Consider the following 142,198-nt stretch of genomic DNA (forward strand, 5'->3'; position numbering starts at 1 on the left):
ATTTGTAACATAGAAACCCACACCTGAAACCTATATGTTCATTTTGATCAATGTCACCCCAATAAATTTAATTAAAAAAAGAAATGGCATGTATGTTTGGGAAGGAAGACATATAAACAAATAAGATTATGTATAATACTAGAGGCCCAGTGCACGAATTCGTGCATGGGTGGGGTCTGGCCGGCTCGGCCCCAATTGGGGAGGATCAGGACCAAGCCTATTGGGAGGAGGAGATGGCGAGAGGTGGGCCGGCCAGCCCACCCCATCAGGACAAGGGGCCATGAGCAATTGGCTGGCAGGCCCTGACCCCAATTGGGATGGGAGGGGCCGATCGGGTCAGTGGCCAGGGTAGGGGCCGTGGGAGGTTGGCCAGCCAGCCCCACCCTCGATTGGTGTCTGTGGAGGTGATGGGGGCAGAGCTGGCTGGGGGAGGGGCCATGGGCCAATCGAGGGTGGGGCTGGCCAGGGGGAAGGGCTGCAGGAGGTTGGCTGGCCAGCCTCGCCCCCAGATCGGGCCCATTCGCTCGCCACAGTGGGCATCATTCTGGTCGTTACAGCGTTCAGGTGCCTGGTTTTTTTATATATATATAGATAGCATTAGAGCAACAACAAAAATATGGTCAAAGAAGAGAAGAGTTCAGAAAACTGGTGGAATCTAACACTTTTAATAGAGGAAGGTGATGTCACCTGCTGCTTTAAGTGTGGTCCCTGGACCAGAAAGAGCAGCACGACCAGCTTGTGAGAAATGCATATTCTCTGGCTTCACCCAGAGACCTGCTGAATGAGAATCATCATTTTAACAAGATCCACAGGAGATTCTATGCACATGAGTTCGGGAAGCACTGCCATAGGAGATATAATGTCTGACTCAGTTTTGAAGATGAATTATGTGTTTTTTTTTAAGACAAGCAACTGGGAAAAAAAATTAATAAAGAAAAACCAAAAAAAAGTAAAAAAAAAAAAAAAAGATAAGCAGTTGGGCAGAAATAAGAGAAATACTTTCCAGATAGAGGGGTAGAGGAAACAGACTGTATTGGGAAGCTATTATCAATTCACCATTGGTGTGTGCGCACATGCGCGTGTGTGGTCTGGGCAAGGGTGAGGATGATAGAAAGGGTAGGCAAATTGAAACCGAGGCTATAAATCTAGGCAAGACCATGTTACAAAAGACGAAAGAAAATTGGAACTCTACCTATTGATACAAAAGATACCATTGAGCAAGGAGAGAAAGCCAAAAAAATTTAAATGTGTTTTTATTGATTTTTTTTAGAGATCAAGGAAGGGGGAGAGAGAGAAGCATCAATTGGCTGCCTCCTGCATGCACACACCCTGTCAGGGGACTGAACCCACAACCTGGGCATGCGCCGTGACCTGGAAATGAACCGTCAACCTTTTGGTGCATGGGACAATATTCAGCCAACTGAGCCACATTTGCCAGGACAAGAAGGCCAAATTTGTGTTTAAAAATGTATTCTGGCAGCAGCATATCAAGGGGATTTGAGAGGCACCTGGTGGAAGAGAAACCAATTTGGAGATGATTTCTGTCTTGCTCCCAGTATCAGATTATTGTTCAGACTCATTCACTGTCGTCTGCTCTGTGGGCGACATGTGGAAATTATAATTCAGTCTGCAATCACAGTTGGACAGAAATAGATGATCTTCCCCTCCCTCTTAAAATCTCAGGGATATGAAAGCCAGGTTATTATATTTTGGGGTATGAAAGCCAGGTTATTATATTTTGGGGTATGAAAGCCAGGTTATTATATTTTGGGGTATGAAAGCCAGGTTATTATATTTTGGGGTATGAAAGCCAGGTTATTATATTTTGGGTGAGTTGAGCTCTCCCTGTACCTTTCAGTTCACCAAATGCCGACGTCCATTTCCCTGCAGGAACCAGTGCAGGCTCCAGAGGGCCTCTAGGCACAGAAGAGAAAGCTGTGGCTTCCTGCCATCCTTCACGGGACTCCCCTCTGGCCTGGCTCCCGCTGGCAAGTGATCCAGACAGGAAACTTCTAAAGGGGGTAGGTGGACAGACTGCTTCTCAGAGCACTTATCCTGAAGACCCTGCTCTTTCCGGAATCTTCCAAAGCTCTGAGGTCCACCACTCTGAAGGGGCAGAATACACTCCGCCCAGCAAGATGGGCCGTGCACACTCACTGTGAGAGGGTAGGCATGGGCAGAGGGAGCTGTGGATTCCCTTGCCAGGGGCTCAAGAAGGCGGTCTGATGATCAGGAAGACAGGGTTGGAGTTGAAGCTGCATTTGCACAGAAAGCACATATTTTCAATTAGAGTCTATGTTTATTTGCAGGGGCTTTGAGGGAAGTGCACTGTAGCCTGCTTCCCAGAGCCACCCCTTGGTGGCAGCACTGTGTGTGTGCATGTGTGTGCGTGCGCATGTATGTGCCTGTGCGTGTGCGTGTGTGTGTGTCTTCAATGACTTTGAGGTTCTCTCCAAGTCGTGGTATGTAGTTGGCTTGGGAAATAACAGAAGCATACGCATACTGCTAGGAGGAGCTATAGAGATCCTTCATTTATGTCATAAGTAGTTACCATTCACTTGCTATTGCCTAGCACTGTGGTAGGTGCCTAAGATGAATAAGATGTCAGCGATCAAACACATCACACTCACACTAAGCTCATCCAAGCAGGGCTGATTTACAAAAGGACAATTTAGAAATAGTGTGGGTCAGGTTTGGGAGAACCACGGGAAGTGGTGCAGAGGAAATAACAGCCACGGAGCAGTCACCACACCGAGGCCTGGAGAGCAGGAGGGGAGTGGTCATATGAATGTGGAAGCGGAGGGCCCGTGGGAGAAGGCTGCCTTCAGAGAAGAGGACCTTTAGTCGGGACAGAGGAAGCCCCAAGCAGCATCCCAAGGAGGAAGCCAGAAGAACAAATATGCTGACCCTGCTCCCCTCCCTTCACCCCATCAACTGCTGAGGCTTCTTGTTAACCAAACCAATGGAGGCCAGAGGGCAAGGAAACCCGAGTAGGGCAGTCCACAGAGGTCAGTCTCCAGGGAGACAGCAGGTGAGGAGAGTGGAGTGGTCTGGAGGAGTGAGGGACACCAACCTGTCTGTTTCCAGATTACATGCTCCCAACCATTCTGTGGGGTTGACTGTAGGGCCACCTATGCTAGCCTGAGCATACAGCAGCACCAACCCCATTTTACCTCAGCTATGTTTTTACATTCCAAACCCATTTGGAATATGCTCAGATCCTCCTTATCAGTTCTTATCCAAAATTGCTATAAATAGTATGTGTTTAAATAAAGATGAAATGGGGGGAGGGAGGGAATCAAATGTTCTTTGCTATAAGTTATATGTAAAAGAGCTGACCTTCAAGGGAGGCCAATTCTCTGGAAATTGTGGGAAATGAACAAAGTGAAGGAAGACAGCAGAGAAGGGAGGGAATGCATTTCCCAAATGGCCCAGGATGGAGCTGCAATGTTTCAACAGCTAAACATCCTCAATATTCTACATAATAAAGCCCTAATATGCAAATTGACCAAACAGCAGAATGACTATGATGCACACCGACCACCAGGGGACAGACACTCAACGCAAAAGCTGCCCCCTGGTGGTCAGTGCACAGGGGGACCTCCACTCAGTCAAAGACGGGCTCACGGCTGGTGAGTGCAGAGGTGGTGGCAGGAGTCTCTCCTGCCTCCACTGCAGGCAGGTGGTAAGGAGCAAGGGGAGCACCAGACTGCGAGAGGGATGTCTGACTGCCAGCTTAGGCCCGATTCCAACATCCCCCCCCAACCCCGGGGATATGCCCTCAGCCTGATCCCCCAGGCAGGCAGACATCCCCCAAGGGATCCTGGACTGCGAGAGGGCATAGACTGGGCTGAGGTACCACCCGCCCCCCCCCCATCCAGTGCATGAATTTTGTGCACCAGGCCTCTAGTCTCATCTATAAAGAAACAGACTCACAGATGCAGAGAACAGACTGAGGTTGCCAGAGGGGAGGGAAGTAGGGGGCTGGGCGAAAAAGGTGAAGGGATTAAGAAGTACAAGTTGGTAGTTACAGAACAGTCATGGAGATGTAAAAGTACAGTATAAGGAATACAGTCAATAACTTGTATGGTGCCAGGGGGATCACTTTGCAAAGTACCTGATTGTCTAACCATGATGCCATATACCTGAAACTAAGACAAAATAATATGAATGTCAACTGTAATTGAAAAATAAAAATTTAAAAAATCAACTTAATGGGTAAAAACAATACCTTAAAAATATTTCATCTATAAAATAATAGGGTGACTTCTAAGGATTTTGTGAAGATGAAATGAGCCCACCAATGTGCAATACTTAGCATAGAGGCTGGCCCCAAGTGAACATCCAATAAATTTCAGTTTTAAATATATTCTTTAACAACTTTTTTCAGATTCAATGAAGAAAATGGCCCTGACCCGTTTGGCTCAGTGAATAGAGCATCGGCGTGTGGACTGAAGGGTCCCAGGTTCGATTCCGGTCAAGGGCACGTACCTTGGTTGCGGGCACATCCCCAGTGGGAGGTGTGCAGGAGGCAGCTGATCGATGTTTCTCTCTCATCGATGTTTCTAACTCTCTATCCCTCTTTCTTCCTCTCTGTAATTAATCAGTGGAATATATTGGGGGGAAAAAAGAAAGAAAATTGGCAATCCAGTTTCCTATGAAAAGACCAGGGTCTGGATCTTGCTGGTCTTGAGCAACGCTGCCCCTTTCTGGGCCCCAGTTCTTTCATTTGTAAAATGAGGCAATTTTGAGCAAGTGGTCAGGTTTGATCTAATGGATGATGTAAATTGTGTAACTGACCATTAACCTTGTCTTTTCCTGATAACTACATGAATGTTAACTACATGGACCAGATGTGTGAGCCTTCTGTAGCAATATAGAGATTTTTTTGGTATTACTCACATTTTCTCTCCATTGCAAACCTTTTTCCATCTTCCTTTTAAAATGCATTACTCATTTAAAGCATTTAAAAATAATGCATCTCTCTAATTTGCATTAACTACGGTTTTGGAATAAAGTGGCATATTAATGAATACATGGATTCCATTGGGGAGGGACAATGAGGCTGTAGATAATTTTGGTTAAAAGCGTGAATTTGGGTTTCACTACCTGGGAAAGTTATTTAACCTGCCTTAGTTTCTTCTATTATAAACTGGGGCTAATAATTATATTTATAGGATAATTGTAAATATTATATGAAGATGCACTTGATAAATGTTAGCCATTATTATTAATATCAGTACTTTTTATTTCTCCTTCCACAACCAATTCGTATGCCCATTACATATACACCACTATTGGTTTCTATGAAGCAGAATCTGTCAAAGGATTTTATTTATTTATTTTTAATATGTTTTTATTGATTTAGGAGAGAGGAAGTGAGAAGGAGAGAGAAAAACATCAATGATGCCCTACCCGGTTTGGCTCAGTGGATAGAGCGTTGGCCTGTGGACTGAAGGGACCCGGGTTCGATTCCGGTCAAGGGCATGTACCTTGGTTGCAGGCACATCCCCAGTGGGGGCTGTGCAAGAGGCAGCTGATCGATGTTTCTCTCTCATCGATGTCTCTGGCCCTCTATGCCTCTCCCTTCCTCTCTGTAAAGAATAAATAAAATATATATAAAAAAACAAAAAAACAAACAAAAACAAAACATCAATGATGAAAGAGAACCATTGATTGGCTGCCTCTGCACTCCTAGAGACATGTGCTCTGACCAGGAATCGAATCGTGACCTCCTGGTTCATGGGTCAATGCTCAACCACTGAGCCACACCAGCCAGGCTGGCCAAAGGATTTTAAATGGAGACTTAGATGTCCTAAGTAATGAGGCTTTTCTAAAAACAAGGCAATATTGCCACACACAGAGACACAATGCGTGGGACACAGTTTTGCCAGTGGTGCAGCAATTCTCGCCTGACAGCCGTGGTCCTCTCATTGCTGATGTTGCTGACCAGTTGGACATGGAGGGAATCTGAAGGCAGTAGATAGACAGCTACACATTGCACTGGCAACACGTAAACTAAGATTTCATTTTTGATTATTCATTCAACCCACTTTTACTGACCTCCTATGAGTACTAGTCTCTGAGGATGCAGTGGGGAGCAAGATGGACACATCCCTTCTCTTAGGTTTTATGTTCTACTGGTGGGAGGCAGGCAGGTATGTCAATAATTACAATGCAGCATAACAAGGGGTATGATAGAGGAAGCCCAGGGAGCTATAGACAGCTGACCTTAACCTACCCCGGACACGGAGGGAAACTGGAGGAAGCGACATCTAAGTGGATACCAGAAGGATAAGTAGAAGCCAGGCAGCAAAGAGGGGTAAAGTGCAGAAAGGGGAGGGAAAGGAGATCGTTCTCAGCAAAAAAAAAAAAAAAAAAAAAAAAAAAAAGCCCAGCTTGTACAAAGGCCACAAGAGAGAGCACAGCAAATTTGGGGAACTAAGAGATTCCTTTCAGCTGAAGCAGGGCAAGCTTGTCCACAGGAGAGGTACATGCCAGGTCATGAAGACACCCTCGGTCACGGTAAGGAGTTTGAGCCCCATCCTGAGAGCGTGGGGAGCTAGTGAAGTGCTTTAAGCATGGCCAAGGCGTGTCCTTTGTTTTAACTCAAAAGACTTTCCACATTCAGAGGGACTTTGGAGTGTATCCAACCTACTTCACTCTATAGAAGGAGGCACAGGGCGGTGGAGTGAGTTGCCTAAGAACGCTCAATTGCAAAACTAGGACCAAAAGGCAAGGCTCTGAACTGCCTGCATAGTGGCGACAAGAAGACCATACTGCTTCCCTTCTAAGCGAATAGCATGCGGGAGTCAGAAAATTATTTTTGCCTCAGATCTCACCAAACATACATGTAATAGTCTCTTCTGTTTTTAAGCAACTTGTTCCTAAAAGGTGAAAAGACAGGGAAGGAACCTCAGGGAGAAATACGTCTTCTGGAAGCCAACACCATTCACAACAGTATTTTCTTCAGAATGAAATCCATTCTCTCATTGTCACATATTTGTAATCACTGACACTTAAAATCCCAAGGATCACAGTGGAAAATGAAAAAAAAAATTTTTTTTAAAGACAGAAACCTCAGTTCTGTTTTCAAAGCCATCCTTCACAAACACGCCCACAGTTTTCTCACATGGCATCAGGAGCAGAAATGCATGAGTGTGTATATATGTATATATACACCACCCTTTCTAAAAATAGCCATTTAAATTAGAGTGATGTAACATCAAACCACAGAGGATCATGACTTCTGAGTGCTTGGGGACTGGTGTGAGATCGGTGAGGACAAAGACTGCCCAGCCCTTGAGTAACATGGCTCCTTTATAAATAGCCCTGGATAGGAAGAGGGAGTGATTAACTATACATTTGAGGGCCCTAGGCAAACATTTCCCAATGGTTCCCTTAAAACAGGACGTTATCCCTTAAATCTATACACATCTCAAATTGCCTCAAATGCTTTGGAATTATTGACCCTGTGAGGTAGGTATGGATCCTGATAGCCATGGTGTCATCTCAGGAGCAGGTAGTGAAATGACTTACTCCAAGGGTAGGATTAGGTGCGGTCGGCGGAGAGCCCTAAGTGGCCGATTAAGCCACGAAGAGAAGGTGCCTGTGCTCTTGGTTCCTTCCTGGGCTTTGCCAGGAATTACTTCATGTCACCATATCTTGTCCTTTTTGTCCATTAAGCAATTCTTCCTGAATGAGCTTGAGGCAAGTCCTGCTTAAGAGATGGCAGCCTCAGGGATTCAGGTCTAAGGAACTGAAAAGAAGGCCCCTCTCCCCAACCCCAAAGTGTTTTTCCTGTCACTTCGCCCTGCTCCCCTCCTTCACAGAACTTCTCCGGGCTGTAACTGGACAAGCGCTAGGTTCATGTACGTCTGTCTCCCCTGGGAGATCAGTTCCAAAAGGGCAGGGACCCCGTGGTTTGTACACATACCCAGCTCCTGGCACGGTGCTTGGAGCAAAACAGGTGCTCACTGCCTATTAGGTGGACAAATGAGCGCTTGGGGAAAATGTGAGATCCACGAGATCGCGTGGAGCCCAGAGCTTCTGCCCTCCCGCTGCTGCAGGTGTGGGTCCAGGCGCGCGGGGCCTGGGGACAAGTGCTCCCTCTCTTCTCCTTCCCCAGAGCAGGGTGGTGGCCGGAGGTGGCCGGGGCGGGAGGCCGGGGTGCAGGTCTGGGATACGCCGGCCGGCAGCGGAGAGGGGCGCACCCCGAGCCCCTCGCCGCAGCCATTTCCTGCTCTTTGTGTGACAGCCGCGCCGGCGAGGGGCCCGCACCGGAGGCGGGGGCGGAGCCGCGCGGGAGGAGGGGCGGGGCCGAGGGCGGGGCCGCGCGCGCAGCCGGCGGACCCGGGCCCGCAGAGCATCCTGCGCCCCGGCGCGGGGCCCCGCGGTATCCTCGGGCGGCGCCTCCGGACCTGCCGCACACCCAGGTAAGCGGCGTCCGCAGGCCCTGGGGCCGGCGCGGGGACCGGGATGCGGCTGGAGACGGCGACGTGGCCGGGAGGATGCGCGAGAGGTTGGCGCCCCTTCTCCCAGCCTGCGGGGGGCGCTCGGCGCGGCGCCCCTGCTAGCGCGGCCTGAGGGCCCCCGGAAGCCCTGGAGGCTGGGCCCCAGGCTCTGCGGGGGCCCCCGTTCCCCTCCGGCCTACCCTGGGCCCCGCGGCGAGGACACCCGGCGGAGAGGCGCGGGCACACCGAGGGGCTGGGGCGCGGCGGCGGCGGCGGCGGCAGCAGCAGGTGCGCGGCCTGGACCCGAGCTGCTGCCGGTGAGGAAGCGACGCCGATCCGAACACCGGAGGCACCTGCAGCGGCCGCGGTCCGGGCGAGGGCAGCAGCCTTGCGCGCCCAGGTGCTGCGGAGCTCCAGCCTCTGTCTCTGCCACCGCGGCCACCCTCACCTCCCCCAGGGCTAGGGGAGCCGCCTGGGCCCGCCTGGCCGTGGCCTTGGGCACTCTGCGCCCCGCTGTGAACCTGAGATGGGTGGGGCGAGGGGGCGTAGCGGCGCTTTGTGGGGGGCGGGGGGCATTAATGAGGGAGGAGGCGCGTCTGACCCGCTTTGAAGCTTCCAGGCCTCCACGGGCAGCGCGCTGTCTCCTCCCGGCTAGCTGGGGCGGGGGAGGAGGGGGGAGGGGTGGAGTGGGTGACTCCTGGGGAAGAGGTTGGGTTGTCTCGAGCTCTGAAGAATCAGGAAGACGCCCACCTGTCTGTTGGTTTCAGCTTTTCAGGACAGCCGGCCCCCTGCATGGTACACACCACCTATGTGAAAAGCAAGAGAAAGGGGCGCTCTCTGTTTGGGTGTGGGGGCAGGAAGAGAAGGGCTCTCTGTCCAGAGAACCCGACAGGGAAGGACACAGCTGCCCAGGTGCCCTCTCCAGCCCAGGGATTCTGACTTTGAATTAAGTTTTCCCGGCACAGCAGGAACACCAAGGGCCAGTGGCCCTCAGCTCCCTCACCAGCCAGGCCAGGAAGGGGGCAAGAATATTTTCCTGCTGGCTCTGGGTGTTTGTGCTCCCAGGGAACGAGTGGGGATACCGGGGCAGCCCTGTGGGCATGATCAGGAGAGTGCTGGCCCCCACACTCCCCCTTTCCACCTCCTGCCTGCGCCCCCCCCTTTATTTAGCACAGGGGTCTTACCTTTCTCTTGGGCACAGGCCCTGTTGGAAGGTACTGGCGAATCTGAAGATCACAGATGGTGGAGGGTAAAAATCAAGGTCCACATTCTAGGGCAGGATTCTTAAGGCCTTAAGGTGTTTTCTCCAGCATCAGCTTCCTCTGGGACCCTCCGTGAGGCCTCCCACCTCCACTTCCACCCAGTGCCCTGTGCTTCCCATTCTCCTTGTTTTCAAGAAAGGAGCCAGTGACCATGTTTATCCTCAAGAGCTAAATACAAAAGAATTTCCCATTCCACACAGAGCAGGTGCTTTGATGTCATTTGACCAGAAAGGAAACAGGAGGAGAGGCATTTTAATGGGAAGCAAAGCTTTCGGTCAAATACCTGATAGCTCTAATGGTGGAATTTCAGGCGGTGGCTGGAAGTCAGAGTGGGGAGCTGGGGAGCAGTTTTGGGGAACAGCTTCCTTTGGGGAGCAGCTATCAGCTCCGTTTGCTGCAAGGGCAGCTTTGGCCCCGAGGGCAAAAATATAGCAAGAGTGTGTGTATGTGTAACTGGTCAGGGGTTACTGTCACCGGAAAGCATTTGTTGAGTGAGCACCCAGTGTCCACTTGGGGAGAGTTACTCCTTGGCACTGGCTGCCACCTGCCAGGATGGCTACTAGGCCACAAGAAGAATGTGGAATGTGTGGTTACTTACAGAACCAGTGTCTCTGGCTAGTTGTGCATGCTGAGCCTCCAGCTGGGGGCAACAGCTCTCTGCTCACTAAGCTTCTTTATTATATTTCCTGGCCAGTTCTGACCGGTTCTGTAGGCACCCAAGCCTGCTTTGTTCAGTCCCTGCTGGAAATGGAAAAGGAAAAACTTGCTTTAGGCATTAGGCCAAGAGTGGGGTATAAAAACCAGCAGGATTGAAGAGTTTTCCTCAAATCAAATCAGGCTGGCCCAGAGAAGGAAGTCAATGTGAATTTTAAAATGTTAGAAGGGCCCCAGGAGAACATGACAGGTCTTCTCTGGTGAATCGTGCCCGCTCAGGGTGCTCAGTGGGCCTCCACCGCTGTCATTGACCAGCGAGCAGAATTAGTTGATCAATAGGCCATAAGCTAATTAACATTGGGGACAGCGCCCCTGGAAAATTGTGCATAGCTCCAGTCTCCACGTTTGAGGATCGGCCTACACTCTCAAAGGGCTTTCTTTGGGCCACTGTTGGCCCCAGGGTTCCACCAAGGGCTTCACAAAATGGCCTTTTGTAGCCTCCATGTGGCCACCATAACAATGAGTCTATTTCTTTACTGGCAAGTATTAATTATTCACTTGTAGCTGATGAAACTAGACGTCAGTCACCTCATTGGAGCCTTTGTAAAAAGGTCTTTGGTCTTGTTGTTTTAAGGAGCAAAGCCATGCGTAGGGGCCAGAGGATGGGCCCTGCATTTGTGGTGGGACAAGGGGGTGGAGCATGCTGCTGCCTACTGACTGGCAAGGGGGCAGGCCAGCAGCAGAGGGGTAGGAGCTGGTACTTCCTTGGATGTTCTTATTAAATGAGGGATGCATGAAAATGCTTTGTAGAGTATCTAGCACATGGTGCCATTATATGTATAAATTTATTGTTAAAGGTCTCTCTTACGTAATCATTAAGAATGTGGCTCTTGTGTGTAATTAATCCACAGCTCTTTTTGGTTTGTTTGTTTTGTTATCCTCACCAGAGGACATTTTTCCATTGACTTCTTTTAGAGAGAGCAGAGGGGAGAGGGAGAAACAGAGAGAGAAACATCTATGTGAGAGAGACCCATCAATTGATTGCCTCCCGCATGCGCCCTGACCAAGGCCAGGAATCGAGCCCGCAACCAAGGTACATGCCCTTGACTGGAATCAAACCCGGGACCCTTCAGTCCGCAGGCTGACACTCTATCCTCTGAACCACACTGGCTAGGGCTTAACCCACAGCCCTCACCAACTCCTCTACCTCCAGAGCCTTCCTGGATTTTGCTTTTCTCAAGGGAGTTGGTCTCTGTAACCAGGAAACCGAGCCCCAGGTTTACCTGCAAAAGGGAGCCAAAGGAAAGAGTGATAAGACAGGGTGTCAGTAAGGGCTTCAGGTAGGAAGTGCTCTTGCGTAGCACTCTGAAGGTGGGTATAATTTGAGTAGGCAGAGAGAGGGGGGAGGGAATATGCGGAGCAGAAGCCCAGAGGTAGTTCTCACATTTCGACACAGGTCAGGAAGCACCTCTTCCTCTGTGTGCATTCAGCATTTTGCAACCAACCAGGCACGTTGGAGGCACGCTTGGCTTCTCGGGCAGACAGAGCAGTACAGTGGACTTAGGACACAGGACTTGCTGTGTTTCTTTCCATCAGCCACTAGCTCTCTGACTTTAGAAATTGGACAATGGAAAGCAGCCTGCCCAGCCTGTTAACCTACCTGTCGCCACAGGAGCCCCAGATGAGATAATGTCTGTAAGTCCCAGTCTAAGAAGAAAAGGCCATGGGAAGAGAGAAGAGAAGGAGGTTCTGGAATGTGTGCTTCTCTTGGATGGCTGCCCTCCATTCCTAAAGGAACAGTTTATTATTCTATATTGTGTGTCCATTTGAGAGGACAAATCTGTGGCCTCTCTGTGCCATCGCACCAAAGGGAAACTGAAAGGCATTTTGTGATTCACCGATTCTGTCAAGGCCCCTGGATGGCCTTGTCTGTTCAAAGACACTTCAGATTTCAGTCAGTGGGTGTGGGACGCCTCCCAGGGTGCAAAGAATTTGTATATTGGCTTCCTAGCCGTGGCCTTTATGCTGAGGGCGGTGTGTGATGTTCATCAAAGGATGACCATTCAGGGCATACTTCTTGGACCCTGGGTGGGGCGAGGGGGCATAACAGAGGAGAAAACAAATGGGGTACAAATTCTTAAAAGAAACTTTTTGAGAAGACAGCTTGGGTTCAGGCAGAATTTCTTGCAGGGATCTTTCTGGCTGAGTGGCATACATGGCCTTCTGGAGAGATGCCCAAGAAAGACCCAGTGATGACTTCATCAATAGGCCTTTTGATTTTGTGTTTGCATCATCATTATGTCGTTTTACAGCAGTCGTTCTCAGACTTCCGTCTCTTCGTGGGATGGAGGGATGATTAGTATGTCCAGGTTGTATGGTCCCTGTCTTCTGAGTAAGGCAGGAGATGAGGTCTTATGCAGAAGCTAAAGGTGGTGGAGTGGTTAGGAAAGTTCAGGAGCCTTCCGGAGGTTTGGAGCAGCTGCCTCTGTGGGTGGAATAAGAAATCAATTGGGGATGAATGAGGGGATTGTCTAACTCCACTGAAGGCCCAACCAAAACCAAAGAGCATCTGCAGGGCTGGCCCTCATAGAAAATACTCAATAACTCAGTATTAAGTGAAGGTGTATCTGAGAACGATTTTGATTTGTGCTGTTAAAATGTGATACCTTATGACCGATTTTGGTCTATATAACGGGAGAGACAAGAATTCAACACCGAGGGTCATCCATCAACCTCCAAGTGTGCTCTCTCACATGGAAAAGAACAATGAGGTTCCGCTTTTTATGGATGGAGGTGGGAACTATGACAGAAGGATTTTGTAGAGGTCTCTTCAGATGCTTACAGGAATAAGACTTACTTAGATACGATACCTTAAGGACCATGGTGTTTTATGTTTCGTGTTATTTTCTTAACTAGAAGACATGAATTTTGGCCATTCACGCATGCATTCAACAAATTATTCATGAGGTGCTAATTAAGCAAGTAATGCCTTGTATGTGTGCAGCTCTGTAGTAATTGATATCGCCCAAAAGATGACTTTGGGTGATCCACTTCAGTAGTAAAGTATAAAGCAGTTTATAATGCAGTAGGAAGTGATGGACTCTAGACTGTGAGTGGAATAGGAATCCAGAGAAATGAAGGTTGTGTTGGAGCTCAACTGGTCACACCTTCACGGAGGCAGTCTTCCTTGAATAGGGCCTTGACAATCAATAGTCCAGGTTAGGATTTGAGAAGGGGAGTAAACAGCCCAGTAGAGAGTGGAGAGAGTTTGAGCAAAGGCACAAAGAATGTCCATGGGCCAGTTCGTGGCAACCCTGAACACCCTGGCCACAGTGGCCAGTCCATGTTGGGAAATGTGATTTTTACAGAAGCCCTTGGGATGGAGTGTCCCATCTATAGTCAGTCATTTGCTTTTGAGTTGGAAAGAGAAGCTCAAGTCCAATGATTCCTAACTGGTTGGAGCAATATTGACATCATACCCACAGCTATTCCCTCCCCCTAACTCTACCCCATTTTCTCCCACTTAAGGAAAGAGATGAGCACACAAGCAATGATATCATGGGAGGACTCTGAGCCCTCCTTCACACATAACGAAAAGCACCTTGTTTGCAAACCTCACTCCTTAAACCGTTATTAGTACAAGGTGCCACAACAACCTTCACAACAGAGCTTTTGACAGAGAACCAACACCAGGTCACCCTCCATATTTCACAGTCAGGGAAATTGCCCTTTTACAGCAAGTGAAAATGTGATTCAGGACCTCATCAGTCTTCAGGCCGAGCCACCCTCAAGTTGCAATTTCACCTCGATGGAGCTGAGGTCTGGGTGCTCCCATCTGGTGGCCAAACCCGAAGTCTCATTCTTTGTTTCGCCAGCAGGTGCAGTGGCTTCCCTTTTTTGAGTTTTAGCAGGTGCCTCTGAGAGGCAGCTGCTCTCCCTGGATAAAAGTCCTTTCTATTGGTGTCCCTCATGTGGTGGTTTGTCACAGGCCCCCCTCGGGAGCAAATCAGCAAGCTGCCTTCCGTGGTATGACACCCGCTGCCCCTGGAGGCTGGTATCTGGCTGGTTGGGTGATCAACAGAAAGTCCCCCTCAACACTGACAACAGGAAGCTGCTGTAAATCAGCACATGCAGTGGCGAGCCCTTGGGCCCCACCAGGGTCTCTTTCTTCACTGTTAACAAAGAGGACGGTAGGCCTTCTCCAGAGGCCCTGACAGCCTTCTCTGCTCTGACCTCAGGTCCCCTGTGTGGAGAGAAACTGCAGGTGGCAGGGCCTCTGGTCCCAGAAGACCCAAAGTGAGGCCCTTACTTAGCAAAGTCTGCCTAGAGACAGGGCTGGGGGACAGGCCGGATGTCTGAACTGCTGGAAAGGAGGCCTTGGGTTGTTGTCTTTTAAAGTAAAATTTAAAATTTTGATCAAAGCGTGCACATGCTTAAAAAAAAATCAAATGGTATTGAAAGGCGCATAATGAAAAACAACTATTCAGTGCCCACCTCCTCCCAGAGGCTGTGTGGCTTTTAACTCACTGTTTGTTTCCAGTAGGTGCTTCCAGATCTCTAAATGATACACTTGCACTGCTATTTCTTGATTTATCTATTCTGTGCACCGTCTACTTATTTCCTGCTGTGATGGATGAAGATTTCGCTTTCTTACACCATCTCCCGCCCTCCCCTCCCCCCATCTCCCAATACAGAAAGAGCTCTATTTTAACCGAAACCCTGTATAAAGTGTCCACATTATTATTATTCTTAAATATACTTGTGTTGATTTCAGAGAGGAAGAGAGGGAGAGATAGGTAGAAACATCATTGATAGAGAATCATTGATCAACTGCCTCCTACTGGGGATTGAGCCCACAGCCTGTGCATGTGCCTTGACCAGGAATGGAATTGTGACCTCCTGGTTCATGGATCAATGCTCAATCACTGAGCCACACCAGCCGGGCAAGTGTTGACATTATTAAGATGTGTAAATGATGATCACAAGAGAGCCAAGTAATGCCCTTTGACTCTATTTCCTTTCTTACATGGCTTTCTGTTTTATCTCAGAATTAGAATGCATTCTCCCCCCCATTCCTCACATCCCCCTTTTTCTTTTACAGTCTGTTGTATCTGTTATTGTATCACATCCCCATATCTTCCCAGGAAGTCAGTATTAGCCCCAGCGCTGCCCCTAATCACCAAGTGACCATGTACACAGTGCTCCTCATCTCGAAGCCTCAGGTGGGAGGAGGAGAGCTGACACCCACCATCTTCTCACCAAGCCCATCACCCCACCTCAGAGGGGTTTACTGTCTGAAAAGGTGGGGCAGCCTCAGCACCTGACAGGTGGCAGTGCACATAAACAGGCGAGGTGGTGGTGGTGGTGGTGGTGGTAGTGGTAGTGGTAGTGGTGAGGGGGCTGGTTTGAGCCCTGCCCATGGTGGTCCAACTCACCCTGCAGCCTCGGGGGCTGTCCCTTGGGGTTAGTACGGGTGTGTCTGCCGCTCTCTTTTTCTCTCCTACTGTCACCTTTTGATTTTTACTCAACACAGTCTCTGCTTGTAGGGACAGATTCAAATTCCTCAAACTCCCCAAGGTTCTACTCCAGCTTCATCTCTCTTTGTATCACTCCTGCTTATGTACCCCAAATTTCCCCAAAGTAGTCATACAAATACTAACATTTTTGTGGTAAGGACTTTATTGAGATATAGTTCACATACTGTACAATTTACCTATTTAAAATATACAGGTCAGTAATTTTTAGCATATTCACAGAATTGTGCAATCATCGTTATGATCAACTTTAGAACATTTTTGTTACCCCAGAAAGAAACCTTGTGCCCTATGGCAGTATCACCTATTTCCCCTAATCCCTACCCCTGGCTTAGGCACCCGATAATATACTTTATGTCTCTGTAGATTTGCCTATTCTGGACATTTCCTTTAGGAAAGCATATTATACTTCTTTCATGTAGCTTAATATTTTCAAAGTTCATTCATGTTGTAGCATATTTTCACATTTCATTCCTTTTCATGGCTAAATAGTATTCCATTAAGTGGCTATACCACATTTTATTTACCCACTCATCAGTTGATGGACATTTGAGTCGTTTCCACATTTTGGCTATTACAAATAATGCTGCTATGAACATTTATGTTCAAGTTTTAGTGTGGATGTATATTTTCATTTCTCTTGGAACTGCATCTAGGAGCAGAATTGCTGGCATATAATGGAACTCTATGATTCAAATATTGAGGAACAGCCAAACTGTTTTCCAGAGTTGGTTGTATTATTTCACATTCCTACCAGCAATGCACAGGGGTTCTGATTTCGCATCCTCACCAACACCGCTAAGAAGCCCAGCGAGTTCCAAGGAAGGAGCAATCATGTCGGAGAGGGGAGGGGCCTTGAAGGATGAGTGAAATCAGGTCATACAATGATAGAGGAAAGAGATTTTATTTCATAGGTAACTGTTTACCAGTTATGGAAGCTTTTCACTTTAAGAGCTTGAATGTTAAAATTTGAACCATTTTGATGCAGTTCTTTCTAAAGTATAAACAGCTTCTTTGCTATTTATATTCCTTCTCCTCCTCCCCAACTTTGAAAAACCTGGTGTCTTGGACATAGCAATGCCTTTCTTGATGTCTTGGGTTCATCCACTCATGGAACACAGAGTTCAGCTGAGTTATGAGTGTGTGCTCAGCCCTGTGCTGGGAGCTGAGTGTGAATTAGACGCAGCGCCTGCCCTGAAGGAGTTTATTGTTGAGGTCAGGAGTGAAAACATGCTAAATCATGTAATAAAGTATTATGGAAGCCGTGGAAGAAGAAGCATGCTGGGTTCGATGAGGGAGAAAGTGGATTCAGGTGGGGGAGGGGGTCAGAAAGGCTTCCTTGGGAGGTAACCATTCTTGGTCTCTCCCAGCTCTGGAATCATCCTGGCAACAGATGAAGTAGGCTGAGTTCTGTTGTAAATCGTGATGTTGGTGATACTTCTGCAGGCTATGGAAGTGCGGAGAGTGGTCATTCCATGGCTGAGCTACATCTGTGTGGTTCCTCTCCACCTTGTATAAGCTCTGTCTCCTCTCTACAAGCCACCGCCAGGCTTGGCTGCTCTTAGCATCCGTCCTGCTTCTAACCTGTGACTGTGTTTTACAGATGGTTCAGGTCACACTCTGCAGGTGACTCCAAGTGGCCCCTGTGGGGTTTGGAGCCACAGGTCTGACCACTGGACAAGAGGAGCGTTCCTCTAAAATTCACTGCCTGTCCGCTCAGAATTAGCTCCATGGTCCATTTTGGCGCACTCTTTGGCAGTCTTATAAGAAGCACACAAGTGACCTTGTCCCTGCTCGGCCCCCCACACCCATGAAGAGGCTCTGACATGTAAAAGGGTCTTAGCTGTAGGGGAACGCTATGACCTGTAGAGCCATAACCTGTCACAGCAAACCTGAGTCCCCATACAAACTCCAGACACGCCCAGCTTACACCCGCAATGGACATGCTAGCTAGATGCCAGATTTCTTCTTGGAATTTTTTTTTCTTGCTCAGTAAAATGCTACTTTTAAAACATTTTTTTTTAAAAAGGGACCATCTGAGGCTTTCTTTTAAAATATATTTTATTGATATCAGAGAGGAAGGGGGAGGAGAGAGAGACAGAAACATCAATGATGAGAGAATCATTGATCAGCTGCCTCCTGTACGCTGCCCCCCCACCCCCCCCACCCCCACTGGGGATCGAGCCTGCAACCTGGGCAAATGCCCTGACGGGGAATCAAACCTTGACCTCCTGGCTCATAGGTCAATGCTCCACCATGAACCACACCAGCCAGGCAATGTTCATATATTTTAAAATTTGTCTTTATTTATTTACTTTAGTTGCTTTCTAGCTGGAGAGATTTACAGACAGGGAAAATATTTCCTGGCCTCTTGATGTTCATGAAACCCAAAGGGCAAAGTTACCTAATCTTTCCAGCTTGTGAGAGTCTTGTTCTTTTTGAGGAAGGAAAAGGCAGCCAAACTGGAGGGGGAAAAAGTAAGTGCTTGGTACCTTCCAGAAAGGTACAAAGGTAGGTGTGGTCTAAAAGAAAGGGCAGAGAACTGAGAGTCAAGATATCTGCTTTCTGCCCAGCTCAGCCACTGGCTGACCATGTGACCTTGAATGGGAGTTTTCACTTCTCAGTGACAACAGCAAAAATAGCACCTGCACTTTCTTAAACCTGCAGGGTCGTTGTGATTGAGGAAGTCAAACGGAAAGATCTGTAGGACTGAGATAAAAATATAGAGGTGTGATAATAATAATGCCTTCCTTTTTGTGGAAGAATTGCTGCAGTGTTTAATTCATCCATTCACTCTATTTAAAAGAGGCCGCCTGACCAGCTAACATTTCCCGAGTGCTTCCTCTGTTCCTGCTGCTGGACTAAGCATTCCACATGCCATCATGTTATATAATTCTCAGACTAACTCACTGAGGGCAGCGACTGTTATTAATTAGCGCCCTTTTGCAGATAAGGAAACTGAGGCTCAGGTTAAGTAATATGTTTATGGTTATATAGCTAGTAAGTGGCAGGAGACAGATTTGAGCCCGTAGCTCAAGCTTAACTACTATACTTAGCCTAATATTCCACTTCAGTAAAAATACCTTTTCTTCATTTCCTTCCAGAATGTCAAACAGAAAATGACAGTGCATCTTTTGCTCACAGAGAGGCAGGGTTTGGGGTGTGGGTAGTCAGGCCTGCATTCCCAAAGCCAGGTTCTCCTAGCAGCTACCCTGCATTTGTGGGCCCACTCCTCTTGCTCAGGCTCTGTCAGTCATCTCAGTCATGGGTGATGGTGGGGCCTGAAGCCCTTCTCAGAAGCACTTTGCCTGCAAGCCCAACGTTATTACTTGTCTGGTGACTCCAGGCCACTGCGTTTGAGTTTGTTGTGAAGACACTGAACTTAAATACGCCGTGAATACCCCGCAGTGAGAGGTGGCAAGCTGCGTCTGGCAAATGATGCTCCCAGAACACTGTTCATTTTTAAACATTTTATTAATTTCTCTTCCAAAATGACAAAACAACCATGTAAGTCGAATATAAAGAATGCCTCTCATTTGGAAGGTTGCACAACAGGCAGGGCATGTGGGCCAGAAAAAATAACTTCATTTCCATGTATACCTCTGTTAACATTTCCAGTACGTTTTTTCTTTCTGATTGATGTGGAGTTGGCAGTGACTTTCAGCACTTGAGTTAAAAACATCTGATTTCCTTCTCCCTTAGGCAGTGAGTGATCTACAAACACACAGAGAAATCCATTAGAGAAGCTGTATTTACAAGGAGAAAAGAGAGGTTGCATTAACGAAATAAAGACTCCTAACTTACTGGCTCTATAGGCTGTTCACTTATGATTCTCTTCAAGGAAAGTGCAAGGTTATTATTGTGTTGAAGCGGGAAACCTTAAGGATTATTCTGGTCAACGAGTATTTTGATGTCTGCAAAGCCCCGAAGAAACCCAGGTTATAGGAGAACGGAGAGGGGAAAGGTCATGGCAAGTAGGAGTCAGGGCAGACAGATTCAAACTGGGAGTGCATACGCTGAGCTGGAGGGCTTATGGGAAATTTCAACATTTATAAAATTGGATAAAAATATAATAAATTCCTACCTCAGCATCACACAGCATTGACAATTATTACCAAATGGCCGATTTTGTTCTATCTAGTATCCACTCTTCCCCATGTAGTATCATTTGGAAGCAAATACCTGTACCCTTTTATTTATATTTTAGAAGGTATTTCTAGAAGATAACTCTTTTAAAACATAATCTCAATATTATCACATCTAAAAACTAGCACTATTTCCTTGATATCAAATATCTGAGTCAGTATTAAATTTTCCAATTTTCTTACAAATGTGATAATTTTATTTTTATGATGCTTTGTTTGTAATAGGATCCAGATAAGGTCTTATCCTCTATAGCTTCCCCCTCCATCTCTTTTTTTTTCTTGCAGTATTTGTCGAAGGCACTGAGTCATTTGTCTAGCAGAGTTTCCCATAGATTATATTTTACTGATTACATCACTGTGGTGTATTTTAATGTGTTCTTCTGTCTTCTGTGTTTCCTGTCAGTTGGTATCAAAGGCTTGATGAAATTCAAGTTTTTGTTTTGGCTCCAGCATTCTTCATAAAGTGATGGTGTGTTTCTCCATCAGAAGGTGCATAATGTCAGATTCTTTCATAACAGTTGATGGTCAGCGCCTATACCCATTTGTGTATTAGGGGCTGGGAAGAGAGGAATATTTTAATTATGCCACTGTTTCTGGAAATAAAAAGAGAAAGAACTTTATAGAGAAAAACATCTCTGTCTTCTGCAATTTGGTTTTCAAGTGGTATAGTTTGTATAGGAAAGACTGGTTAAGTGTTTGCTTCTCTTCTTTCAGTTGGTGATTTTCAACATAAAAATTGGTTCACAGGCATCCTCCAATAGGAATAAAGTAATAAAATCCAAGTTTTTATTAGGTGTCTTTATGATCTCATGGATTAAGACATATCTGATGTTGTTGCAAGTCCACTGAGTTATGCTGGGTGGTGCTCACTTTGCCCTGTCTTTGGCTAATGGAAGCTGCCTCAGCTTGGCTGCTGGGTCCCTTTGACACAACCCCGTTCGTTATAGGTAGGTACCTGCTTCTAGGCCTTTTTTTATAGGACAAACCTGGGTTCCACCTACTGCTCCACCACTTTGCCAGCACTTGACCTTATGCAATTGCTTAAATTCTGAGTTTCTGTTTGCTCACCTGTAAAATGGGAATAATCATAGTTTGTAGGGTTGATGCAAGGTTAAAATAGTCAAGTATTTGGCAGAGTGTCTGACATGGAGTAAGGGCTAAAAAATGTTTAGTTTTATTAGTGTTATTATCATTATTATTATTTGAATTAATGAATAGTGTCATCAGGGCTTTGTAGCTTGCTCCATAAAATCATTAATCCCATAAAATCTTAACTCCTGCAAAATGCAAAAGGAGTTAATATTAATGCAAGAAAGAAGGCCATCTTTCTTGTGGATTGGCAGATGGTTTTGCTGTGGAACTGAATGCCACACTTAGAATTCAGGAGAGAGAAGAGCGAAGAGGAAGGAGCATAGGTGTGGGAAGGGCCTGAAACCACAAGATGAGGCCAGATGCCTGTAGAAGGCAGAGGGGAAACCCACTTCTGAGCTCTCTGTGTCCTAATTAAATGTGGCCTTGGCTCTTGCCAGAGTGCATGGCAGGGGTGAGGGTGGTGTGTGGGGGTGAAGGTTGTTGGGAACTCTAAGTGTGAGTCATAGTTAGCTGCTCAGTCCCATCTGCCCGCCCAACCACAGGCCTAATGGCAACAGTAGTTTAGGGGCAGCAAGCCTCTGGGGACACTCCAGCTGTTTCAGCCCCTGGACCCAGTTCTCAGGTTCTTGGTCCCCTTTTCCCCATTTCCTAGAACTCCTGCCCTTAGTCACATCTCACTCCTCCCTGTGATGGGGTGGGAAGGGATGGGTGGGACGACTTCTGTGACAGCAAAGTGGGCCTTCTCTTGCTTCCTTATTCAAATGTGCTAAAGGCTTAGCTTATTATTAATCTTCTTGTAAAAACAATTTTTAGATTTTTTGTTCACATAGTCTACTATTTGTCTGTTTTAGTTTGCTTTGTTCTTTGCTTCATTTATGTCTGCTTTTCGTTTTCATTTCTTTGGGTTGAGGAAAATTCACTTCATTCAGTTCCACTTTCCTATTTTCTACTAAATGCATTTAAGACGTTTATTTATGCTCTCGTTCAGTTCTAAATATTCTATAACTTCTATTTGGATTCCTCTTTAGCTATAAGTAACGTTGAAGTGTGTTTTTATGTATTTTCATAGGTGTGGGGTGCTTTTGGCTTTTATTTGCATTATTGAGTTCTGATTTTATTGCACTGTGATCCGCGAATGTGACTGCTAGGAGATCATGTTTGGGAAAACTTGATGGTCTGAGTCATGATCATTTTTTATCTACATTTCACTTTTGCTTGAAAAAGAAATGTGGATTCTCTTTGCTGAGTTGGGTATCTATGCTGACTGCCTGCAAATCCTCATGGAAGCCACTGCACTCTGCCAGCATCCCAGACACAAAAATGTTCGTTCAGGGCTGATTTGTTTGGTGGGACTCACAAAACATACCCCTGCCAATGGATGGCTCTTCGCTTTTGCAAATAAGGTTAATATTGCTGGAGTCTAAATTCTTTAGTCCCAGTTGAATTAGCTTGTAAGACCTAGCCTCTGGTTTCAAGTGGGTACTCGTGGCTATTGCAATCATGGGCTTTTGTGCCGTGCCATAATTTAAGCGTGGACCTGATACATTTTCTCTAAAAGAACAAACGATGGGGGCTGGCCGTGGCCTGTGTCCTAGCATCAGGCGTTATTTGAAGTCCTTTGCCCTTGGTCACTGTGGTTGTGTGGGTGTCACATAACTTCTCGGAGCCTGGCTTCTGCATCAGCTCTGTGGATATGATACCGTGCTGATCACAGAGGAATGTGATGCTGCTCAGCCGAGGTCGTAGACGTGGAAGTGCTTGTAAACCATGAAGAGATCCTCAAATATCAGCTGCAGGTTAAGGGCGCCTTCTGAAGAAAGAGAAAGTGTGGTCTTTTACCTCCCTTTGTTCTCTGGAGGGAGTCCGAACTGGTGAGATTGAGAGAAGTGTTTGGCAGTCCCTGAAATTCTTCATTCCCTCCCTTCCCCTCAGTGCGGAATACGGAAACTGCAGCCATGACCACCCACGTCACCCTGGAAGATGCCCTGTCCAACGTGGACCTGCTGGAAGAACTGCCCCTCCCTGACCAGCAGCCATGCATCGAGCCTCCGCCTTCCTCCATCATGTACCAGGTCAGTTCTCCGAGGGCTCTGGGGGCTCAGGAACCCGGGGGGTCCCCTAAGAGGGTTTGCCCTGAAGGCAGAGGGAAGGGGGAGCTCTGCTTGGTGAAAGGTCGGGAGCTGATGGAGTCCCTGGTGCCCTGGAGGCGCTGAGTGCAAGGAATAGATGAGCTAGTAAGTGTACACCAGGACTGCTCCTCCTCCCGGGGAAGGCTTGTTGATCTGCTCTGGCCCCAAATACCTTCCCGGCTGTTCTTGCTGCAGCACCAACCAAGGCGTTGGCAGCTCTGACCTCATGAATTAAATATTGCAATTTAGAAACCCCTAGAGCCTGCCTGGGTAATTACTTTTCCTTCATGTATGTGAGGAGAGCTCTTCAACTCCTCACAGCAGCTAATGGCTCAGGGAAGCCCGTTACAGTCGTTTGCTTCGCTCAAGACGGGTGAGCTTGTGCGAAACCATGATCAGACGACTCAAGACCGTGATCCACCAGGGTATGGGGGAAGGGCATCGTGCAGCTGGATTCTGCCTTGCAAATAGCCCCTGGTCTGGGTGTGCGGGGCGAGTATGCCAGGCTAAGAAAAAAATAAGTTAATTTGAAATTCTTTGCTGTATTTGACCTTTTGAAAGTTCTTGGGCTGCTAAATGAGACTAAATATAATGCATAATATATTTTTAATTTCATTCAGTGATTAGATTTATGAAGCACATGCCTGAAGTTTCAACTCATAAACTTTGTTTATTCACATTTTCTAACCCAGATTGAAATTTTAATTATATGAATCTTTTAAAAATATTTATATTGATTTCAGAGAGGAAGGGAGAGGGAGAGAAAGATAGAAATATCAAGGATGAGAGAGATCATTGATCGGCTGCCTCCTGCACACCCCTATTGGGGATCAAGCCCACAACTTGGGCATGTGCCCTGACCGGGAATCGAGCCGTGTCCTCCTGGTTCCTAGATCACATTCAACCACTAAGCCACGCTGGCTGGACAATATCTTTTTTATTATAAGCAATACAAAAAAAGTATAACAAATAATTTTTTTATAAATATGTCTATGTCTATATATATATATACACACATTTCTACCATCTATATATATGCATATATTTTTAATATAACAAGGGAATCATACTATATATATATTGATGTATCATTTGACTTTTTTAGCTTAAAATTTATTATGGATATTTTTCCCTAACAATACTACATTGCTGCCACATTATTTTTAACTACCATCTACTACATGTAAGTCCATTGTATGAATATACTATGATCTAATTAGCCTTTCGCGGTTAATGGACATTTGAATGATTTCAAATTTTCTCTATCACAAAAAATGCTGCAGTTATTACCCTTTACATATGTATCTGCACCCTCAGGTGAGTGTTTTTGCAGCTGCTGGATGAAAGCAGTGCGCATCTTAACTTTTCAGCAGCTGTTAGGTGTGTAGAGTGTCAGTAAGCATTTATTCCCAGGGCCAGGTGGGGTGACCCTGATGGGAAGCGGATGTGGGCCCTGTCTGTAGGCAGCTCTGGTCCAGTGTGGCCGAGTGGGATTTGGGGGAGGGAAGATGAGAGGGTGATGTGGACATAGCTTTCCACAGAGAACTGGTGGCATTTGTTGGCAGCAGTGCTTTCCCTGGGCACCCAGCCACCTTGGACCTGTTTTTCAATAACCAACTGTTCCTGTCCTCCAATTCCCACAGGCCAACTTTGACACGAACTTCGAGGACAGGAATGCATTTGTCACAGGGATTGCAAGGTACATCGAACAGGCTACGGTCCACTCCAGCATGGTGAGTCTCTGGGACCCTGCCAGGGCGGGAGGGGCTGTGGGCAGCTATTCCAGGACCTCCAGCCTCAGGCAGCCTCACCTCCTTAAGCCCATTCTCACACCTGCCCCAGCCTCTCTCAGTGCCCAGGCCATCCTGTACCCCGTGTCTTCCAGCTTTGCAAATCCTGCTCACCTTTAGGGCCCAGCATTACTCTTCACTTCCCTGAGCGCCTGTAGCAGCGGTTCTCAACCTGTGGGTTGCGACCCCTTTGGGGGTCGAACGACCCTTTCACAGGGGTCGCCTAAGACCATCGGAAAACACACATATAATTATATATTGTTTTTGTGATTAATCACTATGCTTTAATTATGTTCAATTTGTAACAATGAAAATACATCCTGCATATCAGATATTTACATTACGATTCATAACAGTAGCAACATTACAGTTATGAAGTAGCAACAAAAATAATTTTATGGTTGGGTCACAACATGAGGAGCTGTATTTAAAGGGCCAGAAGGTTGAGAACCACCGCTTTAAAGATATTTCATACTCTTGAGCAAAACAAAAGGTTTCTCATAAAGGGACGGTGGCTTTGGAATCACATGTTGTTGACCCGAGGAAGCTGGTGGCCTAAATCGTTCACACGCGGGGCCAGCTGTCTGACCCATCTGCGAGGGATCGCTCCTTCCCTCTGGGGCTTTCGTGGATTTTATTCTCCAGCAGCACTGAAATTTGAGGAATTCAGATTCCTCGTTCTGCAGCTCTCTGGAACTTTCTATATCAGCTGTACTCTAAAACCTAGTCTTATCATATCCCACCCATTTATTTAATAAGTAGTGTGCACCTGGAGCCTGCAGAGACTGTGCTAAATGCTGGGGAGGGGGATACAAGGACAAACGGGGATTCTCAATGGGTCAAGTGGAAATACAGACAAGTTTACCATTTATCAAACACTTTCTGTGTAGATATTTTAAATGCATTGTTTCAGTCCTCAACTCACTGCACTATGAGGTAGGTTCTATTACAATACCCATTTCATGGATGTGAAAACTGACGTCTAGAAAACTTAAGTTTCATGGGGTCCTACCACGAATAAGGTCTGTCTGCTCTAGACTACTCTTTGCAGACCAATAAAAATGCACAAAATTAAAGGTAAATGACATGGTAAAAGTACAAAGTTCCTTGTTTTTGAAGGGGCCTTGAGGGTGTTGGGGAGAGCTTGATGAAGGAAGTGGCTTTTGAGTAGGGCCTTGTATTTTACATATGTATGTATAATATATGTAAACACACAAATTACATTATAACCATATATATATATATATATATACATATATATAAACTTTAAAATGTATAAGGTATGTTCATACATGATATCATGGAACTTTATAACAGCCCTGTAACTTGCAAAGAGGTCATTATACCCATTTTAGGGATAAGAAAACAGAGGCTTAGAGAAGTTAATAGCAAGTTGCTCATGATCCCACTAGTAAATCATGGGGTTGCACCTGGAATCCGGACTTTCTTTTTTTTTTTTAAATATATTTTTATTGATTTCAGAGAGGAAGGGAGAGGGAGAGAGAGAGGGATAGAAACATCAATGATGAGAGAGAATCATTGATCGGCTGCTTCCTCCACACTCCACACTGGGGATCAAGCCCACAGCCTGGGCATGTGCCCTGACGGGGAATTGAACCTTGATCTTCTGGTTCATAGGTTAACCACTGAGCCACACTGGTCAGGCCAGAGGCAAAAATTTTCAAGGCTGCCTAGGTTTGGACTATAAGGTACATATAAAGAAATTCTCCGGTATTTATGGAAAACTAGATAAGGGTCTGTGATATGCTACAGACTGGATGCCTCACATGTCCAGAGGCTAAAAGTCCAATATCAAAGTGTCAGCAGGGTTGATTTCTCCTAAGGCCTCTCTCCTTGGCTTGCATACCGCCACCTTCTCACTGTGTCCTCACATTGCCTTTCTTCTGTGAGTACACACACATATGGTGTCTCTGTGTGTCCAAATTTCCTCTCATTAAAAGAACACCAGTCAGATTGGATTAGGGCCCACCCTGAAGGCCTCATTTTAACTTAATCACCTCTTTAAAGGCCCTGTCACCAACTATAGTTCCATTCTGGGGTATTGGGGGTTAGAGCGTCAACATATGAATTTTGGAGGGACGCAATTCACCCATCATAGAGGGCTGTAATTCATTTAATAAAAATGAAAAGCAATAGAAAATTGTTTATCCCTGGGAGAAATGTGAACAGACCTCTGCTTGTGGAATAAGTTCCATTTGTTAGTTATGTGTAGAATAAGTTGTGAGGCGAATACACTGGTTGATACGGTTATCTGCATTGGAGGCATTAAAGGCTGAGTGAGGGTGATGGTTGAGGGCTGGCTAAGGAAGTGGATATGAGAGACACTGGAGGTTAACTCCACCTGGCTTAACAGTTGTCTGTATAAATACCAGGTCAGGGGCACTAATCGGCGAGTCAGAAGGAGGGGCTGGTTTAGAGGGGGATTGTGTTTTCTATTTCTGCTGTAGCAGATTGTCACAGACTTAGTGACCTAAACCAACACAAGTTTATTTGCTTACAGTTCTTTCTGTCAGAAGTCCAGCCAGGATCTTACAGGGTTAAAGTCAAGGTCTGTGGAGGCGACTCTGTTTCCTGGCTTTTCCCAGCTTCTACAGGTGGCCCACCTTCCTCGGCTCACCTCTGCCAGCCAGCAGTTCGATCACTCCAGTCTCTGCTTCCATCCTCCATCCCGTCTCTGACTAGCCTGCCTCCCTCTTTCACTCATTGGGACCCTTGTCCTTACCTTGGGTCCACCAGATAATCCAGGACAGCCTCCCTCCCCATTTCAAGGTTTCTAACTTAATTACATCTGCAAAGGCCCTTTTGCTGTGGAGAGGATTGTATTCACAGTTCTGGGCATCAGGATTCAGGCATCTTTGTGGGGCTGTTATTCTGCCGACACGGGGATAGTGTTGATACGGTCTTAGATGGGTCAAGAATAGGGGGTACCATTGACATTCCTGAGTAATGCCCAAACCTCACTTCACTCAACAATTTCTACCTTGTAACTTGCTAAATCTCTCTCCAGCGTACCTTATCAGCAGCAAAGTGTCTTCATTAGATGCTCAGCTTCTTGTATTTCTCCTGCCTGCACTTGGTAAATCTCTCAAATGGTGGGAGAGCCAGAAGAAAGAGGAGTGAGAGAAAGTATATAAACCATGTAATTGACCTGCTGCATGGAACGGTCAGGGCTCTTTGCTGGAGGTCAGATAGGGGCTGAGTAAGTGCTGAGAGGTACAGTCTGTCACTACCAGTCCTGAAACTTGAGCTGAACTCACATTGCGTTTAAGTCATGGACTTTCAGAATCTTATAAAAGTAAAGAACCTTAGAGATCCTTAGTCCAGCAGCTGCCACGCTGGCTGCCCATTGGGTTCACCTGGGGGGCATTTGAAAATGCTGATGCCTGGGCTCCCTCCCCAGGGATAGTGATTTATTTCTGGGAGGTCGTGACCTGGGCATCAGGAGTCTTCCAAGTTCCCCAGGTGACTAATGTGCAGCCAGGGGTGAGACAATGATTGAGACCAACTCTTTTCCTCCAGTGAGAAAACCATGACATTTTTCAAGGTAAAAGGTGGGCCCAACAGAGCCAGGACCAGAAATCAAGCTTTCCATGGCCCCACCAGGGTCACCTTCCACCACGCCATTCTGACCTCTATATTGCAGGCTTAGTTATACAACAAACCTGGTTGATGGTCACCTGCCCTGGCCATAGGTCAGAGTCCATCTCATCCTGTTCACTGCCCTAGTCCCAGCACGGAGCGCAGAGCCTGGGACCCCTCAGGGCTCAAACATTCTTTGGGTGAGTGAGTTGGAATACTCACACCGACCAAGGGCCAAGTTTGTTGCTAACATGCGCCTTATGTTGCTGTCACATCCCTTTTCTGATGTATGTTCTGAAGCAATGGCAGCAGGAGACCCACACATTTCACCTTGGTTCTCTGTCATCTCAAGGGCAACGTGTTCCTGATTTTCAAAGTGCTGATTGAAAGTGTGAGTTGTCGGTGGCATTGGCTGTTGAAAACAAAACCATAAAAAGTAATGAGCTCTAAATTAAATCTGACCTTGTACTAGAAAGGTATTATGAAATAGACATGACATGTGGAGTAAAAAAAATAAATCAGTAAGGGCTCATTTTTATATCAATACAAACATTTACAGAAGAGATGGCCTAGTAATACTCTTTTTTACTGTGTTTTTGAGATATTGTTCATAGAACATAAAATTCACCCTTAAAGTGAACAGTTCAGTGTTTTTTAATATATTCACCATGTTAGACAACCATCACCACTATCTAATTTCTGTCACCACAAAAAACAACAACAAAAAAACAAACCCCTTGGTAGTCATTTCCAATCTCTCTCTCTTCCCATTCCTTGGCAAACACTAACCTACTTTTCGTTTCTGTGGATTTGTTGATTCTGAACATTTCATCTTAATGGATTCTGCAATATGCGGCCTTTTGTGTCTGGCTTCTCTCATGTAGCATCATGTTCTCAAAATTCATCCATGTTGTGCTAGTATAATGTATCTGCACTGTATTCCTTTTATAGACGCGCTAGAGGCCTGTTGCATGAAGAGATTCGTGCAATAGGTCTTCCTTCCCCTGGCTGCCGGCACTGGTTTTCCTCCGGCACCCGGGACCCAGGCCTTCGCTCCGGCCGTAGCGGAGAAGCCAAGCCTCGAGGCTTCTCCGCTCCGACCACAGCAGAGAAGGCAAGCCTCTTCAGTCTTCAGTCATCTTCTGTCTTCGCTCCATGCCTGCATATGCAAAATAACCATCATTTTGTTGGGTTAATTTGCATACTCATTCTGATCCGCTAGTGGGCATCATGGAGTGACACCAATTTGCATGTTTCTCTTTTATTAGTGTAGATACTATTCCATTCTCTGGCTGTACTGCATTTCATTTCTTCATTCATCAGTTGTTGGACTTTTTGGGTTGACTCCACTTTTGGCTATTAGAATAATACTACTGTGAACAAGTATGCAAGTTTCTGTGTGGACCCATGGGCATTTACCTAGGAGTGAAATTGCTGGGTTATAAGGTTACCCTGTGTTTAACTTTTTGAGAAACTGCCAGACTGTTCTTTTTCCTCGTAATACTGTTGGCTCCCTTTACAGATTACATAGAGTGTGTGTGTGTGTGTGTGTATTCCATTTAGTTCTCATAAAACTCTCTGAGGTTGTTATTGTCATCATCACTAAATGGAGAATCTTAGGTTCAGTGATTGCCTGAAGGCCAAATGGCCAAGGAGTGGTGAAGCTGAGATTGGAGCCTAGATATTTGGACCCTGAGTTTAGGGCTCTTTCCATGATAGCACTTACTAGGTGTGGTGCATCATCACTGTATTTTTCAGATTTATTTTTGGTGCTGTTGTTGGTTTTGCTATCTGCTCTGCATTATTTTAAGGAATTGATATTAATAATTTTTCTGCTTGTGAAATAGTCACATAAGCTCTTCTAAAAAAGTGCAAACATTATGGTCCTATGTGATAGGAAAAGTGAGTGCCCCGCAGAGAGCCTGCTAGTCCTATTCCACCAAAATATCTCCAATATACCATAATGTACTTTCTTAATTGCTACTCTTTGTTTAGTTTTTCTTTATAGACTATGTGCTATGCATACTGTTTTGCTAGTTGCTTATTTTCTTGCTAAGTATATCTAGGACTACTTTTGCTGTTGGAACAAATAGATCTGTTGCCTTCTTTTGAGGTGGCTATCCATCTTTGAGAACTGCAGCCTGCTTACAGAGCCCTTGGTGTCTGATGAGAATACCTGAGGCCAGTGCTTCTCAAACTTATGTTACACCTGGGAGGGTGCAACCCCTGGGAACGTTCCTGAATGCAGATTCTGATTCTGTCAGCCAGGCAGCGGCCTGAGGCTCTGCATTCCTAATGAGCCTCCCAGGCAATGGGGATGCTGCTGGTGCACAGATCTCACTGAGCAGTGAGGTTTTGGGGGCTGATGAGAAGCCTGTTGCACCAGGGCGGTTTCTCCCTGATGAGCGTGTTTTGCTTTTCAGAATGAAATGCTGGAGGAAGGACACGAGTATGCGGTCATGCTGTACACCTGGCGCAGCTGTTCCCGGGCCATCCCCCAGGTGAGGCTGTCCTCCCCTGGGGGCTCTCCTGCCACCAGGGGGCGCCACCACCCTCCCCCTTACCCCATTCAGGGAGCTGAGCTTCTCCAGGTGGCAGGGAGCAAAGCTAATCCAAGGGGACATGCTGAAAACCTTCAGAGAGTTTCCCATAAAACTGATGCCAACTTTGAAAAAATTGTTCAATATACTTTATTTGGAAAACAGTATATGCTAACTGTACAACATCAAACCATTGCAGAAAGGTATAAAGTAAAAAGCAAGACAGCCCCACCTCCTCACCCCCACCCCCCAAACCCACCTCCCATCCGAGCATGATCACTATGGACACGTGTTGCTGCCTGTTCCCCTGGATCTTTCTCGCTGATTATCCTGAATACTTCTATGATTATTATTTTGTAAATAATTATTTACAAAGCGTATGTTGCTTTTTACTTATATAGTTCTGCCACTTGATATTTTTACACTTTATTCTTTTTTAAAAACATATATTTTTATTGATTTCAGAGAGGAAGGGAGAGGGAGAGAGAGATAGAAACATCAAAGGTGAGAGAGAATCATTGATCAGCTGCCTTCAACACCCCCCCCACTGGGGCCCACAACCTGGGCATATGCTTTGACCCGGAATCGAACCATAACCGTCTGGTTCATAGGTCAATGCTCAACCACTGAGCCACGCCAGCTGGGCTACACTTTATTCTTTATCAATGACATTTTTTCATGTTGACACATACGGATAATATGTGTATGTGTCAACCATCATTATAATTGTCATATATTTCATGAGTCCCATTTTAATAAAATCCATGAGGCACAGATGTGTAAAGAGAAACAGTTCTTCACCCTTCCTTAATCTTAGTCCCCCGGGGTAACTATGCCTGTATCATATATGAACAAACGCACACACACTGTTTTGTTTAACAAAAATGGGACTAAGTGACACTTCCTGTCCCATCACAGTTTTTACCTGTCAATTTATGGTGGCAGTCTGTCCATGTCAGGTGACGTAGATCTGTCTCATTCCTTGTTACATAATGATATTGAATTGAGTGTATCATATTTTATCCTTTCAATCACCTGAACATTGAGCTTGTTGCTCCTATTTTAAGAATTTCTAAACAACAGTGTGAAGAATGACCTTGAACTTACCCTTCGCTCACTCATCAGTTTCGGCCGCCTTGTTAGCACTCCTGGGTGTGTGTGCTGTGAAAACACCCGCCATGTGGTTGTGATGTGTTGAAAACCGTTGGGCAGAGCACATAGGTTTCTTGGTGGGCCTGAGTGTGGCTGCGGGGGCTCTGCCCCGGGTGCATCTGGAGCAGTGGATGGGACATTTTTCTCTGCCGGGAATCTGGTGGGGCCCCTCTGGGGTCAGAGTGAGGAAGGGCTGAAGGAGGGAGATCTTACAGATAAACGTGGACGTGTGTACAGCGACTGGTCACAGTACAGACAGACTGAAGGTAGACAGTTCTGTTCTTGGGACCAGCTGGTTTCTTTCCTGCAGCCAGTGTCTGGGGAGCAGTGTCGCCCCCAATCAGGGCTACCCCAGCCTCCTCTCACCAGGGTGACCTTGTCATTTATCATCCTGGACGAGGTGCATTCAAGAGTGAAAAGGGGTCCATTAATAAGTCAACAGGCATGACCCAGGGCTGCCTGGGCGGATCAGGATATCTGAGACCCCTCTGCCCACAGGTGAAATGCAACGAGCAGCCCAACCGTGTGGAGATATACGAGAAGACAGTGGAGGTGCTGGAGCCGGAGGTCACCAAGCTCATGAAGTTCATGTACTTCCAGGTGAGGGATTGGTGAATCTGGATCAGGAGACTAGAGAAGGCCCCTGCCCTTCTGCACACACGGGTCTGGGTTTTTGTGCCATGTTGCTTATTCATTCAGTCAATACTTTTTGAGTGCCCCTGACACACACCCCTGGTGAGCAAGATGGACAGCTCGCTCCCTCCCTGAAATTTCCATTGTAGTGAGCACAGAAGTATGTTCTGGGCAGGAGGAGAGACTGACAATAAACAACAAACAACAATTCTCAGGGCATAATATGTTCTGTGAATAAATAACATTTCAAAAATCCCTGGGCTGCAGGTGTCTGCGACTTGGCTACAGCTTTAGGGACGGCCTCTCAGGAGGTGGCATGTGAACTGAGGTCTGTGTGATGAGAAGGGCTGGTGTGTGATGGTCCGAGGAAGAGGGTTTCAGGCAGAAGGAACTGTGAAGGCCAAGCCCCTGAGGCTCGAAGGGACCTCATGTGTTTAAGAAACAGAAAGAAGCCAGGGAGGCTGCAGGTGCAGGATGGGAGAGGGAGGGATAAAAGTGAGGCTGGAGCAGTAGCCAGGGACCCGCTCACACAGGGAACTGCAGGCCATGAAGTAGGATGTGAAAACAGTGTGCGGATTTTATTAAATCACCACAGAAACCACTGAGGCTTCTAGTGACAGGATCTGCCATGATTTCTTCAAACACCTTCCCTATTCCTTTCTCCCTTTCTGCCTCTTCTGGCACACCTACTATTCTAATATTGTTGTGTTTCACATTGATCCACAGCTCCCTTAAGCTAACCTCCTGTTTTTTAATTTCTTTTTCTTTTTGGCTCTCTAATTGAGTGATATTTTCAACTCTGTCTTCTAGTTCACTGATTTGATCCTCAGCTTCCCCTAATCTGCTATGTATTCCTTCCAATGTGTTTTTTATTTGTGTTATGCCATTCTTTATCTCAGACTGTTCTTTTTTCATAGCTACTATATCTTTTTTCATACTGTTGAGCATTTTTAACATCATTACTCTGAACTCTGTTTCAGATAAATTTCTTATCTCTGCTTCACTTATCTCTTCTTCTGGAGAATTCGCTAGTTGTTTCATTCGGGGGTTGTTTCTTTGTTTCATCATTTTGGTTGTCTGTTTGGGTTTGTGACTATGTTTTAGGTAGATCCTCTATACTTCTCAGTCTCTAGTGCAGGACAGTGTTAAAGACTGTTTCTGGCTAATTGGATCAGGCAAAGACTCAAAGCCTCCAGAGGCCGCCTCTGTCTACAGACTAATAGGATGCGACTTGAATTGCTTCCAGGCAATCATCCTCCGGAGTGGCAAGCGTTTTTTTTCAACAGGGTGGGGCAGTTGCTTCTGCCTGGAGGCTAATTTTTACTTTTAATATCTTAAGTGGCCTCAGGGCAAGGTGTTTTCCAATGGGGTATGTAGACTGCCTTTCCCCCCATGCAAGGCAGATGTCTATGTTGGAAAGATGTCCTCCGCTGCGTGAGGTAATGACTCAGCCCAGGAAACTTGGGATGTCTACCTTCTGAGCTCTATCCCACGAGTCCCCAGTCCTGGGTTCTGCTCTCACAGCTCCGTCCACTTCACCCTCCCTCTGCCAGAGCACAAGGTGGGTAGCTCCACAGGGAATTTTTGTGCATTGGCCCTTTAAGAGGGTGCCCAAACTTTCACCTGCCACTCCCTGGCAGACAGCACCCCACTGCTTTTCACAGCTAGATGTTATGTGAGTACCCTCCTCATTTTGTTGCTCTCTGCCTGGGGAGCCCAGCTTTGGGATTAGACCCCAGGGTTCTCAGTGGCACCCCCCCCCCCCCCCCACACACACACACCTGAGATATCTCTCTGGGACTTCAGTTGCCATCTGTGATTGCCTGGCCAGCCCTTTCACGCCTCCGCCCCTCCTCCAGTCTCTATGACTTCTCCACCATCAGTCCTTGGGTATCAGGGCTCTCTCCTGTGAGTTTTCCTTAGTGACATGATCTGATTGGTGGATTTACAACATCTGGCTGCTCAGTGGGAAATGGAAGGGAGGTGAGGACAGCACAGGTGTGAGGGGCGGGAGGGGACAGGAGTGGCAGCAGGAAGACCAGTTGGGAAACCAGGAAGAGTGATCTTTAAAGGAGGAAAAGAGGAAAAAGATAGCCAAGGGCTTTCATGAGGGCAAGCTAGTTAAATTAAAAAAAAAAAAAAAAAAGGAGGGCAGCTCGTTAAACAGAAATAACCAAGGAAAAATAAGGCAACAGGTTGATTATTATGCTCAGGTTGGAAGCTGCTCAGGAATGCAGGTTGAGCACTTTAAGACCAGTCTGTACCCCAGGGCAGGGGTCATGCCACACACTCTGCCCTGCACGTGCTCCACGGAGAGCTCAGGCTGGTAAACAGACTTCCAGGCTCTGGCAGATATCCACCCCATGCTCAGCCCCACACTCAGCTCTGCATGGCCTGCTGTCCACGAGATGGGGTGTCTGGGAAGGTGCAGATACCTGCAGCCCAGGGCAGGAACGCTGGCTCCGGAGGCAGGAGACCAATGCTCCTCCACAGTGTGACTGTGCCTCTGAGTGACATAGCATATCTGATGCCTTCAGTTTTCTCACCTTGGAAATAGTACCTATTTCACAGGTTTGTGGCGAGGATAAAGGAGGTCTATTGTAAAGAGCCACGTAGAGCCCTAGTTACACAGGAGGGTTAACACATCGAAGCTGCTGTTAATAGCATCATGGACTCTTTAGGAAGGCAGGTCCAAGAGAGAAAAACTATACAGAAACCGAGAAAGGATGGTTTGGGGTCACCTGGAGCTACACTGTTCCGTACGGTAGCCCCCAGTGGGTATTTACATTAATTAAAATGAAATAAAATGTAAAATCCAGGTCTTCCGTTGCCCGAACCACCAAGTGCTCAGTAGCCACATGTGGTGAGTGGTTCTCGTATTAGGGATTGTAGACACAGGACGTTTCCACAATCATAGAAAGTGCTCTTGGACTTAGGCTCTGGAAGGAGGAGGCGCGGCCAGTCTGGTCTTCACAGGCGAGGAATTTCGGGTGGGTATCCCGGCCTGAGGAGGGGAGAGCACACACAAGGAGTCATTTCTCTCCCTCCTCTCCTCCTCTTGTTCCCCTTCCTCCCTCTGGCTCTCTCTCTGGGTTACTCTGTAGCCTTGTTTGTGGATTGTTATTCAGCTGCTTTTTTGGCAACAGATTTATTGAGAAATAATTCACATACCATATAATTCATCCATTTAAAGTGGGCAGTTCAATGATTTTTAGTACGTTTACAGGTTTGTGTGTTCATTACCAGGGTTAATTTGTAACATCTTCATCACCCCAAAAAGAAATCCCATTCCCTGTTGCTGTCACCCCATTATACCCCCTCCATCCCAGCTCTGGGCAAGCATCCTCCCACCCCCTTCCCCCCCTTTATTTTTCTCCATAACACATATCACACTGTAATGTACAGAAGTAGTTTATTTTGTTTTCTGTCTTCCTTCACTAAAATGTAAGCCCTGTAGGGTAGAGATTTTTTTTTTCATTCTTTCTTTACCCCGGTGCCTAGAATGGTGCCTAGTACATACTAGATACTCAATAAACACTATTTATTGGTTGAATGAACCTCTTTCTCTGAATCTCTGCCCCCCTGTCGAGTGGTGCCTGGCACTGTCCTAGGCGCTGGAATACAAAAGTGAGTAACACGGTGCTTCTCTGCAAAAGCCTGACGAATAAATGCGTGGGGTCAACTCACTGGGTGGTGTGTTCCTTTGAGAAATCAGCTTTGAATGTAGGGACTCCTCTGAGGAAGACCTCTTGGCGGATTTGCTTCTAAACGTCCAGACTCTGACCAGGGCCCCAGGGGAGCCTTGACCCTGCTCCCCACCTGAGAGCGCGGGGAGCCGCCCCCACCATGCTGCCCGTCCTTACCTGCTGCCCGCTCCCTGCCCGCAGCGCAAGGCCATCGAGCGGTTCTGCAGCGAGGTGAAGCGGCTGTGCCACGCCGAGCGGAGGAAGGACTTTGTCTCCGAGGCCTACCTCCTGACGCTGGGCAAGTTCATCAACATGTTCGCGGTCCTGGACGAGCTGAAGAACATGAAGTGCAGCGTCAAGAACGACCACTCTGCCTACAAGAGGTCAGCCTCCCCTGCCCCCCACTTCCTGGGTAGCCCGCCAAGGGGAGGAAGAGGATGGAGCCTGTCTAACAGGCCCCTTCTCCAGAATCAAACGAGCCCCTCCCCAGGCACACAGCGGCTGGGCCGGACCTGTTTGTGTGGTTTGGGGAGAAAGGTGCAGGGCTGGGTCCTGGGGAACTGGGTCTGTGCAGGGCCCTCTGCCTCCAGGTGGAATCAGATGCTCATTTCTCCATCTGTGGAGCAGCAGCGTCCTCTCTTGCCCTTTGCAGTGCAGGGCCAGTGAGATCATCATAAAGTGGCCACATTGTCATCCCTGTAAGAATCAGAAAGCCAGTTCGAACTGCTTCTGTGGAAGAGGGATGGGCTGGCTCCCGGAACTGAAGGCCCCTGCTCACTCTCAGGCGGCTGCGCCCTGGGGTGGCCTCCGGCAGCTTTAAGCCCTCCTCGGGCCAGCATAGCCACCCCAGCTTCAAGGGAAGAAAACCATGCTCCTCTTTGCAAATGATTTTGCAAAAGTCCCAGCTTGGTGATGCGCCAGGTTCCTCATCAGCCATTGTGTGGGTGGGGGCTCTGATTGGACAGGTGCTCACCATGGGGTCACTTGGGGGTCAATGTCAGCTCAAGAGAAGGACAGAGAGTGGGAAGGGCTCCTTCCTCTCTAGAAATTAAGTACAGCCACGCAAAAGTGGGCGGGGGCGGGAGGGTGAGTCAAAAGCAGCAGATTTCCTCTGTGTTGTCTAGACATCTCTTGGGAAGGCTTTTCTGTGTCTGATGAAAGGCCTCTCCTCCTAGTAACTGGGGAACGCAGAAGAAAGCAGACAACAGACTGATTCTCAACACGCTATCCTCCTGAGTGAGCTGTGAAAGAGCCCCTCACAAGCCTGACTCAAAAGTGGCCGGAAAAATCTGGGCCGCCACAGTTTTTCCCTTCACGTCCTGCGTGTGTTCCCCACACCTAACATCCCTTCACTCTCAATCCCAGCAGGTTAAATAGACTGGGTTCTGTGTAATGCTTTGCTTTAGAAGCCTAGAGATTTTCCAATAAAGAACACCATACAGAACAAAAACAAAGCTTCCTGCCCCTGGTTCTGCTCCGTGGCGGGCTGTGCAGGTCTGCTGGAGGCCACTGCGGGGCCAGGGGTGCTCATTGCACTCTGTCTTACCCCTCCAGCTGGTTGATAGGATGCTAGCTGCCCTTCAGCTTGGAGTTTGAGCTTCAGTGCATTCTTGCCTCTCAGTCTCAGTCAGGTACCCTTATCAGAGGGTGTAAACAACTCCAAATGACTCCAGAACATACTCCCCGTTGACTTTAGTCAGCTGTGATGTCAGAGCTGCCTTACCTTGGGGGCAGTGCCACTCGGGTCGGGTGGGAGGCGGAGCCCGAGAGGCCTGGTTAGGCTGGTTACTTGAGCGGTCCTCTCTGCCACCCCATGTTTCAGGGCGGCGCAGTTCCTGAGGAAGATGGCGGACCCCCAGTCTATCCAGGAGTCGCAGAACCTCTCCATGTTCCTGGCCAACCACAACAGGATCACCCAGGTGACGGCAAACTCCACGTTAGTCCGGGCTTGGCGTCCCGGGACACAGGCAGGGGCCTGGAGGGTGGGTGGACCGTGAGCAGAGGAGCTGGGCCCAGGTCTGACACCCTCACTGCCCTACTCCAGAGTTAGACTTTGGATTAAGTCTCCCTTCCCAGACAGGCCTTTCACCCTCTCCCAGTGTGGTTCCCTGAAGACCTTCTCAGCCACTATCCTGCCCCCACATTAGTGCAGATTGAGAGCATGGGTTCTGGACTTAAATAGCCTTGTTTTCTAACCCTAGACCCATCATGAGACCTTGAGCAAGGTCTAAGCCTCGGTTTTCTCATCTGTAAAACGGACCTGGGATTTTGAGAATGTTATGAGAATCCATGTGATAGGACTGTTGTGAGAAATACATGAAATACTGTATAAAAAGCCCTCCGTATGCAGAGCCTGACACATGGCAAGGGCATAAGAAAATGGAGCTGTTATTACTGCCACCGCTTGGCCAGGGCACCCCCGCTGGGCGGTGGCTCTCACACTCTGTCTGACGTAACCTGTCTTGCTCATCTGTCAGTTCAGCCTAAACAGGCACCAGCAAGAATGTGAGCAGGACTCAGGCTGAGTGGGGCCCTCCATCTTCGAAGGGTTTGGAGACTCGGCTCTCTCTCAGGGATGCTGCTGGCTTCGCTAGGCCCTCCCTGCTCCTTGTTGAATGCAAAAGGCTATCAGCTTTGAGGCTGTAGGTTTCTTTCCTGGGACACAGTCCCATGTTGTCAGACCCTTCTTTTGGGAGATGCGTTTGTTTCTACACTGTTGTGTCCTGCCAGGAGGGAGAATGCTGCTGGCCCAGCTCTCCTACCCTGGGCTAGGCCATCCCCCATCATCTGAGGAGACACCATGGCTAGGTCCACAGCCTCAAAACTAAACTGGGAAGACGAACAGGCCTTCTGCTATAACACAGAGCTGCTTTTCAGCTCAGCCCAATCATATACTTTCTAACCATCAAAACTGGCAGGGAATTAATGGAGGGCCCTAGGGGAGTGAGTTCCCTGCCAGGGGAGATGTGCGGGAGCTCAGACCAGCCACTGTGGGGACTGGCTTCCTCCCCCTAGTGGTCAGCTTGTGTGTGTGTGTGTGGGGGGGAGAGGGGTCCATCACATGGTGTGGATGAGGAGGGTGCAACAGCAGAAAAAGGAGCTGACCAGAGGGGGGCGCTGCTGTTTAGTGTCTCCATCAGCAACTGGAAGTGATCCCAGGCTACGAGGAGCTGCTGGCGGACATCGTCAACATCTGCGTGGATTACTACGAGAACAAGATGTATCTGACCCCCAGCGAGAAGCACATGCTCCTCAAGGTACAACCGCCGTGGCCACGCACCCAGTGGTCTGGGCGTGCCCTCTCACCTCCTTCTTATTTTAAATCATTTTTTAAAAGATGGTATATATTTTTTCTTACTTGAACATGGATATATATCCACTGCACAGAGTGTTTTGTAACCTGTTTCCCCCCCCTTTAACATGTCATCTACACCTTTCCAGACATGAAGGATATTTCCGCAATGTAACTTTTAGTGGCTGCCAAGGATGCTCTTCTATGGAGATATTGTTAGTTAACCAATCCCCTCTCGTTGGATATTTGTTTGCTAAGCTGCACTGAACACTCTTATAGCACAGCCTTTGTGTACATACCCTTGTCGAGTCTGACTTCTAGGAGGAGAAACAACCAACTCGAAAGGAAGGCAAAGTCTTCAAGCATTTGCTCTGTTTTGCCAAAATCGTCATATTTGATCCATCAGTTTACAAGTCTGATTTTTAAATTATCAAATAATATTGATCATTGTAGAAAAATCTGAATTAAACAGAGAAGCACAAAAATATTAATCTCTCACAATCTTTCTCTCCAGAGGTAACACTTTTAGCATTTTTATGTATTTCTTTCTCATTTTTCTATGCTTATATATTTTCAACAAATGCGGTATACATAAATGATGCATATGTAAGTCTTATCCCTTTTCATTAAATGTGTTGGAATATTAATGCCATCGTATGGGTGAGCTTTCCTTTTTTTAGTTATTTTATTGTTAGCTGCTCAGGATGTTCCTAATTTCCCTCTGACAGCTGTCGCACTGAGATGATCAGCCTCCACATTCTTTTTACACACGGCATAGCCCCATTTGATTCTTTCTTCCCCGGAAACTCACCTTTCAAAGCTCTCTGGTGGCTTTGCTTTTTCCTCCTCTCCTCCTTGTCACTCTGGCTAGTCTAAGCATCCCAGGCCTGTTGACGTGCCCTTCCTTACCTTTCCGTGGCACCTGGATGGAGTTTGCAGGGAGCGTGGCGTTGTGACTTGTTCACTCTGGCTTCCTCTGTACAGTCAGACTTTTTTGTGTTTTTGTTTTTGTTTTTTTAACTTTTCCATCAGATGTGATAGGCTTCTGTGCTCTGCCCCTTCTCACTCCAGGTGATGGGTTTTGGTCTCTACCTGATGGATGGAAATGTCAGTAACATCTACAAACTGGATGCCAAGAAGAGAATCAACCTCAGTAAAATCGATAAATTCTTTAAGGTCAGCACTGGGGCTGGGGCTGGGCAGGGACCAAGGGGCTGTCTCTCAGGAGCAGATTCCGCTACTAAAGGCGGCTGGAGGCCCTGCCATTCTATCCTCTTCCTCCTCCTGGGGTCTTTAGAGCTACAACCCAACCAACAAGCCTCACTGCTTGCTGGTTAATTTCATGTCTTTCCCCTGAGAGACAGCCCCTTGGTCCCTGCCAAATGCAGAATGACATGTATCCACACTATGGTGTCATACAGGTAGCTACACTGCCCTAAACCCCCTGGTTTTGAAGTAGTTGGCAGAGTGCCCAGTGCATCAGAAGCAGACAGTAAATGTCAGCCTCCCCTCCGTTTGTCCTGGTCTTCAGATGGACTTGTCTGCCCTCTGGTGGTAGGTGTTATGATTTCAGGTACTTTGCACTGGAGCTTCTCAGAAACACTACACCTAGCCAGTGGCATCCAGGCACCCACGCCTAGTCCGGAGTTCCAAGCAGCAGGATCATCCGATCCGAGGGAAATTAGAGCAGAAAGGACCCTGCCCTGGGAGGCAGGCCATCTGCTCCTCATCCTTCACCCGGTCTGCCTGCTGGGTGACCTTGGACAAGTCACTGTGCCTCTCTGGGCTGAGCTGCTGGATCATACAGTTGGTTGAGGCAGGGGACCTGTATGCTGGCTGGGGCTCTTTTTGGCTCCAGGGTCACATGGAAGCATCATCGGAAGCAGGAGCGAGGGGTCAGCCCAGAGGCTCACGGAGGGAGGCTGCCTCCCCTGGTGGAAGGCAGCCCCCTAGTCCCCCCTCGGCGTCTCACGGGCTGTGTTTGCTTCCTTTGCAGCAGCTGCAGGTGGTGCCCCTATTCGGCGACATGCAGATAGAGCTGGCCAGATACATTAAGACCAGTGCTCACTATGAAGAGAACAAGTCCAAGTGAGTGCCTGCCGTAATGTCTCTCGGCTCCCGCGAGGCGCCCAGCCCGGGCAGGGGGCCGAGGGGCCACTTCAGTCCCTCCCCCCTCCCCAGAGCCCTGGGCAGGCGGATTCCAGAGGGGAGCAGTGGAGGGTGCTCTGAGCCCTTTTGTATCCACCCTTTGCCGCTGGGGTTCAAAAGTGCTCAGAGCACAGCCACGCCCCTTCTCTGTCCCAGCTGCACTGGGACAGCAGGAGTCCTTCCTTGAGAAGCAAGATGACGTCATTCTTTATCACCGATTCCCTCCTCAGGTTTCGTGTCCATGCAGTAAGTATGCCGTAGCGTGTATGGTTTGGACAGCTCCAGCCGCGTGAACTGGTTGATGGCCTCGCCTTAGGTCGTTCTATAAATCACCATCCTAGGGAATCCACGCTAAGATCTGGGGTCTGGGGTGTCAGTGCCTCAAGGGAGTGGGGACACCCAGCTACAGCCTTTATCTCTGGGGGTTTTAAGAGGTTTCTTCTGCCTGCGTCTCATTCCAAAGCTGGGTGGTTTTGACCTTTCCATATGGCGGCGGGGGTGGGGGGTGGGGGTGGGGAGGGTAGAGGAGGGGATGACCGTCCTTTAGTCAGGGCTGAGGCCTTAAAACTGTCAGCCTTTAGCCCAATGAAATCTGGGTTAGTCTCTTCATAACCTGCTGGCTGCCGGAGCGGCGGGAGGTGTTCTAGGAAAAGCATGGAATCCAGAATGCTGCACTCATTTCCTCACGTTTCTGCATGAATTCCCTGCCACCGGAAGTTGGTTGGGAACAGTGATGTGGCCAGGGTGGGGCAGCAGCAGTCAGAGTGGTTGTGTCCCCATCCCTACGCTGCTGACCCAAAATAAAACCAGTATGAGGAAGCCTCTCACCGTCCTGAACATTCTATGAGGGCCACTTCAGGGCTCCCTTTGAAATATTAAATTCTTTTCCCGCCAAATATGTTTTTATTGATTTCAGAGAGAAGAAGGGAAAGGGAGAGAGAGAGAGATAGAAACATCAGTGATGAAAGAGAATCATCGATTGGCTGCCTCCTGCAGGCCCCCCACTGGAAATCGAGCCCACCAACTGGGCATGTGCCATGACCAGGATCAAACTGTGACCTCCTGGTTCATAGGTCAGTGCTCAACCACTGATCCACACTGGACTGGGCTGAAATATTAAATTCTTGCCAAAACGTTTATCTGCCTTTTTTGGTGACTGTGCTTTTAATCAGTCTACCGGGTCACCCAGCACTAGAGGGCAAAGGGGTCTGTCTTTTTTCTCTTGGGGAAGGAGAGTGAAGATTTTCATTCATTCATTTCCTCTCCAATTCAGGCTGATTCCCCCAATGATAAGTTTTAAAATAATGGTTGAGGAGAAAGAGATGGTAGAAGAAAAAGAGGATGAGGAAGAGAGAGAGAGAGAGAGAGAGATAGAGAGAGAGAGAGAATGACCATGACCTCCCTCACCATGAAGTGCTTGCTTGCATGTTACTGGGTCACGGTTGAAAAGTCCTTCCCTTTAGGCCCCTCCAAAGCCGGCTTCAACCTCAGGATGTCAGAGTCAGTAGACAGGCTTGGGGAGGTCACCCACCTTGCTTTTTCCTTGTGTGGATTCCAGGCCTTTGTAGCCCTAGAGAGGCTGCAATTCCCTTCTCACTCGTGTAACTGGTAAGTACGTGGACACCAGGAATCTGGAAAAGCCTGTGATTGGGTCCTAGAGGAGGAGGAGGGCCTGGTCCGCTCAGCCTGTGAGCCCCACGATGTGGGATGAACAGGCTATCATGCTCGTATCTGGGTTACCCCTTGGTTCTACTCAGGGGAGCCAGCCACCTTGGCTGGGCACCAGGAGCAACACGTAAGTGGAAGGAGCCTGTCCCGCCAGGCGCCTGAGACCAGGACCTGCTCCGACCCTGTGATTCTCTGCCCAGGTGGACCTGCACCCAGAGCAGCATCAGCCCCCAGTACAATATCTGCGAGCAGATGGTTCAGATCCGAGATGACCACATCCGCTTCATCTCCGAACTCGCTCGCTACAGCAACAGTGAGGTGAGCTCACTCCAGCTGCTTGGATGGAGGCCCGTGTGGGCCCCTGGTGAGAAGGGGTGAGGACCAGGCAGGACAGAAATGACCACAGAGATGATGGAGAGCAGGAGTGAGGGGATACCCGCTAGAGGCAGGAGGGCAGAATGGCCAGGACCATGGATTTTAGAGCCACACAGAACCGGACTTCTGGTTTGATTCTGGTTCTGCTGCTGACCATCACAAGTGATGCAGCATATCTGCCCCCATTTACTCCTCTGCAGAATGAGGGTGATCGTATCCAGAAAGGCTCATTGAGAGGATTAAACCCTCTGACGCACAAAAAACACATTGCAGAGTAATTGGGAATTAATTGCTAGAACGTGTCCCAAACCATCTCTGCCCTAGATAGCAAAAGAAAGAGTTCTAAACAGGCCTGCTCATAACACCATCTAAATATTTTTAAATTACACAATAATGACTGATCATTGAACAAGCCAGAAAATGCAATTAGGGACATAGTAAATGCTCAAACCTTAGAAGAAACAAAAAGAGAGATGCAAAAGGAGGGAAAATCAGTCATGTAAGATCCTACCACCCAGACCCGACTATGGTTGACATTTGAGTGTATACATACTCCTGAATCTCTTCCCTCTAAACCAGTGGTTCTCCATCTTGGCTGCACATTGGAATCACCTGGGAATCTTTTTAAAATCCTGGTTTCTGGGCTTCATCCTCCGGAAATTCTGTTTCTTTGTTACTAATGTTGTGGCCCCACCCCATAACAAAGAAACAGAATTTCCGGAGGATGAGGCCCAGAAACCAGGATTTTAAAAAGATTCCCAGGTGATTCTAATGTGCAGCCAAGGTTGAGAACCACTGCACTAAACCCTTCCAATGAGTGTATATATTGGTTTAATAGCACAGGTGCCCTGATTTGAGTTCCTTTGTTACCTGGAGCTCTTGGGTGGATGACTGCACTGTCCCATGTTTGCTCACTGGTTGTACCATGTGGCTGGGAGCCATAGTGCCCGTGCTTTCCAAACCCAAACTCGGAAACACCTTGTATCAAAGAGGCAATGTATTTGAAATGAGGACAGCCAGACAAATGCGGACAGTGTGGTCTTACGCCAGTGGGCGTGGACCAGGGACAAGTGCAAACTCTTGGACTTCCTTAACCATATGTGCCAGTCAACTGAACTAAGGCTGTGGGACCCCTACTTTTAAGAGCAGGGGTTCCCTTTATTCCTTGTGAAGTTTTGGTTGTGGTCTAAGAATGAGTCTGGCTCAAAGTTATTTTTAAATCATACGCTTTATATGTGTGTATATGCAGACCGTTCTCGTTATTCGCAATAATGTTCTATGAAGTGGCCATGAACACTGAATTAACCAATTCTGAACCATTGCTCCCCGGGGGAAATACAGGGTTAGGTTCCTGTGAGTCTCTGGTCACAACCCTTTCACCATCCAATCAGTGCATAACCTTGTGCTTTTCTGATTAAAGTCACCTGATGTAATAGATGTTGTTTCATGAACATTAACTCACTCAGCAGGACCCTGTCCGAGCCTCACTTTGTGAAGGGGATGTCATAAAGCACCTCCGTGTAGCGATCTTAGGGGAATCAATGAAATAATGCATAAAAGTGCTGGGCACGTGGATGGTGGGGGTGACAGCTCATGCTCCCCAGGTGGTGACGGGCTCAGGGCTGGACAGCCAGAAGTCCGACGAGGAGTACCGCGAGCTCTTCGACCTGGCCCTGCGGGGCCTGCAGCTCTTATCCAAGTGGAGCGCCCACGTCATGGAGGTGGTAGGTGCCCCAGGCAGAGGCTGCCCCTCCTCTGCCCCCTTCAGACCCACCTCGGTTCACTTGGAACCTGTCTACCTCTTCCTCCCCCCAAGCACCGTTTTTATAGCAGCTTTACTGAGATACAATTCCCATGCCATGCCACTCACCCATTTAAAATGTAGAGTCTCTGGTTTTCAGTATATTTACAGAGTGGTGCAATCACACATTTAGAGCATTTTCATCACTGCAAAAATCAATTGCACCCCTCCACCCCCACCCCCGTGCCCTGTCTCCCCTGCCCTAATCTACTTTCTGTCTCCATAGATTTTCCAAGTCTGGTTATTTCCTAAAGTACATCCTATATTATGTGGTCTTTTGTGGCTGGCCTCTTTTACTTTGTATGGTTTCAAGGTCCATCCATCCTGTAGGATGAATCAGTACTTTATTCCCTTCAGTGGCTGAATAGTCTCCCAGGGCATGGTCACACCTCCTTTTGTCTGTCCATTGCTCCACTGATGGACATTTGTGGTGTTCCCCACCCTCAACCCCCACCCAGTATTCCTGGAAGCTGGTTCACCCCACCGACAAGTTCTGTAACAAGGACTGCCCGGGCACGGCCGAGGAGTATGAGAGAGCCACGCGCTACAACTACACCAGCGAGGAGAAGTTCGCCTTTGTGGAGGTGGGTGCCGGTCTCCTCCAGCCCCCAGGCTGCTGCTCAGGGTCCCGCAGTGGGAGGGAGTGGTTTCCAGCAAGACGGCAGCCTTGGTCCCCTCCTGTGCATGCACTTCCCCGTCCCCTTCCTGCTCCCCAAATTCATCTCTGTCAGGTTAGTCACAAACGATTAGAAACTCATTCTGTTCTTAAAAATCCAAAGGAAAGTGTTCACTCCACTAGAAAAAAAATGGGCAAAAGGAAAACAGCAGCAGAAACAAACCAACCAAAACATGGCTGAAAGAGTTCAGAGAAGAAAAAAAAGAGCTCAGAAAAATGCCCAAACCAATGAGTGTTCAGAGAGAACTGCAGATTGAAACTAAGATGAGGTAGTGTTGTTGACCAGTCAGGATGGTAAGGACTTGGAAGGATGGTGATGCCTGTGGCTGGGTGAAGCGTGGGAAATAGACCTTCTCAGAGACTGGGAAGCCCATCTACATTTTACAGTCTTTCTATGAGCGGCTCTACCCAAATGTTTAATGTGCATACCCTTTGGCCCAGAAGGTTCTGGAAATATATCCCAGGGAATTAAGCCAATTGTACAAAGACATGTGCACATAGATATTTATCACAATATTGTTTATAATACCAAAATATGTGAAACGACTGAAATGTCCTCAGTATGGGACCAGGTAAAATAAATGAAGGTACCGCTATGTCATCGAAAACTGTGTGGCCACTAAGATGGATGTGCTGATGTGGAAAGATATGCACAGTCTATTGTTGAGTTTAGACAGGTTAAAGAACAGTATGTAAAAAATGACCCCATTTATAGTAAAAGTGATATACTTTTGAATATTTACTCAAAACTGAAAGACATAGGTTTTTATATTGACAGTGGTAATTTCTGTTTATTTCATTGCAAAAAGATATTTCTATTTGGGGGAGACTCATTCACACTCAGTTGTGAGTGACAGCTACCTCTTTCATGACCACCTGAAACCTAGAAGTCAGAGACCTGGATCCTAGCCCTGGGCCCAAGGTCACTTCATCTCTTAGAGCCTCAACTTCCTTATCTGTAAAATGGACCCGACAGTCTCTACCCACTCATCCCAGGGTTATTCTTGAGAACCAAACAACAGTTGTCAAAGGGGATAATGATGCCGATGAGCTATGGAAGCCGGAAAGGGTCAGAGCATAGCAGGAGTTCAGGTTGCTCTTTTGTAATCTCCAGGCTGCACCTTAAAGGACTGGGGTTCAGGGGTGTAATTGTAATCATACTTGGCCTGGAGCTGAGCGCTCCCAGGACCTCCTGGCACTTCCACTGCTAATGGGTGTGATAAGTGTGGTGTTGTCATGAGGCTGATATGGCACATGCTTTCTTCTCTGAATTCTGAACCAATCTAGGAATTAGCACCTGAGGCTAACGGGGGTGGGGGGTTAAGGATTAGGTTTGTTGCTGGTAAAGCTTGACCAGAGATTGTGCCTGCCACCCAAGGCCACACCAGACTTCCTATTTCTCCCCCATCCCATTAAACGCACCCACTGGGAAACAGGCAAAGCAGCTACAGAAATACATGCTCCCTTCCTGGGCCGGGAGGGGATGATTAAGAGGAGACAGGACCCAGGGGAGAGGACACTCGCCCTGGGGGCAGGCAGATCCCAAGATCCCAAGAGAAAGCACCAAGGGCTATACTCATCACAGACACCAGTCTCCCCACGTCTGCAGGCGGATTAGTGAGTTAGGGGCTGGGGAGGAGGCAACTAGAGGGGCAGAGGCTCCCCCCCGAGTCTTCTACAGGAACCCTATTTTATGAGTTCTAGCAGCAGCTGGCCAAATTATTTCAAAAGCAAAGATTGTAAAAATTCTTTTAAAATGTGTATGGTAAAAAAACACCAAAGTTCTATTAGATATGGCCTGTGGGTGCATGCTGTGTGGAGAGGCCACAGAAGTCAGAATGGCACTCAAAATGGACCAGCTGCCGTTTGTCACCAGTCCGCAGCAAGGTAGGGAGCTGGTGCCGGAAAGGAAATCGGCAGCAACATCTTTGCTTGGCCGCAGGGCTTTCCTGATGGAGGGGCAGAGTACTGATTTTCACTCCAGCACTCGCTTCCAATCTAGCCATGGATCAGCACTCGAGGTAGCACTGGCTGGCCTCGTGCTTCTGTCATTTCACCCAGCGCCCCCCCTATGATGCGGTGAAGGGTACTGGACAGACAGGTGTGCCCAGGTGCGGGGAGCCTGACCTTGATCTGTGCCCGGCAGGTGATCGCCATGATCAAAGGCCTGCAGGTGCTCATGGGCAGGATGGAGAGCGTCTTCAACCAGGCCATCCGGAACACCATCTACGCGGCCCTGCAGGACTTTGCCCAGGTGACGCTGCGCGAGCCCCTGAGGCAGGCGGTGCGGAAGAAGAAGAACGTTCTTATCAGGTGGGTCTTCCGATGGCCCTTTTCAGGGGCACATCAGAAATCAGGGGTGCGAGGTGCAGAGCACAGAGGAAGATCCCTGCTCAGTCGGCTTCCAGGGCAGCCTCTGAACACACAGACCCGTCTGGCAGGTTTTAGGACACCTTCTTAGGAGACTGGACATTTGAGATGACTGGTCCTCAGTCTCTGGGTTGGAAGCCCATCTCCACTGCTGTCTAGTTAGGTGAACCCCATCAAGTTACTTACCTTCTCTGAACCTCACTTTCCCTCATTTGTAAAATGTGGATGATAATGGTTCTTGCTATAGGCTGTTGGGATGATAAAATTGGATAATCCACGTGTAGACCTAAGCACACAGCCACATGGAGTAAGTGTGCAATGAATATATGCAATTATTAAAGCTTTAAATAGTCAGAGATATAATTGGACTAATGAGACTCTCCTATAACCAAAAACAGAAACAGCCGTCCTACCTCACTTGAGTTCTTAGCCCCTGCACAGGCTCAGAGCTGAGGTCTCAGGTAGCGTTTGGCATTGGGATCACCTGGGTGCCTGTAGAATGCTGACTCTGGACTGCACCTGAGATCTCTTACACCAGCATCTCGGGGGTGGGGCCCAGGATGAGCCCCTTTGACAAGCACCCCAGGAATTCTGGGAAAGTGGCCCTGGGGCACCACAGACCCTAGAAACAGGCTTGCAGTGTTTCCCTCCTCCTGGTGCTAAAACCGAGTCTGAGCCTCCGTCCTTCCTTCCCAGTGTCCTGCAGGCAATTCGGAAGACCATCTGTGACTGGGAGGGTGGCCGAGAGCCCCCCAATGACCCATGCCTGAGAGGGGAGAAGGATCCCAAAGGTGGATTTGACATCAAGGTGCCCCGGCGTGCTGTGGGGCCCTCCAGCACACAGGTAAGCGGCTCTGGGCACAAGCCAGCTCGGCTGCCTCAGGCCAGCCAGGCCCTGGTAGGTCATCCTGGCTGGACCATAGGGCACTGGGGCTGGGGGTCCTTGGGCAGGAGGGGCAGGGTCAAGCAGCTGCTCTAGTCGTATTCTACCATCTTGTTTTGATATAGGAGGGAGGACTGCTGGCTTAAGATTCAGGAGACCTGGATTCTCGTCCTAGATACCTGTGTGACCTTGGGCACGTTATGTAATCTCTTTGTGCCTCAGTTGTCTAATCTGGCAAATGGGGGTGATACCAGGACTGGTTCCAAAGTGTAGGCGGAGTTTGAAGTAGACTCTCTGTGCATCTGCCCTGTCCCTCTTTAATGAACCCTGCCCCTTCCCCTGCAGTGACATCCTAGCTTGGGAATTCACAGGTTCTGCCTCTGACTTGCCTGTGATCTTGGGAGGTGCTGACTTCTCTGAGCTCTGACTATCTTCTCTGTTAAATGAAAACGTTGCATGAGATCATGTTTCTGATTAGGTCCTTTTTTTAATCCCCCCGTGACCCCAGAAGCACAAGTGTCAAAAGCCCTTGACTCCTTAGAGAACATCTAGTAATCAGAGATATTCAAAGTTTCCAACTGGAGCTTCTGAACAACAACAGGTTGCCTGTGACTTATCCAAAACAGTTGTAAAATTCCAGGGGGAAAAAAAGATAAAGAATCTGGGCATCTTAGTTAAATCTGTCACCTACTTAAAAGACAGCTAGTTTTCGGTAGGCTTACAAGGTGTTGGGGGAAAGCATATGGCTCCATGGAAGTGTTTAAAGGTCGTCCAGGCCCCAGGAGCCCCAGGCTGGGGACTCCCGCTTCACATGACCTTTCAGCCTCTCTCCGCCCTGAAATCCTGAGTCCCTGAGAGGAGCCATCCCTGACCCTTCTCACTGTGTGTGTGTCTGTGTCTGGGCAGGGGGACGGGGCAGAGGGACAGGGGCGAGGTGTGTTCTCAGCTCTGTCATCATTAACATCCCCTGGCTTCCCAGCTGTGTCAGTGTGGACTCACCTTGCCTGCTGGTTGTGGACCGTCCTGAGGAAGCTTCTGCAAAGAGTTCTGTGTAATGTTAGGGGCCAGACACCTTTCTATCCCAGAATGCCCCAGAGGAGCTGAGCAGGGCCTTTGGTGTTTCTGTGAGTCCTAGACATGAGTGAGGGAGAGACAGACAAGGCACAAGAGAAACTGGAAAGGAGGAAGGTGAGCAAGGGGGACCAGCAGGCAGAGAAAGAGACAGAAGAGAGAGGAGAGAGCAGGACTATTTATATAGACAAGCGAAAGGTGCATGTCACCAGCAATCAGCCCCCCAGCACCACCGAGTCATGTTAGGTGGCACAGATGCATTTAATAGGCTCCTAGACCGTCAGAGCTGGGAGCACCCCTAGACACAAACTAGTCCCAGGCCCCTCCCCCCATTTTAAAGATGGGGAAACTGAGGTCCAGAGAGGGGAAGTGACTTGTCCAAGCCGCAAGGTGAGTCACAGGTTGAGGTGGGACAAGAACCAGGTCTCCTGACTCCCACCCAGGGCTCTGCTAGGGACTTCGGAGCATAGTCAACATGGGCATCCAGCGTAGCTGGACTGTCCTGGTGGGTCAAATGCTCTGTTTAAAAGGAGGTGGGAAAAGAGTTCCCCCTCTTATGGACAAGTCGTTAGAATTTGATATAAATCAATCAACACTCACATGGATGGACATAAGAATGCTTTCTTCGAGGCCTCCTAGGCCATCGCTAGAACAGGGCTTCTCGGTTCTTAGGGGTGATAGACATGCCCACTGACAGGGTTGCAGAGGGTGGACGTCTGATAGACCGGCATCCATGGTAGCTCCTTTACCGCGAAGGGAAGGCTATGGTAGGATGGTGCCGCTCCTTTCTGTGGCCTCGCTGCCCTGCGCAGTGCGCATGGTGGGTGAGGTCCCAGAGAAGGATGGGCCTGTGGCAGAGGGAGGTTGGAGCATCTCAGAGGTGGTCGGCAAGTGGCCCCTAGCAGTCGTGACGGCTTTCCCACCGTATACAATACCTCTTGCTTTTCTCTCTCTCTCTCTCTTTTCTCTCTCTCCCTCTTCCCTGTCTCTCCTGCCCTCCCATCCCCTCCTCCTCTCTCCTATCTATGTCTTAGGCCTGCCAGTGGTCCCCGCGGGCTTTGTTTCACCCCACTGGTGGCACACAGGGCCGAAGAGGCTGCCGATCCCTGGTATAACACCGCCTGGCTGGGTTGGTTTGGGTACACTTCTCCAGGAGGCAGCAGGAATGGACTAGCCTGGCTCCTCGAGGCCCCTTCCAGCCCTAAGATTCAAAGACAAATGATGTGGAAAGATCTAGATTAGCACTTGTACCCTTTGCACTTAAGGTCTTCTGTAAGAGGGAGTTAATTGTCTAGTAGGCTCCTGTGTAAGTACCAATCTTCACCCAGGATTTCGGCAGGCTGTGCCATGCAGCTGGTGCCACCAAAGGGCGATGGATTCAAAATACTGAGGGTCAAAAACTTGAGGTGGTGGGGGCTTGTTCTGATAATCTCCCATTTCACAGTTCTCAGAATGTTAGCGCTGAAGGGGACTGGTTTGTGAAAGCTACAACCCCTTCATGTTGGCAGATAAGAAAACTGAGGCCTGGAGTGGGACTCTGTTGCCCAAGGTCACACAGCAAGTCAGCGGCAGTGCCTGGCCTTGACACCCCAGTCTTTTGACTCTTGGTCCAATGCTCCACTCATGGTGCTACCGTGGCTGTCCAGGAAGGCAGGGACTCCAGGGTGGCATGGAATGAGGTTCTCCTCTGATGCCCACATCCTTGGCTGAGAGAGCAAGCAGGAACCTGGACCTTGAACTTCCTAGTTCTACCCGGTGCACCTACCCAGGGATGCCGCAGGCCCCAGACAGAACTGCCTTCCTGTGCTGGCTGGCCTCCCGCTTGAAAGTTTACACATTCCAAATTCACTTCTCCAACCCCAAAATGGGTGCTTCCTAAGACAAAGCTTTATAAGGGCATCTTCAGAAAAAATATATATATAAGTGCAGCACAAAGCATCCTTCCCCCCGGATGCAGGGCCAGCCCCTGACCTGCCCGTCTTTCTTTTTCAAGCTGTACATGGTGCGGACCATGCTCGAGTCGCTCATCGCAGACAAGAGCGGCTCCAAGAAGACCCTGAGAAGCAGCCTGGACGGCCCCATTGTCCTCGCCATAGAGGACTTCCACAAGCAGTCCTTCTTCTTCACCCACCTGCTCAACATCAGTGGTGAGCGTGGGGGCTCCCCGGTCCCAGAGCCACTGAGCTGTCAGGAGGCCACTGAGCTGTCAGGAGGCCAGAGTTGCAGAGAGCTGCGATCACTGACCCAAGGGGCACATTGGCCACTAAGGAAAAAACGCACACTTGCCGGTGGACTCTGGGAGCCAGGAAAGGCCGGGCTCAGTCCAGCTCTTCTGACTTAGCTGGAAATATTTGTCCAGTAGACATTGTGGCTGACTGGGCATGAAGTCCTTAGTAAAGGGGATCAAATAGCAGTGTGCACGACGCACCTAGGGCCAGTGTTTTGCATCTAAGCAGCAGCTCTGAGCCCATGAGTGCTCGTTGCTCCTAGCAAAGGAGGCTCCCGGCTGCACCTCAGCCCTGTGTCCCCCACTCCTCCTCTTCTGTCTGTAGGATGTGTGCACAGGTGTGACAGGGCAGAGTAGAGGGACAGTAGCAGCCCAGAGTGGTGGGAGTGGTCAGGCATCTGTTGGTATTGAAGAGAGATCTTAGCCAATATTCCCAAGTTCTTCACAGAAGCAGCCTTGGAAGGGCCTTCAAGGCCTCCGAGCAGTGAGTTCAGAATTATCACGTACAAGGGGTCACGGAGCTGCAGTTCAGGTAAAAGCAGACACCTGAGGCCTGTCTTCACACTTTGAATGGCAAGTATTTTCAGGATGGCTTTGGAGCAGGGGGAGGGAAGTGGACATTGTAGGGGCACCAAAAGCTCTAAAATATCACCACTACCACCTCTTGCGCGCGCGCGCGCACACACACACACACACACTGTCTCTGCCTCTGAAGCTTAGCAAACCCTGTCTTCTAACATTAGCCTGGCATTCAAGTTCAAGAGAGCAGGGTCTACGGTCAAGTCATACCTCTGAGGGCCTGCTGTGCTCCAGCACAGCCATAAGAATAACAGTAGCATTCATAAACAGTCCGCTCCCAGGCCCTTCGTGCTCCGCTGTAACCCAGGCCTTTCCCTCGTGCTTTCCAGAAGCCCTGCAGCAGTGCTGTGACCTCTCCCAGCTCTGGTTCCGAGAGTTCTTCCTGGAGCTGACCATGGGCCGGCGGATCCAGTTTCCCATTGAGATGTCCATGCCCTGGATCCTGACAGACCATATCCTGGAAACCAAAGAGCCTTCCATGATGGAGTAAGACGCAGGCTTGGGCCAGCGAGGAGGTTCCTGGGGTGCAGGTGGAGGCTAGTTTGCCAGCGAGCTCTGTTTTCCCCCCAAGCTTTCCAGACGAGGCATTATGCCAGGCCAAGGCCACACCAGATTTGACTCAGCCTTGCAGATAGGTTCAGAAGTCTACCAGCCCATCTGCCCCTCCTACGCTTTGTCATTCTCTTAACAGTCATGCTGGGGGAGTTATCATCCCTGGGGATTAGGAAGCTAACTCATTTTTTCTGGCCCTGGATTTATATGCATCATGGACTTTTGATTTTTATGGGCAGATTGTAAAGTAAGCCATTCGTAAGTGGAGGCTGGAAACACAGAGTGCTAAAAGTTCTCCTTTTCTAGCCTTCTCCCAAATCTTCATGTTTCCGAGCAGATGGAAGTCTGGCTGCCGTAAGAGAGATGGTTATTAAGCTGCTGGGCCTTGTTTTTTCCTCTTCAGGTACGTCCTCTACCCGTTGGACCTGTACAATGACAGCGCCTACTATGCTCTGACCAAGTTCAAAAAGCAGTTCCTGTATGATGAGATTGAAGCCGAGGCAAGTGATGCTTCTCCCCCTTTTCCTGAAGGCTTATTCCAGGAGTCCGGACTTTCCCATCTTTAGCTATTGGCACAAGTCGGGTGTCTTAATCCGTTCCAATTGTAACAGTATCACAGGCTGGGTGGCTCATAAACCATAGACACGTGTTTCTCACTGTTCTGGAGCTGAAAGTCCGAGACCAGGGTGCCAGCGTGGGCGGGTGAGGGTGCTCTTCTGGGTCACAGACTTCTCACCATGTCCTCATGAGGTGGAAGCCCAGAGGAAGCTCTCGGGGTCTTTTTGTAAGAGCACCAATCCCATTCATGGGGGCTGCACCCTCATGGCCTAACCCTCCCCGCCCCCCACAAAGGCCCCACCTCTTGATACCATCAGTCTTGGGGGTTAGGATCTCAACATATGAATTTGGAGGAGACCATAGCATGGAATCAGTGACTGGTTCCAGAGAGTGCTCTTCATAAACATAGTGGTTGCCTTAAAGGACCTAGACCAGGATGAAGTCTTTCTTTTTCAAGGGATGGGACATGATAGGACTGCTTGGGTAAAATTAATTTTCCAATGGGTCTTTTATGGTTTGATTACTTGGCTAATAAAAACAACAGTAATATACCTATCAATTATTATGTATTTACCATTTGCCAGGCATAGTGCTAAGCACTATATAAACATTTTAAGTAATCTTTACAACAGTTTTAAAAAAAATCTGTGCTACCACCTATTTGACAGATAATAAATCTAAGATGTCAAGGGGTCAGGTGTCATTACCCCAAGGTCACAGAGTCTCTGTATAGTACTGATAGGACTGACATAGCCATCTTTTCAATTGGTAAAGCTGTTTACTAGAGAGGGTTTATTTCTGTAATGGTCAGGATAAGCTAGGTTGTGATGCAGTAGCAACCAATCCCAAAGTCTTAGTAGCTTGAAACCAAAGGTTTATTTCTCTAGTATGGGTTGGCTGGGGCCTCTATTCTATGTAGTCTTCAGTGTGGGACCCATCTGGAATATTTATTAGTTGCAGGGGGAAGGGTTAGGGTGAATCACATTCTGATACTTTGATCTTAAAGCTTCCACCTGAAAGTGACACAGGCCATTGGTCAAAGCAAGTCACGTGGCTGTGCCTCCTTTCAAAGAGGAGCAAGGAAGTGCAGTCCTTCCATGGGCCAGCAAGGGGCAGAAACATGAGATCAAAGGGACTAATGACGTAGTTTTACCTTCTGAAGTTGGATGATAGTCTCTGTTCCACTTAAGCATGTGAGATTCTATAAACATGGAACGAAGGCCATTTGGTAAAATTGTCATACAAATATAGGGCATTCTTATTTATAAAGGAAAGACTTGAATGTTTTAGGGTATGCAGTGCCACCAGATTTGTTTGAAAGTTTATGTATTCCAAAGAAAAGCTAATAGAGCTGCTGCTTTCTTTCTAGATCCTCTCATTTCTATGGGAGTTGAAATACAGTCTTCTGTGTCTCCTGACCCCTTTCTCTTCCCATCCCCAAACCCTGTTTCCCACCCTGAAGGACCTCATGTATATGTATATGGATACCCAAGCTTCATCTACCACCATGGCCACAAAAAATGGCCTCTTGGCCAGCCCTGGGGGTGCACATACCTACAGTATAGTTCACCCTCAAGGTTAAACTCAGGGAAAAGAGCATGCAGAGCCTGGAAGGGGCTTGAGCCACTTGGGCAAGGATGCTCAAAGCTGGTTCAAGAGGAGGATCATAGGGTATGAGTGGGCACCCCCACCTGGACCCTGCAGGCTCTTTGCCTAAAGGAGAACCAACGAACACCCTTGAAGTTCAAGTCCAGGTCGGATGCCTTGGTTACCTGCATATGAGGCCAGCACTGTATATGCCACCTGGGGTGTAAAACAAAAGGCATTTTGAAAGCTCTTTGAATACAGAGTTGAGAATTTGGTAAGAAAAGAATCAAAGATGAATTACCTAAATATGAACTGTTTCCTTTGACATTATACTGCCACTCCCCTTTGAAATTTCACCCTCAGCCATTTCCTGCTCTTGCTGGATTGGAGGATTGGGATTTGATCCTCTGTATCTGATGTGAACTTCCTTCCCACCTGAGCATCACCAATGAGATGAAACATTGACATGGCAAGACAGCCCCTTGTTCGCTGAAAATCAAAGACTTTTAAGCATTGTATTTTTGTGAGTGTTTAAACTTCTGATGACCGTCCACCTCTTTATTTGCAAAGCAAGGTTAAGTACAGTGAAAGGAAAAGACAAGAAAGCCTGTCATGAGAGGTGGCCATGGGAGGCCGACATGAGTCATTACAGGACATGAAGACCTGTCTGTGATGTCCCCCTTGGGCCGGCCCCTTGTAACACCAAGGAGGGGACTGGTGGGGAGGGCGGTTTCTCAACAGCTTTTTGAACTTTGTCTTCTCTGTGCCTCACTGAGGACCTTCAGAACAAGGAACAAGGTTTCCCAAAGTTGACTTGGCCATGTAATCTTTTTTCTTTTTCCTTCAAAGCCTCTCGCCCCACAGCTTCAGGCAGACCTGCCCACTGCCCTCTTTGAGTTGCCCAAGTCTCTGTGGTAAAGCTGGACAGACACCACTGACACGTTCTGCTTCCTCTTCGCCAGGTGAACCTGTGTTTTGATCAGTTTGTCTATAAGCTGGCGGATCAGATCTTCGCTTACTACAAAGCCATGGCCGGCAGGTAAGAGAACCTGGGGTTTGCTGCTGCAAAACCTTCCTTCATTAGCACGTAAGGAAACCTAAATGCTTCCATGGGTCTGGACTGGGTGCTAAAATGTAGGAGAGGAAAATAGATATGTCTGGGGAAGACAGACATTAATAAAAAACTAGTGAATGCACAGTGACAAGGGAAGTTACACGCTCCCTATGAATGAGAAGTTCATAGGAATATATGACAGTTAAACCTGAACTAGTCTTTGAGTGGGGAGCTGGAAAGGCTAGCCTGAGAAAGGTACATTTGAGTTCATTTCTGAAGGTGATAGGAGTAAAGTAAAACTAGATGAAGGAAGACAGGAGGATGCAGAGAAAAGGAACTACTTGTCCAAAGTGCCTGTGGCAGAAGTATAGTAACAATAGCATGCCAGCTACTACATGATGTCACTTATGTGTGGGATCTGAAAAACAGAACACACGAACAAAACAAAAAGAGAAACAAATTCACAGACACAGAGAGCAAACTAATGGTTGCCAGAGGGGAGGGGTGGATAGATGGATGAAAAGGGTCAAGTTTAATAAGAGGTACAAACTTCCAGTTATAAAATAAATAAGCCATGGAGATGTAGTGTACAGCATAGGGAATATAATCAATAACATAGTAGCACCTCTGTAGGGTGACATAATTATTAGACTTATCATGATGATAATTTCTCAAAGTATAGAAATGTCAAATCACTATGTTGTACACCTGAAACTAACATATTGTATGCATTACTTGGAAAGTTCAAGAGGCTGTTGAGAGAGGATTAAGGTGAATTAGTACATGTAAAGATCTCCACAGACCACAAGAGGGAGCAAACTGCATGACAAAGATGGAGAGATGTTGGAAGAGTTAGAAAGCACAGAAGGGAGAGAATGATCTAGATCAGTGCTGACCATTAGAAATAGAATCCAATGAGCCCTGGCCCATGAGGTTGGTTGGGCATTATCCCGTGCACCAAAAGGTTGCCAGTCAGGGCACATGCCCAGGTTAGAGTCTAGATCCCTGGTAGGGATCATGCAGGAGGCAGTGGATCGATGATGTTTGTCTCTCCCTCTTCCTTCTCTCTCTTTCTCTAAAAAGAAAACAATTAAAAATCTTAAGAGAGAAGAAATATAATGCAATTATACATGTGAGCCACAAATGTAATTTTTAAAATTTTAGTTGCCATATTTAAAAAAGGAAAAATAGGCAAAAGTAATTCAGCAGTATATTTCATGTAATATGTAATCCAATATATCTAAAATACTATAATTTCAACATGTAACAATTAAATATTACTAGAAATAGTTTTTTTTTTGTCTAAGTCTTCAAAATCTAGAATGTAGTTTATACTCATAGTGCATCTCCACGTGGACCCACCGCATCTCAGGTGCTCAGCAGGCTCATGGGGCGGGTGGCTGCTCTCTGTACTGGAGGGTGTGCATTTAGATTGGGTCACTGTCCTGCTTCATGGCTTCCTTTCCATGACATCCAGTTACATCTGGAGAGCATCTAACCTCTTTCCAGTGGCTTAGGTAGTCCCACGTGACCTGGCCCCTGGACTAACCTTATAAGTTCATTTTTGCACCATGATCTCCACCAGGCCCTGCCCTGTATCCACACTGGCCATCTTTCCTTTTCTCAGACATCCCAGGCTCATTGTGCCTGAGGGATTCTTCCCCCAGATCTGGCCATTTTTTGCATGTAGGTCTCTGTCGAACAAAACCTCTCCAGGGAGGCTTTCTCTGACCTCCTCATACCAGATGGTCCTGTTTTATTGTTTTCAGAGCACTTATGACTCTGCAGTGTGTGCTTCAGTGTGAAAGATGGTAATGGTACTTCCAACTCATGGATGTGAGAGGAAAAGCGACTGTATGAGTGCGTGTGCACACCTGATACATAATGAATGCCATGCAGACGTACACTATTTGAAATGATCTTATTCCTCTGCCTACTTTTTCAGTTTCAGTCTCTCTTCACTAGAACATAGACTTCCAGGGGACCGGAACTTTGTATCCCTAGTGCTTAGCATGTTTCCTGTTGGGAACTGTCTGTCCCAAGCAAGGATCTGGGATATGACAAGCATGCACTCCATTTTGTTGTTATTGCTGTTGTTGATTTTTTGGTCAGTGAATGAAAGAGGAAAGTCATTCAACTTCTGTGTTGCCAGTCTTTAAGTTAGACATTCTCGTTCACATATTGACCTCTTCTGGCTGAAAAGAAATTTGAAGGACTTTGCTCTAAAACGGAAAGGAAATTATACTTAAAATGCATAAGACAGTGCTTTATGGGTAGATCCTGGTCTAAAGCAGACGTGGCGGGGCAGTTGAAAACGATTCGCTGTCACGTTGGCTGGCCTCATTTAACTCTCATCCCTTCCAGTGTCCTGTTGGATAAACGTTTTAGAGCCGAATGTAAGAACTATGGAGTCATCATTCCGTACCCGCCGTCCAACCGCTACGAGACGCTGCTGAAACAGAGACACGTCCAGGTAATAGGGGACGGAACCCACAGTGGAAATGGAACAGGCTGAGAGAGTAGCTGTGAGGGTAGCATGGAGGTCAGAAATCAGGGCTGTGCTGTCTGCACATTGCCCCGTGTGGACGTCTAAGATAGGTGTGACACAGCCTCAGAGTCCACAAACCGTGCAAAGGCACGGGGCCTCCTCTGGTCCAAGTTCCAGGCTCTCCGCTCATCTGCAGCTCACCCCTGGGGAGCAGTGGCCACCAAAGCCTCTGTCTTCCCGTCCTAAGCTGCGGCCCACTTCCTTGCGTTGGGACTGCTGCTCAGCAGTGGGTAAATGTGTCCCTGCAAGGCTCAGATGCTAGCCTGAGTGACGGAGAGCTTCGGGCTTTTGAAACAAACACAGCATGTCAGGCTAAACCCAGGGTAGAAATTATGGTTTATTTTTGTGGGGTTAGTTTCTGTGAACACTTGACCCCCCCAGTGTAGAGGAAATGCTGTCAGGAGCTCAGACACATATTCCTGCTTAAAAATGTTAACGGAACAAGGGAGACAAAATAAGAGCTGCCCCAGAGGACTGCTCCCTGCTCCTATGCCCTGCTGGCAGCCACCTCCTGATTGCCTGGAGAGTGAGAGTAGAGAGGGGTCTTGAAATCTCTTGGGAGATTTGGGCCTTACCGCTGTGGCCTCTGCATGCTTTTCATGTGGTCCATGGCGTTTGTGGAAAAGACTGAGGTGAAGGGGGCCGAGCCTCCACTGGGGATGGCTTAGATCAGTGGTTCTCAACCTTCCTAATGCCGCGACCCTTTAATACAGTTCCTCATGTCGTGGTGACCCCCAGCCATAAAATTATTTTCGTTGCTACTTCATAGCTGTAGTTTTGCTACTGTTAATGAATCGTAATGTAAATATCTGATATGCAGGATGTATTTTCATTGTTACAAATTGAACATAATTAAAGCATAGTGATTAATCACAAAAACAATATGTAATTATGTATGTGTTTTCCGGTGGTCTTAGGCGACCCCTGTGAAAGGGTCGTTTGACCCCCAAAGGGGTCGCAACCCACAGGTTATGAACTGCTGGTCTAGATGAAGAGGAAAAGGGTTCCTTAGAAACCCTGACATTCCCGTTGCTATGAGAAATGCAAGGGAAATGGAGAATTGTAACAGGAAAAAGAACATTTTTCTCCTCTGCCGACAACAGAGAATTATGACTGTCACTTACTGATGCAGCAGAGTTAGCCACAGGGTGTTTAATACTGAGGGCTTTATGTGTGCACATTGTGGCTTTAAGGGGCCCTTGTCAGTTAGAAAATTCACCCCAGAAGACAAGTAGAAAAAATTAAATGGTTAAGAATAATCCTTGGGTATCTAGCAAAGTGCAGGGCACAGAGCAGGTGGTCAATAAATGTTTACTGCTCTCTCCATAGCATCTGCAGGGTTGCCCCTGTGTTCCCCAGTAGAAATTATTGTAAGCTACATGTTCCGTTCTGTAACCAGCCCTTCATGCTCCTGCTTTTAAGTTCATCCCCACAGAGGCACACAACGGCCCTTTGGGGGGATGAATTTAAATGCTGAGGGGTGGCTATTCCCGGTGACTGTGAATTGGGGCACAGGGCAGATTCAGGAAGGAACTCAAGGCTAATTTAGGATGTTAGCATTGCACGGATGCCAGAGCCTGTCCTGCAGTATGAATAAATTGTATTTTCCCTCAGCATTTTATATTTCAAAACTACAGGAAACTTGAACGATGAGCACATATCAACACTAATAAAAGAGAAAAATGGTAATTGGCGTACGAGCTACCCTTTTCATTGGCTAATCAGGGCTATATGCAAATTAACTGCTAACTAAGATTGGCAGTTAACTGCCAACAAGATGGCGGTTAATTTGCATATGTAGGCACAATGCAGGGAGGCGAAAGGGAAAGCAGGAAGAAGCCCCCTGCCACTGACAGTGATCAGAAACCCAGGGGGGAGCTAAGAGCTGGGGGCCAGGGCAAAGGCGGCCCTGGGGCCGCCTTTGCCCTGCCCCCCAGCCATGATCGGAGAATCAGGTGCCTTTGCTGCCCTGGCCAGTGATAGCAGGAAGTAGGGGTGGAGCCAGCGATGGGAGCTGGGCACGGTCGAAGCTGGCAGTCCCAGGAGCTAGGGGTCCCTTGCCTGGGCCTAAAGCGGAGCCCACGATCGCGGGGCCGCTGCAGCTGCGGGTCCCCGCTGCCCGAGCCGGACGCCTAGGCCAGAGGCGTCAGGCCTGGGCAAGGGGCCGATCCTGCGATTGGAGGGTGATGGGGGTCAACGCCTGAGGGCTCCCAGTATGTGAGAGGGGGCAGGCTGGGCTGAGGGACACTCCCCCCCCACACACACCCAGTGCACGAATTTCGTGCACCGGGCCCCTAGTATTCTTTATAAACAGATTCATTATTAATGTTTTACCACTTTCTCTTTCTCATGTATATGTTTTCTCCCACAAATGCAGCAAATATATAAAATATATTTATGTATAAATATAAATAGTATATGGAAATGTATATTTTAAAGAATATACTATTTGCCCAGCCAGTGCACCTCAGTGGTTGAGCATCGACCCATAAACCAGGAGGTGGAGGTTTGATTCCCTGTTAGGGGGCATGCAGGAGGCAGCTGATCAATGATTCTCTCTCATCATCGATGTTCCTTCTCCCTTCCTCTCTCTGAAATAAAAGTATATATATTAAAAAAAAAGAATATACTTTTTTTTCTTAACCATTTGAGAATAAGTTGCATATATCATGAGACTTCACCCCTGAACACCTCAGCACCTATCTCCTAAGAACAATGACATTCTCTCGAAATGAAAATAGAATTGTCATACTCGGGAAATTGAACAATACTCTTTTCTACAGAGTCCCCATTTGTCCCAGTTATGACCTTTATACTTTTAATCCAAGTTCCTGTCAGTGCATTGCATTTCATTGTCATGTGTCTATGCAAATCTTAAGTAACTTCTCTCTCTCTTTCTCTATTTCTCCTGTCCAGCTCCTGGGTAGATCAATTGACCTGAACAGACTCATTACTCAGCGCATCTCTGCCGCCATGTACAAATCCTTGGACCAGGCCATCAGCCGCTTTGAGAGTGAGGACCTGACCTCCATAGTGGTAAGAGATGGGACGATCTGGGATTCTAGCTGGATGTTGTTGTGAGCTTAGTACTGGGCCAGTTATAGAGGGCAGCAAGTTTCCTTCCTATCTGAATAGAGCAAGAAAAATAGACTTAAGAATGAAAATAATCTTACTCTCCTGATTGCCTGGGGCTCTGTGCTGGGTTTAATGCTCTGCTCTTGCTGTCTTAAAATTCTTAATAGTTTTTTTTTAAAATGTATTTTATTGATTTTTCACAGAGTGGAAGGGAGAGGGACAGAGAGCCAGAAACGTCAATGAGAGAGAAACATCGACCAGCTGCCCCCTGTACACCCTCCACTAAGATGCTCCCACAACCAAGGCACATGCCCTTGACCGGAATCGAACCCGGGACCCCCCAGTCCGCAGGCCGACGCTCCACCCACTGAGCCAAACCAGCCAGGGCTCTTAATAGTTTTTTAACGAAGGTCCCCACATTTTCATTTGCCAGGGAACCTGCAAATTATATAATCGATCCTGATGCATAAGCATGGACCTTCCTTCTCGTATTAAACAGCTTTTGAACTTCTCTATATTAATTCTTTCCAAGAATTAGAGTAAGCTTGATTGATCAGTCAGTCTTTAAGTGAATCAAAGGAAGGCTTTAATGCTTTCAAAAGCAGATGAGTAGAAAGAATGAAGTCACCATTAGATCACTACATGGATGCTAAAATTAGTGGGCAGAATTTTTTTTTAAGATTTTTTTATCGATTTATTTTTGGGAGAGAGAGTGCCAAACATTGATCGGCTGCCTCCTGCACGCACCCTATTGGGGATCAAGCTTACAACCCAGGCATGTGCTCTGACCTGGAATCAAACCGGCACCTTTCAGTGCACAAGATGACACCCAACCCACTGAGCCACATCTGCCAGGGCAGTGGACAGAACTTTAAGAAAAACATATTACGATTCCTCTTATTAGGAGATTCCCAGAGTAGCCAAATTCATGGAGACAGAAAGTAGGGGAGTGATTGTGGGGAAGGAGCTTTAGTGATTAATGGGTATGGAGTTTCTGTTGAGGAAGATTAAGAAGTTCTGGAGATGGATGGTAGTGATGGTTGCACAATAATGTGAAGGTAGGTATTTAATGCCACAGAACCGTACATTTAAAAATGCTTAAAAAGGTACATTTTATGTTATGTACATTTTCCCATAATAAAAAAATTACCCCCAAAATAACTTTGGAAAGAAACAGAATACTTGCATAATAATATCAAATTATCTCCTTCAAGACATTTATTTGCTCCAAATAGAAGAATAGTAAGTTCACAATGGGGAGACTTAGCAGACACCCTCTTACCCAGGCATCAAAGGTAGTAAGTAATAAGATATATTCATGTGTCTCCTGATATGTATTTTTCTGTGGTATTCTTTCCAAAATGCATAATCTCAATCTAATCATGAGAAAAACCACATACACCCAAATCGAAAACAGTCCCTCAAAAGAAACACACACACACACATAGGGAACAATACTTTTCAAAAGCATGCAGATCATAAAAAGCAAAGAGAGACTGGAAACTACTAGAGATTGGAAAAGACTAAATGCAGAGTGGGTCCTGATTGAATTCCAGAGCAACAAAAAGCACCTTTGTGGACAAACTGCGGAAATTCAAGTAAGGTCTGTCGTTGAGTTAATAGCATTGTGCCGACGTTAATTTCCTACTTTTGATAATCATGCCATGGTTATGTAAGAGGTTAACGTTGGTTAAACCGGGTCAGGGGTATGCAGGAACTCTGCTGTTTTCACTTTTGTGTAAGTCTAAAATTATTTCCAAATAGAAAGGTGTTTGCTTGTTTTTAAGTGGACAAAGGACTTTTTTAAAAAGTAGAGCTCCAGAGTCAGAAAACCCAGTGGGTGCAGTCCTGACCCTGCCTCTTACTGGCTGGGTGATCTTGGCAAGTTATTTATCTTCTATAAGCCTGTTTCCCTACCTACACTGTGACGGAAAGATTAGCATTCACCTCATGGTGTTGTTTCAAGAACAAAACGAGCCAGTCTGGAAAGAGCTTGCATAGTTCATTGCACTTAATAAATAAATAGGCCTGTGGGGAAAAACAGAGGAGAGGAACACAGGGATCTGGAGCTGCAGTGAAATGTTCTCGGGGTGAATTTTCAACAACATTTCCTAAGAGGACTTGATCCAGCTGCCCACCTCAGCCCAGGTCCCTTACGGGAAGAGACTGTCATGTAGCACGCCTCCTTCCAGGACATTTATTTTAAGAAATAGATTTTTCTTTGTTTATGCCAAAATGTTAGCAGTGATTATCTCCAAGTAGTAGGACTTTTGTTTTCATCTTTTTTTAAAAAAAAATCTATCTGTATCTTCCAGTTTTCCAGTAATGAATGAGCGTATCGGGTGGGAAAACTGGTTTGGGGTGTTCGTGGGAGTGCATGGCCCAGCCCTTGAAAGGCACTGACTGCTCTTTGAGCCGAAAACAAAACAAGCATGAAAGCCGGTGTTGACCGGGTGAGGATGATGGCCCCCAGGAGAGCAGCCACTGCCCCTGAAGCCCTTGAAGAGGAGGCCCCAGGGACGCTCCCCCCTATGGGGTCAGGAGGCCCCCCTCACCTCCGCTGAGAGGCTTCTGCCTCTTCTAAAAAACAAACCCAGGAATGCGCTGGCCTCAGCCCTTCCCTCCACCTAGAAACTCCTATCTGAGATGGGAAGGCAGCCTGATTCCGAGTGGGGAGGCTGCAAACATTGCCTGTCAGTCACCATCCTACGCAGCTCGGTAAATCGATGCTCCAAGAGAGCTGTGAAAAGCTGAAGCTGACCCCGGCCAGTGCCAGTGTGGCTCAGTGATTGAGCATTGACCTAGAAACCAGGAGGTCACGGTTCGATTCCTGGTCAGGGCACATGCCCAGGTTGCAGGCTCGATCCTGGGGCATGTAGGAGGCAGCAGATCAATGATTCTCTCTCATCATTATTGTTTCTATCTATCCTCCCTTCCTCTCTGAAATCAATACAAATGTGCGTTTTTTTAAAAAAACAAAACAACAACACTGCAGCTGAGAGCTGGCAGCCTGAGGCTGCAGAGCATATTTGAAATTTTGAGCCAACATTAAAAATGTGGAAGAACACAAGTAAATGTGCAGAAGCTCTGGCAGCACCAACCCAGCCCTCCCAGCTGGTAACCATTGCCTAGATGTGCCCGGCAGCTGGACTGTGCTGTCAGTTTGCTGCCAGCTACCCGGACCATCATTCATGGATCTGACCTACCAGCTCTCACTGACCCTGGGTTCAAGAATCCAGATCTTCTTGCCTCCCTGGAGCCACAGAGCTGGTCACCAGGCCCATGTGGCTGACACTCGGGTTTCTGGTTGCCCTTGAAGAGTTCTTCCCATACTTCACAGAATTGCCCTTTTGGGTATTTTATTTCCTCAGTAAACCGACTGTACTGTGGGATGCTGACATCCTCTCTGAAGGTGCCTGAACCACTCACGTGCCTTTTAAACCCTCTGCACCGAGCCCTGCTTCTGTCCCACAGGCAGGGGCCCTCCTGAGGGAAGCAGGGAGAATACGGCTGATGCAAGACCACAGTTGGGATTACGTCACAAAGAAACACCCTTGTGCTGCTGCACGGCAGGCGCTGGACCTCCACTTCCAGCAGCCCCCACTTCTCTCTCCTGGTCTCCCTTGTCAACACTGACACTCATTCCTGAGACCGTGAAGAGCACAGAACAGCAGGACAGGAGTGGTTCCCCGCTTTCCTATCTGCAGCTATCTTCCCCATAGTGGGACAACTCGTGGATCTCAGAAATGTACTCCTTAGCGTTTACTCTTTTTATTGTTATTTTGGTGTTTTTTTACCCATCCCAAGTGAATCGAAACCAATGAGGTCCAGCTAGCTGGGCCAAGAGAAGAAGCGGAGAGCTGATCTGTGTTGGCTCTCCTGCACAGGGACTGGACTCTTACTCTTCCAGCTGCCACTCCAGAATTGGAATCCAGATGTTGACCTATTTTTGAGAAGTGGCAGGATCTGCTCTCACTCAGCCCCTTTCCGACGCCACAATCAGATGGAGTTTAGCAGCTTCGCCTTTCTCTGGGCTGGGCGCTCCGATTTGCCACAGACAACCCAGCCCCACGACTCCCTCCTGCCCTGCTTGTCCCACTTACCTGACCTGCAGCCATTTACATTCGCAAGCTGCGATCCAGGTCTGTGCCCCCAGTTTAGAGCCACAGAATCTGAGTTTCAGAGTGGCTAAGCTCCACGATGGGAGGCGTGGCCTGGGGCCTCCACCTGACCACACGCGGGACCCCGACCGGGGTTCAGGGGGCCTTGTGGCCGATAACAACGAAATAGAGTCGCTGCTGTGGGGCTGCCTCTTGAGACCACAGACAATTAAACTGCATCTACTGTCCCACCTCCGGGCTGCACTCTGGTGAACTGCGCTTCTGATGTTCTCTTTGCTTTTATGTTTTAAGACCGTCTGTATTTTCAGAGGGCTTTCTTAGCCATGATTTCTTTACTCCAGGCAGCTATCTGTGTCACAGGGGCCAAACACACACGATTTGGAGTCTGAAGACCTGGATTCACATCCTAAGCCCCGTTACATATGTCCTGTGTGACCTTGGGCAAGTTACTTCACCCGCTGAGTCTCAGTTTCCCCTCTGTGAAGGGAAGTGGAGGCGACCTTCTCTCTCTCTCTCAGCATGAGACTGTGCTCTGATGCTTTCCAGTGGCAATGTGATAAGGGACTAAATGAGCCCGAAGGGTTCACTCCCCTTCCACTCCTCAGCAAATGCAGTGCCCTGCTGTGTCTGGGTAGTATCCCCCCTGCTCCTATTCTCTGCCCAAAGGTGGGATTCCAACAGTCGGCCCACAGCTCACTCAGGTCCCTGGTCATTGTGGCCAACAGCAGGTTGCTCATCCACAGCTTGCAGCCACACCTGTGTGACTGAGGCACCTACAGCCCAAAGTAGGGGACAATCTGCTCCCAGCTGTTTTCAGAATCCCTATAGGTGTCTCACAGGGTTAAGAATGTGGACTTTGCAGCCCAGCTTCCCGGATTTGAAGCTAAGTTACTTCACTTCTCAAAGCTTCAGTTTCTATATGTGCAAAGTGAGGCAGCAATAATACTAACTTCATAGGGGGGTTGAGCATTAAATGCATTAACACATATAAAGTGCTTAAAATACTGTTTGGCACATATTAGGTTGAACCCTATGAAATTACTCATATTTGATGGTGTTTGACCTAAAATATCAGTAGCTTTGTGTGATCTGACCTAATCATAAGCACCTAGTGTGCTTGCTTAGTGCAGGGCAGACATGTAGCCTCTGGTGACAGCCCGTCACAGCTTCCTTTTATGTTACCTGTGACCTTGAGCTACAGGCTTTTTCTCACAGATGGAATCTGGAGAGCAAGCAGGCATGCTTTGTACCCAGAGGGGAGCAGACAGGCCTTTGCACGTGACCTGGTCCCCTTCCTGGGACAGGCATGCAGGTTGGGCAACAGCTGTCAATCAATTCCTTCCCCTCAGAACAAGGGAACATTGTCACATGCCACTGCTGGGGTCCTGGTCCCCGTGCCGGCAGTTGGGAGGTGGTGTGAGGGGCTCTCGCCTGTGACAGGAATGGCTCAGACCAAGTGGTGCACACCTGAAAGGTATGTGTGCGTCCTCAGCAGCTGCGGTTCTCTCTCGGCCAGGAGCTGGAGTGGCTGCTGGAGATCAACCGGCTCACGCACCGGCTGCTGTGCAAGCACATGACCCTGGATAGCTTCGACGCCATGTTCCGGGAGGCCAACCACAACGTGTCCGCCCCCTACGGCCGCATCACCCTGCACGTCTTCTGGGAGCTGAACTTCGACTTCCTCCCCAACTACTGCTACAACGGGTCCACCAACCGGTAAGGAGTCCCTGTCGGAGGGGGCGGGGCGAGCTGGGGCCCAGGGAGCAGCCAGCTGCCTCCTCCAAACCAGGCCCAGCCCAGGGGTCCGCTCGTCCCTGCCGCAGGCATCTCACAGGGCCCCTCCTGGGTGCAGGCTCGGAGCTGATGCCTTCCTGCCTCTTGGAGCCAGATCAAATAATCACACAGCCTGTGAAATGCTGTATCACACAGTAAATGTGTTATGATAAGCGGTGAACGTGGAGATGGAAGAAACCCCACGGAGCCACGAGAGAACAGCCCCACCTGATCTAGTCCGGGGAGCCATGCACACCTCAGGAGAGGCTTCCTCCTCTGAGCAGGCATGCTTGAGTTGCAGTGCAGAGGATGAGAAGGCAAAAATAAAGCAAAAAGGCAGAAGAGTATTCCAGGCAAAGTTTCTAAGGAGCCAGGGAGCTGGTAAGGGTGGAGCAGGTGGGATGGGGAGTGGTGCCATGAAAGATGCGGCAGGATGCAGGAGGAAGCAGGACCAGATTGAACTGCTCTGCAGACCACATTAGGATCGAGCATTTATGAACCTTTAAGGAAGGGAAGTGACATGATCAGATGGTACTTTTGTGAGGACATATGGGAATGTATGTGTGCAAACAGGCATATGTGTGCAGAGCACACACATGCACGGCAAAGTGGAGCATGTCTCCTGCAGGTGACCTCAGCCCTGGGCCAGGCACCAAGGTAGAAACAAGACCTGATCCCTTATCCCCACAGAGGTTCAAAACCTGGTGGAAGCGGTGAGAGGTATTCACTTCAAAATAAGTACGTAAGGATGAGCAAAACTGGGCACAGGTCCTCTCAGTATCCTCAGGACCAGCGTTCAGTAAGCATGTGCTGAGTGACTGGGAAGTCTGGGAGGAATCCACCCATGCTCCTGAACCCACACACTTAGCAAGACGCACTTCCTGTTCTCTGAAGATTTGGGACCTTTAATCTTCTTGAGCAAAAGTCTACAAACCCTGGCCCACACGCCACAACCAGTTCCCCGCTATTTTTGTACAGCCCATGAGCTAAGAATGGTATTGATGTTTTCAAATGGTGAGGGAGACGGGGAATCCAAAGAAGAATCCTCATGTGTTGGCAAGTGGAAAGTATTTGAAATTCATAGGAACTCGGCCACGCTCGTTCATTTACTGTTGTTTACGGGAGCTTTCCTGCGACCAGCAGAGCGGATTTATTTGCGGCAGAGACCATCTGGCTGGCAAAGCTGAAAATATTTGCTGCCTGGGCCTTTATAGAAAGAGTTTGCAGAACCCTGCTCTGTGGAAACCCAACATGGGGGTGGGGTGGTGGAGAGGTGGGGCCCTGGAGAAGGCCATTCTCTGGCCCAGCCCACTGTCACGAGCAGCCACAGGCCCCACATCAAGCCTGTGAGTCTGGACCTCAACTTGCCCATCTTTGGGGAGGAGGCAGTGGTTGGATGGGAGTATGTCGGAGGCACCCACTTGAGAAGCGGTGTGGTTGCACCTGGTCAGGAAGGGCTCCCACTACATCACGTCCCCCGAAGAATATCAGGACTCGGTTAACGCCTGCCCCATCTTTCCTCTCCTAGTTTTGTCCGAACTGCCATTCCTTTCACCCAAGAACCGCAGAGAGATAAACCCGCCAACGTCCAGCCTTATTACCTCTATGGGTCCAAGGTGAGTCGTCTTACCGGGTCCTACCTCTAAAGGGGCTAGTGAGCAAAAGCAAATAGAAAAGTATTCCCCGAAAGAGAAAAGCAAGGAGTGGAGAAAAGGAGGCAGCAGTGAGATCCAGGCGGAAACGGCTGTGAGTTTATTCATCTTTATTAGTTCACAACTAGCAGGGATGGGGGTGAATTCCAGCCAGGGGCTGGATCCTGCGCGGGAACGTTTTGGGGAGGGGAGCGGGCAGTGCATGCATGGGGTTTCTCGTCTTGGCGTGTGCCCTCGCTTCCTGTTTCTCTGCTGATTCGAGGTGGCATCGTCCTGGGATTCTGGGGGTTGTGCTCTATCAATTTAAGGGGTTCGCAGGCAGGAAGCAGTTGAGAAGGGGAAGCTTTGACTGGAGCTAGAACTGAGCAGCTTTGTTCACAAGCACCCATCCTGACGCTACACATTCCCAGTGGTGCCTGTGCTAGACCTTCCGTCCACTGCCATGCGTTGGACAGACATTTATTCAACCTCCAGGAAAGGCCAGACACTGGGCTGGGTTTTACATGCTGGGGGTGTAACAGAGATTGAAGCAGACGTCACCGCTGCCCTCCTCAAGTTCCAGTTCCACCTCATGGTGACGACAGGGAGCAACGTTCACAGTCTGCCCATCGTGACGGATGGAGGAGATTCGCTTCTTACCCCGGGGGGTTAAGGGAGGACTGAAGAATGCCACTGAAGTGGTGAGGTGTGTCAACAACAAATAAAATGGCCACCTTTGACCCCGAATGGATAAACATGGCCTTGTTAGGAAAGGTGGTCCTCTGGGCCGGGAGCCCTGGGTTAGGAAGGGTAGTGGACCCAGATGCGCTCCCCCCCGTCGGACCTAGAGGTGAGGCTTAGAAGGGCTCAGGGCGGTGCTGGGAGGTGTCTTCTCCGGAACAGGCAGTCTGGTCCAGGCAACGTTCTCATCGCGGCTCCGACTTACAGCATTTTAGATGGTTCACAGCCACAGCATTAAATCCCAGGGACTCACAAAGTAAGAACACCTCCCTTTCCACTTCTCTTTCAAACCTCGTTGGTTATATCGAGGAGACAGACCCGATGTTGGTGCTAATAGGTCTTTCGTTCTTCAATGCTTACTAATCTCCCCTTTTATCGAAGAATAGAAAGCAGGCTTTAAACTTGGAGCCTAGTAGTACCTAGGTCAGATTTATTATTTTGTTTTCGTTCTATTTATCCTTATGTCTCTTCTCTTTATGGCAGGAGGGTGCCGGTATTCATGTTTGGATTCATGTACAGCTTCCTTTTAAAATAAGTTTAAGTTTTAAAACATGCGTCAATTTAAAACTGTTTGCTAAGAACAGTAAAGATGGTATCTGGCTTAAAAAAGAAACAAAAGTAATGTCCGAGGTGGTATGTGATTGCCTGAAAGTTGGAAAACAGGCTGGGGTGAGCCTTCGTCCGCGTTTCCAAAACAGCCTCCCCAAAGCAGAGGCTGGGCTTCGGCCTGAAGCTAGCTGGCCGCCTAGCTCAGCGAGCCCGTCTTCACCTCCACAGCTCCCCTGAAGTCCTGTGTTTTGTCAAGTCATGCACGTTTCACTTTCTACATTGTAAGGAATTCACATTTGTTTTCATGTTAAAATAGGTTTTTATATTTCTAACTGCACCAGCCCCCACTGGGCCCCCCTGAGAGGCCATGCTTCTCCTGGAGCACAGCATGGGGTGAGTCCTCCGGCTTGAGGAGTGTGGTCGCTGAGCCAGGTGATCCACAAGAACACTGAATTTGCAGGGAGACATGGAAAGTCTATGGACACATTTTTACAAAGGAACTCCTGTGTGGAGGGCTTGATGCCACAGATTGGGGGCTGCCTCCTCCCCACCTCTCACCCCTCAAAATGAGGCAGAATGCCAGGTTGGCCACCACCCTCCCTCTGGGGGGCACCTGCATCGGGGGCGTCCGGGTCGTCTTCGGCATCTGCATCCGCTGCAGCTGCGGCGTCGGCTGCGGCTTCGGCCTCCGGTTCCACTCCAGCTCCTGAATCTCTGCGTGGCATTTCCACCAGGGGGACCCCCTGCTGGTCTTCCTCCTCCTGATCGAGAGCCGGGCCGTCCCGCGGCCATCTCACCAACCCATTGGCTTCCATTAGGTGGGGCTCTCTGTAAGACCAGCGTGGCACATGGCAGCGGATGCACCAGTACTGGAGGCAGATGAAAGCAAGCACAGCTGTGAAGCAGGCCAGCAGAATGGCCAACAGGACCCACAGGGAGAGCTGGGGGTTTACCAGGTAGCCTCTGGGAACCAGCGGGTTCTTATCCGGGGTGTAGAACATGGTGCAGTGATGCTTGTGGGGGTAGGTGATCTTCTTGCAGCTGACGCACAGGAAGTAGAAAGTGGAAGGGGCGAGGTGCTCGAGGGCCACCCTGCTGACGGTTCGAGGCACCTTCTCCTCATAGTGGAAGCTGTTGCGAATGTAGCCAGTGAAGATGTTGTTCCAGTTGGCCCTGTACATAACATTGTAGTGGTCCTCCTGGCAGGGCTCCAAGGGCTTCCAGGAAACGATGGCTCTCGAAGAAGAAAGGTTCCACACCTCGATTTCCATCCTGATCCTGCAACCAGAATCAGAGTGAAGAGTGACTTCCCCTAAATTATTTATGATCATCACAGCCACTCTTTATGGAGCATTCGAGATGGAGACTAATATTACCCCCATTTTACAAAGAAAATGGAGGCCAAGAGGCAACGTTACTAGCTAGGCATAGCTAAACAACGGCAGGACAGGCGTCCCATCAGGGCTCGCTCATGCCAAAGCTGGTGGCCTTCAGACCTGAAAAGGATGGGCCCACATTCCCCAGTCCCGTCCTGCCCTGGCTCAGATCCTTTACCTACAACGTTGTGCCCAAGCCTTAAAAACAAGAAGAAAAAAGGCAACGAAAGGAGGAATCAGGACCACCTCAGAGTCCCTGCGTTAGTCACCACAGGTCTGAGACCTACAAGCCAGGCAGGTATTTCGCCTAAATTTCCCTTCTGGACCTCTTGCATCTTCTCTAAGTGCTGGTAGCTCCACCATCTAGAACATTCTGCCTCCCAGTTCTGTTGCCCATGGCGAGAGATTTGTTTTGTCACTCATGGGCGGCTCATTTCTCCCGAAAGCCTCTGCTCTCGTTGTGTTTGTTTTATCAAAGCCAAAGGTACCCAGGAAATAGTTTCATAGATCAATACAATCAGCTGCTCATACCAGCACAGCTGCTACTCTTTATTACTACTGGGACCATGAATGTTAATAATGGTAATAACCATCAGTTAGCAAGCCGTTGCCCTCTCGCAGCTCTTGCTAGCTGTTCAACCTACAGTAACAAGTTCCCTTTATTCGTCATCACACCCTCTGAGCTAGATTTCCATTCTACAGATGAGCAATCTGAGGTGACTCAGCTAATAGGAACCAGCCTCAAAGCCACTTCACTGCTGGATATTCAGAGCAAGGTTGCTGGGTTTAGTAATAGAATGTTACTGCGACAGGAGATGCTGGTGCTAGGACCCGTTGCTGTTTTACCAGACAAATCCAGCGAGCTGTCTTCAGATTGCCAGCCCTCTGGCTTTGGGAAGGGAGCGCCATCCTCAAGCCTTTTCATTTCTTTTTCATTCTGCGTATTTCCCCCTCACTGAATTTCCCCTCATCGAAAATCCAGGGGCAGCCATATTCAACCTGCGTATGTTGACGTATAGGTCTCCCCCTGCTCTGTCCTCTGCTCCTCCTCTCCCATGAAATATGGACGGTTTTGTTTCAGGTTGTAGTGACACAGTCAGAAAACAATCCTATTTTAACTAGAATTGGAAATTAAGCCAGACTGGCTTCCAGGAGGAGCTGCTCTCCTCCCTGCCCTCCCCCCCCCCTTCTGTCTTCCTGCCCGTGTTCCCAGAGGGGGTGAGCTGCAGAAAGATGCAGTCCTTGTTTTCCTTCTCTAAGGATGACAGTGAACTGAAATGCTCAGGAAGGGGAATCATTTCTTCCTATGTGGCTGGAAATTTCCTCCCAGGAAAATGGGGCATGAAAGGGACGAAGCAGGTGTGTGAGCTCGGATCCCTCCAGGGGAGGTCATTGCGAAGGAGACTGACTACATTCGTTCCCTCTCATGCACACCCTTCCACGCCACCCAGCACCCCACACATCCCTGTAAATACACCTCCGACCACAGTGAAAGAGCTTAATTCATGACTAAGGACATAGAGGCAATGGCCCTCGTAAATCGCTTCCATCAGGGGTGATTAGCAATCCGTTTCTTGTCGTGAATCTTCTCCCCTGTTTGCCTCCCCTCTGCAGCAGGCTGTCTTTGCAGACTGAGTTCCCCACAGCAGACATTTTTAAGAGCTTTCTGTCAAGATGCTAACAGCATCCTCAGCTTTTAGGACCAAATCTGCCTCCCTTAATTTTTCTTCCTCTGCTTCTGTTTGGAAACACACACCCCCCTCCACCCCCTGTGCGTAGTAGCTATGTATATTACCATTGCCTGGCCCTCCTCCAAGCGGAGTGGGAAAGGAAAAGCCATTTCCATTTCCAAGAAGAGCCGTTTTCCCTCTTACCTGATGCTTGTGTGCTGATGCCAGTTAGAGCGTAGCCTTCAGAGGCAGGGTGGACCCGAGCTAAGGGAATGATGCCTTTCCCCCTCTGCTCTGGGCTCTCCTTGATGTCTCTCTCGCCACCGTCTGAGTAATCCCACTGCCGCCCCCAACGTTCACACTATTCATTTCTTCAGATCAGCATCATTCACCATGGCAACCAGCAGGCATAAGTACGCAGGATGCTTTTGGGACCAGTCTGGAAAGGCTTTTGTCCAATGAGAGGAGCTCTTGTTTATTTGGGGAAGAAAAAAAAAAGGCAAACAAATCTGATCCTCAGAGTGGTATTAATTCTTCCAAGGCTCCTAAATTTTCTAATTAGCTCAGGGTTTTTTGTGTTCTTTTTGTTTGGTTGTTTTTGTGGGGGTTTTCTGCCACAACTAGATACTCTTTGGACAATGATTTCAAATGCACAGATGCCCTTCTCTATTATCCCACAACTAGAACAGTGATTTCATCTCCCTCCCACCTCACCCCACTCCCACCCCTACATCCTATCCCACCTCTGCAGTCTCTTCTTCATTCTGGTCTCCTGTATATGACACAGGTCAAGAGTCTTTTATTCTCTGGGCCTCAGTTCTATCATCTGTAAAGCTGTGGGCATGGGCTACATGGGGTGGCAGATTGAAGACATGGGTCCTACCCCTGTCCAGTCCTGAACCTGTGTCAGGCTTACTAAACCATCGTGGTTCTTGTCCTGGGTTGGTTTGAATGTCCCCGCAAAATTCAGGTCCACACAGAACCTCAGAATGTGACCTTATTTGGAAAAGGGTCTTTGAGGAATTAGTTAAGGATCTCAACATGATCTTATACTGGATGTAGAGGGAGTCCTAAACCCAATGACTGGTGTCCTTCGGAGGAAGAGGAGAGGGAGATATACACACAGAGAGACACCACAGGAAGAAGCTATGTAAAGACAGAGGCAGAGAGTGGAGTGATGCCGCCATAAACCAGGGAACGCCAGGGGTCACCAGCAGCTGGAAGGTGCAAGGAAGGATCCCCCCCTGGAGCCTTCAGAGGCAGCGTGGCCCTGCTGACTCCTTGATTCCAGGCTTCTGGCCTTCAGGACTGTGAGAGATGTGAGACTTCTATTGTTTTGACCCACCACATTTGTGGTAATTTATTACAGCAGCCACACAGAACTAATACAGCGCTCCTCCCATTGGGGCTCAGAAACACAGCCTCAGAGTCCTTCTTAACACAACCCTCCCAAGAAACTGCCATCAGTCAATCAGTTGGAGTTGACACCAGAAACTCTTTACTACTCCTGGGTTGGATGTTCACCAGAGTTCCTTTTCTTTAAAGAATCCTGACTTTGCTTCCTTGCCCTTTTTCATTTCCCTGCCTCTGAGCTTCCATCCCCTTCTTTTCCCCCCACCTTAAAAGACTACATGACCACTGTTCTGTTGGAGAGATCAGAGGGCAGGCTGAAATAGAGAATGCAGTTCTGTCATCTTAAAGCCACTGAGCCCGAGGTAATCTGTTACAGCAACCCTAGCTCCGATGGATGGGAACCTGAGTTATTTACACAAATTATGTGTTGTTAAAAGTCAGTGTTTTTCTTCTCAGTTCTTGGCCAAAGTAGCCAAGCGCACCCCTGAAGGTTTCCTTGTGATTCATGTTAGGGATAATCAAAAAATCGCAAAGAGTTGCCTGGTGAGTCACAGAAACCACCCCCACCCCCACCCCACCCCATCCCCCGCCCCCGGCCAATGGTCTCTGTGAGGTGTGGAGTCGTTTTGTCCAGCGTCTCTTGGTTAGCCGTGCTCTGTGACTTTCCCGTGGCCTTGGTTAGCTGTGCTGTGTGGCTTTCCCGTGGCTTCGGTCCTCCCAGGGGCCTGTCACAATCTGCTGTAATTCTTGCTAATGGTAACTCCCCACAGAGTGCGAAGGCATCCTCTCCACAGAAAGGCCAGTGTGCTAGTCTGCAGGTGCCTTTTGAAAAGGTTATTTTGAGCGGAATAAAAATACCAATTAAGGAGCCTGTGGAGTGATAAAATAGAACTCAAGCCTTTGCCACGGAAAAGGGGAATTTCTTTTTAATGCTTCTGGCCGCCATTTTGAACACTGAGCATTTTATTGAGAAGTTGAGATGCTCAGAATATGAGGCCTTACGAGTCCTTTGGCTTCATGGATCCCTAGAGAAGGGACCGCATTCCTCGGGCCATGGCAGAACCTGGGGTGGAAACCGAGTCCCTGGCCGGGGCTCGGCCTGCTCCTTTGGGCACCACCATTCACCAGCATCCAGGGCAGCCAGTGCGGCGCTCAGTGTGAGCGAGGTCAGTGGCCCAGGAGATCACAGCCCAGCCACGTGCACCTGGCTCACCTTCAGGGAGGCCCATCTGCAGTGTGTCCACGTTGTAGGCTCTGCCACGTGTATAGACCAGGCTGTGTACACCAGATATAAATCACTGCCTGAGGAAATCAGCCAGGAGTGGGGTTCCTGTGCCCTTCCTGAAGGTGGCGGTAAAGGGTCCAAAACTGATTGGCATCCAGGGCTCAGAGTACAGGCTCTGAACCCTCCCAGGCTGGGCTCACATCCGACCTGTGTGGCCTTGGAAAAGTTCCTTCACTTATCATACCTTGGGGAACGCCTGTGTAAAATGCAAATGTCAATAATGCCTGCCTTAGAGTGTTGTAGCAGCGAGATGAACCCCTCTCTACAAAGTGCTGGCCCTGGAAGAGTAGCAGTGATTACTAAGAAGAGGTCAGCGGGTCAGAGCCATTTCCTGAGTTGGTTAGTCCACAGGCTGCAATGGGCAAGGTTTGTACCCTGCATGATGCTACCTTCCCTCGGGCGTCTGGAGGCCAAGTGCACCTGCCTGAGCCTGAGAACTCTCACTTCAGGTCAGGGTTGATGTTAAAGGTAAAAAAAGCTTCATCAACTGATTAGTAATCAAAATTAGCACATGAGCCCAAACTTTAAAAGTATATTATCTAAGCAAAGTAAATGATATAGAATATATCATACAGCTACCTTCTAAGTGCTGCAGATTGGGGCACAAATCATTCTTTCAATTATACCAGTGATTTCCGGATCATTTTTTGGTCTTTAGAAAGTATTGGTGTGGTCGTCACTGGCTACATGATGCCCCACAGCATGATTTGACCTCAGGGAACTGTATCCTAGTCCTGCAGTGCCTTCCCCATTCAGTCATCGTCCTGAGGGGCTTTGCTGTAGCAACCAGCTGGGTCCATACCTGGGCGCAACCTCTTGCCACGGGGCCTGACCTGGGGAGGCTGCCTTGGCCCTGCGGACACCACCACCAGCAGTGCCACCCACTTTGCTGCTGCCACCCCTACTTGTGTCTGCGTGGTTACACTCCCAGGATACACGTTATTTATTCACCATCTAGAGAATTCCGTGATTTTGGCAATTTATACATATAGCAGAATATCATCTTGTATTCTCCCTCAGGCAAGTCACCTCACTTAGATTCCTCCTCTGCTAAATGGGGATGGTTGCACCTGCCTCACCTGGTGCCATAGGCTGGTAATGGCCCCCAGAGATGGCAGGCCCTGATCCTGGGACCTGGGAATGTTACTTGATTTGGATAAAGGGCTTTGCAGAGGTGACTAAGTGAAGGATCGTATGGTAGGAAGATTATCCTGGATTAGCAGGATGAATCCTAAATGCCATCACAAATGTCCTTATAAGAGGGAGGTTTGCCCAGCCAGCTCAATGGTTGAGCATAGACCTATGAACCAGGAGCTCAGGGTTCGATTCCAGGTCAGGGCACATGCCCAGGTTGTGGGCTCGATCCCCAGTAGAGGTTGTACAGGCGGCAGCCAATCAATGATTCTCCTCATCATTGATGTTTCTATCTCTCCCTCTCCCTTCCTCTCTGAAATAAAAATATATATTAAAAAAAAAGAGGGAGGTTACACACATACAGAGAAGACCAGATCTCAGCAGAGACATTGGAAGATTGGAGTGATGCAGCCACAACACAAGGAACACTGGCTGCCACCAGAGCTGGAAGAAGCAAGGGACGAATTCTTCTCTATAGAGTCTGGAAGAAGTGTGGCCCTGCTGACCTGATCGTGGCCCAGTGATACTGATTTTGGATGATAGATTCTAGAATTACAAGAGAATAAATTTCTCTTTGTAAGCCCCACCCCCTTTGTGGTAATTTGCTACTATAGCCACAGAATGCACCTGGACAGTTAGGAAGAAATTATTAGCTGAAAGCATTCATAAACAGAGAAGCATTATACACATATCCTCATGACTATAGTCGATTATGGGGAAAAGTGATGACATCGGTTTTCTCTAAAAATTCAGTGTTAGGGGGTTGATAGGGTATCTCTGAATAGGAGGCCAGTGCCCGCTCTCCCTCTTGCCTTCTCCAAAGGACTGACTGTGTCAGACAAGGAAGAGGAGCATCATTTCTTGAGGTCTCTACAGCACCTGCCTTCACTCTTTCAGCCTCTTAGCTGAGAAGACCAACAAGGAGCCCAGATGTTGGAGACCCAGCCCTACAGCTCACTAGACGTCAAGAAGGGATGGACAGACAGACACATCCGCACATCCCCATGCCCTAGCAATGGATTTGAACCTGTAACTCAGAAGTTACTAGTTTTTTATGCCTCTTTCCTGTGCTCTTCCCTGGTGTTGCTGTTTTATTCATTTACCTACAGGGATTTCAGAATTTGCAGCTCGCTCTCTGAACCAGATTAGAGAGCTGTGTTTGTGTTGGTGGCTGATAGTATTCAGATTGCTCGAAGAACATTAGAGAAATTATAACTAAAACAGGAAATTAGAAACAGTTTTAATTCCTCTTGGGATCTCTGAAAACAGCAATTGTGATTCCAGAAAGCAGATAAAAATTGCTTGCAAATTCAGTTTGCTAAGTAAATAGGTCTCATTGTTTAAAGTGGCTAGCCCTGTTTACAATCTGGTGAAAGAGGCCCTCTGACTAAAAGGCCATATACCACACTTTAAAATGGCGTGAACAGTAGCTTCTATGTTATGTATGCTTTATCACAATTTTTAAAAGGTCCGTGTACAGATAATATAGTGCCCAGGATCTGCCAGGTCGAACTCACCATATTTTTTCCCCTCTCCTTAAAATACTGTTTTGCCTTTTTAAAACAATGCACCTCTATGTCACACATTAATAAGATGGCTCTGATTTCCTGCATCAGGATAATTTATCTCTTAAGATATCATAAAATTATTTTGTGCAGTGTGGATGGTGCAGGCTTGTTTAGCTTGATATTAAAAGTGAGCCATCCTAATCGTAACTCATTTCTAAGGTAGGCCCTTCCTTGGGTTGTAACCTGAGTCAGTTAGCAGGACTGGTTCAGTAAAAGAGATTTGGAGCCGTTTCAATGTCTCAAGTCATGTTGCATTCCTGTTTTTCTTTGCCAACCTCAGAAAATGCCCAGGCTCCCATATTCCCACATTTTCTCAATAGGGCCCAGCCTCCTACTGAGCCAGCAGGTCAGATGGGTGCCCTCCGGGGGTGTGTGTGCATGTACTTTTTGGCATGTGTGTGCTTCTTCTTGCATGGGTGTGGTGTATTTTGGGGGTGAGGGGTGCTTGTTCACGTAGAAGGATTTGAATTCTGCTCCATTCATGCTGGTCCTTCCTGAGCCTGAGTCATCAACTGAAGCTTAAACTTCTGGTCTAGATCAGAATCCAAGACTGATGTAAGAACGTCAACAAGAGGCTGCCTGTCTGCATTGAGCAGGCCTACAAGGGGGATTTTTAAAAACCCTTGTGTGTGGTAAAACAATTCCAAAATTTTCCTCTCTTCTGTCTAGAACTGGGGAGGGCTGTTGAATCCTATATATCATGTGTGTGTGTGTGTGTGTGTGTGTGTGTGTGTGTGTGTGTGTGCGCGCGCGCGCACGCATGCTTGCCAGCAAGTGCTAAGAAAGACTTAGTACTAGAACAGTGATGGCGAACCTATGACACGCGAACTCATTTTTTTGGTTGATTTTTCTTTGTTAAATGGCATTTAAATATATAAAATAAATATCAAAAATATAAATCTTTGTTTTACTATGGTTGCAAATATCAAACAATTTCTATATGTGACACGGCACCAGAGTTAAGTTAGGGTTTTTCAAAATGCTGACATGCCGAGCTCAAAAGGTTTGCCATCACTGTACTAGAAGCTCCTTGGGTGGGGTTAAGAAGACTGTCAGGGAGGATGAGCATCCAGGAAGACCTCGCTGGAGCTTGCACCTCTGAAGGGAGCATTAATCCCATCTCTTCCAGTGCTCAATCCCAGGCAGGTCCCCCTCCCTGAGCCATGTTTCTCAGCCTCTGCCCAGACACTTGCAGCAGTGAGAACTCCTACCCAGCGCAGTCTGTTGTTGAACAGCTCTCACTTTTATAATGTTGTAAATATTAAGCAAAATCTTCATTTTGGGATGCATTTCAGCAGCTGGTTCCCAGCTGTGTCCTCTGTGGGACATCCATTGTGTTGTGTAGACTTGTACCCCATGTATGCACCCCCCCCCCTCTTTACATTCAGAGCATCATGACTGCTGGGGGGGCGGGGTGGATTTGACCGGTACGCTGTATTTCCCTGGTTTACTTACCAAATTATCAAACAAAGCATTAGCAATGGCTGCTATTTCAATGAATGCTTGCAGAGTGTCAGGCACCAGGCTCAGTGTTTTCTGTCTGTTATCTCATTTAAACCTCCCAATAGCCCTATTGGAAATTGCATTATCTTTACTTGGGGAAAACCAAAGCTAAGGGAGGTTAAGTAATTTGCTCAAGATCATCTAGCTAGTAAATTTATGGACCTGGGATTTGAACTCAGGGGTGCCCATGCCCATTTATAACTATAGACTCAGACAAAGCAAAAAGAGAAGTCATAGAATCAGGCAGAAGAAATAAAGCAGCTGATTGTTTTTTGCCTCCTCCAGGGATAGCCATTGGAAATCACCTGCTGCTCAGAAATGCCTTTTATAGAATACTAGAGGCCTGGCACACAAAATTCGTGCACTGGGGGGGGGGTCCCTCAGCCTGGCCTGTGCCCTCTCGCAGTCTGGGAGCCCTCGGGGGATGTCTGGCTGCAGAAGAGGCAGGAGAGGCTCCCGCCACTGCACCTGCTCTCGCCAGCCAACCGTGAGCCAGCTTCTGGCTGAATGGCACTCTTCCTGTGGGAGTGCACTGACCACCAGGGGGCAGCTCCTGCATTGAGCGTCTGCCCCTTGGTGGTCAGTGCTCGTCATAGCAACCCGTTGTTCTGCTGTTCAGTTGATTTGCATATTACCCTTTTATTATATAGGATTTGAAAGGGGATGAAGGAAAAGTGCTCAGAGCTTTACTGGGTTCAGAGGCGAGGCCCAGAGTGTGTGGTGTGTGTGGGGAGGAATGGAAGGGAGTTATGGCAGCCCATGCACCCTGTCAAGTGCCCCTTGGGGCCACGAGCAGAACCAGGTCACCATTCCCTCGTGCCTGTGCAGGCTCGAGCTGCAGCCCTCTTCTGGAGGAAATTAAACTAAGGTTGTTGTTTTTTAACCTTTGAAAACAAATGTTGGGAAGTAAATTAGGCCATGATGTAGCCCAGTGGGTTTTTTTATTTACGTTTATATGGACACATAATCGTATATAGTAAAATGCACTTAGTTCCGGCTCCTATAACAAGATTATCATCAACTGGGTGGCTTAAAGTTTCTTTATTACCTCAAGGCTGGGAGGTCCAAGGTCAAGGTGCCAGTGGATCTGGTGTCTGGTGAAAGCCCACTTCCTGGTTTGCAGATGGCCTTGTTCTCATTGTATCTCACATCATGGGGATGGGGGGAGGGAAGCTCTGGCGTCTCTTCTTACAAGGGCACTAATCCCATTCATGAAGGCTCCACCCTCATGACTTAATAACCTCCCAAAAGTCCCACACATAGGGGTTAGAATTTCAACATAAGAAGTTGGGGAAATACAACCACTTGTCCATACTAGTAAATGCACAATCATAAGAGTACATGTAGTTCCATGAGTTTTGACAAATGTATATACATCTGTGTAGTCAACAACCAATGCAACATGTAGGGTATTTCCATTGCCTAGAGCAGCCGTGGGCAAACTACGGCCCGCGGGCCGGATCCGGCCAGTTTGAAATGAATAAAACTAAAAAAAAAAAAAAAAAAAAGACCGTACCCTTTTATGTAATGATGTTTACTTTGAATTTATATTAGTTCACACAAACACTCCATCCATGCTTTTGTTCCGGCCCTCCGGTTCAGTTTAAGAACCCATTGTGGCCCTCGAGTCAAAAAGTTTGCCCACCCCTGGCCTAGAGGGTTCTCTCATGCCCCTTTCTACTCAGTCTTCTTCCCCTACCAGAGGTAAGCCATGTTGGGTTGGTGTTTGCTATATACTCCTCATCCCTAGCCACGGAAGCAGGAGAATACAGAATGAGGCTCTGAGAACAGAGCCAGAACTGGGATACACTCATCGAGGGAGAGGGCCCCTCCTAACGTTTTGTGCTCTAGTGCCTCACTCACCCCACCCTGCATCCAGCTCAGTTAGACTGGGTGGCCTGTTTTACTCACACAGTAAATGGCCCCCATGATTGGCTGAATCAAACTCAACAATTTATATACTTCCAGGATTTGCTGAACATTGACTTTAGTGAACATCATGGGTTAAGTCAGTTATAGTTCCCGCCCTGCATAAACGATTCGTGCCCCTTAATACTTAGAAATCCTTAGGAACCACATACAAGCTATCCACCGCCAGGTTCAGGCAGAGTTTACTGTGACAGCACATCCGAATGGAGTGCGGAGCTGCTCTTTGTCACTTTCTGAGCCTCCCACATGTAGGCACTGGCTTCCCAAACGAACTGTCATTCAAGCTGCTGGATGCGTGGGTGTTCTGCTTCCTCACGAATCCTCGCTGCCAGTGGGTTTCCCAGTTGTGTTCTTGTGTCCTTGATAGTAGAGGGCACTATGATCGCGATGCGTGGTTTGTAAAGTTTAGAAGAATTCATCTACACTAAAACATACTTAACCCCAAACCTAGACTAAACATAATTAAATCTTCCCGCCATGGCTCCGGAGGGAGTTGAGACCCTTGCAGTCCTCCAAACGCACCATTACAGTTCCTGGTTCAGTCATGTAGGACTTCTTATTAGCCAACTACTAGAGAATTTCAGCTAGTAGACTATCAGGTGTGGTCTCGTATATGCATGGTTTGTGTTCAAGATTTTTATAATTCCAGGCAAGAAAACTACACTCAGATCTAAGCTTTGGAGTGAGGCCTTATCTAAAAAATGGGTATGGCTTATAATAGAAACCAGTTCCAAAGTCCGCCATTGTAACTAGAGGCTAGGAAAATGGGCTTTGGAATCTGACCTACCTGGGTGCAGATCAGGGCTCAGTTACCTGTGAACTGTGTGACCTTGGGCAAGCTACTTACCACCCTGAGCCTCAGTTCCCTTCTGTGAAATGGGATTAAGGATTGGCCATATCCATATGTTTGTTGTGTGGGTTAAATGAGAATGCACATGGAAGGCTTCACGGAGCCTGGCATGAGGTGCTCTGTAAGTGGCAGCATTTCGAAACAAAGTCAGTGACAACTCTGATAACCACAGGAGAGCAATTGAGGGGCCTATATTTTGGTCATATATTCTCAGACAGAGATCTTAAAGAGATTCCCCCTGTTCACCAAAGGTGTCATGGGGGTTCTGAGGATATGGAGTTGGCCGGTCAGTGGCCGGGGCCCTAAGGCCCCCACCAACACCCAAACAGAGCAGCTCTGCTTTTGCCTGTTTCACACGGCAAAAGCATCTTTCCTTTGGACGGCTACTCAGAAAGTTAGGAAAGCCCTGGTTTGGTCCAGCCCCTCATTTCATAGATGCGGAAACTGATTTTCCCAAGCACTCAGCAGAGGTCTCCTGACTCCCAGGCCTGTTTCATCCCAAGACCCCGCCCTGTCATAGACGGAGACAAATAAGGTAGAAGAAAGAAGCCAGTGTTAGCCTGCTATTGTGTTTTCACAGGGTTCTTCCAGCCAGCTTCTAGTAGGGGTGGGCAAACTTTTTGACTCGAGGGCCACAGTGGGTTCTTAAACTGGACCGGAGGGCCGGAACAAAAGCATGGATGGAGTGTTTGTGTGAACTAATATAAATTCAAAGTAAACATCATTACATAAAAGGGTACGGTCTTTTTTTTTTTTAGTTTTATTCATTTCGAATGGGCCGAATCCGGCCCGCGGGCCGTAGTTTGCCCACGGCTGTTCTAGTACCAAATATGTCTCTAGAAAAAGAAAGTAATCATTTTTACCCCCACCCCATAGCTCGGTTTGTAAAACTCCTGGTGTGTGTGTGGACAGTTGGGGTAGCAGGAGTCTTTGTAAAGAAGATACTCGCCTGGAAGTTCTTTCTCCTCTTTCCCTGGGGAACCCCTGCTCCATCTAGTGGCCTTTGCTCCATCCTGTGGCCACTGACCACACCTCTCTCCATGGCCAGCATCTTGCAAACATATTCCCCGGGGCGCCCAGTGAGAGCACCGGGTGACGTCCTTTCTCCTTTCTATCAGTGATACATCTCCCACCTGGGTAGGACGCAGGCCGGCGTCCATTCCGTGCTCAGTCGCTCACCTTGCACATCCTCTCTTTTCCAGCCTCTCAACATCGCCTACAGCCACATCTACAGCTCCTACCGGAACTTCGTGGGGCCGCCTCACTTCAAGACCATCTGCAGACTCCTGGGCTACCAGGGCATCGCCGTGGTCATGGAGGAGCTGCTGAAGATCGTCAAGAGCTTGGTAAGGACGGGCCACACGAGGCCTGGGATGTGCCCCAGCGGGGTTGATAGGAACAAGATCTGCTGTCACCTTTTACCCGGATCTGAAATCAAGACACTTCAGCTGTGTCTGTAGATAGAGACCTTTCCCCTTATCCCTTGGTTCCTCTTACCTGTTGCTCTGTTACATTTCTGTGGCCCTTCTGACTTGTGCCTATGCCTCTCATTGTCTGACCCTGAGCTTACTCCCTGTGCTTGATGACTGAACTCAGCAATCCTGATGTTGACCTTCAGGGTCTAGTAATAATTGCTCGTAGTCCCCTCCTGTGCCTTATTGTCTAATTTCTGCATGGTATGCCTATGGCATGGATGCTACCATTTTCGCCTCCCATGCCCCTGGCAGACATCTCTAATCAGTCACCATGCTTCTTCCCCTTGGGATTTCTTGCTAAATTCTACTACCAATACTGCACTGGCCTCAAGCCAATGCCTTTATCACCATTCTGTCTCTGCCCCATATATGATCATCTGAACCTTCATTTAATTCCCCGGAACACTGTTAAAGCAAGGGTGAAACAAGATTTTCCCGAAAATTTGAACTGATGAAAGAGAAATAAAAAAGTAATGTATAACCATGTCGGGCATGGCAAGCAGGATTCACTGGCTAACTCCAGTTCTCTGGTAGCAACTGTGTGGAGCCATGGATTATGAACTGTGACACTCAATCCAGAAAATGTGAATTGATTAAAGAAGTCTGCCTTGAACACGAGGGATAAATGTGGTATGGGTTTTCCCTGCTTGAAGAAGAGACTGTCCAGTCTCCACAGTTCCCTGGCCCCATTTCATTTCAGCTGTTAGTCTGGGTCCCATGTAAGCCCCCTACTCCAGGAAGGACAGCATGCCTAGAAACTGCCCTCCTTAAAGTCTATAAGCCCAAGGGACTAATGAGAAAGCTCCCTCTTCTGTCTTATAAAGGCCCATTTTCCCTTAGAAAGGCACCGGGGCTACTGCCCATCGTTAGGGGAGAACCTGCCCTGTCCTATCAGGGAACAGAGCCTATTGTCTCAGTCAGCTCAGGCTGCTGTAACAAACATACCACAGACTGGGTGGCTTAAACAGCATGCTTATTTCTCACAGTTCTAGAGGCTGGAGTTGCAAGATCAGGGCAATCATGGTCAGGTTCTGGTGAGAGCCTTTCTCCTAGTTCACTGCCTTCTGGCTGCATCCTCTTGTGACAGAGACATCATCTCTCTCCTGTCTCTTCTTATAAGGACACTTCTTATAATCCCATTGTGAGGGCCCCACCCTCATGGTTAATTACTTCTGGAAGGCCTCATCTCCAAAGACCATCACATTGGGAATTAGGGTTTCAACACATGAATTTAGGGACACATTCAGCATCGCACTTACCCACAGGTTTCAGCAGAACCCCCGTACACCCAGCGTTTAGCCTAGAGATGCACCTGAGCAGCAACGGTGGATTATTTCATTTTGTGCTCTTGTTTTCTCAGCTCCAGGGGACCATTCTCCAGTATGTGAAAACACTGATCGAAGTGATGCCCAAGATATGCCGCTTGCCCCGGCATGAGTATGGCTCCCCAGGTGGGTGATGGGGAACCGGGGCAGGGTGGTGAGAGGAAAATAATGCAAACCCCTCCCGTGGTGGGAAGGGACTCCGGCCACCTGCTTCTCTAAAATGCCCACACGCTGGCAGAGCTCTGGGCTTGCATCCTTCCGCTGCCACTAGCTAGAAGCTAGCCTCCAGCCATTTTTTATCCCTCTGAGGGTAGTGTTCTTCCATCAGTGAAGGCAAACCATGGCGGCTGGGCCTCCCTCACAGGCCTGCTGGGAAGCTGTACGAGGATGCAAACGGGAGAGCAAGGTTTACTCATAAAGGTCTCCTTTAGCTTAGCAGCTCTAGGATTCCATCCTCCATCGGCCCCAGGTGGCATTTCTAAAGTGAGTCCGGAAACAGGAGTTTTTGCCGTTTGACATCTGGGCAGAGAAGTGATTCTTCCCTCATAGTCAGTGGAGTAGAGACTGAATTGGGCGCTCGGGGCATCCAGAAAGATGGTCTGCTGGGTCAGTGTGATTTAGAACAGGAAAGGGCTGGGGCCGAAAACTCTGGTGTTCAGTCTCAGCTGCCCCAGGTACTAAGCTGTGTGACTGTGGGCATGCCACTTAACCTCTCTGAGCCTCATCTGAAAACGAGAGTAAAACTGCCTGATTCGTAGTGTTGTTATGAGTATCAAATGAGGGATTGCAGATAAAGTCCTTAGCACAGCATCTCACACTGCTAAATAAATATTAATGCCTGTCATTATTAAGAATTCAGGTAAGCTTTTGGAAGGACTAAGAAAGACCCAGGGCTGCTCACTGTGCGTGTGTGTGTGCATGTGTGCGTGCGTGTGTGTGTGTGTGTGTGTGTGTGTGTGTGTGTGTGTGTGTGTTGTTCCATAAAAGATTGGAACCCGCCTCCTGGTCTTCCTCTAGCACTGAGCCTGAAGGAAGCCTTACCCCAGGGCCCGCAGGTTTGGCTTTTGGCTGTCCAAGTCAGGTCTGGGGCTGCTCTCAGTTGACAGGTCCCATGAACCCAGCTGAGCTGTGTCACTTCCCTGCTGACGACCCCCCTGTACCCCCAGGGATCCTGGAGTTCTTCCACCACCAGCTGAAGGACATCATTGAGTACGCAGAGCTCAAAACAGACGTGTTCCAGAGCCTGAGGGAAGTGGGCAACGCCATCCTGTTCTGCCTGCTTATAGAGCAAGCCCTGGTGAGTCCTGAGCCCAGAGGGGAGCGTCCCAGGCTGGGAGGAACCCGCCCCCCGTCAAACTCCTGAGGCCCCACTGCACCTGACCAGGGCCTGTGGCAAGATCCATGCTCTTCCGGTGGGGCCCGCACCCCACCTTTCTGTGTCAGAGAGCTCGACCACCCGAGTGCTAGAGAAGAACAAGGGTCCCACCCCGCCCACCTTCACTAGCGGCTGGACCTTGGCCATCTGGGAGTCTTAATTTTCCCATCATTCATTAAACAAATAATGACTCCTTGGCTGCCATAGGACAGGCACTGGCCTCCTGGACATAGCAGTAGCCAGTCCCTGCCTCGTGTCCTGGACAGTCACGAGGAGACCCATACTGAGCAGTATTTACCCAGAAGTGATGTGGTCACAGTGACAGTGCCATGAGGGACGAGTGCAGGTTTTAATGGGGACATAGAACCGAGAGCCTGCTGTGGGGTTGAGGGTGAGTGAGTGAGGGTGTTGATAGCCTGCGCCTGGCCAGGTGCAGGTCTGGGTGGAAGGTAAATGGCCAGGAACAAGGGAGACAGATTATTACTGTTTTTATTCTGGAGCGGGAGGCGTTGGAAGAAGTGAATAAGCAGATATTGTGAATGCAGGTGGTGCACGTGCTGTGAGCACTCAGCAGGGAACTAGGACACACAGAGAGGGATGGGTGTCGGGAGAGGATGAGGCTTGACTGTCTTTAAGGAAAAGCAGCCCATAGTGAACTGGACTGCAGAGGGTAAGGGGACAAGGGGTCTGGTCTGAGAGGGGAGAAGCAGGTGGCCACAGTCCCTGGCCATCCCGTTGTGAGATGGAGAGTGAGGGGGTCTGATGGACTTTCTTTAAAGGCCCCTTTGGCCATTCGGAGAAGGACTGGCTGGAAGGTGAGTCAAGGACGAGGCTTTTGCAGTTGTCCATCCCAGGGGTCACCTTGCAGGCAGGCACATGGAGAAGGGAGGGAAAAGGAAGGAATTAGGAAGGAGGGGGACAAAAGTAAAGAGAGATGTGAAGGAGGCCATCATAGCAAGAGCTCAGAAGAAGAGCCCAGGAAGGGCCTTGCTTCCCGTTGTCTGTAAGCCGGCCCAGTGCACACCTCAGGGTTCCAGCTCCACCGGAGGGACATGTACGCACTGGAAGGTCTGAAATATGCAGGTTTGCTCTTCCTCCATGAGTAATTGCCTCTCTGCTCCCTTTAGAAGGACTCTCCAGACAGCTAAGTGTTCCTCTTTATAGAAACAGGTTTATAACATGGTTCGGTGGGCCTGGGTTGCCATGGCAACTTAGCCTTCAGCAGTCGTGGGGATGAGATAAGTAGGAAGCACCACTCTGCTCAAGGCCTCAGGAAGATGAGGAGATGCTGCAGGGGCCCTGGCGGGGAGAGGAGGGAGGGGGAGGGGGAGGGCGGGTGCCTGAAGCCTCAGGTCCTGGGTGTCGCCTGAGCACACCTCCTGAGCATCAATTACACTTCTCCTGACAGACCCCGAGAGGCAGACTGTGGACGGGGCTACAAGGAAAGGGGAAATTTTTCTCAGGCATCCCTGCCTTGGTGGTCACTCGCATGTATCACTGAAGACAACAGGACACTCCTCAGAGCTGAGAGAGACCCCAACAGAGTATATGTTCCAACCCCACCCCCCCATTCATAAGTGGGGAAGTGAGGAACCAGAGAGGGGAGCCACTCGCCCAAGGTCGCACAGCACATCAGCAGCTGAGGTAGAAAAACAAAGTCATAGGTTTTTAGCACCATTCCCAGTCCTGGGGATGGGGGCAGGCACATAGAAAGGTCAGGGCTCCCCAAAGCTGTGCGCTCCGCTTTCTACATAGACAACTGGGGAAATCCCCAAAGCCATGACACTTTCTGAGGTTAGAACAAGGCGTGAGCTTTCTGGAGTTTTTTACTTTATGAAGCTGGAATTACATACACATTTAAATAACATATCAATTGTTCTCATTAAACAGGGGGACTAGGAGCAAAAATAAGGTGGGGGGGGGGGCGTTGGCAAGGAGGAAGGAGTACGACTCAATGGCCATCCAGGGGGCAGGGCTATGTAAACTGTGGAGCATCCATGCTATGGAGGACTCTGAAGTCATGAATATATGTAAGGTACTAGCTCGGCTGATTGGCTCAGTGGTTGAGTGTTGGCCTGTGAACCAGAAAGTCATGGTTCGATTCCCGGTCAGGGCACATGGCCAGGTTGCAGGCTCAGTCCCTACTGTGGGGTGTGCAGGAGGCAGTCAATCAATGATTGTCATCATTGATGTTTCTCTCTCTCCCTCTCCCTACCTCTCTGAAATCAATTAAAAAAATTCTTTTTTAAAAAAGAATAAGGTAATAACTACAGTAACTTTGTACATACCAGCAGAAAACAAGGTAAAAGTCATAATATTGAGTGGGGAAAAAGCTAGTCCCAGGACAAGACACACATGAGTATGATGCCATACATGTAAAATAAACAAAACATTAAAACCCACAAAAGAATACTGCATTAAAATAAAATAAAATAAAAAAACAGGGGGAAAAAAGCATAATAATTTAGTCATTTTCTCTATGTATTGGAGGGAACCAGGATTAAAGGTCAATAGGGACTTTACTTTTATCTGGAGTGTCTGATATTTTGCACGGAAAGTATATTCGTGTAGTATTATTGAACCGAAAGTAAATATAAAAAGGTAGAAGTGTATATAATAGTTTAGAAAACCTGAAAAGTACAAAGTGAGAAGTCTTTCCCATTTTTCTTTGGTGTCATCTGTCTTTTTCTAACAGACTTGCAGTTCTTTCTGGTGTGGGCTCCATATTGGTATATATTCTGCAAGCACCTTCTCATTCTGTGGCTTGCCTTTTTGTTTTTAACAGTTTATTAGTATCTCATTACTTTTTTAGGTAGAGAGAATATAAATTGAGAAGTGATTACTTAGACAAAGGCATATTTTCTTCTTTAACTTTGGTGCTTGTAAATTTTCTTAATACTCAGGGTGCATTATTAGTACAGAACCCCATACACCTATGGAGTGGGGTGTTTGTTTTCTTGGTGCTTTTAATTAAGGTCCACTGTACATCCAGAAATATACAGAATATGCAGTATTCTCGCTGCATAGATTAATTGAATTGTCCATTTTACTTGGGATGGACATTTGAATGATTTGCAGTTGGATACCGTTATGAAAGGAGCTGTCATGAATATCCTTGTACATTTCTTTTGGTGAGTATACACTCTCATCTGTATCAGGTAAATACATGGCAGTACAATGGCTGAGTCCATGTGTGGACACATGTTTAGCTTCAGTAGAGGACTGCCAGGCAGTTTTACAAAATGGTTGTACCCATTTATTTTCCCATTCAGCGAGGTATTGGAGTTTTAATTCTTTGCATCCTCATGAACACTTTGTCTATTTTCAACATTCATAAGCATTCTGGTAGATGTGTCATGGTATCTCATTATGGTTTTTATTTCCGTGATGACCAATGAGGCTGAGTCTCTTTCCATATGGTATTGCCATTTGGACAGCCTCTTTGTGAAATGCTGTTCAATGTTTTCACCTATGTCTTATATACCTTTTTTTTTTAATTGATTTGCGGCTGTTATTTATATATTGTAGGTATATGTATTGCAAATATATTCCTGCAGTTTGTCTTTTGATGAACAGAAGTTCCTAAGGTGTAGTGTATTTTATTTTTCCTGTATGGCTGGTGCTCTTTGATTTATTTAAAAAGTCTTCCTTACTGTAAAGTCATGAAGTTAAGTTATCTTCTAAAAGTTTTAGAGTTTAGCCTTTTAAGACGTAACAGGCCTTTAAGTGTGTTATGTATCTGGACTGGATGCTTATGTTTCCTGGGAGGTAGGAATCCAATCACATTTCTTGCCAAGTTGGCCCAGCACCACTGATTGAAAAGACCTCTCCTCCCCACTCTGCATGGTCGTGCTGCACCTGTCATTTATCCGGCGTTTACAAAGGGTCTGGTTGTGGCAGGCTCTTCCATATTGAGTCTAATCTAAAATGAGTTAGCATTTCTTAAGTAACTGTTTACAAGTCTGTTATGTTTTTCAAGGAAATTCTGCTATGATTGATTAGTATTTCCTCTTTTATCCCGAGAAGTCATAAGGTGGTCATTAGGGAAATATCCCACCGACACCATGTTTTTATTCAAATATAGTGTGGTTTTCCGCTCATCAACCCATTGCTTGCTATGCCGACACACACCAGGAGGGGGCCCTGTTCATTCACGGGAGGAAGGGAGGCCTCAGTCCACATCTGCCTTTTACTGCCAGGCCTCCCGCTGAGGACTTGAGACTGTTTCCTGCCTTTGACCCTGTTGTTTATTTCTTCTCTCCCCCTCATAGTTGAGTGGGCCACAGCCACAGTCTGGTGGGCCATGAGAGCTTTGCCTCTCTTACAGGAGGTGAGGAAACGCTGGGCCCAAACTCACAGAATCGAATGTAGGTCAGATCTGGGGAAACCATCAAGACCATCCAGAGTAGATGTCTCAGCCTCGGCACCCCTGTCATTTTGGACAGAGAATCCTTTGTTGTACAGGCCTGTCCTGTGCACTGTAGGATCTTGGGCAGCATCTCTGGGGTCTACCCAGTAGGTGCCAGTAGCACCTTCCCCAGTGTGACACTGAAAAGGTTTCCAGGCACTGCCTGATATTCCTTTGGAGGACAAAACCTCCCCCTACTGAGAACCACCGATCCAGTGCAATCCCCCATTTCACGGAATGGAAACTGAGGCCCTGAGAGGGAGACGCCCTTCCCAGGGGTTCAGCTAGAGCGGGAGTGGGGCGAGAACCAGGAGCCTTCCGGCTGGCACTCAGGGACAGAGAGGCGATCCGCTGCACTGTGCAGACTGCTGTGTGGGTTTGGGGTTTTACTTTTTATGTTTGTCTTCATTCCAGCTTCACATCTGGTTCCTTTATCTCCTGCTCCCACTTTAAAGTCCCTTTAATTTGGTTTCCTTGTTGCATAACTGAAATAAATTCACTGCTAGGACACCCAGAGGAGCAGAAAGAAGAACACAAAGCCACATTGCCACGCTGCCAGAGCCATTGCTCACAGTCCGGGGGACGCCTTCCAGACGCTCTCATGTCTCAGCATATAAATTTCCCTCATGTATGTGTTTTTACTCTGTGTAGTCATAAAAGTGATCTTCACCAAGCGGAGATGTGCAGCCCGGATGGGGAGCCCCTGACCTGGGAGGGGTCTCCTTGAATGGCTGTTTCCAGAGCTCAGTCATTGCTGTGTGCTTGTCCAGTTCTTGCTGAACCTGCAGACCACAGGTCCTTTCCTTCCATGATAGTTTTATTTCAGTTCGCTTACTTCGTAACTTCAACTTATTTTCAAGGAACACTTTACATCACCTCCATTAAAAACTCATCATCCCTTATCACCCTTAGAAAGCAACCAGAATAATAAATTCAATCAGAATAAGGCAAGGCTGTGTCATTCCAGCTGCTGCCTGCTCGGGCCTCTGCACCGGAAGCCTGTTCCCTCTCTGTGTTAAAAACAGAGCTTAGCACATGTTCCAGAGGTAATGGGGTTGCTCTTAGGAAAGGCTGCAAATGGAGACTTTCTCATTAAAGTTGTCAGAACGATGGACAGGAAACTGGAAAGGCAGTAACCTCCTCACTGTGTGCTCACTGTTATGAAATGCCCTTTCCCTGTACCCCAATTCGCACCCTTTGGGAAATGCCCACCTTGGTAGACATGGACATGCATTGTTGGGGGTGGGGTGGGAAGAGAGTTACTTTCTAGGCCAGTTTCTTGGTTGTAGAGCTTTCCCAGTTGACCACACATGATTCTGATCCAGAATAATAACTCTTTTTCCTCTTGACAATTCGGGGTGGGGGAAGGGGTTGAGGTGAGACATCACAATATGGAGCATTAATGCAGGTGAGGCTCAGATTGGTGGGGAAGACCACACACAGAACCAGATCAGATTAAATGACTGATTTATTTAGCCAGGGCTACAGAGAGCTGGCTCCTGAAGGGAGGGGCCCCCAGAGCAGGAGCGCGTGGACCGCACCTCAGCTTCCCCCATACCTGCAGCCCCAGATGAGGGGCCGGAAGCTACAGCTGGTACGCTCTGTACCAAGGAGGGTCATGTGGATGTGGGAAGCCTAATTTCTTGCCTGCTCCACAGGCCCTGTATCCTTGGGGCTTAGCATCAGTATGCGGGAAGCACAGACACTGACCATCTATGTGCGTCCATATAAGGGAATGTTTAAACCAGACCGCTGGGCTCTCTGGTCAGGCCCCATCCCCTCCCTGCCTTTCTGAGCCAGAAAACCGCAGGGGATTCCTGTGGGGGCTCGACCTCCAGTTTGCCAGCTCATTTCTCCTCACTCACTTGACAAAGATAAAAACATATGACATTCATGTTAGTGTTATGTGTCTTTCTGTGGCCTCAAAACCCAGAGCAAACTGTTATTTAAGAAAATATTGTTCTGAGATTGCTCTGATGACTACCTTTAGGAAATCTGTTAAAATGGTGCGGTGTTTTTCACCCAGAGGCAGAGCCTAAAGGGAGAGGCTATTGTTCTACATGAGCCCGGCATGCCTGGGATCACAGTGACCCTGTTTTTTAAAATATGCGTTTTGAATTTTCATGGTATCCTTCAGCCAAGAGAAAGCAGTCCCCCGTTAACCTCGTGGGCTACATTGGGAACATGAGGTTTTTGTGGTATTTGATGGTCTATCAGTTTTAAATTAAGTGAAACAGAAAAGGACATTTCTAAGGCTGAAAGCAGTGCCAAAATAAGACACTCATCCCTTGAAGAATTTTGATGTGGGTTCCTTACCAATAAAATAGTTTTTGCATTCTGACCAAAAACCTTTTGGCTTTGACTTGCACTGTTGGCAAAGAGCAATTTTACATTCGAGCTTGATCCTTATTAATCATCTAATGATCACCTCTCTCGTAACATAATACATTAGTGCTGTCCTAGGCAGCAGGAATAATAAGCCTCACTGTGGCGCTTGGTAGGGGCAGAAACTTCAGAAAGCTCATCGGGGTTGGATCCCAGTTAAAAAAAGGAAAAACTATAGAAGAAATTTTTTAAGAACTGAGCAAATTTTGGTATTGACTGCATATTATATGACATTAGGAATTTTTAAATTTTTTTATTGATTGATTAATTTAGAGGGGGGTGGGGGTGGGACGTTGCTTCTTGTATATGCCCTGGCCGGGAAAACAGGCAGCCTTGGTGTATCAGACGATGCTTTAACCAACTGAGATACCTGGCCGGGGCTAAGAATTTTTTTTTTAGCATTGTGATCATAGTACTGAGGATGTCTTTGTTTTTAGGAGTTGCGTGCTGAAGTATTTAACGCCGAGTAATGCAATAGCTTTAACTTATGTTCAAGTGATTCAGTAAAACATATAGTCAAAGCAGATGTAGCAAAATGTTCGCAGTGATGCTGCATCAAGGGTATAAGGATGTTCATTGTTCTTTCAAATATTCTGTTTCTTTAACATTTTTCATAACATAGACTTGAGGGAGAAAAAGGTAAGGTTGGTTTTAAGAAAGATGATTGTCCTGTAGGCCCATGGCCACTTACAGATCAAGCCAGACAGTCCTGGGAGGTCTCAGCTCCCCCCTGTCACCCATTTCTTCATTTAATAAGAAGCACTACTGTCTTTACTTATATCCTAACTAGAGGCCTGGTGCACGAAATTTGTGCAGGGGGGTGGGTGGGGTTTCCCCTCAGCCCAGCCTGCACCCTCTCCAACCTGGGACCCCTCAGGGGATGTATGACTGCCTAAACTGACATCCCCCGACTGCCAGTTTAGGCAGTCGGACATCCCTCTCACAATCTGGGACTGCTGGCTCCTAACTGCTCACCTGCTTGCCTGCCTGATCAACCCTCACTGCCCCCGCCCCTCCCTCCGCCAGACAACTGCTCCCTCCCCCGCCAGCCTGGTTGCCCCCAACTGCCCCCCTCCCCCGCCAGCCTGGTCTCTTCACGCAGCCTGCTGTTCAGTAGTTTGGTCATCCCTCACTAATCCCCCTGCCGGCCTGGTCGCCCCACGCAGCATGCTATTTGGTTGTTACTATTACTGTGCCAGCGTCCCAGACAATTTGCATATTCCTCTATTATTAGTATAGATAAATATACAGTGCCTCCCAATTAAAGAAATGGTATCTCTAAGTCTAAAGACCATCACAGAGAAGAAGACCAAAAAGGCATCAAGAACCAAAGGAGAAGGCAAGGGTATCGAGCCCACAACCTGAGCATGTGCCCTGACCAGGAATCAAACCCTGACCTCCTGGTTCATAGGTGGACGCTCAACCACTGAGCCATACTAGCTGGGCTGATCAGTTTTTAAAAAGAAAACAGTAGACTGAAGGGGCTTGGAAGACTCTCAGAAGGTGAAATTTGAATAAGTCTTTGTGGAGTGGTAAGAGTGAGGGGAGAATGTTGGTTTGGGAGGAATTTATAGGTATAAATTTATGGGTAGAAATTTGACCACACGAGTGGCCTTTACCTTACCTTGGAATCACACCAGCAGATCTTCCAAAATTTGCTGCCTGCAAAGAAACTACTTACACAAATTCAGGATAGAGGCTCCCATTGGAGGGTGGAGAACACAGGTATCAGTAACTTCCTGTTTCTTTTTTCTGGAAGATGGCTCAAGATTCATTTCATTCTTCAAGCTGCATATACATATTACAGTATGTTCAAGTTTAAAGAATGTTAATAGCTATGACCAGAAACCCAGCAAATAAAGCAACAAAGGATGTAATCCTAATCAGATATGAGTGAGGCTAAAAAGTTTCTCAGGTGGTGAGATTTTAAGTAATTTTCTCCTGTTTCTGTTTTTTATAATTTTATTTTTTTCATCATATTATGTAAAATGGGGGGGGCATATTCCAAGTGTCCCAAGGCTTGGGCTGCTTGGGCTGCTGTAGAAAAGCAGTGGGTGTGGAAGTGAGGGGGCCCTGGGTCTCAGTGCCCACCCCACTGCTTCTGTATCACCTTCCTGAGAGCCTCCATGTCCTCGCCCATAGGATGGGATGCCTCCCAGGATGTTCTGGGGTGTAGGGCAGATAGTGGGTACAAAGCACCTGGCACGCGGTGCTCAGTAAATACTCATTTCCTCTCATTCCCTGGAGAACAGGTGATTATGTTGTTACATAACATAATCTCTGTTCTAGGGAAGGACCCTGAGACACCGTTTAATCCAACTTCTTCACTTTGTTTCATTTAAATTGTTCTCTTTTTTTTATTTAAATTGTTCTTAATTGCACCTGAAAACAAATTAAAAAATATAGATGAGCTCATGATGCAAAGCATCCTTCTTGGCTCGACTGCACCTCTCCCCACCTGCATCCCACTCGCCAGGCAACCTGTTCTCATCATTCCTGATTCAAGTTCTTCTAGTTATCTCCATGATGCCTAATAATATGAGGATGACCCCTGTTTCTTACTTAGCCACTTTAGACAATACTTACAGACTCCCTATTTGGAAAGATGAGATTTTAGCTCATTTACATCTCTTCTCACTCTTCCTCTCAATATTTCATTATACTACTTATAATTTCTGTTGTTTTCTCTTGTAACCAGTGATAATATATTTACATTATACCTCTAGTGCAGCAGTAATATTGATTCTACACACTCTCAGTGGACTTCACAGGCCAGTGGCTGGGTGGGTTCCTGGGCAGAGTTGAAGGCCAAGTGTGGATCCTTTCAGACTGAGATTGGGCAAGAGAGAGGTCAGCCGTTAGCATTGGCACCCACAGTGGAAGTTTGTTTGGATCCCTGACGCAGGCCTGTGTGTGCTCCACACTGAACTAGACATTAGATAGATAGATAGATAGATAGATAGATAGATAGATAGATAGATAGATATTATTGATTTCAGAGAGGAAGGGAGAGGGAGAGAGAGAAAGAAGCATCAATGATGAGAATCATCGTTGGCTGCCCCTTGTACGCCCCCAGCTGGGGATCGAGCCCACAACCCGGGCATGTGCCCCTGACTGGAATCAAACCTGGGACCCTTCATTCCTCAGGCTGACGCTCTATCCACTGAGCCAAACCACCTAGGGCTGAACTAGACATTTTTATCATCGCTATGGCCTCAGCAAACAAATGCCGAACAAATACCTCCCAAGGAGGTGTTGCAGAGTATGCAGCCACCTCACTATGCAAATGGCCACGTAACGCCTCCTCTGGGAGCTCCTTGGCGAATGTTTTCCCACCTTTACCAGGACACCACATCCTGTGTCTTTCCTCACCTTCAGTAACAAATGGCATTGCCAGGTGGAGAGCACACAGGAGGCACGCCAGCATGAAGCATCCTTCCCAGGACCCTTTGGAGTCCTGAAGTTTGCAAACTCAGCGTGGTGGTGGGGAGGAGAGGGGTAAATGGACACTCTTGTCTCCCCCAGAGAAATCTGAAGTGGAAGCTCATAAAGTAAAATGGATAAGTCAGCAGCATTGCCTCTTTCCCATCTCCTAAATGTCTCCCAAGATCAATTTCACCCACATTAACAAAACAGAAAGTGGATAGTTCATACAACGGGCAACTTTTCTAGTAACAAGGCATTTCTAGGAGCAGCTACAATTTTGGAAGCAAGCAAGAAAGATAAAAAACTTGGCAGTGGGGTATCTGCTTGGATACTTCAGCAGTTCCTCGTTGCCCTTCAAATAAGATCCAGGCTTCATACCATGCCTATGAGGCCACACATGAACTGGTCCCTCCCTACCATCAGGGCTTCAGACTGGACTATGATTCCTGCATCACTTTACTCCAGTTGACTTTCTGCCCCAGGCCCTTTGCACTGGAATGCTCTTACCTCATACCTGCATAGCTTGCTCCCTCACTTCATTCCATTCTTTATTTAAATGTGTTTGCCTCAAAAAAAGATTTTTACCTAACCACCTTCTCTCAAGTAGTCCCTTCCCCAGTCACTCTAGCTTATTACCCTGTTGTGTCTTATCACTATGTGAAATTTCCTGATTTATTTACCTTTGTTTATCTGTCTCTATGAACTAGACTGTAAATGCCACGTGAGTGCAAAGATCTGGTCTAACTTGTTCAACATCATATCTGCAAAACCTAGAACAGTGCCTAGTGCTCAATATGTATTTGTAAGATGAATGGATGTAATAGTATTCTTGTATTTGGAGGATTGTCATATAGATAAATATGCTCATTTACATACTCATCTAACAAACATAAGTGGGAAATATTCATTCACTTAATAAATAATTGAGAAACTATTATGTCCTAGGCTCAAAAATGAATTGGGCTGCCTCCAGAAGTTCTGAGCTATTGATTACTGGAGGCATAGAAGAGTAGCCTGAATGTTATCTTAAAAAAGAAGTTATTGCCAAAACTGGTTTGGCTCAGTGGATAGAGCGTCGGCCTGCGGACTGAAGGGTCCCAGGTTCGATTCCGGTCAAGGGCATGTGCCTTGGTTGCGGGCACATCCCCAGTGGGAGGTGTGCAGGTGGCGGCTGGTTGGTGTTTCTCTCTCATCGATGTTTCCAACTCTCTATCCCTCTCCCTTCCTCTCTGTAAAAAATCAATAAAAATATATTTTTTTTAAAAAAAGAAGAAGTTATTAAATCAGTATCTAGGCCTCTATCATAAGGAACTAGAGAAAGAAAAGCAAATTAAACCCAAAGCAAGCAGAAGAAAGAACATAATAAAGACAAGAACAGGAATCAGTAACATTAAAAGCAAAAACTATAGAGAAATATGAATGAAACTAAAAGCTGGTTCTTTGCGGGGGGGTGGGGGGGAGGGGGAATCAATGAAATTGATAAACCTCTAGCCAGACTGACCGAGAGAAAAAAGAAAAGACACAAATTACCAATACCAGGAATGAAATAGGGAGATTACTATAGATCCCACAGACATCAAAGGTCTACTGCAAGCAACTCTATGTCCACAAATTAAACTTAGATAAAAGGAGCAAGTCCTTGAGACACATAAACCCCCAAACTCACTCAGAAATATCGATAACCTGAATGGTCCTATTACTAAAGAAATGTTATACCTAGTTTTTTAAAAATATTTTTTTATTCAGAGAAGGAGGGAGAGGGAGAGAGAGAAAGAAACATCAGTGATGAGAGAGAATCATTGATTGGCTGCCGCCTGCACACCCTCTACTGGAGATCGAGGCCGCAACCAGGGTATATGCCCTAACTTGGAATCAAACCATGACCTCCTGGTTCATAGGTCAATGCTCAACCACTGAGCCAACCAGCAGGGCCATACCTCGTTGTTGTTTTTTGTTGTTGTTTTTTTAAAGCTTTCAGCAAAGAAAACTTCAGATGCAGATGGTTTCACTTGTGAACTCTAACAAACACTTAGGGAAGACGTAATACTGATTCAACACCCTCTCCCCCAGAAAATACAAAAGGGTAATCCCTTCCCAACTTATCATGAGGTCAGCGTCATCCTGGTTAGTGAGTTGGAGGGTTGGCCCAGCTAGCTGCTTTGAACCCACAGGCCTCACAACCAATGAGACAAACACAGTCTGGGGCCCATTATCTCTGCTTGATCCCTCTGTCACTCATTCGAATTCTTCAGCAAACTCCTTATAAGATTATAATGAAAATGTGTTGCACACTCATTGTGTGCCAGGGACTTTGCTATGAAGTTATGCATTCTCTCAATTAATCCTCACAGCAGCCCCTTAAAATGGGTACTATTCACATCTTCATTTTGCAGATAAATAGTCTCAGAGAGACTAATATCCCACAGCTAGCAAGTAAAGTGGCAGGATTTGAACTCAGGTCTGGCTGACTCCAGTGCTCAAATTTTTAGGAATGAAAATTCTTCCTGGTTTAAAGTGATTTTTTAAAAATTTCCCTCCATCTCTGTTTGCAGTCTCAGGAGGAAGTCTGTGATTTGCTCCATGCTGCGCCCTTCCAAAATATCTTGCCGCGAGTCTACATCAAAGGTAAGAAACCACTAACAGCCATTCAGTAGCCAACTTGGTTTTGAACTTTATGCTTACTTAGTCCCAGTAAACCAGATCTGCAGTCAGAAAGGGAGAAGGTTAAAGCTTTGGGCAGCTATGAAATGGTAACAGAATGGTAGACTTGGATGGTGCCCCAGGCCTGTTTCTTCGTCCTTCTGGAACATCCCTAGCCTCTTGCTGTCTGGCCTGCGTTTGAATCCTTCGAGTGATGGGGAACTCTCATCATCCCACGAGGTAGATGATTCCATTGCTGGACAGAGAGAATAGAATCTTTTTCCTTATAGTGAGTCCTGATCACACTCATCAAAAACAAGGAGAACAGTTCTACAGGCTCCATTCAAGTTTTAGAATGCAAATAGGTCACCGCATCCTCTGGGAGTGTCCCTTCCCCAGGTCCCCCTGTTGTGGCCTGAATCTCACTCTCTGCCTACTGCTCCTTTGACAGAGGGGGAGCGCCTGGAAGTCCGGATGAAACGCCTGGAAGCCAAGTACGCCCCGCTTCACCTGGTCCCTCTGATAGAGCGGCTGGGGACCCCTCAGGTACGATCCTTCACCGAAGGGAGCTGTAGAGGGAGAGCATTTGGTCCAGCCCCCTCTTTTTACAGGGAAACTGGGGCCCAGAGAGAGGGAGAGATTGTCTAACCACAAAGCCTGTTAGTGGCAGGGCAGGTCTGGAGTGAGATTTGCTGGCTCTCAAGCCTGAGTTCTTCCTCCCACCCCCTGTGTCCTCTATGCTGCCAAGAAAGAAGGAAGTCAGACAAGTACCCATGATGCCCTGTTCGGTTTCGAGAGTTCTGCTATGTTATCTCTCAGAATTAAAACGCCACACACCCTGTGAGCCAGCAGCCCACCTCTGCTCATCTTTGCCAGGGAAACCCTTGCAGAAACCAGGTGTTTACTGCCGTGTTGTTCATTAAAGCAAAAGCTAAAAGCAGCCTAAATGTCAGTCAGTGCAGGGTTGACTAAACAAAAGGAGGTGGCATCATCTAAACGCAGAGCACTCATTATGTAATCATGAAAAGGAAAATTCGATCCGGGTGCATCCGTGTGGCTAGATCATAAGCACATGGCTGGATGAATAAAGCAAGTTGTTACACCACAGCTCATACAGTTTGATGTCATTTGTACATTTTTAAACCCACACACACAAAAAAAACACACACCATATAAATAAAACTTTTCCTAGAAAATGATACACAGCTAGGTCAAAATGGTGGCAAGCCCTGAAGAAGATGAGAGACAGAGATGGGGGGATCAAAGACCAGCCTCCCCTGAGGTGCTCGAGTGTTATCAAAGGTGAATGGGCATGAATTCGGCAACTAATTTTTACAAACCAGTCCTACCAGTGGCTTTGAATGTGAAGACGAGTAAGACAGGAACCTCTACCTTCAGAGAACTCACAGACTGTGCAGGGGGTCAGGACAGAAGGAAAATGGGGAGAAAGAGAGACAAGAAAACCATGTGCTGGACCAGGGCAGAATTCAGGAAGAAGAGAGACAGGGCACCAGAGGGAGCCAAGCCAAGATGGTGCGTTTTGGTCGCCAAAGCTCACTGTCAGAGGTTTAGGATTCAGCTCCCTCTTGGGCTTGCATTCCTGTGGTCCTCTGTCCTGTGTGTATCTGAAGGCTCACACTCTGGGGTCTCTCTTCTCTTGAAAAGCACAGCAAGCATTTGGGGCAAATTGCAGAGCCGATCCGCCCCGGTGCCACCCTGATGCGCCAGACCCTCTGCATGCCACCCACCTCCTCCGGAAAACGTGACTAACCGTTCCGTGGGCAGGCTCTTTGAGTCACCCCTCAGGGAGTTCAGACACTGTGCAGGGCGCACACTTTCTTTCCCGGCCTTCGGGGGCTGAACAGAGAAGACCTCTAACGATTTCCTTTTTAGGGAGAAATCCCCCAGGCCGGCAACATAGCAGTGTGCCTGCCCCTCAGCTGGTGTCATCCTACAAGAATCCGGCCCTCGCACCGGGCTGTGGCATGCGTTTCCACTCAGAGCGCTGGACTCCTGCCCTGCTCTGGCCAACACCATTTCCTGGGGACCGATATAAATCGCAATTTGTCAAACACAGAGTATTTTATAAACAAAAGCCTAGACAGTCTGCAGGAGAGGAAATGCCAGTTTAACAAATCTGCCGGCCCTCAAGAAAGAGTCCAAAACTGTGCTCATCCTGTGGACCCAAGAAGAGTTAACTGAATATTAACTTCTGAGCTGACTGGGGTTTGGGGGGCTCATGTAATACCGGTTGAGGCAAAAAGAGGTTCATAGTTGTTCATATGGAAAATTATACAATAACGAATAAGTAATAATACAAGAATAAACTCTGTGTTTCGCTTCCTCACAACTATACACCTCCTTTGCCCCACCCGTATCTAGGTTGGTGACGGCAGTTCTGCTACATATTCAAAGTCAGGAGTTTTAACATGATTGCATCACTTGCATTGGTTTCTGGGACACATTGAGGTGACCTGACTTGTTGCCCAGTGCTATCCTGGAAGGAACACTCTGGCAGAGGGTCAGAAGACAGGGGTCCTGGTCCCAGCTTCACCCCTGCATTGTCACATAGCATAACACTAGGCATTTAATATCTCAGTCTTGGTTTTCCCATTAAATGGGCTAGTAGCTGTTTTGTTTTGCCTTGCATGGTCATTATGATGAACAAATAAGTAAAAGGCTTCTAAAAACACAAGGAATTATTTTTTTAAGAAGAGCATCAGTCCTGCCAGCTTGACTCAGTGGTTGAGCATCAACCTATGAACCAGGAAGTGGCGGTTCGATTCCCGATCAGGGCATGTGCCTGGTTGCAGCCTTGGTCCCCAGTGGGGAGCATGCAGTAGGCAGCTGATCAATGATTATCATCATTGATGTTTCTCTTTCTCTCTCCCTCTCCCTTCCTCTCTGAAATCAGTAAGAAATATTTTTTTTTTAAAAGGAGAATATCGTCTCCTCCAAAGGTCACTAGCTGTAATCAGAGTGCTCCGTGTGGAAATGCATTTCCATGTGGTTTCACAGGTGCTTCATCTAGTCCCTTGTTAACTCAGAAAAGAATGGCAGGAAATGAGAGAACCCCCTCCCTCGAGTGGAATAGAAATGGATCAAATTTATGTTAAACTATATATATATGCTCATATATATATTTATGCTCATATATTTATGATCATATATCACCAAGCACAAATTGGGGGTATTTACAGCAAATAGTCTATAATATACTTTTTCAGAGAGAAAAAAATGACAGCATACCAAACGAAGAAAGCACATGAAAGAAAACTGACAACATAAAAAATATAAATGCCGACAATCATCCGAGAAAGTGTCCAGCCTTCCCAGGAGTCAGGGAAAAGTAATTGAAAATCACAGGGAACGACCTCTGTTCATCTCTCAGGCTGGTGGACGGCTTCTCTGAACAGCGGAGCACCAGGCAGGGTCAGGAACAGGCTTCACACAGACAGGCATGCAGGGGCCTGTCCCCATGTGGCAAACGCCTTTAAACTATACAGTATACTCTTTGATGGAGCAGTTCTCTTTCTAGGGTTTTATCCTAAGGCAATAACTAGAGGTAACCTCAGCAAGTGTTCTGTGTAAGGCTGGTTGTGTAGGGATTGTCTGTGATGGTGAAGATTTGTAAACAATTTAAAATAACCCACAAGAGGAGAGGACTAAATAAATGATGGTGTGTCAGTGGCCAGTTTGGTAGCCATTAAAAATTCATGTGAAAATATGGAAGGAAATGGTTTTTTTAGAGAGAAAAAAAAGCAATACAGATAAGATGACCCAAATTTTGTTAAAATATAGATGTCTATACACACATACATGAACACAAACAAATGATGCATCGGTATTTTAAGAAACCTCATCTCTGGGTAATGAGGTCTATGGGAAATTTTTATTTTCTTACGTTTTAATGTTTTTTTCTAAATGTTACCCAGTGACCATCCATGTATTTATAGTTCACAGGAAAACTGTAAGGCTAAACACTTAAGAAAAGGAATAAAGCCCCTAACCATTTCGATCAAGGCCCCTATGGTTGACTGTAAGTAGGTGGGGATGGGGTGGTCACCAGAATTCATAGTCTTTCTGCAGACTTATAAACCCCCTTGCTAATTTTTTAATCCCCCCACAATTGTCAAGCCTTGAGGATTGATTCACACTAACTACATGCACAAGAGATTAATTAGTCACTCGGAACTCTGTATGAACTTATGGAGGAGAATATTCCTGACTCAAGATCCTTTATTTGTTTATGAACATCTTCACTGTCCTGGGCACTCCCTTTCTGAAGGGAAGAACCAAATGCCAGCCTGGCAGAGAGTTGCCTGTGAGAACGAATCAAGCCCCAGGCCCAGGATTCTGTAAGAGCGATTCCTAGTTCACCGTGGCAACTTGAGTGCTCCCTTCCCTGCTCAGTAGCTACCTTCTCTGTCCACAGAATCAAGACAAGTCCCCTTGAATCAGGGTTCCCTCTCCTTCCTGTTTGGAACAAATGTTGTGAAACTCTTCTTCCCCAATTCACGGTTTATTTGGAGACTAATTTCAGCATGTTGTTGTCATGACAACTGCACTCCTGGCCCACAATATCCTAACAGGCTCCCACAGTGGTGTTTCCTGATTTATTTCCCTCCACAGATTAATTGAGGGGTTGTCCTCTTCCTGGGGGCTCCAGGGTGAGAGCTTGCATCAAGAAATCAGGCAGACCCCTCCCCACCAGGCTCCCTGTAAAATGAACTCTCTGGGGAGACCACCGCCTGGGGAGCCCATCCCATAGGTACCCTGTGGATCTTTTGGTCTTAGAAGCCACCCTCGTTAGCTTTGTCCCTAGATTTGGAGACCATACTTTGACCTTAGATGTTAACATCTCTCGTACTTTGCACATGGCTTTTGAGACCTGTACCGCTATTTTTACTCGGCACTCAAGACAGTAATGCGTCTTGATGTGCTGGTCTAGCCAGCCGAGGGCCAGAGATTCAATAAGCAGACGCCAGGGGAGAGCCAGTTTACGTTATTAATACAGATCATTTACAGTGGTCAGAGGACTTCTAGCTAGAGGAATTAATTCTGGGAATTCAGTGGCAAATTTTAAGAGTAACATACGCTCATTGTAACACATCCAACTATACAGAAGTATTTAAAGTAAAAAGGGAAACTTTCACCCACTTCGTCAAGCCCATCTGTTCTCACAACTGATGTTAATCCTTCTAACCTTCTAAAATATTTTCCACACACCCGACACAGAGTTGTGTGTGTGTCTGTGGGCTTGTGTGTTATTGATGTCTTTTAATAGGATTATAGTATATGTCCTTTCCTACAACTTGCTCTATTCGCTTAACAATTTAACCCACAGACCTACCAGGATTCAGAGCCTCACTGTATCACTCACCGGCTGCCTCCCCGAACCTCAGTTTCTTCATCTGTAAAATGGGAATAATAATGGCACATACTGCACAGGGTTGGTGTAAGGAATAAAAGAAGTCAATACTTATCAAGTGCTTAGAACAGGGCCTGCTATGTTACACACTCAGTGAGTATGAGTGAGAAGTCAATAGCACCGTAGTAGCAATCATACCATTAGTAGGATCGTCTCAGTCTTTTCAGTGTCTACCTAGCATTTCACTCATTACATGGGTGTATCAAAATTCTTTAAAACTGTTCCTCTATCCATGGCTCCTGGACTTTACTTACTACCAGACTTACCTGCCGCTGCACTCAGGTTTACAAAGTTAATGCCCTGCTATGGGTAAGACGTCAGTTCTGGTGAATGAATTGCAGGTACAACCAGCTCCAGCATTTGGGAGTCTCTGAGATGTAGATAGGAGGTTTATATATACGCTTCTGTCCCCAGCAAATTGCCATCGCTCGGGAGGGTGACCTCCTGACCAAGGAGCGGCTGTGCTGCGGCCTGTCCATGTTCGAGGTCATCCTGACCCGCATCCGGAGCTACTTGCAGGACCCCATCTGGCGGGGCCCGCCGCCCACCAACGGTGTCATGCACGTGGACGAGTGTGTGGAGTTCCACCGGCTATGGAGTGCCATGCAGTTCGTCTACTGCATCCCCGTGGGGACCAACGAGTTCACAGCCGAGTGAGTACCCCCTAGGGAAGGCGGGTCGCCTCCAATTAGCTGGTCCCCCCAAGAGGCATCAGCTGCCAGAGCCCAGCCAGAAACGTGGTGGGCAGGGGCAGGGCTGTCCAATGACTATTTATTGAGCACATACTATGTGCCGGTCGCTGTGTGAGGTGCTGGACCTACACCAGTGCTGAGCAAAATTAGTTCCCAGCCTTGTGGGGGTTAGGGGGTCTATGGAGAGACATAAGGCACATTGAATGAGACAGCAAGGGCAGGAAGATGACAGATGTGAAAAGGGAGAGAAGTAGGTTATTAAAATTACCTGATGGCCCTGACCAGTTTGGCTCAGTGGATAGATCATCGGCCTGTGGACTCAAGGGTCCCGGGTTCGATTCCTGTCAAGGGCATGTACCTTGGTTTCGGGCACATACCCAGTGGGGAGTATGCAGGAGGCAGCTGATCGATGTTTCTCTCTCGTCGATGTTTCTAACTCTCTATCCCTGTGCCTTCCTCTCTGTAAAAAATCAATAAAACATATTTTTTAAAAAATAATAAAATAAAATTTAACTGATGGACTAGAACTGAGCCTTGGACATCACTGGGATTTATATCTTAGGGGGGAGAAGGGCACATTCCAGGAAAGGCAACACGTGGCCGGAGGCAGAGATGAGCGTGTGCATGTGAGCGTGCACATTAGGGACTGCGGACCTTGTATGAGGGCCTTGTCTTTCTGAGACTGGAAGCTGGGCTGATTGAATGGGCGGGAGGGGGAAACCTGCCCAGGTTGGGTTGTGGCTGAGGACAAGAAAGAGCAGAGAGATGACCCCTCGGCCTCCCAGATTGCCCAAGTTGCTGTTGAGACTTGGAGCGTGCAGGCGGAGCTGTATCAGACTCAAGAGGACTTGCAGCCCCCACCCCACACACTGGCAGCATCTGCTCATGGGCCCCCGTGCCCCGTCCCTGCCCTCCTGTCCTGCGCTGGCCAGTTGGTCTCTGTCTGAAAGGGCTCTTCCCCTCACAGGTGCCCCCGGGCTCCTTTATGGGGCCCAAACAGACTCTTCTTTGACTTGTTGGAAATAGCAGCCATATAAATCTCATGGGCTGGTTGGTTTTTTCCTTGCAAATTTGTCTTCTTCAAAGGCAATTTTTCTTCTATTAGTGGGACAACAGACTGACACCTCTTTGTGGTTAGAAGGGCTTATAATATAACCACAGTCCCTGGAACAAGTGAATCTATAGCTTCTCTTGTACCCATTTCACAGATTAAGGTATTGTCCCAGAGACCAGCTGCTCACTAGCAGTGCTCCTGGTCTAAGACGAGGCCCCTTCCCACCCCTCCCTGCCTCTCAACTCCAGCTGCTTCCTCTCCTGCTTCCAGGCAATGTTTTGGTGATGGCTTGAACTGGGCCGGCTGCTCCATCATCGTCCTGCTGGGCCAGCAGCGTCGCTTCGACCTGTTCGACTTCTGCTACCACCTGCTGAAAGTGCAGAGGCAGGACGGGAAGGATGAAATCATTAAGAATGTGGTAAGCAGCTGGGGCCCGGGAGATGGGGCCAGGCCTGACAAGCAGGCTTTTCTCTAAAAAGGAGGGTGAGCTGATTATGGAGCCAACTCCCCACACAGCAGGGAGTACAGAGACACTCAGTGGAGGGGATCTCCTCATAGGAAGCCATGAATCATTTGCTCATAACCCGCTGGGATGAATCAGGTCACCCTGCAGGGCAGGGCCGGGCTGGGCTCCAGACCTGAAATACACCTTCCCTGTGCCAGCCAGGCTCAGCCGATGCCAGTTCCTCGTCTGCACAGACTTTCACTGAACATGGGAGTTGTGCAGGCATCGGGTATGCAGTGCTGTTGGGGGAGCCTCCAGGAGGGCTGTCTACACCAGGCTGAGGAGGGAGGGGGCAGGCAGAGGAGACTTGCCAGGGAGGTGATGCTCAGACCAAGTTCAGGATGATCGGCAGCAAATAGCCAGGCAGAAAATGGGGTCCAGAATGTTCCAAACAGAGGGATAGCTACAACAAAGACACAGACATGAGGATGTGTGACTGGCAAGGGTGGGTATTCAGGACCAGCTGAAGGGAGAGAGGCAGGGGCCACCTCAAAGGGTTGGTTTTTGTTTTGGTTTTTCATTATGGGAGAATATATAGAACATAAAATTTACCGTTTGAACCATGTTAGGTGGAGAGTTTCACTATTTTTACATTTCGTGTATTAAGTACACTCAGTACGCTCACATTGTTGTGCAGCCATCACCACTATCCCCAGAACGTATTCATCTCCCTGAAACTCTGCCCACGAAACACTAACTCTTCATCTCCTGCTGCCCCCGCTCCTCCCCTCCCACCCCCACCGCCCAGCCGCTGGCAACCACCCTTCCACTTTCCGCTTCTGTGAATGTAACTACTGCAGGGAATGCATATGGTGGGATCCTCGCTTAGCGTTATGTATTTAAGGTTCAGCAGGTTGTAGCACGTTTCAGAATTTCCTTCCTTTTTAAGGCTGAACACACCACATTTTGTTTATCAGTTCATCTGTTGGTAAACATTTGAATTGCTTCCACCTTTTGGCTGTTGTAGAAAATGCTATTGTGATCATGAGTGTACAAATAACTGTTCAGGTTCCTGCTCTCATTTATTTGGGGTATATACCAAAGGTGGAATTGCTGGGTCATATGGGACTTCTATTTTGAATTTTTAAAGAACCACCATGCTGTTCTCCATAGATCTGCACCCTTTTACATTCCCAGTAAGGCACAAGGGTTCCAATTTCTTCGCATCCTCCCCAGCATTTGTTATTGTCTGGACTTTTTGGTAATAGCCATCCTAATGAGTGTGAAGAGGCATCCCATTGTGATTTGACTCTCATTTTCTTAATGATTAGTGATGTGAGCATATTGGCTATTTGTTTATCTTCTTCCGAGAGTCCATTCTAGTCTTTTGTTTTTACTCGTTTTGTTGTTGTTGTTATTGAGCTGTAAGAGTTCTTTATACATTCTGGATAGTAATCCTCTATCAGGTATGTGATTTACAAGTATTTTCTCCCATTCCATGGATTGCCTTCTCACACAGCTGGTAATGTCCTTTGATTCAGACAAGCTTTTTAATGTAGTCCAATTTATTCTTTTCTTTTATTACCTGTGCTTTTGGTGTCACATTTAAGAAATCATTGCCAAATTCAATGTCACGAATTTTTTTCTCTACCTTATCTTCTAAGAGTTTTTGAGTTTTAGCTCTTATGTAGGCCTTCGATCCATTTTGAGCTAATTATTTGTATATGGTATAAGGCAAGGATCTAATTTCATTCTTTTGCATGTGGATATCCAGTTTTCCCAGCACCATTTGTTGAAAAGACTACCCATTCTCCATTGAATGATCTTAACACCCTTGTCAGAAATCATTTGACCATAGATGGAAGAATTTATTTCTGGGCTACCCATTCCATTGATCTCTATGTCTACCTTCATGCCAGTGCCACTCTGCTTTGTAGTAAGCTTTGAAACTCACAAGGTGTTTTATGGCCAAGTTAACATTTGATTACCAAGCTCTGGGAACCCATAGAAACCTTTAAGCAAGAGAGTGATGGGATCATTGAGGCATCAGGACCCTAGACCCCAACCTCGCTGAATTTTTCTCTTGCTCACCCTTTATTTCTCTATCTCCTCCTCCCACCCCTAACCTGAATGGCCGTGTCCTTTGCAGCCGCTGAAAAAAATGGCAGACAGGATCAGGAAGTACCAGATCTTGAACAATGAGGTTTTTGCCATCCTGAACAAGTACATGAAGTCCGTGGAGACAGACAGTTCCACCGTGGAGCACGTGCGCTGCTTCCAGCCACCCATCCACCAGTCCCTGGCTACCACCTGCTAGGCGGAAGGTCCTGCAAACCCTCAACCTGGAGGAGACCACGCAGCAGGAGAGAGAAAGCCATGGCCAGCCCTGCAATGGGGTCCGACTGGACAGCGTGTGCGATGGACCTGGAAGCCAATAGGAACGTCCCCAAACACATCTACACTCCCAAGCGGCCTGTGCATGCTCTCCCCTGACATCTCCATGGTGGTTTTGCCCTAGCATAAATGAAAACAACAAAAAACAAAAAACCAGGGCATATGTGCTTTTGTTTTCTCCTTTCTTTCCTCAGCTGTGTTAAGAGCCTTAGTTTCACCCTTTCTCCATCTCACAGCCCCACTCCACATCTGTGGTTGCTTCCCAAGACTTCCTCCCAGATGGTGACCTCCTACCCGGTGCCCACGTGTGGCCTCAAAGCTGAAGTCTCTGAAATGGAGAAAAGAGTGTGGCCATGGCCCTAGAAATCAGCCTAACCGGATGGTCATGCCTCCTCTACTGGCTTCTTCACGTCCTCTGGCTCCCTCCCCCAGTTTTTCCAGGTGGCACCTCCTCCTGCTCTGGACACCAGGGATTCTGCCGCCAGAGTACTCTGGGCCAGGCGCTGAGAGCCCTGGAGAAAGAGGACAAGGTGTCAGCACCATGGTAGGTGGTGTTGGCTCTGACCTTCCGTGGACTCCAAGCCACATCCTAACTCTCCTCTCGAGTCTTTCCTAGAACCCAGACATGCGTTCCCAGCTGTATCCCACTGAGCGGAAGTAGGTAGGAAGGTGGTCCGGCCCAGTGTGTGGAAGAGGCATTTATGATTCCATAGCCCGAGACAGAAAGCTATTGGAACATTTCATCAGCTTGACGGTGAGATGGTTCCTTTCTTCGTTAAGGAAATACTTAACGATCCCTAAGCCGCACAGGGCGATGGACACTGGGACTGCAGCATGGAACAAGTCAGCGAGCAAATTAGGGGTCACTTCTTTGCACAGATTGTCATCAAGAAAATATTAAGGGGTTATTTTAATAGGAGCCAGAAACATATTGGGGGTCAAGGAGGTGAGGAATTCAAATAAAATTTGTCAATGAGCTTTTACTACCAAGATACACCCACAAAAAGGAGTTGTTTTAGTGAATCAGGACTTCATTGTCCTAGAAATGGATTCTTGAGACATTTTATCTTTTGCTCTCACCTTTCTTAATGTTCCTTAACTTAGGTTTTGAGGGATGGGGGTATCCCACAGGGGCATAACTACTTCAGATTTCCCAGACTGATCCAAAATCCCTAGCAGATCTCCCTCCAGGCATGGGGGGAGTGGGAAGATGGAAGCCTTTGGAAGTGAATGTCTCATTACAGAGCGCACCATCTCCAAAGGGGGCCTGTGCTCCTGGGCTTGTAAGAAAATATAAAGTGAAGTATTGATATCTCCCACCTCCACCCCGACCCAGGAGGAGAAGAAAAGAGAAAAAAATAGAACAATAATGATCCCCTCCCTCAGGGTGGACGGATGGAAATGGTTAACATTAATCAGGTGGCCCGTTTTAACCCCATGGGAAGAGCAAGCACGAGTCCAGAGCAAGAGGCTTGTGTGATACACCGATACTCACCAGGGAGGAGGGAGCTGGGGCTCACCAAGTGTGGTCCAAAGGCCTCCTACCACGGCCTCCTGAGATTACCACATTTAATGATGATTCCTGGGCTCCACCTCAAACCCACTAATTTTGCATCCCTGGGAGTAAGATGGAGAGATCTGAGTTCTGTTGCACATGGAAGTCCGAGGACCACTGCTGTAGAAGTGCTCTCCCCTGCTAGCCTTTCCATGGAGCTTCCTCTGAGCCATGAAAGTAAATATTTGTAGGGAAGGAGAGTGGTTCAAAGTGGAAGCTGGCAGATCTTGTCTGGAGGTGCAACTTCCTTTTCCGATATTTCAATTTTTCCTCTTGATGACCATAGATGTGTCCCAAATGCAAGAGGGAAAGATTATACCCCATGGTTGAAAGACACAGAACATGCCTTCAAAACCTGCATCAAATCTCTTAAGTTTCAGAGCCTTCTGAAACTTCAGTCCTGTCTGGGAACAGTCACTGTTGCAGTCAGATGACCAGTTCTTAAGTCCTAAAGGTCTTTCCAGATCCTTGACTGTTGCTTTTGTGGAGATTTGGATAATCCATTTGATAAGATTGCAATTTCAACCACCCACCCTCCTGGCCTTGCATTCATAAATCTGAATTTGACCCATTATCCTCAGGAGATTCTATCCCAGTAAAATGAGGTCTTCACCTTCGGGAGAGACCTCTCATTTCCCCAGCTTGCCAGCAGCATTTATTTATGAGCATTGAAGAGGTTTAAAATTCTTTACGCCTTGATGTTATACCCACCCCCCTTCTGTGGTGTGTGTGTGTGTGTGTGTGTGTGTGTGTTAAGAATCAAGTAATAAAAAACAAAACATAGGTTTTAAAAAATTAAAAACACACATCTGTTTCAGAAACTGTCAAATGTACCATATTTGTATTAAGAGATGTTGGGGATTTTTGTACAATGAATTTACATTTATTTATGGTGACTTCTATCTACCCTTGTGATCAAATAATAATGTTAAATTCTTAAATCATATTTGCTATGCAGCTGAAGATGATATATTGCTTTGTATCTTGGAGTACCTGTGTTGAGTTGATAAACATTTCCATCTTCATTAAAATTGCTTCAAAACTGGTGAAACTAGCATCTTGGTCATGATTCCGGGTCATTTTCCAGTCCTCGTCGCCTTTGGAAGGCCACATTAAAACTGATGACTAAGAAAATAACCCAGCCCGGCCGGTGTCGCTCAGTGGTTGAGCATCGACCTATGAACCAGGAAGTCAACGGTTCGATTCCCAGTCAGGGCACATGCCTGGGTTACAGCCTGGATCCCCGTTAGGGGGCATGCAGGAGGCATCCAACTGATGATTCTCTCTCCTCATTGATGTTTCTTATCTCTCCCTCTCCCTCCCTCTCTGAAATCAATAAAAATATATTTAAAAAAAAAAACAAAACCTGAATGGAGTGGGAGAAGATAGAGCCAGCAGGTCAGCGTGCCCTAAACTAATGGCTTGCTTTGCTTTTTCACTGAGGAAATTACCTCTTTACAAGTTGACTTGTACAGGACAAGATATAGGAGATATGTCCTGCCCTTAGGGAACGCATAGTCTCACTGAGTGTAGCTGGCCCCCTAGACCCCTAGTTTAAGAGGAAGAATGGGAATTAATATGAATGAGGCCTGATAAGTGTGGGCACTGTGCTAAGTCCCATTCATCATTCCTGTGACCCCAGCACAGTCACTTTGTGTCATAGCCCACTTTGACAGGCTGCACTGTGTTCATTTCCACACAGTTACTAGGTGAAGACAGGGAGAGAAGACAGACACCTGTAAGCCAAGGAGATTTTTTAAAAATTCTTCATTGTTGAAGTATTACATATGTCTCATTTTCCCCCATTAACCTCTCCCCTGCTGCTCCCACCCCCAGCACCTGCCCTCACCCCCCCCCCTACTGTGTCCATTGGTTATGCTTATATGCATGCATACAAGTCCTTTGGTTGCTCTTTTACCCAACCTCCCTCCCCCCACCCCTCCACCAAGGAGATCGTAAGTGTTCTCCTACACCAAAAAAAGAAAAAAGGTAAATGTGGGGTGATGGATGAGTTAATTAACTTGGTGGTAGTGATCATTTCAAAATGTACTAGTAATCGAAACATTACATAGAACACCTTAAATACATACAATTTTTATTTTTCAATTATATCTCAATAAAACTGGGGTAAAGGGAATCTTGACTATAAGAACAGAATAATGTTGCTAAACCAAAAGCAAGAAAAATTAAATTTATAGAATAAATACATACTAATTTATGAATTACAGATGTCTTTATTTTATCCATTCAAACGTGGCTGGCTCAACAACAGAACACCCAGAAATATGCAGTGATAATTAAATGCAGTCATCTTTGGTATTTTGGCCAACTTGCAGTCATACAAAACCCTTGACATCACATAGACTTTATTTTGTGTTATAAATGTATATTTTGTCATCAGGAAGACAGAGCGTATTTTACAACAGTGTAACAGCGTGATTTAGAACTTTTGATTATTTAGAGACATGTGGTATGTGGTACTTTTGCCCCAGATCCTGCAGACGGTGGGAGGGGGCTGGCTGTGATCCTGCGTCAGTTCCCCTAGAGTAAAGCCCGAGGTGGGAAAGAAACAAAGACGCATTTGGGTGAGGAGGAGATTAACCCGCCCCCAAAGCCAGTCTCCCCTTCCCCATCTGGTTTGATTTACTCTGATTTCCTCCGTCTGCGCCCCCTTCTCAGCCTGTTCCCAGCCATCCCCAGATGCTGCACCGTCTGGCTGGCCCAGAACTTCCGGCAGAATGGGGAAGGCGCAGGGTTTCCCTGGGAAAATATGCCGTGAGATGCTATCGGAGCTAAAAATATGTGGCCCCTAAGCTCCACCCTCATTAGTCAGAATGAAACCCAGGGATTTCTGCCTTCTGGAGTTTCAGACCAACAGGAAAAGGGGAAATCAGCGAACCCCTGGTTGGGGCTAAACACTTTCTGGCAAGGAGCCCAGCCTTGAGCTGGAGAAAGCTCCCTGGACTCTGGTGGTTACAGTGGGCAAGGGGCTGACTCTTGCCGGACAGCCTGGGGGCAGTCTGGGGTCAGCCCATCCACGGCTACAACATATTCTCATCTAATCCACTTCTCCCATCATCAGTATACCCATTTTACACTTGAGGACCCAAGCATACAGTGCAATATACAGATCTTGTATCATAGAAATCTATACCTGAAACCTATCTGATCCTATTAACCAATGCCACCACAATAAATTTAATTTAAAAGAAAAAGAAAACAATACAGATTGAACAACCACACCACTTGCCTTTTTCAGCTCATCCTGAGGTCCCAGGGTCCCCGTTGCTCACACAGACACTCACCCCTACCCCCGTCTTCAGGGAATGCTCCCCCATCTCACATCTCCTCCCCATCTTCACAGACTGAGCCTTCCATCGCCCTTCAGGTCTCACTAAAACACCCCTCCTCCTGAAGCCTAGGTCGCAGTTGCTCCATTAAATACTCTCCACTCATTCTGTACTTGACTTCTTGCTGCTGTTTATCAAAATTAAAATTCAAGGTTCTGTGGCCAGTTACTGGACACAGGCCGTGGATATAGGGATTGCATCCGTCTTGCTCGCCATCATAGCGCCTGTGACTGTCACAGGGTATGACATGTCAGAAGTGCTCCAACTATGTCTGCTGAATGAACCCATCCCCTGCCCCCTCCAAAAAGCTTGTAATGGTGTCAACAGGTTAGCGTGCCTTAAACCAGCAGCCATCGTAAGAGAGAGGAGAACAAAGGCCTAGCTGTGTGGTGTCGACTATAAGCGCGATGGTTGTACTATACTGGGTGATAGGGAGGACTGAAGGTGGGATTGTGCAGAAGGGACAAAGACAAGAAAGAAAGAGGAAGGGATGGGCATGAGGTTTGGGGAACAGCGTGGAGGCAGAGCCTGCTGGGACCACCTGGTGTTGGTCATTTTCTCTCTCTTGGGACCTTCCTCAGCCAAGAATGGGGGCAAAAGCTAGTAACTGGGTAAAAGCTGGTTGTTGAAAACCCAGCTCTGCCAGGAACTAGCAAGTTCTCAATCTCTCTGAACATCGGGATCCGTATTGATAAGAAGAGTTAACAGTGGTTTCACCTATTTCTCGGGTTTCTGCAAGGATCTAAGTATAGCATGCACGGACCACCTTAGCACAGCACCTGGCACACTGTTGGTGCTCAACAGCCAGGACTGGGTCAGGAAAGAGGGCTCCGCCAGCCACAGCCACCAGGTTTTCCTCTGCAGTCACATGCCCCTCCTTCTCTCCAACCTGGAGTTCCACTCAGGGCTCCCCATGGAGATCTCACTCACCCCCACTCCCCATTCAGTCCACAGCTATTTTCCAACAGATTCAAGAACCGAAAAAGCCTGAAGAAGAAGGAACCAGTGGAAGGGACTGTCAAGAACCCAGGCAGCCAGGAGGTCAGAGGGGAGAGGGCAGGGCCTGGGGAAGGCCAATGGTTGGTTAAGAAAACTGGCCAGGCCCAGGAATGCTTCCCCAGCCTTCCTGCTCCCTGGGGACAGACAGAGAGCCTACAGACAAAGAGCAAGCCTGCCTAGTGAGTGTGGTACGCAGATGACCTTCCAGGACACTTCCTGCCCCGACAGTCTGAGATTTTCACACTGAGACCACAACTGTGAATCTTGGCCAGCCTCGGGGCACCTGGGAAGAGAAGGGAAACTGAAGTCTTAAAAGGCTCAAGACCTCACAAGGTCCAGGGACAAGCTCCAGGGCCTGCGGTCTCTCTGAAATAGTAGGTGTGCATATAGATGTGCATTTTTTTTCTTCTTTAGAGAGAGTGGCTCATAGATAGCCTCAGGTTCTCAAAGAAATCCAAACAGATTCACAACTTCTACCCTGACCTGGTGAACTTCAGACTATATTTCCACTGTTTGGAACGATTTGGGGGATCAAGCACCCTCTCACTCTGGGTACAAATGAGAGCATGTGTGTCTCCTACGGCTGCTCGTACAAATTACCACCAATTGAGTGGCTTAAAGCAACACACGTTTATTATCTTACAGACATGGGCACAAGAAGACCAAATGCAGCCCTGCTTCCTTCTGGAGGCTCCAGGGGACACTCTGCCTCCACCTCTTCCAGCCTAGGCTGCCACTCGGGGCCACAGGGCCTCCATCTCTGCTTCCCTCCTCACGGGGCCTCCTCTGACTCTGACCCTCCTGCACCCTCTTGTAAGGACCCTTGCAGGCCCACCCAGATATCCCAGGATAATCCCCCATCACAAATTCTTAATTTAATCACATCTACCAAGTCCCATATTTTACAATGTCAGGTAACATATTCACAGGTTCCAGGGATCAGAATGTGTTTTTGTTTAGTTTTGTTTTGCAGCGTGGGGGCTAATATTCAGCCTCCCACAGCCCTTTGGGAGGAACCAACATTTTAAATAATGATACCCTTTGATCCAGCAATTTCACTTCCAGGATCTCTCCCACACGTATAACTCTACACATGCATTAAGGTGTATGTTCAGGAATGTCTCTTACAGCAGAGTTTATAATACTGAAGCCTGAGGTAATCAGTAGAAATGTGGTTAAATAATTTGTGGAATGTTCATACGCTAGAATATTCTAAAAAGTGCAGTGTTCTAAGTATAATGAAGTACATGTATACATCCTAATATGAAAAAGTCTGCAAGAAGCACTGTAAAGTGAAAAGAGAAGAATGAAATACAATCTGTATAATGAGATCCCATTTTTTAAAAGAATATGCACCTTTGTGGCTGTGTGTGAGTGTGTGTGATTTCTGGATGGCTGCCAAACAATCTGTTAGTGGTGGTGACTGCCTCTTGGTGGCAGCCAGGGGATTTTTATCCTTCATTATATGCTCTTCTGAACAGCAATGTATTTATTTATTCATTCATTTTTGCTGAAAGTATGTATGACTTTTATAATTCAAAAACCATATGTTCCAGCTGAAATTCAGCAATTTGACCAATAATCTGAGGTCATCTTTAGGAAGCTGGAATCAGGATGCATGAGGACCAGTCTCCTCTTCCTGTAACTTCAGTCCCCATCCCTCTCCTGCTCCCCAGGCCCCTCCGGCTGAAGGAGCTAAGGAAAGAGTGGTTAGTATGCAAATGCGGAGGTTCACACAGACCTGGGCTTGCATCCAAGTGCTACCACCAAGACCAGCTCTGTGGTCTTGGGCAAGACTCTTAACCTCAGCAAAACCTCAGTGTGAACTGGTGATAATACCACTTAGTACATAGGGTTGGTGTGAGGACTGAAGTTAGATATGTTGAGTCTAGCACAAGGCTTCACACTCAATGACTTGCAGGTGTTCTTCTGAATAAGACCAACTCAGAGAAGGCGATGAGATCCAGAGGCGGAACTTCGGTCTAGTTCGCTGCACACATCTTGAGTGTCGTGGTGCCTCCTGTCATCAGCATCATTGTGAGGATTAACATGGTACCATTGGGCTTCCAAGGCCCCCGGTGGTGAGAGAGATAGTAAGTATAACCATCTTGAGTGTGTGGCCTGGTGGCACCATTGAGGGCAATGATCTCTATCTTGGTTAGGAGGAGGTGTTACGAAGGCCTCAAAAGCGCCAACATTTCCTTGGGTCATGGAGATACTCTATGTTCTTCTCAGGACGGCAGCTACAAGGGTGCCTACATATGTAACAATACATTGATTTCACACATCACTTTAACATCTGTGCACTATTCTTTATGAAGTGCTGCCCCAATAAAAACGTACACTCAGAAACTTAGGATTTCTTTTTCCTTTGGCCAAAAGCCAAGAGTTACTAACCTGGTTCCCCAAGCGGTATGTGTAGGTAGGTGTGTGCATCTTTCTGGGGCAAGCTTTACCAATTTTTGTCAGATGCTTAAAGGGATGTGGGACCCCTAGCAAGTTAAAAAGGCCCAGCGAGGCCCTTCTCTACACTGAGGACTACTCCCTCCTGGTTCTGCTGGCTTTGACTCAAGGTCAGCCCACTCTGGGCCGACCGGGCTTTCTGGGAATGCAGAATGTGAGAGGAAGAGGCACACACATATTTATTGGGCCAGTCGCCAAACAAGCAACGACATTTTTCTGTGGGGAGCAAAACGCAGATCATTATCACTAGTTGCTCTTCGGCTCAACTTTAAAAAAAAAAAAAAGGATGTAGCTTCCCATTGGCCCAGGGCCTTGGTCTGCAGCCAATCCCGAGGCGCGCCTCTGCCCGGCTCCCCCCCTGCCTGAGGTCCACGTGGAGAAGCAGCTTTGTCCCCTGCCCCACCTGAAAAACCGGGAGGAAACCTTAACCCACGTTCTGGATTCCTTTGAGGTCCCTCACGCAGGCCCGGCTCGCAAACCAGAATTTCCAGTGTGACTGTTGGCAGAAAGCTAATGAGCCGCCCAGGAGAGCTGGGCACCGGCTGCAGCGGATGTGCCCAAGCAGGCAGAGCCAGGTGCCCGGTCCCTGGCCTCTCTCCTTGGAATGAGGCAGATGGCAGGGCTGCACCTGGGAGGAGGGTCCTAGCACACAGAGAGGGTAAGCAACTGGCCTAGGGCCACACAGCTGCAAAGTGACTGAGTTGGGAGGCACAGCCAGGCTGTCTGGTTCAGGGCCCATTCCTTTATGGAAAGCTTTTGTTCAGCACAGAGCCTGGCATACATCCCCCAAGCACTCAGTACAGGCAAGTGACAGACAGACTTGGAGGTTGGGGTTTCGGTTTCCCGATTCCCACCCCATGGGGCTCTCACTCTCATGCTGGCATGGCACTCAGGAGTGTGTGGGAATTTCCCCCTGAGACTCAGATCGGGTCGCCCACACAGGACTGTTCAAACCCACTTGGCAACAGTGTGCCCGTGTCCCGGGACCCTGACAAATGGGCCTGGAGAACTGGGAAGATCCTGCAAGAGCCTCCATGCAGTGAAGTCCCCCCTCATTCCTCTGAACCCTGAGCCGGCTCTGTGGGAGCATCCCATTGGAGGAATGGGCGCTGCAAACGTTGTGTGCTCAGGAGGCACACACGCCCCACTGTTGACCTGGAATCTTCCAAGTCTTGGCGTGAGTGGGGGATGTCTCAGCACTGCTGCGGGGGACGGGAGGGGGCAACAGGGACAGGACATGGAGGCTGAGGGGACAAGGTTCAGGCTCCTGCCCTGAATCTATGAAAGAAGCCCCCTTTAAGGAGATTCATATGTTGTCCCGCCATGTAACTTTCTGCTTGGAATAAAGATTTTGCTGCCTACCCCCATCTCTCTCTTTCTCTCCCTCTCTCTCTCTCTCTCTCTCTCTCACACACACACACACACACACACACACACCTTTACAAACCACTGATCTGGTGCTTCATTTCATTGCATATATTGGGGAAACGGAGACCCAAAAGGGGAAGACCTGCCTCAGGTCCCAGTGTGTTAGTGGCAGAATGGGGACTAGAACTCACATCCCCTGACTTTTTAAAAAATATATATATATATTTTTCATTGATTTCAGAGAGGAAGGGAGAGGGAGAGAGAGCTAGAAACATCAGTGATGAGAGAGAATCATTGATCGGCTGCCTCCTACATGCTCCACACTGGGGATTGAGCCTGCAACCCAGGCACCTGCCCTTGACTGGAATCGAACCCGGGACCCTTCAGTCCGCAGGCCGACACTCTATCCACTGAGCCAAACCGGCCAGGGCTCCCCTGACTTTTTAATACCAACCTCTTAAACATCAATGTTTAAGCTGGATTTATTGCTTTTCAAATCTCAGAGGGAAAACAGAGCCTAAGTTTGTTCTTCATCTTCAAGTTGACTCTTCCCACTTTCAAATCAGAGCCTTCCCTCTGGCCACAAAGTCCACTGTGCCTCTGTCCTCCCTGGTCCCACATACCAGATGCTACAGGTGCAAGGAGGTGCAGGGACAAGTGTCACTACAGTGAGGTTGCTGCCTGAGCGTGGACTCAGGCAAGCAGGAGGCAAGGAACAAGGAAGAGACCGCGGTAAGAGCTTTGAGGACCTGCTCGGATCCCAGCTTAGCCACTTTATTATCTGCCTGACCATGAACAAGTCACTAGACCTCCCAGAGCCTCAGTGTCGGCGCCTGTAAAACGAGGGTAACTTCCTCTGCCTCGTGAGACTAAGGACCAGAGATTCACACGTGTAAGCAACCTGCAGCACAGACGTGCAGGAGGTCATCGTTCATCTCAGTATCATCCTAACTAGTGCTGGTTTCCGATGAGACCTGAAGTTCCTTTCCATACACCAAGTGCACACCCACTCCGAGGCCGAGCAATGCTGCGCTTCCACATGTATTCCCCGCAGGGAGCTCTGCCCTCCGGAGGAATTTGGAACGTCTTCCACCTGCGGGCAGATGCTCCGATGAGGGAATCCCACAAACGCAGTGTGATCGGTCTGCTGGGTTTCATCCTGGCTCCACTGCTTAATTCCAGACAAGTTACTTAACCTATTTCTCATCTCTGAAATGGGAATCACACCCACACCTCACTCCTAGGCTCCCTGTGCGGAGCGAATGGGATCATGTGTGTGAAATCCTTAGTGCACTGGCTCATCCGTAAAAAGTGGCCAAAGATTAATACCCTTCTTATGTGCCCAAGGTCAGCCCTTGCTGCCCAGAACAAAAGCATAGTTGGAGATAGAAGTGCTGGACTGGCATTCTTTTTTTTTTTTTTTAATATATTTTATTGCTTTTTTACAGAGAGGAAGGGAGAGGAATAGAGAGTTAGAAACATCGATCAGCTGCCTCCTGCACACTCCCTACTGGGGATGTGCCCACAACTAAGGTACATGCCCTTGACTGGAATCGAACCTGGGACCCTTGAGTCTGCAGGCCGATGCTCTATCCACCAAGCCAAACCGGTCAGGGCTGGACTGGCATTCTTAAGTGCCACTGATTAGCAGGGTGTTGTGGGCCTGAACTTGTCCTCTCTGTGCCTCAGTTTCCTCATCTGCAAACCAAAGAGGTTGGATTAGTTGATTAGATGGATTAGTTAGGGCCTTCCAGCTCTAACCCTGAAGGACGGCTGAGGGAAAGTTGTATCTGCCCCGTGTGGTTTCTGGAGGGGCCCAGTGTTCCCAGCCACCCCATGCCGAGCAGAATCAAGACGAGGTCTGGGAAGAAGTCTCTGGCCTCCTCAACCAGTGCCCTGGTTAAGAGAGCGGCTCTGGGAACTCACCAGCCCAGCTTGAAGTTCTGTTTCTACTGCTGGGTGTGACCTGGGGAAAGTCACTTCACCTCCCTGAGCCTCAGTTCCTTCATCTGTAAAATGGGACCTAAAATGGTACCCAGAGTAATGACCTCATGAGCCAATGCCTTCAAAGTGCTTAGCACACAGAGGAGAAGTCAGTACTATACTGGTGTGTTCTTTCATCGTTATTGATGCCAATTGGTGTGGATGCCACTGCTGGGCCAGGTGCTTTTCTTAGAGCCAGTCTGAGTGCCCGTGCGTCCATTCCAAACATTATTTCTATTGACAATAAAGCTCTTTATGAGGACAGCGGCCTCCTGGGGACCCGCCTGGAGAAGGGTGGCTGGCCTCTGCATGTCAGTCGCCCAGATTCCCGTGATGCCAGGTCAGCCTGAAGATGATGACAGCCACGCATCCTTCCCAACATGCCCAGAAGACCAGCTCTGTGGGGCTGGGAAGGGCTGCAAACTCCTTCTTGCCCAGCCCTTGACCTGGGGTAGGAATGCCAGGAGGAGAAGTGACCTATCCGAGTCTCGCGGCGTGTTCCTAGACGGAGGACCACAAGGCAGTCTGATAGCATCAAAAAGAGTGTCTGTTGGATTCTTGGCTTCTTTGTTGGATTACTGTGAGGCTGAGTGCCCTCACTGGACTTCAGTTTCCTCATTTGAGAAATGAGATACTTACTAATAGAGCCTACTTCTCAGGGGTGTTGCAAAGATTACATGAACATATTTGTAACATATAGCCAGCCCTCTGTAAATAACATTCATATTACTCATGTCTCCATACCACACTGGAAACACACAGGGCATTGAGTTTTGGGTTCCCTTTCAGCTGCAGAGCTGTCTGGGGCAGTAGAGTTGACTTGGAATTCCAGTCTGGAAACCTGACTGAAGCCCTCCTCTGCCTCTCTATTGCTCTGGAACAGCGGTTCTCAACCTGTGGGTCGCGACCCCTTTGGGGGTCGAACGACCCTTTCACAGGGGTCGCCTAAGACCATCGGAAAACACATATATAATTACATATTGTTTTTGCGATTAATCACTATGCTTTAATTATGTTCAATTTGTAACAATGAAAATACATCCTGCATATCAGATATTTACATGACGATTCATAACAGTAGCAAAATTACAGTTATGAAGTAGCAACGAAAATAAGTTTATGGTTGGGGGTCACCACAACATGAAGAACTGTATTAAAGGGTCGCAGCATTAGGAAGGTTGAGAACCACTGTTCTGGGACCTTCCGCTGGTCACCTTCCTTCTCTGGCCCTCAGCTTCTTCCTCTATAGCAATGCTGTCCAAGAGAAATACAATGTGAGCCACATATATCACTTTAAATTGTTTAGTAGAAGTCAAGAAACTCAATTTTAATAATATAATAATTTTCTTAACCCATGCATCCAAGATATCATTTCAGCAAGTCATTAATACTAAAAGAATTATGAATGAGGTATTTTGTTCTTTTTTTTTCTTACTAAGCTTGAAATCTGGATGATTTTCAACTTGGGGCAGCTTTGGCAATTGTCTAGGATGCTTTTGGTTGTCACAGGGGAGGGGCAGGGAGTGCAGCTGTGTGTGCCACTGGCATCTAGAGGGCAGAGACCAGGATGCTGCTAACCACCCTCCATGCATAGGGCAGCCCCCCCCCCCCCCACAACAAAGCAGAAACAGTGCCTGCTTTACACGTGCAACCTAGCACAGTGCAGATCAGCCAATAGTCGCATGGAGCTGGTGGCTACCATACTGGACACGATGGCTCTATAATATAAACATTTAGTCATGCACTTAGAGAAGCCACGTTTTTAGGAATTGGGGTTTTGGTAAGTTTGTTTTTCTACTCATCCCAAAATGATCGGCCAAATGAGATGTGGCGGGTTCCCAGTGCCTGGCTGGCTAAGGACAGAGCCCATCTGACTCTTCCCAAAGCTACTCACCCTCCCTGGGGGACTGAGCCTGGGACAGACAGTGCACCCTGTTGTTCTCTTCTGGGGAGACAACGCTGCAGGCCCTGCTACCTGCCTGACAGGGCTATTGTGGCTCCGGGAGAAAAGGGCTTTGTCGGGAAGCAGTGAGGAGCCTGCAGTTCAATGGGCCCTTTATGCCTGCACTCCCAGGATGCACCGGATGGCAGCCCGGCCGAGGCCCCGCCCCCTTCTAGAACAAACAGGACCCTGGGCCCAGAGGGGGTGTGGGGGGCCCTCCCGTAGATCCCAGCTCCCTCCAGCTCAGCCCACTGAGCTGAAACCGGAAATTGGCCTAACTCTGAAAGGCCTCTGGAAGCACAGGATGAACTCAGGACTGGGTAAGGGGGCCCAGCCCTGCACCCTGAAATGTAGTGGCTCCACCAGTCACAAACACATACAAAAATAAATGTATTAATAACGCGTGGGCGTCTGTATCTCAGAATCTGCACAATGCACTGTAACCGCAACAGGCTCTCCCATGATTTGAAACGGCCAGGCCACGGGGGCCCGCTCCACCTCTCTTGTCCTCTGTTTTTTTGTTTGTTTTGGTTTTTTTTAAAAAAATATATTTTATTGATTTTTTACAGAGAGGAAGGGAGAGGGATAGAGAGTTAGAGACATCAATGAGAGAGAAACATCGATCAGCTGTCTCCTGCACACCCCCTACTGGGATATGCCTGCAACCAAGGTACATGCCCTTGACTGGAATCGAACCTTGAACCCTTCAGTCCGCAGGCCGATGCTCCATCCACTGAGCCAAACCGATCAGGGCTTGTCCTCTGTTTTTATTGTCACACAACAGTAACACGGTCTTTCCACCACCCTATTTTTTAAGTGGTGATTTAGATAATTGACCCCATTGTGTTTTCCCCCATAATACATAAGGTTCTCCGGGGACAGGGACCAGGGATGACTCATTTTGGCCTCCAGTCACTTCACTTCCTTCGTTCATTCCATTTACCAAGCGTCTGTCATCATTCACTCCACATGTATACCGACTATTCACTGCGCACCCACTATGTGCCCAGCGCTGTCAGACCTACGTTGAAGGAATGAGCAAGGCAGAGAGGTAGGAAGTCAGGAAGGCAGGCGGGAAGGAAAAAACCAGGGTCCTGGCCCCCCTCCCCGGGCCCGAGAGGGCCCCAACTGGCACCAGTGTCCCCTTCCACCCCCCACTTCCACCTTGGCCAGAAAACTGCCCTCTCTCCCGCCGTCCTGGGGCCCATCAGCGCTGTCACTGGAGAGGGAACTGGGTGCCAGTCCCAGCTTCGGAGGGTGGTGGCGCCCGGGGACCCGCCCCCAGCCGCCTGCGCTGGGCGAGGGGCGGTGACTCCCTCGCGCGGAGCCCCGCAGCCTCCGCCCCCCAGAGGGCGTGCGCCCCTCTGCGGCAGCTCCAGTGCGTGGGGTGGGGGTGGGGGGACCCCGGCCTCAGAGTTGCCCAAGACCCTGGGTGACTCCTCCCCGGGGACCCTCCCCTTCTGGGGCGCGTCATTCTCCCCACCCTGGGTCCCGACCCGGGCGGCTTCTCGCACGCCCTGGACAAGTCCCGGCCACCTGCTCCGGAGCCCCGGCGCCCGGGCGCCATCCGCGCGCGTCGGTGCGTGCGCCCAGGGCCCATGGAGCCGCCCGCCAGCAATGCCAGCTATGCCAGCTGCGAGAACGGTGGGTATAGGGCCAGGAAGGGGGGCGGGGCGGGGTAGGGGGAACCCGGGGGTCTGCGCTCCTTCCATTCCGCCTCCTTTCCTTCACATCCTCTCCTGCCAGGGGGGCCCCAAACCGAGGGGTGATGTGTGGAGTTGGGGTTGGGGAGGGAGGTCAGTCAGCACGAGTTGTCTCCCACCCAGTTCTCAGACCTAACTTGGGAAGGAGCAGGGGTTCTGGCTGACTTCCCCCATCTTGGGAGCTGGGGAGCTGAAGGGACAATGGGAGGAAGGGGCACACGTGGGGTAGGGAGGAGGGGGAAGCAGGCATTGATTGCAGTAGCTCCACCTAAAGGTGTGGGATCCCAGGTTTCTTTTAATGTAATACTTGCTTCAGATTTTGGTACCTACCCATGCCTAGCTATCTTCCTGGGGCCCACTAAAGACAGGTGAGGGTAGCTCCCCCCCCCAACCCCCTCCCCACCCCAAACCCACACACACCTTTTAGAAAAAGGTGGGAAAGAACAAGCCAGGAAAGGATAAGTCAAGACCCTTGGCTTTACATTGTCTTCTTGCCATTTCACTCCTAACACAACCCTGGAAGACAGGTCGATGTGATTGCCTTACTGGCTGGAGACAGAGATTCCGGGGCTCCGGAAAGTCTGATAGCTCAGGGTAATACAGTGGGGAAGTGGAATACAGAACGAGGGCTCTTGGATTCTGAAACCCATACTCACACCACTGTGCTCAACTCGCTCTCGCTGTGCCTGCTTTCTCACCTTTCTAAGCTGTGGGATACCCCTGTTGCTCTAACTTCTCTCTCCGGTGAAGCTTTCAAAGCCGGCCTGTTGGGTGTTGGCTCGCTCTGGTTTCCTGACCAACAAGGTAGCTCGTTTTCGGCCTCTCCTTCCCCCGGGGAAGAAGATGTTCCCCAGCCCGTGTATTCTGGAAGAGAAGCAGGAATGATGGGCCCAGCACCTGCTTGTCCGATGGCATCCTTCCCAGAACTGGGTTTCCTTTGGCCCTCAGCCCTCTCTTTTTCTTTTTATCCCTATGGGAGAACTTGGCTCAGTGTAGGGTGCTGTGCCCCTGGGGGCTTCAGGCCTCTCCAAAACAGCCAAACCCACAGTGGGGCCTCTGCTTCCACCTGCCGGAGGTGCACCTTCAGGAGGGCAGGAGATGGCGTGGGGACGGGCTTGACCTTCCCTTGGGAGTCGCCTTCCTTGGCCCACGACCTCCCAGGCTCTGGCTCATTTCCTGAGCGCAGGGAACTCCCAGGCTTGACTCTTGAGGAACAGGAGTGAGCAATCAGAACGAGTTTGATTAGGGGCCGAGAGGGCTTCTTGTTTCATCTTCTCTTGATTGTGACACTGATGTCAGAAAGACAGATCGCCCACTGCAAAGGACACAGAGGTGTCCCCTGGTGGGTTCCACACCCAGCTGCCACTGGGTGTGTGACACAACTTAGTACTTGCCCTTCTCGGGGCCTCAGTTTCCCCAGCTGAAAGAGGGCTAGATGGGCGCCCTCTAAGGACTGTTCCAGCTCGGCTGGTCCGTGCTTCTGTGCCAAGGAAGAAAGGTCAACATTGCCCTTATTTAGTGGCATCCACTAAGATGCCACTCTGGGGGCTGGGTATTCCAAAGCCAGAGCTGCTTGACTTTGAATTATTGCAGGATTGGTCCGAGGAGAAGTGCTTGGCCCAGGCTTACATCCCTGACACTGGATACGGGTCTTTATGACACCCAGTTAGAAAAAGACCTTCTACCACCAGAGGTCACAAATTCAAAAGCCTACAAGGGCTGAGTACGTAAAAAAAATATGGCCAAAGGAAGCCTGGTATGGACTCCGGGGCATGGCAAAGAGCATGTCCCGTCTAGGGCAGTGGTCGGCAAACTCATTAGTCAACAGAGCCAAATATCAACAGTACAACAATTGAAATTTCTTTTGAGAGCCAAATTTTTTAAACTTAAACTGTGTAGGAAGGTGCATTGTTATTAACTTAATTAGGGTACTCCTAAGCTGGCCGTTGCTATAAACGTCCTCAATCTGATTGAGGTACGTTCGCTGAGGTCAACCCCTTCCAACTCTCCCATCCACACTCGTCTTGTATACTTGTTTCATCTATCTCCTTTCGTTCATCCTCTCTGTATGTCCAAACCATCTCAACATACCTTTCTCAATCCTCGACACTAGATCTTCTTTCACTCCACAGCGTTCCCTGTCCGTGTGCACCTGCACATGGTATTTTGTGGAAGAGCCACACTCAAGGGGCCAAAGAGCCTCATGTGGCTCACGAGCCGCGGTTTGCCGACCACTGGTCTAGGGGGACAGCAGTGCTCCGCGGCAGCCAATTGTTACAGTGGGAAGGTCTGCCCCATAAGGTAACCAAGAGCTGCATTTTCATGAGAAGTCTCTTGATTTTTAAATGTTGGTAACAAATTCATATTTTAAAATAAACCTCAAGAGGCCAAATGAAACACCACCACCCCCTTGCTCCCTATTTTGAGGGGTGGTGGTGGTTGAGAGCATGGGCTTTGGTGGCAGGTAGGCTTGGGGTCCAATTCTGGTTTCACCAGTTTCCAGCAATGTAGCCTTAGGCAGGTTGCGGAACTTATCAGGGTCCCGATTTCACCAGCTAAAACCTTGGACGTGATCACTGTGCCATTTTCATGATGGGAAGGTCCATAGAAAGCCCAGAGCAGAGGGCCACGTGAACACTAGCAATGGAGGACCATTGGCTATGCTTTGTACTGTTCCTTGAACTTGGACAGCTTAGTTTTTTGACTAACAGTCTGCCCCTCAGGCCCAAGTTTGTCCTGTTGTCATCGTGCCAGAAGGGCAAGCAGAGATGGGCTGGCTCTGGGGCATGAGGGCGGATTCAGACTCACAGACTCTAGGACTTGGAAAGCAAAAGACAATCAGAATCTGAGCGGGATCCTAGTCCCTCTGAGGCTTAAAAATAAGCCCCCGCCACTGGCCACAAGCCCGGGAGGTCTCAGAAGTAAGGCCTGGGAATGGTCAGTTATAACCAACGGAACGCTCATATTTCATCATCCTCAGGCCTACAAAGGGCTGTGGGCTCTCTAACCTCACTGCCTTGTGTTACCTGTCAGGGTCTCCATTGTGGCTGGTTAGGGAGATGTAAGCGAGGAGGCCTCTGGGAGGGAGAATCCCGGTGTTATCCTGAGCCGCTGGAGGCCTGGAGGCTGGGAGGGGATTCCTGTGGAGGTGGGAGGTTGGATTCAAGGATAGCTCGGGGACTCTGCCGGTTGCTTGGGCATCAGAATAGCTGAGTGGCTGGGGTTCGGGAGTCCATCTGTGGTCTTGGGCGAGGTGCCTGACCTCTCAGGGCTTCCAAATCCGTGTCTGTGAAATGGGATTTAAAGACAGCACTTATGTGACAGGTGGTTATAAGCATTTGATGAGTTCATGCAGGCCTGGCGTAAGCTCCAGTGAATGCTAACTGCTGCTTTTAGGTGGGGGGCCTAGTGTGCGCATGGAGTCCTGCCATAGTTGAAGCATGGGGTCTGAAACGGTGGTCGATTCTAATATTCTTAAAGCGTGCCAATGTCCGCCTACATGACTCTCTCCCCCTGGTCTTCCCGCCTAGGTTCCCTGATCACCCTATACTGCTCCTCCCAGCAAGTCCTATGCCAGATCGTCGGTGACCTCAACCCCCAGGCGCCCAGCAATGTCACCTCTATCAGCTGGCACGAGAGATTCACGAAGAACTACAGCTTCTACGTCGGCCTGGGTCTGGCCTTCCTGTCCAGCTTCCTCATCGGCAGCAGCGTCATCCTCAAGAAGAAAGGCCTCCTGCGTCTGGTGGCCTCGGGGGCCACGCGGGCTGGTAGGCTCCTGGTGATGGGGGGGGGGGGGCAGGTAGAGATGAGGTGCTGGGCAGCTGTCCTGTGAACAGGACAGTCCTGTGAACCTCCCTTCACTGCAGCAGTTTGAGAGCCTGGCCTGTAAGGGTGCAAGAGGCTCACTGTCGACCCCATTGGGAATCCAGTCCACCACCAGGAGACCTTCGTTTATAATCCAATTTCCTGACATCCTCACGGTCAGTTAACCGGGGTGAAGAGAGGGAATAGTCTCAGGGCCAAGGCTCAGAAACCCCAGGTCTAGTCCCAATTTTATTTCTTATCAGCTGTATCATCATAGACAAGTCACAACTTCCCTTCAAAATGAGACTACAAATACCTCTGATGAAACAATGTCAGACACTACTGTGCCCTCACTTGCTAACATATTGACCCCTTTATGGGCTACACAAAATTGTAGAATCTCTGTCCACAGGGAGGTGCTTGTTTGGAAAATAAGACGTGTACCCATGAAACATTTCTTGAGAAATGGCATCATGTGTACAAGAATTTCCTCATTTAATCATCATTCACTGTGTACCTGCTGTGTGCCAGGTGCCACGTTGGACATGGGATGCAGTGCCTTTGTGGGGTATTGAATCTGGTGGGAGAGACAGACATGTAGTAGGCAGTTGTTTCATTGTGTGTTAAGTGATGGGGAAAATAGGATGCTATGGCAATATTTTGGAGGGGCATGTAAAGCCTGGGCTTTGGGGGTTAGGGGAGGTTTTCTGGAGAAGCAATTCAGAAGCTGAGACCTAAATAATGAAGTGATAACACGGTGGGGGGGGGGGGGCGGGGAGGATGTAGTGTTCCAGGCAGAAAGAACAGCATGTGTGAAGGCTCAGAGGTGAGAGAGCATGAGTGATGTTAGAAACTAAATGTAGTTCAGGATGGCTGGAGCATAGCCAGGGAAGAGATGGTGTTGGGGCCAGATCTTGACGGGTCTTGTAAACTGGGCTACAGAATTTGAATGTGATTGTAAGTGACTGAAATTTATGATGTGAGATGATTCCCGGTGGCTGGGTGGAGAATGGATTAGGGACAAGTTGGAAGACCAATTAGGGGAAAGAGACAACAGAACTTGGTCTGGGCCTGAGAGAGAGCAGTGGGCATGGAGACAAGTGGTGGAGTCCAGTTTTGAAGGTAGAACTTACTGGGTTTGATGTTGAAGGGGAGGGTAAGGACACTAGTCAAGGATGACACAGCTTTACGGTTTGAGCAACTGGGGAAATGAGGGTGCTGTTTTGAGAGATGAATAATGCAGGAGGAGCAGGTTTGTGGGAAGATGATGTGTTCAAGTTGGGACATGTTCAATTTAATTTTCTGCAATTTTAATATCTTCTGAGATTTCAAACCTTAGAATAAAATGCTTTCAGAGCTGTTAACTTTTTTGTGTGTATGTGTGAGAGATTTTAACTCCTTTAGGAACCTAAAGACCTTCTTAGGAAAATGGGAATTTACAAAAAAAATGACATGCAGTTTTGGATCTTCACAGAACCATCTTTAACCCAGGCATCATCATCATCATCATCATTGCTAATATTATTGAGTATTGACTATGGACCAGGCTCTGTGCCCACCATGTGAGCAAAGTAGACACAATTCCATTTTAGTGGGAGAAATGCCAGAAAATATACAGATCGATTCACATTATAGATGAGGAAGAAGAGCTGGGTGAGATGATAGAAAACCCCAAGGGGAAATCACAGAGATAAGGGTTCAGGGAGCAAGGTCTCAGAGGCAGCAGCACTCAGGCAGAGCCTATAGAGTGGGTGTAGATTCAGGCAAATATCCTTAAGGAGACTCTTCGAACACAGAAAAACATGTGCAAAGATCTTAAGGCCAAGCCCAGCAGGTGTGACTCAGTGGTTTAGCCTTGACCAATGAACCAGGAGGTCATGCAGTTCAATTTCTGGCAGGGCACATGCCCGGGTTGTGGGCTCTATTGCCAGTAGGGTGTGTGCAGGAGGCAGCTGATCAATGATTCTCTCTCATCGTTGATGTTTCTATTGCTCTCTCCCACACCCTCACTGAAATCAATATCTATATATATAAAAGCTTAAGCGACCGAACGATAGATCAACCAGTTTCTATGACATGCACTGACCACCAGGGGGCAGATGCTCAATGCAGGAGCTGCCCCCTGGTGGTTAATGTACTCCCACAGCCAACTTCCTGGGGCTGGCCAACCTCCCGAGGTCCCTCCCCCTGGCTGACCAGCCCCAATCGCCCTGATTGGGACTGGGCGAGACAGCCCCAATCAGCCCTGATCACCAGCCAGGCCGAGGGACCCCACCATGCACAAATTCGTGCACTGGGCCTCTAATATATATATAAATGATATATACAAAAGACTCATCATTTTTGAACAACTAAAATAAAGCTTCAGCAGCTAGATTGTAGTAAGAAGAGTGGCAGGAGATACCTTGGGAGAGGTGAGCAGGGTCAAAACTATGAACTTGTTCATAGTCTTTATCCTAAGAGTATTTGGGAGCCATTGACCAGCTATCAGCTGAGAATGACTAAATCATAGACCACTGGCTGCTATGAAAGGAATGGATTATAATGGGGCAAGAGAAGAGCCAGAGGAGGCTGCTGCCTCAACCCAGCCCAGAGGTGATGACAGTCCTGGGCGTTGGGTGGTGGCCATGGAGAGGACACATGTAAGATGCTTTTTGGAGACAGAATGAGCAGGATGGACTGGATGCAGAAGGTGGAGGGGTGGGAGGAGCCAAGGGATAAGCCTGGTTTCTGGCTTCAGCAACTAGGTACATGGAGGTGCCAGTTTCTGAGTTTCATTTGGTGGGTGGATGGGGAGCATGTAAAATCAAGAGTTCCATTTAGGACAGAGTTTGAGGTGCCTTCGAGAGATCCAAGAGATGTCAAATAAGCAACTGGATATACATCTGGGCTCAGAAGAAAGGATCGGGGCACATACATGAAATAGGGGCACACAGTATTTAAAATTTGGGGAATGGGTGAACTCACTAGGAAAGGGCCCAGAAGCAAGCGCGGAGAACTAACCACAGCTAACGTATCTTGAACCCTAGAGATTGTGGAACGAAGGCAGAGATAGAAACGGTGCCAGAGAAAGTGTGGCCAAGCTCTCCCTTTGTGTCCCTTTCTTTCTACAGTGGACGGAGGCTATGGCTACCTGAAGGACTCAATGTGGTGGGCCGGATTTCTCACCAGTAAGTAGGGGCTTTGCTATGAATGACAGTGACCTGTTGATGGCAGAGGCAGAGAGGAAAGGAAGGGTGGAGGGGATGTTTCTGTCTCTAAAGTATGAACGCAAGGCCCAGGTTTTCAGGGGGACGCCTGAGAGTCTTTGCAGGTAGAACATCTTACCTGCGTCTCAGGTCACTTTCTCAACCCCAAGTCGGTTTTTCATCCATGAAGCATCTGTTCCCAGAGAGGTTCGTACAGAGCTGGTCATGATAAAAGAGCAATTTCTCAACTTCCCCTGAAATATAGGGAGATATCATTGTCTGTTGATGTCTTTTGGGCTTCTCCGTGCAGAAGCTGGTGCTCCTGAGCCAGTTCCCCCATTCCACAGGCAATCTGTGGGTTCACGTGGACCAAGGCTGGTCTGCCACGTAAGGTTTGCTCAAATTTGCACGTTCTCACAGTTCCTCCACTTGCCACCCACCCTCTCTGGCTTTTAAGCCCTAATTCTTTCAGATGGAAAATTAGCCAGCTTTCCATTTATAATTCCCCATGTCAGATTTTGATTCCAGTGCTAGCCAGAGCGATCACATTTGTCATCTGCTTTCAAAGAGCAGACCCAGGTCATTCTCTTCCAGCAGAGAGACAGAAGAGGCATGACGGGAGTTTGCAAACGGGGGAGAATTTGGCCCTTGGAGAATGTCAGGCTTTCTAACCACCTGCCTCTCTGTTGTAAACCACCCACATTTCCTCTGGGAAAGATGACTCTGGATCAGTTGGTACCTGGAGAATTGATAACTGTAACTGTCTCTTTATTTGATAATTGACACCTTTTAGAACTTACCTTAAAGATACAGAGCAAATATGGGCGGTCCTTGAGACACACTTAACGATGCCTGGACAAGAAGCCAAGAGACCCCAACAATAAGACCATGTCTACCACAACCATGTCATGTGACTTTGAACTCTGGGCCTCGCTTCCCCATCTTTAACATGGAAAGATTTGATCAGGATGACCTGGGCCTGGCCTTCTGATCAGAGTCTCCAGGGAGAGCACATAAGGATCAGGAGTTTAAGGACTGCTGGTCTGGGATTCTGTGAATGGTCCAGCGCTGAGTGAAGCCGTCTCCACCCAGATTCATTTGGGCTGGAGATGGGGCATTGGAGCCTCTTTTCTCCCTTCATTTCCTAGTGGCTGCTGGAGAAATCGCCAACTTCGGGGCCTATGCATTCGCTCCTGCGACAGTCATCACACCTCTGGGAGCGCTGAGTGTCCTCATCAGGTTATTGCCACCTCTCTTGCTTTCCCTGGCTCTTTCCTATTTGCAGTTTGTTGAGGTCTGGAACTGCCAAGTGGGGTCAACTGCCACTTGCAACCAGGGACATGGATCGGTCCCAGCTCCCAGAGGAGGCATGATGCTATTCAGAGCTCTGGCTCCTGGAATTGCTTGCTGCCAGTGGCTCTAGCATCTCCTCTTCTCACCGGGCAATGGACGGGCAGGCCACGCCCAAACCCATGCCAACAGCCCAAACGTTTCACGTCAGTGTTTTGGTTCCCCAATAGGAGAAGCTTACAAATGAAAAGCATGAACCCAAGATGAACATTCCCTGAGTTCTCACCGTAGCTCTACCGCTTCACAGTTACGTTACCATGTGCAAGTCACTTAACCTCTCTAAGCCTCAGTTTCCCCACCTGCTAAATGGGGGTGCTAATAACACCTACCTGAAGGCATTGCCACAAGGACTAAATGAGATCATGCACAGAAAGTGCATAGTTAGCCTGGCATTGAAAAGTAACCATGGCTACCATATATGAACGGCTTACTACGAGCTAGATGTTCTAAATGGATTCCGTGTAGTAACTCATTTAGTCCTGACAGCATCCCTGCTAATAGTAGGGGAGACCTGAGGCCCAGAGAGGTGAAGCAACTTGGACAAGGTCACACAGGCCCTAAGAGGCTGAGCTGGGTTTCCCACCAGCAGTCTAATGTGAGTCTGGGTGCTCAGCCACTGTGCTGTGTTGCCTTGCAAACATTCACTAGTTTTAAAAATAACTAATACTCAATGTGTGTGCTTCCCATTGCCCTTTTCCTCCCGATCCACAAACACAGCTCCTCTGTGAGGGTCCTGTAGCCCCATTTGAAGCTGCCTCAAATTGTCTTAACCTTGGAGCCCTGGTAGATCCTAGCCACCCACACCCAGCATCTATGACTTCGCTGCTTCATTTTACCTCCTTGATGACAGCTTTGCAACATTTACACAGTCAAAAACAACAACTAGAGCTGTGACTCATCTTGCATAGTTGGCTGCTGTAGCAGCTGCCTATCTGATTCGTTTACAAATTCCCACCCCTGGGAAGTTGGGAGGGTCGGAAGTCCTCCTGTGTGTGACCTCTGCCCACGCGTAGGCACCAGGCTCTCTTGAACAGGCCGTGTGGATAGAACGTTTTTGGTCTTTTTAGAGGAGAGATGGGAGACATCCCAAGGAGCTTGGGCATTAATCCCCTCCAACTGGGCCTGGGTCAGAGGAACAGATTTTTACCTTAAATGCATGCTATCTTTGTAAAGAAACCAAAGCATGCTCCAGCGATTATATCGGTCTTGCCCGATTTCCCTCCCTTCTCCCTTCTTCCCTCACCTCTGCTGGCTCACCTGGAAGATGTGAGGGGAATGAAAATTACATCATCTAGGAACAGCAAGGAAGTGGGGGTTCTTTGCCCAGAGAAGAAAGAGGAGACTCCGGGAAGTTGTGAGAATTCTCTGCAGTGATGTGTAGAGGAAAACCCAGAGGCTTTATAATGAGACAGAACTGGAGCTCAGATCCTGGATCAGCTACTAACCAGTTGTATGACCTTTCCAAATTATTTTAACTTCCGTGAGACTCAGTTTTCTCATCTATATAATGGGGATAACATATGTTACTTCTCAAGGAGTCGTGAGATGCTAGTGAGATAGTAAATAAAAAGTTCCTAGTGTAATACGTAGTACATAACACAGGCCTGAGTCACAGGCCTAGAATTGTTATTGTGGTTGTTTATATTGATATACAAAAGGAAAAAGGAATAGATTTGTTCTGTATGGCTCACGAAATAGAAATGGAATAATGAGTACAAATTGCCAGAATTTTTGGCATATCATTAAAATGAGCCTACAGTGGATTCATTTGCCTTGTGAAGGGGTGAGCTGCTTGCCACCAGAGGGATACAAGCCCAGAGGTATACAAGTCCATTTGCAAAGACATGATCATCGGGGAATAAGTTAGACAAGAGTGCTTCGAAGGACTCTTCCAGATCTTCTGTTTTGGAATACTTCCAGTCTCTAGAGTGAAAGACACTCCCAGGCACGTCCTCAGCCCCGCCAGCACACACTGTAACCCTCAATCAGTGAGGGCTTTGGGGGAAAAGCTTCCCTGTGAGAGAGGAGTGCGTCCTCTGTTCTCGGGGAGCACTTGCGCAGACCCCGTTTCTCTCCTGGGCGCTGCCCAGGCCTGGCTGCCCCATGGCTTCCTCCCATTCCCACCCGCAGTGCCATCCTTTCCTCCTATTTCCTGGGAGAGAGTCTGAACCTGCTGGGGAAGCTGGGCTGTGTGATCTGTGTGACTGGCAGCACAGTGATGGTGATACACGCCCCCGAGGAGGAGAAGGTCACCACTGTCATTGAGATGGCTGCCAAGATGAAAGACACAGGTAGGCCCCAGGCCCCCCACCCACCCCGCAGCCCCTCTCCCTCCACCCCTGAGCAGGAAGGCCCTGGGGATCAAGTGGCAGGGCTGACTGGGATGGGAGCATCTCAGGTGCTGCCACCTGGAGGAGAAGGCAAGCTACAGAAAGTTGGCGGCTGGTGCTCAGGCCAGCTTATAGGTTTCCCAGCCTGATATATGCCCACCCCATTTATTCAGTGTGCAGTGTGTGCCAGGCACTGTGCTGAATGCTTTATCTGCATTGTCCAGGGGTGGGGAACGTCCAGCCCGAGGGCCGTGTAAGGCCTGTGAAAGCACTTGGTCCGGCCCTGCCAAAGCATGAGGGGTGAGTTAATGACATGTTTGACCAAAGAGAGCAGGCTCATTTTTAAGTGGATACTTTTGTCTGGCCCGAGAATAATGTTATAAATATCCAAATGGCCCTTGGCAGAAAGCAGGTCCCCCACCCCTGGCATGGTCTTTGTCAGTTGTGGCTGCTATAACAGAATACCGTAGACTGGCTGGCTTATAAACAACAGCAATTATTTCCCAAGGTTCCGGAGGCTGGAAAGTCCATGATGAAGGTGCTGGCAGACTGGGTGTCTGGCGAAAGCTGGCTTCCGGATTCATAGATAACCATCTCCCCACTGTGTCCCATGGGCGGAGGGGTCGAAGGAGCTCTCTCAGGTCCTTTAATAAGGATACTAACCCCATTCCTGAGGGCTCCATCCTCATGACCAATCACCTTCCAAAGGCCCCACCTCCAAATACCATCACTTTGGGGATTATGTTTCAACATATGAACTTGGGGGGACACATTCTGTCTTACAGCATACATTATCTCACTTAATCCTGTGAGGAAAGCTCTGTGGAAGGCCTTTTTTAAAAAAAAATCTTTATTGTTGAAAGTATTACATAGGTCCTCCTTCCCCCCCCTCCCCCGCCCCATTAACCTCTTCCAGCTCACTCTCTTCCCCCTGCCACCCTCACCACCCCGTCCATGTCCACGGGTTATGCACATATGCATACAAGTTCATTGGTTGATCTCCTCCCACCCACCCTCCCCAGGAAGGTCTTATTATTAGCCTTAGTTTACTACAGCCTTGGGGTCTCTGTGTCCCCCTCCCCGCTGAAGGGTACATCGTGTTTGCTGTGCTGCTGCTCGTCTTCTGCCTCATCCTCATCTTCGTCGTCGCCCCACGTTACGGACAAAGGAACATCCTCGTCTACATCGTCATCTGCTCTGTGATCGGGGCCTTCTCGGTGTCCGCTGTCAAGGGTCTGGGCATCACCATCAAGAACTTCTTCCAGGGGATGCCAGTCGTGCGGCACCCCCTCCCCTACATCCTGTCCCTCATCCTCGCCCTTTCGCTCAGCACTCAGGTCAACTTCCTCAACAGGGCGCTGGACATCTTCAATACCTCCCTGGTGTTCCCCATCTACTACGTGTTCTTCACCACCATCGTGGTCACCTCTTCCATCATCCTCTTCAAGGAGTGGCACAGCATGTCCACCGTGGACATCGTGGGCACCCTCTCGGGCTTCGTCACCATCATCCTGGGTGTGTTCATGCTTCATGCTTTCAGAGACCTGGACATGAGCCAGACACGCTTGCCCCACATGCACAAAACCCCCACCCCGGCCCCCGCCCCCGCCCCCGAGCCCACTGTCATTCGACTCGAAGACAAGAATGTCCTCGTGGACAATATAGAACTCTCCAGGACCCCCTCGCCAGAAGAGAAGCCCAAAGTATTTATCGTCCATTCTTAAAGCTCAGGGATCTCGAGTGAGGATGAGCCCCGTGGTACAGCCTGACTTCTCAGTGTGGGAAGTTATTTTCAGCACAGCTGTTACCCATGGGCTCTCTTTTCTGAGACATTCGTTGATACCTCATCGCTGTTTCCAGGAGGAAAACCCATACCCACTGAGTGGTGGGGACAGAACTTCCTGGAATCACAGCCTCAGTGACCAAACGCCCTGCTTACACTGTTGCCAGCAGGACCCCTGGACCTCCCTTCCCACGTGTTTCCTGGGTGCCATCTGTATGTGGGTGGGGAGAAGACAGAATCTGACCTGTTGAATGTAGCACTAAGGACTTCCCTGAGATGTTGGTCGGCAGGAAATCCTTTGCGCCATTCTCCTGAGACTGACTCGCCATTCCGCAGCCCAAAGATGAGGCTCAGAGAGCGATCGCCAGGCTTCCCTGTCCAGAGACACAGCTCATGAAAAATGCCTTGCTGCTTTCGCTGTTTCCTCTTTCTTTGGAGACAGAAGTAAGACCTCAACTGACCTTCTTACTGTGAAAGTCACCTGGTGTCTCAGGGAAATATTTCCACCAGCCCCACTCCCCAAGCACGCCAGTCGGAGGTCAGCATCTTTGTTCCCACGGCCTCCTCCCCCACGCCTGCCCCTTTCCTCTCTCCTTACATCTTAAGGAGTTCGTCACTGAGACATTCAGGCAGTTATCTCAGAACTGAACGCAAAGCGACAACCACCACAACAAAAGCTGCTTCACAGCCAAGCTCTGCTGGCCAAACCCAGCGTGTCCTTCTGCCTCAGAGAGCAGCAGTTGCACTGCTCTTAAATGTACCCTGTTGAGCTATTGGCAGATGCACTTTTCTTTTCATCGAGGAGTGAAACCAAATATGATTTGGAAGATGGGAAGAGTGAAGAGCAAAGTCAGGATTTGGCAGGAAGCAGCCAGCGGCTCCATGGAAACCAGGAGCTAACTTTTGTGTTTACTCTGGTGCCCAACCAATTCCCCAGGCAGAGAGGGCTCTGGGTAATTGCTGGGCTCCAGCCTTAAAGGCTTGGCCACTGGGACCAGCTTTGAACTTCAGTGACCAAGGAGAGTGTAGGCTTGGCACGGGAGCATCTGGCTGTTGACCAGGTGGCCACCAAGACCCCAGTTCCACTGATGAGCTGCCCACCTGGGAAGCAGCGTGTCATGGTGCTCCAACACCACCTGCTTTGGGGTCTGCCGGGTCCCCTCACACTTGGCCAGAGGCATTCACAAAACAGGAGCAGCTGGAGAGAGAGATACTTGATATCCTTCCCTGCAAGTCTGCTTTCCAGCTGCAGGAGAGTGGGAGTTGGTACAAGGACTACTGAATGGAGTCAAGTATCTGTAAAGAGGGAGGAGTTGACCCTCAGTCCCTGAGCTGGGGCAGCACCTCCCCTGAGAGCTCCCTGCTGCGCCCTGTGTTTACATACCACCCCCCAACCCCCCAGCGCAGCCAAGCCCAGGCCAGTCTCTTGCCGGCCTTGGAGCTCCCCAGGTGCAGCTGACCAACAGGCTGGCTTCCTGCACCTCCAGCCTCAAATCCCCAGTTGTTCAGGAATGGATTTCTGCCTGTAACTAAAATCAGTGCACCGTGTTGGATCTTGGGAAGAGCAGTAATCTGAGGGCCCTGAGAGTGTGGTCTGCAGGGTCAAGAATAAAGACCTTCGGGTGTGTTTACTTTAGACTTGCGTCTTAGCCTTCCTTGGACACGGAGCAATTAATTACCCTGGTGCCTCTAGTGCTGGGAAGACGGTCCCCGATCTCTGGAGGGTTGTGGCTTCCAAGGAAGTCCCTACAGCGCAAGGCTGACTAGGGAAGAGAGTCAGTAGAAGACACCCGAGCCCTTACAGCATGCTAAGAGCTTCACGTAAATTCTCTCTGTGTCCTCCAAAATCCTCAAGGCAGATATATTTTTATCCTCATCTTATAGATGAGGAAAGGGTCTCAGTCAGAGGTGAAGAAATGGGCCAAGGCCACACAGCCAGGAAGAGTCCACGTTGACATCTGGCTCCAAGCCCGCAGTCTTAACCCCCAGGCACAGTCTGATATTACTCTGCTCCTTTCTTCTGTGATCTGTGCTGTCACCGCCTCGGAGTACAGAGCGACCCACCATGGCCCGGTTGGATGTCCTAAGCACATAGCTGGGACTCATAAAAACTTGTATTGAATGAAGAACAGTACCATTCCAAATAGGCCTTCTTGGCCCAAACTCTCTTGGGGACCAGCTGTCAACCCAGAATAAGTCCTAATCGAACCCCATATTCAGCTCTGACATGGATGTCATCTCTGAGCACTTAGCCTGGGCCAGTCCCAGCTGGGCAGGTTCCCGCGGAGCACTTTGCTAATGAGCACGGCATTCTCGAGGCGGGAGTTATTCCCACTTGCATTAAAAGGAGACTCACTCAGGGCTCTGGAACGTACCCCCTCTCACACATCTAGCAAGCAGCACGGGCAGAATCTGAACCCAGGTCTGGACAGCCAGGCTCCGTGTCTGAACAGTGGTTGGCTTCGCTGATGGTGTTAGGCAGGCAGGGCTGTGGGGTGGTGGCTAATTTCATGAGCAGGCACTTTAGTAGGCAGGGCACTTGTGTTTGGCGCCTTTGATGTCCTTAGGCAAACTCAGCACGAGAAAAGTAGGATCAGAACCAAGGACCCTCCCAGGGCTGCTGTGAAGAACAAATGAGGTGAAGTAGCACTGCTGGGCAAGTACTCAGTAAATGCTTCCTGCTATCACGGTGATGCGGATCCTGTCTGTC

General features: G+C 48.2%; 3 protein-coding genes across 8 annotated transcripts; 2 read left to right on the forward strand and 1 right to left on the reverse strand.

Annotated features, from left to right (window-relative positions):
- Positions 1-8,309: 8,309 nt before the first annotated feature.
- Positions 8,310-114,273, forward strand: CYFIP2 (cytoplasmic FMR1 interacting protein 2). 4 transcript variants are annotated; one of them, XM_059699045.1, is made up of 32 exons: positions 8,310-8,435; positions 23,073-23,212; positions 24,913-25,002; positions 31,083-31,160; positions 32,850-32,951; positions 36,872-37,053; positions 38,493-38,589; positions 39,799-39,927; positions 41,034-41,138; positions 41,959-42,050; positions 43,979-44,096; positions 45,758-45,877; positions 46,413-46,538; positions 48,777-48,943; positions 49,697-49,844; positions 51,989-52,063; positions 52,948-53,101; positions 54,090-54,246; positions 54,716-54,812; positions 57,420-57,496; positions 59,876-59,984; positions 62,976-63,095; positions 68,772-68,971; positions 70,557-70,644; positions 85,820-85,963; positions 87,453-87,543; positions 88,584-88,714; positions 101,564-101,636; positions 102,103-102,197; positions 107,497-107,735; positions 109,099-109,246; positions 111,423-114,273. In XM_059699045.1, exons 2-32 carry the CDS (start codon positions 23,096-23,098, stop codon positions 111,588-111,590), a joined length of 3,837 nt encoding a protein of 1,278 aa, XP_059555028.1. In that variant the 5' UTR covers positions 8,310-8,435; positions 23,073-23,095; the 3' UTR covers positions 111,591-114,273. The 4 variants fall into 4 exon arrangements, with proteins under 4 accessions (XP_059555028.1, XP_059555029.1, XP_059555027.1 ...); XM_059699046.1 differs by lacking the exon at positions 8,310-8,435 and adding an exon at positions 8,640-8,770; XM_059699044.1 differs by lacking the exon at positions 8,310-8,435 and adding an exon at positions 8,836-8,853.
- On the reverse strand, positions 72,063-75,381 carry FNDC9 (fibronectin type III domain containing 9). Its single transcript, XM_059699043.1, has 2 exons — positions 75,200-75,381; positions 72,063-73,227 (listed from the first exon to the last, which is right to left on the reverse strand). The coding sequence occupies exon 2, from the start codon at positions 73,218-73,220 to the stop codon at positions 72,504-72,506; it is 717 nt and encodes a 238-aa protein (XP_059555026.1). The 5' UTR covers positions 73,221-73,227; positions 75,200-75,381; the 3' UTR covers positions 72,063-72,503.
- A 12,361-nt stretch (positions 114,274-126,634) lies between the features above and the next one.
- Positions 126,635-141,124, forward strand: NIPAL4 (NIPA like domain containing 4). 3 transcript variants are annotated; one of them, XM_059699065.1, is made up of 6 exons: positions 126,635-126,971; positions 130,561-130,800; positions 133,951-134,007; positions 135,174-135,264; positions 137,506-137,666; positions 138,795-141,124. In XM_059699065.1, the coding sequence occupies exons 1-6, from the start codon at positions 126,926-126,928 to the stop codon at positions 139,427-139,429; spliced, it is 1,230 nt and encodes a 409-aa protein (XP_059555048.1). In that variant the 5' UTR covers positions 126,635-126,925; the 3' UTR covers positions 139,430-141,124. The 3 variants fall into 3 exon arrangements, with proteins under 3 accessions (XP_059555048.1, XP_059555045.1, XP_059555046.1); XM_059699062.1 differs by lacking the exon at positions 135,174-135,264 and adding an exon at positions 132,312-132,399 and having other exon boundaries at positions 126,672-126,971; XM_059699063.1 differs by lacking the exon at positions 133,951-134,007 and having other exon boundaries at positions 126,672-126,971.
- Positions 141,125-142,198: the final 1,074 nt, after the last annotated feature.

The sequence above is a fragment of the Myotis daubentonii genome, chromosome 5 (assembly GCF_963259705.1).
Source record: "Myotis daubentonii chromosome 5, mMyoDau2.1, whole genome shotgun sequence".
Taxonomy (NCBI): domain Eukaryota; kingdom Metazoa; phylum Chordata; class Mammalia; order Chiroptera; family Vespertilionidae; genus Myotis; species Myotis daubentonii.

What these genes read in the sequence shown, in the direction of transcription:
- CYFIP2 (XM_059699045.1), top strand. Translation starts at nt 23,096, where the DNA reads ATGACCACCCACGTCACCCTGGAAGATGCCCTGTCCAACGTGGACCTG. An exon ending in TGAAGTTCATGTACTTCCAG is followed by an intron (nt 32,952 to 36,871) that starts GTGAGGGATTGG and finishes CCCTGCCCGCAG; the next exon opens with CGCAAGGCCATCGAGCGGTT. An exon ending in ACCACAACAGGATCACCCAG is followed by an intron (nt 38,590 to 39,798) that starts GTGACGGCAAAC and finishes GCTGCTGTTTAG; the next exon opens with TGTCTCCATCAGCAACTGGA.
- NIPAL4 (XM_059699065.1), top strand. Translation starts at nt 126,926, where the DNA reads ATGGAGCCGCCCGCCAGCAATGCCAGCTATGCCAGCTGCGAGAACG. An exon ending in CTATGCCAGCTGCGAGAACG is followed by an intron (nt 126,972 to 130,560) that starts GTGGGTATAGGG and finishes CTTCCCGCCTAG; the next exon opens with GTTCCCTGATCACCCTATAC. An exon ending in GCGCTGAGTGTCCTCATCAG is followed by an intron (nt 135,265 to 137,505) that starts GTTATTGCCACC and finishes TCCCACCCGCAG; the next exon opens with TGCCATCCTTTCCTCCTATT.
- FNDC9 (XM_059699043.1), bottom strand. Translation starts at nt 73,220, where the DNA reads ATGGAAATCGAGGTGTGGAACCTTTCTTCTTCGAGAGCCATCGTTTCC.